This window comes from Peromyscus eremicus, chromosome 10, assembly GCF_949786415.1.
Source record: "Peromyscus eremicus chromosome 10, PerEre_H2_v1, whole genome shotgun sequence".
NCBI classification, from domain to species: Eukaryota; Metazoa; Chordata; class Mammalia; order Rodentia; family Cricetidae; genus Peromyscus; species Peromyscus eremicus.
Window position 1 is genome coordinate 4,041,576 of NC_081426.1, and position 143,136 is coordinate 4,184,711.

The following is a 143,136-nucleotide window of genomic DNA, read 5'->3' on the forward strand; positions in this document are numbered from 1 at the left end:
AGTATATTTTTTTAGTATATTACTGAATTATGTTTCTGACATTTTATAAGAAATGTATATTTAAAATTATAAGTAAGTGCTTTTATTTGTGCAGACCAAATCAACACTATTCTGTGGTGTTATTTTATTTGTGCTGAAATGTTATATTTTATTTGTGCATTAATAAATAAATGTTGTCTGGAGATCGGGGGAAAGGCCAGCCATTTTAAGTAAACAAGAAGTCAGGCAGCATACTCCCTTAATCTTTTAGCAGGCAGGATCTCTGTGTGTTCAAGGCCACACTAGGGAAGAGAGCCACACATGATGACACATGCCTTTAATCCTAGTACCAATCATAGAGACCTGGAGGTCTGTATAGACAGAGAGAAAGTGACAGAGCTGTGTAGGAAAAGGAAGTGAGGTAGCTGGGCTGAGAGCCAATGAGAAGGCAGAAGAGCAAGGCAATAAAGGCATGGGTAGACAAAAAGTAACTCACATTTGGAAGCTGCAGAGTTGGTGAGGTAAGGTTGGCTGGTGGCTTTCCCTATTTCCCTGATTTAAGGCTTTCATCCCTATACTTGGTTCCATGTTTTTTATTTAATAAGACCATTCAGAAATTTATCTACATTTGGCATCCAACTGTGGGACAGAATTTCACAATAAAAACCACTTGCCTGTGGCTGGAGCACATGGCCAGAATCTCTTTGACTTTCTTTCTCCTGGTGAGTGGTGGGCCCTCTCTCTCTCTCTCTCTCTCTCTCTCTCTCTCTCTCTCTCTCTCTCTCTCTTCTGTCTCTGGATTCCCATTTCAGACTGCCACCACACTAAGTAGTTGCTTTGAAATTCCCTTTGACTTCTACTGTTCTACATAGTCGACAGACTTGGTAAGTCAATTAAGATATCTTAAAGGGTAAAATTAGTTAAAAGAGAATTTTTTCCCACATTAAAAATGGGAAACATTTTTACCATGGAATAAACTTGGTCTCTAATTGATAACACATAGGCAGTATGAAAATGGAACAATTAAATGAGAGAATAATTAATGTTGATGGAATGTATGTAACATAAATTATGAATATTATTTATTTAATCATCTTTATTTTAGCACTAAAAAGGTTGATCAATTTAAATGCCAATATAAAAGCTTTAGAAAAACCTGTTAAAATGAATCATAGCAAAATTCAAACTCAGAGAGGAAAATTTAAAGGTGAAACTAACTCAGGATTGACTTTACAAAAACCTGTTAAAATGACTTATAGAGAAAATCAGACTCAGACAGAAGAATTTAAATATAAACTTAACTCAGGATTGAATTATACAGTAATAGAGAAACAGCTCTGGACACCAGAAAACAGACTTTAATCTACCTAGTAACCTTACAGGAACTGCCAGATGCTACTGTTCAAGCTAATTGGACCCCAATGGAAATGTTAGATTTAAGGAGATTTAAGGAAACTATAGTATCATATGGCATGCATTCTCCATTTGTAAAGCAGATGTTAAACTCATGGTCACCTTGTAATAAAATTATCACTCAGGACTGGAATAAATTAGTTGCAGTGTTGCTAGTGGCTAGTCCTCATTTACAGTGGAAAACTTGGTTTAAAGAGGAATCTAAAACTCTAGAATAGTGATGTAGGATTAGAGGTGTAGAAATTTCCCAGGATCAGCTTCTTGGAAAAGGTGAATACACTGTTATACAAACACAATATTTATATGATAATCAAACCTTAATTCTATACCACATGGCAGCCATGAATGCATGGGACAGAATTGAGGAAGCAGGAAAGAAAATTGAATCATTTACAAAAGTTATATAGGGCCCCAGAGAATCCTTCATGGATTTCTTACAAAGGCTGCCTTCAGCAGTAAATAGAATGATACCAAATTCAGAAGCTAGATAGATAATAATTGAATCTTTGCCTTTTGAGAATGGAAATGCAGCATGCAAAAGAATAATCACGCCATTAAAAGCACAAGCAGCACCCTTGGAGGATTGGATCAGGGTCTCAAATAATATTGAGTCTCATGACCATGATGATATGGGGTTAGGAGAGGTTATATCAAAAGCTTTGAGGAAAAATAATGTAAGATGTTTTGGTTGTGATAAACAAGGTCATTTGAAAAGGGATTATAAACAGGACAATTCTAGAAAGAATGCTTATTCAAGGAACAACGGCAACAGAATGCTCCTCCCTTCTGGATTATGCAGAAGGTGTGGTAAGGGTATACATTGGACAGATGAATGTAGATCAACAAAGGACAGACAAGGTAATCCCTTACCTCTGCTCTCAGGAAACTCCCAGAGGGGCCTCATGCAGATCCCCACAGCAAATTCAGTTCAGACCTTTCCTGCCATCATAGAAGAAAACCCTACTCAGAGGGATTAAATAACCAACTGTGTATTAGAATAAGCCAGGCTGCTTGGGGTAATAGAACAGCTGAGGGAGAGAGAACAAGAAATTCAGGAGAAACCATAAAGTGAATTTTTTGGCAAGCATCTATAAATGAACAAAAAACCAAATTTAAAAATACAAATAAATGATGTTCCCTTGGAAGGTTTAGTAGACACAGAGGCAGATATTACAATAATTGCACCAAAATTGGACTCCTGGAATTCCACCTGGGGCCTGGCCATGGATCTCTGCATCCGTTTCCCTCAGTCATTGAATGGGGTTTCTAGCATGACAATTAGGGTGTTTGGCCGTCCTATCACCAGAGTAGGTCAGTTCATGGCTGTCTCTTGACCATTGCCAGTAGTCTGTTGTGGGGGTATATTTGTGGATTTCTGTGGGCCTCTCTAGGACTTTGCTTCTTCCTATTCTCATGTGGTCTTCATTTATCATGTTCTTTTATTCTTTGTTCTCCCTCTCTGTTCTTGATCCAGCTGGGATCTCCTGCTCCCCTAAGCTTTCTTTCCCTCGACACTTGCCCTTCATTACCCCCACTCATGTCCAGGTTGTTCATGTAAATCTCATCCATTTCTCTGTCATTGAGTGATCCCTGTGTCTTTCATGGGGTCCTGTTTTCTAGGAAACCTCCCTGGAGTTATGAGTAGGAGTCCAATTGGCGAGAAAGAGGAGGGTTTGTATGAGCAAGAATTGTTGAGACCAAGGTTGGATTAAGCACAGGGACAAACGAATAGAAACACATGAACTATGAACCAATAGCTGAGGACCCCCCAACTGGATGAGGCCCTCTGGATAAGTGAGACAGTTGATTAGCTTGATCTGTTTGGGAGGCATCCAGGCAGTGGGACCGGGTCCTCTACTCAGTAGATGAGTTGGCTGTTTGAAACCTGGGGCTTATACAGGGACACTTGGCTCAGCCTGGGAGGAGGAGACTGGACCTGCCTGGACTGAATCTACCAGGTTGATCTCAGTCCTCAGGGGAGTCTTTGCCTTGGAGGAGATGGGAATGGGGGGGGGGGGCTGGGGAGAATCCGGGGGGGGGAGGAGAACAAGGGAATCCGTGACTTACATGTAAAATTAAATTAAATTATAAAATAAAATTAAACAAAAAATAGTATTATGAAGATGATAGAGGTCTTTAAAGAGGAAATGAAAATTTTCCTTAAAGAAATTGAAGAAAAGACAAACAAAAATTGGAAGAAATCAATAAATCCATTAAAGAAAGCCAAGAAAACCATGAAAAGGAATTTAAACATGTGAAGGAAACAATTCAAGACCTGAAAATTGAAATAGAATCAATGATGAAGACACAAACAGAGGGAATGCTGGAAATAGAAAGTCTGAATAAATGAACAAGAAGCACAGATGCAAGCATTACCAACAGAATACAAGAGAGAGAAGAGAGAATCTCTGGTGTAGAGGATGCAATAGAGTAAAGGGTTTTGTCAGTCAAAGAAAACACCAAAGCCAAAAAAGTCATAACACAAAATGTCCAAGAAATCTGGGACACTATGAAAAGGCCAAACATAAGAATAATAGGAAGCAGGAGAATACCAACTCAAAATCACATAAAATATATTCAACAAAATCATGGAAGAAAACTTTCTCAACTTAAAGAAAGAAATACCTATGAAGATAGAAGAAGCTTATAGAACACCAAATAGACTAGACCCCCCAAAAAAAGTTCCGTTGGCATATAATAATTAAACCACTAAACATACAGAATAAAGAAAGTATATTAAGCGAAATGAAGGGAAGAGGCCAAGTGACTTAAAAAAGCAGACCCATCAGAATAACACCTGACTTCTCAGTGGAGACTTTGAAAGCCAAAAGGTCCTGGACAGATGTAATGAAGACACTAAGAGACCATGAATGCCAGCCTAGACTAATAAACCCAGCAAAACTTTCAATCACCGTAGATAGAGTGAAAAAGACATTCCAAGACAAAATCAGATTTAAACAATACCTATCCACAAATCCAGCCCTACAGAAAGCACTAGAAGGAAAATTCCAACCTAAGGAAGTCAGATACACCCTTGAAAACACAGGCAATAGATATAATTAAGGACTTTATCAACCAATTAGATTGATATACCTCATTACAAATTTAGAACTAATGTACTATGCAACAATTATATAAATAACAATTATTAAATCTCTGAGACAAATAATCCTACAAGTATATAAACCTAAGAAAATACACTCAAATATGTGTGCAATAAAAGCCTAGAGAGGAAGCTGATCCATACAATAAAAATAGGGTGAATATACTTCTTTCAGTAGCTGGTATAATTAGGGCAGAAAAAAATTGGAAAGAATATAAAAGATTACATACCATTCTTAGGCAGGCTGCCCTCATGGATATGTACAAGAACACTGTATCCAATAACTGTAGAAAACATACCAGTTTCACATACACACAGAACATTCATGGAGAATACAGGGTATTCGATGACCCTAATGTGGCTAAACAAAGAAACTATTTAGGATGCCCTAAATGAGTGAGAGTGAGAGCGGTCATTATGAAAATACAAAAAAGAATTTAAAAAAAAGAAATGAAAAGGGAGACATAACAACAGACATTGAGGAAATCCAGACAATCATTAGGCCATACTTCAAAAACTTGTGCTCGACAAAAATGGAAAATCTGAAATAAATGGACAACTGTCTTTATACATACCATATACCAAAATTAAACTAGTATCAGATTAACAATTTAAACAGACTTATAAACACAAAGGAAATAGAAGCAGTCAATAAAAGTCTTGAAACCAAGAAAAGCCCAGGGCCAGATAGTTTCAGTGCAGAATTCTGCCACAATTTCAAAGAAGAGCTAATACCATTATTCCTCAAATCATTCCACAAAATAGACACAAAACATTGCCAAATTCTCTTTATGAAGTGACAGTTACCATAAAAAGACTCAAGAAAGAAAGAGAATTATAAATCAATTTCCTTCATGAATATTAATGCCAAAATATTCAATCATACTGGCAAACTGAATCCAAAGTACATCAATGGAATATTCACCATGATCATGTAGGATTCATGCCAGAGATGCAAGGATGGTTCAGTATATGAAAATCTGTCAATGTAATCCCCCATATAAACAAATTGAAAGAAAAAACTCACATGATTATCTCATTAGATGCTGTAAAAGCCCTTGATAAAATCCAACAACCCTCCTTGACAAAAGTCTGGGAGAGATCAGGGATACAAGGGACATACCTACATATAATAAAAGTAATATACAGCAAGCTGACAGCCAACATCAAATTAAATGGAGAGAAACTCAAAGCAATTCCATTAAAATGAGGAATAAGACAAAGCTGTCCACTCAGTCCATATGTATTCAATATAGTATCCGAAGTCCTATCTAGAGAATAAGACAATAAAAGGAGATTAAGGGGATACAAATTGGATAAGAAGAAGTCAAAGTATAGCTATTTGCAGATAACATGTTAGTATATATGTTACCCCAACAATTATACCAGGGAACTCTTTCATTTAATAAACACATTCAGCAAAGCTGCTGGATACAAGATTAACTTACAAAAATCAGTAACTCTCTTATATGCAAATGTTAAAAGGCTTTGAATGACACCAGGGAAACAACACCCTTCACAATAGCCATGGGTAATATAAAATAGCTTGATGTAACTATCCAAGCAAGTGAAAGTCCTGTATGACAAAAACTTCAAGTCTTTGAAGAAAGAAATAGAAGATATCAGAAGATGGAAACATATCCCATGCTCATAGACTGATAGGATTAACACAGTAGACAGTCTCCAGCACCTGGCCAACAGGTAAGAGTCCTGTGGGTAGGCTGTACCAACACCCTCCCCCATACCCCTTCTATTCTGTAGACTCTACAACCCACTCTGCCATCCAAATCCACTGACCTTATTATCCTCCCCTTGACCAACAGTTCACCACAACATTAGCAGTCCCTATAGGTGCAAGCATCACCCACACCACTTGGTAGAACAAGTGAGTAACTTGTGCCCCAGATAAACTGCCCCAATCTCCAGGCCTCAAACCCCAGGGCACAGCTCATGCCTCTCCCCTTTTAATCTTAGCCCTAGCAAGGGAGCTGGGCCCTGCCCTCCACTCTGGTGGATCTCCACTGCTATGCAGCAGTCCCCAGGATTCAGCCAACAGGTGAGAGACCTGTGAGCAGGCCACACCAACACTCCTGGCACCCACTGGATGCTGTAACCTCTACAACCCACCTTGCAGCCCAAACCTGCCAATCCTATCATCTTCCTCTGGCCAACCATCCTCCAAAACATCAGCAGCCTTTATATGAGCACCACTTACTTCAATTGGAAGAACAGCAGCCCCTATAGGCACAAATACCACCTATTCCAGTTGGAAGAACAGCAGTCCCTATAGGGACAAGGGCTACCTATATCAGCTGGAAGAACAGCAGCTCCTACAGGCGTAAGTACCACCTACACCAGTTGGAAGAACGATCTCCCTTGACACAGGCATAAAACATACCAGTGGGAAAACAGACCCTCATAAGCACAAGTAAAGCCCACACAAGCCAGAAGAACTGGAGGATATGCTGCATTTAGGACCCAAACTCTCACAAACTTCAGCTGAGACCACCCTGTTGGACCTGAGGACCAGCCAACCACCAGAACCCTTGTTTACCCAGGGCAAAAGACAATAAAGGAAACAGACAGACAGTAAGAGAGAAAAAAAGATCCTGTGGCTGGATTCCTGCTGAGCTCCTGGCCTGGTTCCAGAGAGTAGAACCTAGCCCTAAACTTTCCTTTGTTTAACCACACCTTTTGTTTCTTGTAACACCCTATGTGAATCTTGTCTGAGAGTGAAGGATCAGAGAGTCTCCCAAGGATCAAAAGCCTATGCAAAACTTGGTTCAGGAAACCCAAAAAACAGTGGTACCTGAGAAATCAAGTAATTTACAGTTGTCATTTTATCTCTGGGAGCTCCTTTTAGGTGGCTTTGAAGGTATGGAATTAACTGGCTAAACTGTAATTAGAGAGAAATAAAAATGCCCTAGGCAAAGGGATAGTGCTTCAGTCCTTCCAGGCCAGACCCCCCCCCCCCCTGCAGCCATGAAAGGCTAAATTCATTCTTAAGATGCCTCTGCATTTTCTTTCCATGGATCCATGTGAAACCACCTAACTGTACTATGATTACCACGACACCAACCAACAAAGAGATCACTAGAATCAACATACCTATACCTATAACTATAACTATTCCAAAACTAGATGGGTAAATGGTAGTGAAAAAATACATGACACAGCCACAAAGGGCAATATGGCACCACCAGAACCCAGTGGTCCTACAACAGCAAGACCTGAACATTCTAACACAGGTGAAACAGGAGAAAATGACATTAAAAATAATTTTATGAAGATGACAGAGGTCCTTAAAGAGGAAATAAAAAATTCCCTTAAAGAAATGGAGGAAAAGAAAAACAAAAAAATTGGAAGAAATCAACAAATCCCTTAAAGAAAGCCAAGGGGAAAAAAAAGTCAAACCGGTGAAGGAAATAGTTCAAGACTTGAAAATAGAAATAGAAGCAATAAAGAAAATACAAACTTAGGGAATTCTGGAAATAGAAAATCTGGGGAGGTGAACAGGAACTGCACATGCAAGCATCACTAACAGAATATAAAAGATGTAAGGGAGAATCTCAGGCATTGAAGATACAATAGAGAAAATTGATACATGAGTCAAAGAAAATGTTAAATAATAAAAAAATTAACACAAAGCATCCAGGAAATCTACAACACCATGAAAATACCAAACCTAAAAATAATAGGGATAGAAGATGAAACATTCCAGTTCATAGGCACAGAAAATATATTCAACAAAATCACAGAAGAAAACTTTCCCAAGCTAAAGAAGGACATGCCTATGAAAGTGCAAGAAGCTTATAGAACACCAAATAGACTGGACCAAAAAAAATCCACTTTCATATAATAATCAAAACACTAAAAATATAGAATAAAGAATAAATATTAAGAGCTGCAGAGGAAAAAGGCCAAGTTACATTTGAAGGCAGACCTATTAGAATTACACCAGACTTCTCAATGGAGACTCGAAAAGCTAGAAGGTCCTGGACAGATATTTTGCATACACTAAGCAACCACAGATGACAGGTCAGACTCTATGCCCAGCAAAACTTTCAATCACCATAGATGGAGAAAACAATATATTCCATGGCTAAGCCAGATTGACCAATACCAATCCACAAATCCAGGCCCACAAAAAGTATTAGAAGGAACATCAACTCAAGGAAGTTAGCTGCACCAACAAAAACACAGGCAATAAATAATCTCACACCAGCAAAACCCAAGGAAGGGAAACACACACACACACACACACACACACACACACACATACACACATACACACATTATCACCACCACCATCAAAACCAAAAAAGTAACAGGAAATAACAATCATTGGTCATTAATATCTGTTAATATCAATGGACACAATTCACCTATAAAAAGACACCAGCTAACAGAATGGATAAAAAACAGGATCCATTCTTCTGTTGCATAAAAAAAAACACACCTCAATTTCAAAGTTATGCATTACCTCAGAGTAAAGGGTTGGGAAAAGATTTACTAATCAAGTGGACCTAAGAAGTAAGCTTGTGTAGCTATCTTAATAGACTTTAACAAGTCCTAATAACACAATAGACTTCAAACTAAATTTAGTCAAAAGAGATAAAGGAGGACATTTCATATTCATGAAAGATAAAATCTATCAAGATGAGGTCTCAATTGTGAACATTTAGGCCCCACATACAAGGGTACCCACATTTGTAAAAGAAATATTGCTAAAGCTTAAATCACACATCAAACCCCACACATTAGTAGTGGGAGACTTCAACACCCCACTTTCACCAATGGACAAGTCGGCCAGACAGAAATTTAACACATAAATGAGGGAACTAACAGTTGTTATGACTCAAAAGGAAATAACAGATATCTCTAGAACATTTCATCCAAACACAAAAGAATATACCTTCTTCTCAGCACCTCATGCAACCTTCTCTAAAACTGACCACATACTAGTCACAAAGATAATCTCAACAGATACAAAAACAAATCATAATTACCCCTGCATGTTATTGGATCACCATGGAATTAAGTTAGAATTAAACAATAGCACAAACTATGGAAAACCTACAAACTCACAAACTCAGGGAAATTGAACAACTCTCAACTGAATTATCACTGGGCCAAGGAAAAAATAAAGGAAAGAATTAAAGACTTTCTAGAATTCAATGAAAATGGATGCACAACATATCCAAACTTGTGGGACAAGGTGAAAGCAGTGCTAAAAGGAAAGTTCATAAAACTAAGTGCCTACACAGGGAATTTGGAGAAGTCTCACACTAGTGACTTAACAGCGTACCTGAAAGCTCTAGAACAAAAAGAAGCAAATTCACCCAGGAGAAGTAGGTAACAGGAATTAATCAAACTGAGGACTGAAATCAATAAAACAAAAATAATTCAAAGAATTAATGAAACAAAGAGTTGGTTCTTTGAAAAAAATCAACAAGAAAGAGAAACCTTTATCCAAACTAACCAAAGGCAGAGAGAGGATACCCAAATTAACAAAATCAGAAATAAAAAGAGAATATAACAACAGACAGTGAGGAAATCCAGAAAATCATTAGGTCATACTTTTAAAACCTGTACTCAACTAAATTGGAAAATCTTAAAGAAATGAACAATTTTCTTGATAGGTACCAAATACCTATATTAAACCAAGACCAGATAAACAATTTATGTAGACCTATTATCCCTAAGGAAATAGAAAGAGTCATTAAAAGTCTCTCAACTGGCCCTGGCAGTGGGACCAGAACTTATCCCAGGTGTATGATCTGGCTCTTTGGAGCCCATTGCCTATGGTGGGATACCTTGCTCAGCCTTAATACAGAGGGGAAGATCTAGGTCCCAGCCTCAACTTGGTATGCCAGACTTTGTTGATTACCCAAGGGAGGCCTTATACTCTCTGATGAGTAGATGGGGGTGGGATGGGAGTTGGGGTTGGGATAAAGGAAGGAAGAGAGAACTGGGGTTGGTATGTAAAATGAAAAAAAATGTTTTAAATTAAAAAAAAAATATCTTGCAATCAAAGAAATCTCAGGCAAGGCCAGATGGTTCAGTGCTGAATTCTACCAGAATTTCAAAGAAGAGCTAATACCAATAATCCTCAATTGTTCCACACAACAGAACCAGAAAGAAGATTGCCAAGTTCTTTTTATGAGGCTACAGTTACCCTGATACCCAAACCACAAAAAGATGCAACAAAAAAAGAGAATTACAAACCAATCTCTGTCATGAACATCGAGGCAAGAATACTCAATAAAATACTGGCAAACCAAATCCAAGAACACATTAAAAATATCATCCACCATGATCAAGTAGGTTTCATCCCAGAGATGCAGGGATGGTTCAACATATGGAAATCTGTCAAAATAATCCACCATATAAACATATGGAAAGAAAAAAACCACATGATCATCTCATTAGATGCTGAAAACACCTTTGACAAAATCCAACACCCCTTCATGATAAAGGTCTTGGAGAGATCAGGAATATAAGCAATATATAGTATGTTGATAGCCAACATCAAATTAAACAGAGAGAAACTCAAAACAATTCCAACAAAATCAGGAACAAGACAAAGCTGTCCACTCTCACCATATCTATTCAATATAGTACTCAAAGTTCTAGCTAGAGCAATAAGACAACAAAAGGAGACTAAGGGGATACAAATTGGAAAGAAAGAAATCAAACTTTTGTTTTTTGTAGATGATATGATATTATAGATAAATGATCTCAAAAATTCTACCACGGAACTCCTACAGCTGATAAACACCTTCAGTAATGTGTCTGGATACAACACTAACTAAAAAAATGAGTATCCCTCCTATATACAAATGATGAACAGTCTCAGAAAGAAATCAGTAAAACAACACCCTTTACAATAGCTACAAATAATATAAAATACCTTGGGATAACTCTAACCAAACAAGTGAAAGACCTATATGACAGGATCTTTAAATCTTTAAAGAAAGAATTTGAAGAAGATATCAATCAGAAAATAGAGAGATCTCCCATGCTTACAGATAGGTAGGGTTAAAATAATCAAAATGGCAATCTTACCAAAAGCAATCTACAGATTCAATGCAATCCCCATCAAAATCTCAATACAATTCTTCATAGACCTTGAAAGAAAAATATTCAACTTCATATTGAAAAACAAAAAACCCAGGATAGCTAAAACAATCCTGTACAATAATGTGACTTCTGTAGGCATCACCATCTCTGTCTTCAAGCTCTACTATAGAGTTATAGTAATAAAAACAGCTTGGTTTTGGCATAAAAACAGACATGTGGATCAATAGAATTGAATCAAAGACCCTTTCATAAATCCACACACCTATGAAGGGCTGATTTTTGACATAGAAGCCAAAAATATACAATGGAAATAAGAAAGAATCTTCAACAAATGCTGCTGGCATAACTGGATTTGGCATGCAGAATAATGCAAATAGATCCACATCTATTTCCATGCACAAAACTCAAATCCATATGGATCAAAATCCTCAAAATAAATCCAGTTACACTGAACCTGATAGAAGAGAAAGTGGGAAGTAGCTTTCAACGTAATGGCACAGAAGACTACTTCCTGAATATAAAACCAGTAGCACAGACATTGAGATAGACAATTAATAAATGGGACCTCCTCAAACTGAAAAGCTTCTGTAAGGCAAAGAATACAGTCAATAAGACAAAACATCAGCATAAAAATGGCAAAACATCTTCACCAACCCCTCATCTGACAGAGGGCTGATCTCCAAAGTATTATAAAGAACTTAATAAACCATAAATAAACAAACCAGTCAATTTAAAAATGGAGTACAGATCTAAACTGAATTCTCAACAGAGTAATCTCAAATTGCTGAGAAACACTTAAAGAAATGTTCAACAGCCTTAGCCAACAGGGAAATGCAAATCAAAATGACTTTGGGATTCCATTTTATACCTGTCAAATAGGTTAAAATCAAAGACACATATGACAGCTCATGTTGGAGAGGATGTGGAGCAAAGGGGTGCAAATTTGTATGGACAGTTTGGAAATCAGTATGCTGGTTTCTCAGAAAATTGGGTATCAATCTACTTCAAGACCAACCTATACCAATCTTGAGCATATATGCAAAGGGTGTTCAATCATACCACAAGGATTCTTGCTCAATTATTTTCATAGCAGCATTATTTATAATAACCAGAACCTGGAAATAACCTCTATGCCCCTCAGCCAAAGAATAGATAGGGAAAATGTGGTGCTTTTATACAATGGAGTATTATTCAGCTATAAAAAAAATGACCTTATGCAGGCAAATTGATGGAACTAGAAAAATAATCATTCTGAGTGAGGTAATTCAGACACAGAGAGATTAACATGGTTCATATTCACTCATAAGTGAATATTAGGAGTAAAGTATAGTATAACCAACCTATAATGTACAGCCCCAGAGAAGTTAGGTAACAAAAAGTGTCCAAAGAGTGATGCATGGATTTTCCTAGCAATGGTAAATAGAAGAGATTTCCTGGGTAAACAGCCAGTTGGGCTGGCTGGCTGTAGGAGGCAGGTTGGAGTCAAGAAGGAGGGAGGATGAAAGAGACATCTTGATAGGGTGTGGCACTTGGGAGTTAGGGAGCTACCTGGCACCAGGGAAATCGCCAGGAATCCAAAAAGATGATCCCAAATAACACTCCTAGCAATAGTCGAGAGGGAGCCTGAACTGGCCCTTTGCTATAATCAGATTGATGACTAACCTAATTGTCTTCAGAGACACTGTATTCAGTAACTGATGGAGGTAGATGCAGAGATCCACAGTCAAGTAATGAGCTGAGCTCCAGGAGTCTTGTTGAGGAGAAGGAGGAGCAATTGCACAAGCCAGGGGTTTCATGTTGGGAGAACCCACAGAGACAGCTGACCTGAGCTCTTGGGAGCTCATGGACTCTAGATGGGTCTGACCTGGGCCCTCTGCATGTGTGTGAGAATTGTGTAGCTTGGTCTCTTTGTAAGGCTCCTAGCAGTGAGATCAGGACCTGTCCCTGGCACTTAGCTTTCTTTTGGGAACCTGGCCATCATGCCTGAATTACCTTGCCCAGCCCTGACACAAGGGGAAAAGCTCAGTCCCACCTGAGCTTGATGAGCCATGTTTTGATCAATTCCATGGGAGGCCTCCCCCCTTTTGAATGGAGATGGAGGAGGAGTGGAAGAAGAGAGAAGTAGATGGGAAGTGGAAGGAAGACTTGCAGGAAAGGTGGGAGGGGAAACTGTGGTCAGCATGTAAAATAAATGAAAAAATGTTATTTAAATAAAAAATTAACATAGTAAAAATATCCATCTTACTTACCAAAAGCAATCTTCAGATTTAAGTCAATACCCATCAAAATTTCAACACAATTCTTTACAGACCTGAAAGAACAATACTTAACTTCATATGGAAAAACAAAAACAATCCTGTAAAATAAAGGAACTGCCAGAATTATCACCATCCCTGATCTTAAGGTCTACTTCAGAGCTACAGTAATAAAAACAGCATGGTATTGGCATAAAAACAGACACATCAATCAATAGAAATGAATCAAAGACCCAGACATAAATTTACTCACCTATGGACACTTGATTTTTGACAAAGAATGTAAAACTATACAATGGAGATAAGAAGGCATCTTGAATAAATCATGCTTGCATAACTGGATGTCAGCATGTAGAAGAATGCAAATGGATCCCTATCACTCTGCACAAAACTCAAGTCCAAGTGAATCAAAGACCTCAGTATAACTCATTTACCTTGAACCTGGTAGAAGAGAATGTACAGAATAGCCTTGAGTGCGTTGGCACAGGAGAAATCTTCCTAAACAGAACATCAATAGCACAGTCACTAAGATCAAGAATTAATAAATCTGACCTCATGAAACTGAAAGGGATATTGTTAAATGGAACAAAACAGCAGCTTCCAGAATTGGAAAATATTTTCACCAGCTTCACATCCAATAGAGGACAAATATCCAAAGCATATAAAGAGCTCAAGAAAATAATCCTCAAAAAAATAAATTATTCAATTGAAAATGGTTTAGTGATTTAAATGGAGAACTCTAAATAGAGAAATTCCAAATGGCTAACAAATGCACAAAAGACATGTTCCATATCCTTATCATTCAAGGAAATGCAAATCAAAATGACTTTGAGATTCCATCTTACACCTGTCAGAATGGCTAGGATCAATAACACAAGTTATAGTTCATGTTGTTGAGGATGTGGAGCAAGGAAAACACTCTTCCATTGTTGGTGGGTGTGCAAACTTGTACAGCCACTATAGAAATTAATATGGTGATCCCTCAGAAAACTGAAAATCAATCTACCTAAGGACCTAGCCATACCACTCGGGCATATACCTAACAGATGCACAATCATACTACAAGGATACTTTTGCTCAATTATGTCCATAGAAGCTTTATATAATACCCAGAAACTGGAAACAACCTATATATCCCTTAATAGAAAATTGGATAAAGAAAATGTGGTACATTACACAATGGAATATCACTCAGCTGTTAAAAAATTATACTATGAAATTTGAAGGGAAATGAATGAAACTAGAAGAAAATCATCCTGAGTGAGGTAACCCAGACCCAGAAAGACAAATAGGATATGTAATCATAAGTAGATATTAGCTATTATGTACAGGATAATCACTCAATAATCCATAGACTAAGTAACAAGGCTAAGTAACGAGAAAGGCTCTAGAGGAGGCTCAAGGATCTCTCTGGGAGGCAGAAATAGAATAGATTTTCAGGTAGACTAGGTTCAAGTGAGGATGGGAATAGGAGGCATCAGGTAGGGGAGAGAGTATGGGAAGAAATGACTGAAATTGGGGGGACATCTGGGAGGCAATGTGGAAACCTAATACAGTGGAAATTTACTGTAATGTATGAGAGTGACCCCAGTGAGGACTCCTAGTAATGGAGGATATGGAGTCGGAACTGTCCATCTTCTGTAACCAGGCAAAATATCTAGTAGTAGTATTGCTATAATTAACGAGGCAATTCCACATAGTTTATCTGGTAATTAAAAGAGGTTTACTTCAGGGGTAACTAACAACCAATGAGGGGTTGATTACAGGATCTGGGAGAGATTAGGTATGGTCTAGCATAGTTCCCTGGGGAACTCTGACTTGGTCTGCAAATCTAGCCTTCAAGACCAATGAGGAGCTAAGATAGTGAACATATATGCATCTCAGGTGTTAAGAGGTCTCCTTTTGGCCACACCCCAGAAGGAGGTCATAGGCAGGTGTGGCAGTTACTTGCTGCCACACTAGGGGCAGTGTTTCAAGGTCAAAGCTGGAGCAGCTACACACTACACAGTAGGACTAGGACACCAACCCAGACACAAAATTTTGACCTATATCCTGTCATGCTCACAAAATTTGCTGGGGCAGTTGTGGCTCAGAACTTGTGGGAATGGGTAACAAATGACTGGTCTACCTTGAGGCCCAGACCCCAAGAGGAAGCCTATACCCTTAGAGGAAGCCCACACTAGACACAGCCTGGATGACCAGGATTCAGAGTCAGGACATCCCAGAAATTCAAAAGAGAGCCAAATAGGACTGGCCAAAGAAATGAAATGTCAATGAAATGATTTCTATGATACTCTGCTATACTTAGAGATTGTTGCTTAGCTCAATTGTCATCAAAGAGGCTTCCTCTGGCAGCTGACATTAGCTGATGCAGAGAATCACTGCAAGACACTAGTCAGAGCTCATAGAACCTCATAGAAGAGGGGGTGGGGAATTATTGTAGAAGTCAGGAAAATCTAGGACACCAGGAGAACAGGGACACAGAATGAACTAAACAGGGCTCCTAAGGACTCACAGAAGCAGCAATCACAGAGCCTGCACAGGTCTGTGCCAGGTCCTCTGTATATATGTTATGCTTGTTTAGCTTCGGGATCTTGTGGGACTCTTAACAGTGGGAATGCTCTGACTCTTTTGCCTGCTTTTGAGACCCTTTCCCTCATACTGGGTTGACTTGTCAAGCCATAATGTGAGGGTTTGTATCTAGTCTTATTGAACCATGTTATGCTGTGTTTCGTTAATATCCCTGGGAAGACTGCTCTTTTCTGAAGGGAACAGGAAAAGCAGTGGATCTGGAGGAGAGGGGAGGAGTGCAAAGAGGGATGTATTTTATTAAAGAAGAATAAATAAAAAGAAAAATGAAAAAACATACTCTAATAACATACTCTAATCAAATATAATATTATTTCATCCTTACAAGATTAGTATAGCCTAAATAACATTTTATAAAATGATGATTCCTCCTGATATGACAGATTCTCACATAAAATATTTTCATATTGCCTAATTTAGTGTAGACTTTCATTTGCATAGAAAAAATTAGATTATATAATTTCATGTTAAGGTATCAGTCTTTCCAACTTTCTAAGAATATATTAAAAAACTAGAGTAAATTAAAATGGACAATAAGATATAAGTATTAATGTTCACCAAGCATTCAGTTAACTTACAGAAAACATGCTTTATAAATTCAGCCAGCATGGCAGTGAGAATTGTGAAGTCATATTTCATAGTGTCTTACAGAAAGGACTGATGAGTTATGTAAATAAGAATATATGACTAGAAATGATTCTAAATTCTTTAGAGTATAGATTATAGCAAAAATACCAAATATTGTTTGTGATATTCAATACTGCCTCATTATGCTTTGCTTTTTGCAAATATAACTCACATTCTATACACACTATACTTGGAGGCTTTCCTTCAGATTCTATGCTCTTCAGTTAGTGAGTTTATTTCCTGTCAATATCTAAATTTCTATAATTTTCTTTTAATTAAAACCATAATAAATATAATGAGTGTACTAAGCAGAATTATAAGATGATCCTATAATCCCCATTCTTCAGAAATAAGCCCCTGATTATGTTATATTACATAACAGAAGGATTGTGAAGCTGTAATTAATGTTTTTAATCAGTTGGCCTTCAGTTAATCAAAAGAGAGATTATCCAGGTGGGCTCAGTTTAATCCTAGGGACCATTTAAAAATAGACTTTTCTTTGACTCTTCCTAGAAGTCAGAGAGATTAAAAAATGGAAGAGATTTTGTATGTGGGAAGTTCATACTGCTGTGATAGAGCAGTCAAAGGTCCAGGACCTAAGAGCATGCTCAGAAGCAAAAACTAACTTTGGCTTGACACAAGGAAGGAAACAGACTTAAGTCCTCTAACCACAATTAATGAATTTTCCTGTTACATGATTTCTGTGTATATAATTTTACTGTGTATCTGGTGCTGGCTTTGAAGTTTTGTTCCCCATGGTTCTGCCTCTCATATACTGGGATTATTGTTGTATACAGTTGTGTCTGGCCAAAGTAATATATTTCATTACGCAGAATTTTAGTAAAAACCTGAATAATGAATCTGGAAGTAGAATTATTTATAAGCCTTAGGATGATACCTATGATAAGCTGGCATGTTTATATTGTGAACAGAAAATTTAGTCAAATAAGACCCAAAATTCTGTGTTAGTGAAACTAGGAAGTATAATTTTAAGTTGCTAAAGTTAAAATTATGTTTAGGCAGCAGTAAATAATGATGTAAGGTATTTTTGGTGAGTTGATGATAACTTCTCAAACTTTATATAGAGTAAGTGGGAATATAGTCCTTGCAGGATGGTTTAGAAGATTCTGATTGCATGCATGTAATCAAGACAATGAAAAAATGGATAAGAAAGGGAATGTAGACAAAGAATAGTCCTGGGAAGACAATTATAATGTAGTCAGCCAAGACCTTTGTTTTGTGGATTATTTTCAGGCATGATAGTAAATATAAGCCAATTATTATAATTGTTCCTTTGAGAAACACTTTGTAGGACCTTCTTACAGCTTAGGTTTAGACAGTACACCTTTGTATAATTTGATCGTCTTGGCAAGTGGAAAATGTAATAATCATATTTGATTATGATAATAGGTATATATTTACTCACAGTGTAAATGCAGAGATCCATACTAATCAAGGTACAGAGAATAGGAGACTATGGAGTGCTCTACCTACATTTGACACCTATATCACACACAAAACCCTGGTATCTTGGTAGAAGAAGGGTGTTCTTTAAAAGAAAAGTTCAGTTAATGGAGTAACATTCAGCCCATCACTGGGACTGATGATTGGGGTGTGTCAGAGTGAGTGAAGAGTGACTTTGTAGGATACAATATCATATCTCTATGCTGATTGTAGTTGTGGCTTCATGTCATTCACTGCATTTTCTTTAAGTATTATTTTCCTGTTTTAGTCAATTTTTCATTGCTCTAACAAAATATCCAAGATCAATAAATTTAAAAGAAGTCAGGATAATTTCGGGAGACGGCTTCATATAAGTCAGATCCTGGTTTTACTAGTTCCATGGCTGTGGGTCAGAGCCAAGAAAGGATGTTACTAGGGAATAGAATGTGGTAGGAGGCTAGTCAGCTCATGTCAGTGACATCATAGGGCTAGGGACAGGATATTATTTGTAAATGCATTTTCCTAGTGGAACACTTCTTTTTTTCTTTCTTTCTTTTTTTTTTTTTTTTTTGGTTTTTCGAGACAGGATTTCTCTGTGTAGCTTTGCACCTCTCCTGGAACTCACTTGGTAGCCCAGGCTGGCCTCGAACTCACAGAGATCTGCCTGGCTCTGCCTCCCGAGTGCTGGGATTAAAGGCGTGCGCCACCACCGCCTGGCAGGAACACTTCTTTTAGGTAAAATCCACCTTTGAGTAGCACATTCAGCCATGAACTCACCAATGAGTTATTTAATCTATTGAAGGGGTTAGAGGCTTCATGATTTTATTACCTCTCAATGTTGTCACTAATTAGGGAACAATCTTTCAATAGTTGAGCATGGTCAGGGCAGGGGAACTCATATTCTAATCCTGATAATCATTAACTCTTAAACTTAACACCTAAAGCAAATTTGATGTGTTAAACATCAAGGAATCTATTTACCTCTCTCTTCATGCCTCCTTGCTCTTCTGGGGTTATTTGTAGCAGCATTTTTATTTGGCAATGTGTTAAGACAAAACAGGAATTTCCATGTTGGAAGTGGAAATGGGATGTTGGAATCAAACCCCAAATATGTGAGAGTTGAGGTAAAAAGAAATGTGGAGAACATTATACAAAAATCAATAGTGTTATAAAGAGCCATAAGAGAATAAATGGAAACATTTAAAGGGCTACTAGGCAAGACTTTGAAGCAAGTGCCAGAGTGGATCCTATAAAGAAACCTAGAGTTCCTGACAATTTAATACAAATGGGATTGTCCATTAGGCCAGAAAGGAAAGGAGAGTGATAGAGCAGAAGCCAGAATTGGGGATGGTACACTCATAAGAAAAGACATATGGCAGTCCAGCATTTGATGCTGAACAAGGCTCAGCAAAAGCTGTCAGAAGAAAGCAGTTTTCAGTCTTTTCCAACATAGAGAGTCTGGATTCTCACTTCTGAGCTCTACCGCCATCCAATGTCCTGTTTCTGCCACAAGAAATGAGAAACTTTTCTCTGAGTCAGTATCTACAGAAGTACATGAAGGGATGGATGAATTATTAGAGAGCTTGGGTAGGTTTTTGTATGAAAATGTATTCCTAGGTATTATTTTAGTATAATTGTACTAGGTTCCCTTGCCAGCATATTGCCCGGATAGCACATTCATTTTAAATATTTAAGCTCAACTATGCTGTCACTGCATTACTGTCTAGCACTGCTGTTAGTTTTTATTCCACATACATATTGCCTTTATTTGTCTCCTTGTTTCCTTCCTTCCTTTCTTCTTTCCTTCCTTTCTTTTGTTCTCTCTCTCTCTCTCTCTCTCTCTCTCTCTCTCTCTGTCTCTGTCTCTCTCTCTCTGTCTCTGTCTCTGTCTCTGTCTGTCTCTCTCTCTCTTGCTGTGAAATGTTCTGTATGGCAAATGTGTTGCTAATTAGTCAATAAATAAAACACTGATTGGCCATTGGCTAGGCAGGAAGTGTAGGCGGGACAAGGAGGAGAATAAAGCTGGGAAGTGGAAGGCTGAGTCAGAGAGACACTGCCAGCCACCATGACAAACAGCATGTGAAGATGCTGGTAAGCCACGGGCCATGTGGCAAGGTATAGATTAATGGAAATGGATTAATTTAAGCTGTAAGAAAAGTTAACAAGAAGCCTGCCACGGCCATACAGTTTGTAACCAATATAAGTCTCTGTTTACTTGGTCGGGTTTGAGCGCCTGTGGGACTGGCAGGTGAGAGAGATTTGTCCTGACTGTGGGCCAGGCAGGAAAACTCTAGCTACTCTCTCTCTCTCTCTCTCTCTCTCTCTCTCTCTCTCTCTCTCTCTCTCTGTATGTGTGTGTGTGTATGTTAAATCTCAGAGAGAATTTTCAGCAAAGTGGAGCTTTCTCATTTAATGCTGCTTGCCAGTTTATCAGCACAGAGTTAAAGTGTTGTAGGAATTTTGGACATAGCCATGTTTGTGTAATCAACTAGGTCATGAAATGACATCATCACATTACTCAAAAGTCATAATGAGGCTTATGGGGACTAATGGATTTTATCTAAAGTCACACCTAAGGTATTCTATCAGGCTCTCTTCACATACGTAAAGAAAATCTCCACTATACTTTTTGGATTGTGATAAATTATATTTGAATTAGCAAAACAATATCCCTAACTGGAAACCTTAGTGTTTTGGTTTCGGACTTGGGATGTTAAGGAAATTTGGTATAGGAATTTTGGTGAACCTTAGTGTATATTTGCACTTGCTGCTAACCATTTAGTCTATTCAAATAATTAACTGCTGAATTGGAATAGGATATCATACACAATTATCATTAAGTTCCATCTCCATCAAACTATGCTGACAATAAAACCATTTAAGGATGTTCTAGAAATATTAACTTCATGACAAGGAATCTCATGAAAATGTAATACTTTTTGTATGGAGGATTTTTTCATTTATTTGTGAGTTATTTGTTTACTTATTTATTTAATGTGTGTGTGTGTGTGTGTGTGTGTGTGTGTGTGTGTGTGTGTCTGTATGTATGTGTGAACTTATTTGTGCCATAGCCAAACATAGAGGTCAGAAGATATCTTGAATGAGTCTATTCTGTCTTTCAATGATATGAGCCTCAGGAATTGAAGTCAGGATGTGAAATTTGGCAGCAAAAGTCTTTACTTGATGAGCCATCTTGCAAGCACATGGAAGAGGTTTTAAATATGTTTTGTTCCAATATAAGGGGATCATACAATTTTCTACTGTCAGTTGTTCCCCTTGCCTATACTCTATAAATAGTAAATCAAGATAAAAAACAAACAAAAAAACAAAAATAATTATCCCAATGTCTATTAGAGCAGTGATTCTTGATCTGTGGTTTGTGGCCCCTTTGGTAAACTTCTATTTCCAAAAATATTTACAGTATGATTCATAATAGTAACAAAAATCACAGTTATAAAGTAACAATGAAAATAATTTTATGATTGAGGTTCATCACATATGAGGAATTAAATAAATATGTATTAAATTGTCACAGCATTAGGAAGGTTGAGAACCATTATATTAAAATAAATTTTATTAGGGCAACAAAATTTTAGAGTCTAAACAAATTTAGCTGGATATTATGTTGTCATTTTTCTCAATTTTCATTGCTCTCCAAATGATCTTAGAACAAAAGTTATGGAAAGCCACTGTAGAAAGAAGAAATAATTTGATATATTAATTTGTGGTAATTCTCAGAATTGAACCTGAGACCTTGTAGAAACTGTCACTGCTCTAAGACTGAACTACACCCTACTCTATCAATTTGTTTTCAAGAATGCAAACTACTATGGAGAATTCCCAGGCCTTTACAATAAATTACACATGTGCTGAGGGTCCAGTCCATGGCAGAGTGCTTGAATAACTGTGCAAGGCCTTGGGATCAATCTGAAGCACTGCAAAATAAGCAAGCCCACAGGTAAGATATTGAAGTCAACTACATTCTGCATGTGGCTTCTTTCTTTTCAAGTATGAGGAGCCCCCAAAACAATGTTACATGTGTACCTTGTTCACCGACCTCAAAGCAGTAAGTTATGTATGTACACTGTCCACCACTGTATTAAGTTTAAGGTGCCTCCTTATTTTGAATCGGATATTTTCATTTTTAATTTACTGGAAGCATCATTTTGAGATCATCAACTCTTCTGAAGTCAGAATATAGGAAAAACATCTCTTTTGTGGCTTGTTAGGACTTTCAAAAACTCCTTGACCTTTGCCAAACCCTTTGACTTACTGGACTTATCTCATCTGCTGAACTTCAATTTCCTCTCTGGTGTATAGTTCTGTAACCACAACTACACTGAAGTTATTTTTTTTTTGTTTTCCTGAATCTAAGCAATAGTATTATCGTTACAATTACAATTCTGTAGGTGTGAAAAATTTGCAGTCTTAAGTGCAATTAGTTTCTTGTTCAAATACATGAGAGAAGCAGAACTTTCTAAATGTTTGTAGTTTGCTGCCCGTGCCTCCACCCCGTATAAATACAGAAAGATTCAGAATAAAGGAATACTGTGATATAGCTGACTTCACACTCTATGGATTGTGGAAATGATATAGCAAAGTGGAGGACTACTAACACATTCTTATATTGTTTTCATTACATCTACAGCATATGCTCAACAAATGATATTGCCATATGAAGCATTTGCAAATAAAAGTAATAGTACATGGAAGGTACCATATTTGATGATACATGTTTTACAGGCAACAGCTCTTCATGGTGTGTTGTAGTTATTCTTGTTGAGTGACAAGGGAATGAGAACAGAACTCAAATGCATTGCCCAGCATTGCTGAGTTCACACATTGGAAGTCTGTCTTACTCTAATGTCTGTGTTCTTATCACTTACTGATAACATGACCAAAGAAACGTCTTGTCCTGAATGATGGCAAATGTTCACTTTGGGTGATAGATAGATCATTTTATGACAGAAACAGAGTTGCAATGCATTTTCTTAGAACTTCTGCAATAAACTTTCCTATTTTCTAATAGGGTTCTCTCTGTCTTATATTTTTAAATATTACTGCTTTTCTAAAACTACAATTTAATAAAATATTGACAGCTAAAATAATTTACTGGCAAAACAAATGTACAGTTCACTTACTAAGACCAGATAATGTGATAATTCCACAGAATTCTGGTTAAGGAGTATTAGGGAAATTTATTAGGGTAAATTGAGGAAATACACTCAAAATACAGAACAGAGTAGACAGCTGAAGTCATCCTCTGATCTGACAAGGAGTGAATCACCTGGCAGTTTGACCACACCAGGCAGCAGGCAGGAGAGAGAAGAGGCTCATGACCCTTCTCCCTTTCCTTTTGAAAGGTCACATACAATGGCAAGAAGTGCCACCTTTTTCAGACCCCATAGCCCAAAGTCATGGGCAGAGCAAATACCACTACATTTCCCCTTTTTGCTAAATAAGAAGGTTCTAAATTCAATGCAAATTATATACAATAAGAATGATTATCAAGTGTTTTTCATGAAAAACAAAGTTTAATAACATAAACAAAAATGGAACTACAACCAACGGGGACAACATCACACAAGAAAGACATACTAAATGTACAAAAATGTCCAGATCATAGGTAAATGGCAAAAAACTGAGATTACTCCAAATAGCCATCTTATTTTAATCTTAATTCTTAATTCTAGTACTTAATATGTTCTAGTTAAGATATGAAAAGATTGTAACTTTAACTATCTAGTCTTCAACTCCATCAAAGACCTGAGAAGGAACATAATACCTGAAAAATAGAAAATGCAAACAAGGAATTTCTGAAATTCATGTGAGAATAGACAGAGCCAGTAAATAGCCTGGACAGCCACTTAAAGTTTCTCAGCATCTAGGAGCATCCAATTTAGCTACAGGCCTAGAACATCTGACAGAACATTTTCAGAAGCAGGAATTTCTGCCCATGTCTTGGCAAGGTTCAGTAGTCACTTTTCCTTGTGTCCTGCTCATCTGGAAAGGACAGTGTTCATACTGTCAGCAGTTAAAGCTAGGGCAGTTCTTTGCCCAGAAGGCCATTTTGTGACAAGAAGAAGACAAACTTCCAAATGGAAATGTCTTAGAAGCCGAACATTCTCTCCATAGTAGATCAGTGCTGCCAGGACCAATTGTATCTCATGTCAACAGAATTCTAAGTTATCAAAACATTTAAATGCCATATTCTCTAGGCCTGTGAAGTATTTGAAGATTACCTATCCATCTAACATATGTTTCTGTAAATCTGGAGAACCTTGCTGTGGGATGTCTTTTTGTATGCTGTGAATATGTGTGGCTCCTATTGGATAATAAATAAAGCTGTTTTGGCCTATGACAAGAAAGCTTACAGCCAGGTGAGAAATCCAAGCAGAGATACAGAGAGAAGAAAGGAGAATGAGAAGAGATGCCAATCTGCAACCTAAAGAGAAACAAAATGCCAGAAGACCAGTAATGCCATGGCCACATGGTAACATATAGATTAATAGAAATGGGTTGAATTAAGTTGTAAGAGATAGCTAACAAAAAGCCTGACCCATAGGCCATTCAGTTTGTAAATAATATAAGCCTCTGAGTGTTTACTTGGGACCAATTGGCTGTAGGATATGAGTGGGAGAGATTCATCCTGACCACGGGGCTGGGCAGGACCAGAGAAACTTCTGGCTATATTTGGTGCCCAATGTAAGGCATGAACCCATGGCCTTGAAATTAAGAGTCTCACGTTCTACTGACTGAGCACAGCCACAGGCTTAAAAACACAGGCAAACTAATACTGCTTTCCAGAATTGGAAAGGTAAGTATGACTCATTGGTACCTGCACCACTTTGAAAAACTGAGTGGTGTAGGGCCAGCAATAAGGGCTGATGATACTTCAGTCCTAACCATGCTGCAGTTTAAAGCAATGATCAGAAAAGTATTATAGATACAAAAAGAGACAGTAAAAATAATGTAAAAACTAAGCCACACAAAATGAAAATTATACAAAGAATCTGGATGCTGCATATTATTATATTGTCTTTGGGATTTTTAACTACAGAGAGACATTTGATTGTAGGGGCTACTCAGGTAAACCAATATGCATATTTTAAAGGTATCTTGATGTCAAAATTTGTGTCTAAGGATGTGTTGCTTTGAAAAAGAGGTTCCGCCTTTGTTTCAACAGGTTAATATGGTTTTATCAACCAAGACCCCCTGAAATGTCAATACAGCCTCACAGACTACTATAGCCAAGATTTAACTATAATTCTTAATTTTCTCATAATCCCCATAGGATTGCCAATGCCCCCAATCATCAGGAAGTAGTATGAGAAGCTATGCCCAATTTCATAAATTATTGTTTATGAATGTTTATTTTTATTAAAATTAGGTTGATTATAAATGCAATATCTTTCTAAAGAAGAAAAGGAGATATAGACATGATAGGATAAAAGGGTAGATTAATGAATCTACTTATAAAGAGCAACTACTTGTTTGAAATATTTTATATTGCTATGAATTTTGGTTTCTTGGTACAAATTTAAAGTTAATTTTGTTATACTGTATGTATATTTCTACTCTTATTTATGCCTATACAACTCATTTAAAATTGTAATATATAATTTAAAAATACAGATTAATAGTCATCTATGATAAACAAATTTATAGTTAGGTTAGTTAAGTTTTCTAGGTATACATAGATATATTTCAATCATGTAGGTAACCTTCAAACAATTGAAAGACCGACGGAATATGTTATTTAAAATATTTTAAGAACTTAGATTTTTCTGGACAGTGAGACACATTTGCTGTTGGCAGCAACAATTACTTCAAAAAAGATGATAGGCATCGAAAAAACTCAATATTGAGTTTGCTTTCTTTGTGGCAAAGGTTAGCCACTGGGAAAAAAAAGTGCCCTTTCCTTAACTGCTTGACAGGATGCTGTATAAACTGGACATACAGGACCCATAGAAAGGTGACCACTGAACTTTGCAAGGCAAGATAGTCCTTTAGGTTCTTGCTTTGCAGAAGAAGCTGCCAGACATTCTATGGGACACAGGGAGAAGCAACTGATGAAATGTGCCAGAATGAGTGAAAGAATCCTTCAAATGTCCTGTTTCACCAAAAAATACAGCAGAGACTCTAGGCCCATAGGCTGAAGATGCATGCCCCAATTGTGCTGAGAAAAATTAGGTCACTGTCCAGGCAGCCAGATGTATTTGTCAAATCTTGCAATTCTCGCCAGGCGGTGGTGGCGCACACCTTTAATCCCAGCACTCGGGAGGCAGAGCCAGGCGGATCTCTGTGAGTTCGAGGCCAGCCTGGGCTACCAAGTGTGTTCCAGGAAAGGCGCAAAGCTACACAGAGAAACCCTGTCTTGAAAAAAAAAACAAAAAAAAAAAAAAAAAAAAAAAACAAAAAAAAAAATCTTGCAATTCTCAGAAGTTGCTTGCTTGCATTCCTGGTTAATCAGATAACATTATATCCTTCTGGGGTTTTTGATGGAATTGAAGATTAGATCATTATAATTATAGTTTTCCTTAGCCATGATAAAAGATAAACTATATATAAAACTTTAGGCTCACACAATTGGATAGATGTTTCATTAATTTTGCCAAATACAAATACACTAGATATTGCAACTGTAATTCTTATCTGATAACTGTTTTGTTATATATAATTTTACTATGTTAAAATTAAAACCCTACTTTTTGATTAGACAGAAAAGGGGAAGTGCTGTGCAATGTCTTTAGATATGCTGTGAATATGTGTGGCTCCAATTGGATAATAAATAAAGCTGTTTTGGCCTATGGCAAGAAAGCTTACAGCCAGGTGAGAAATCCAAGCAGAGATACAGAGAGAAGAAAGGAGAATGAGAAGAGATGCCAGCCTGCCACCCAAGAAGTAAAAAAATGCCAGGAGACCAGTAATGCCATGGTCATGTGGCAACATATAGATTAATAGAAATGGGTTGAATTAAGTTATAAGAGCTAACAAATATCCTGACTCATGGGCCATGTAGTTTGTAAACAATATAAGCCTCTGTATGATTACTTGGGATCAAGTGGCTGTGAAACATGGGTGGGAGAGATTCGTCCTGACCACAGGGCCAGACAAGAGTGGAGAAACTTACAGTTACAGAACCTAACTACATAACAATTGAAATGAAAAGTATGGGTGACTATAATTCTGTAAGTCTTATCTCCCCAAATAACCTAAGGAATAAGGCTATACATTAATAAGGTAAACAGTCTATAAACAGATGTACCATATAAGGACAATGACCTCAAAATTGTGACAATACACAAAATATCTTAAACATAGGTAGAAATGTATAGTGCAAAAAGATAACAATATCCTTGATATGTATTAATATACAAAATATCCTAAACTGTTATAATATACATACAATATGACAAAAATAATTTTATATTTGTATCAATATACAAAATATTTTCAAATAGGATTAGAAACATTTGTAGAAAACAACAAATATACTTTTGTATTTGTATCAATATGCAAATTTTCTTAAATAGGAATATAAAATAGTTTACATTTGTATCAATATACAAAAATCCATATCAGTGCAAATTATCCAAGGCTGATAGTTTACTGAATCAGTTTACTAGTAGATACAATAATCTACCTTAATGTACTATACCTATCCATTCCCCTTTTACTTTTCTAAAGGAGAATACAGAGTCTAAACTTTATTGTTCCACCTCCAACCTCATAACCATCCATCCATAACCCTGAGAAAAAAGAAACCTTTGGGTGAGGGGTATCGTTTTCTTAGAATTGCTTCCTGTAGTTTGAGGGGTGATGGTGTCTCTGTGGGGTTCTTTAAGAAAGCTTAGATAGTTAGATCTCAATAGGACTAGCTATAGAGTCTGCAGCCAGTCTCAGAGTAATGGGTAAGGATGTCTGAGATTCTGGCTAGAAGTTTAATATGATGGACCATCTCATCTTGAAACTATCCTGAAGAATTATCAGCCCATGGCTGATCATTGATTAATGTTCTTACGTACAATGTAATCTTTCTGGATCAAGTAGAGTCATTGATGTAGGGCCCCACCTTCCTTCTGGAGACTTTAGAGATTGCTATTGGAAAGACTTATATTTTGCTGTGGAAAACTTGAACATTATTAATATTAAAGTGGAAAGTTTGGAATTTAGGATGATATGACATGAGAGGAAGGATTCCTGGAAATCAAGAATAAGCATGGAGAGAAATAGACTCTTAACAACAATGGTCCCTAGATTATTAGTTTTCTTCTGTCCCACACCATTTGGCTCTTCATATATGAGACAGAGTCACCTATATTTTACTTTATTAAAATGTTTGGGTTTACAGAAGGAGATAGCCACATTCCAACTCCAAAGCCAGCTTGATTTATAATTGAATCAGGACCATAACTTTTCTAGAGTTGAAGAGATCTGGATGTTAGACAGTGAGATATTACCTTGTAGAGTACATTGGTACCAATAGGTCCTTCCTTTATGTGGTACATGATTTCTTGAAGATGGGTATTTCTATTATCTTGTAAAGACAAAAAACAAACCCTGACTGACTCCTGTTTGTTGAGTTTCTCTTACAACTTGTAGAGTTGTCATAACAGTGGATGAGCTATTATTTCTCCTCATCAAGGGGTTTCTCCTGTTCAAATTGGTTTCTTATTAATTTTCTTGGTATCCATAGCTTTTCTTCCACTGCAGAAACAAAAGCAAAACCCCTTCTCCAATGTAGGACATATCTTGCTTTCCATTCCAAGGTTAATACATCTTTGAAGTAAACTGGTTGGTTTAGCTCAAAAGTTTTTTCTGTTGTTCATTGTCTCTCTGCAGATGTTGTCCCTTTCTCATCAGCACTGAAAAAATTCAAGTTTAATAAGGTATTATGTAATCTATTTCTAGGAGTCATTGTTACTTCTTTCTGTTTATTTAGCATATCCTTTAAAGTTTGGTTGAATCTTTCTATGACTGCTTGGCCTGTGGGATTGTGTAACATACCTATAACAGGCTTTTTACTGTAAGCAAAAAACTGTCTCATTTTATATGAGACATATGCTGGAGCATTTCCAGTCTTAATTTCTACAGGTATTCCCATGATGGCCATAACTTCTAACAGGTGTGTAATCACAGAGTCAGCCTTTTTCAGAACTCATGGGAGTTGCCTATTGAAATCCTGAATAGGTGTCAATGGTATGGTGTACATACTTTAATCTTCCAAATTCTTTAAAATGAAACACATTGGTCTGCCAAATTTCATTTCTTTGTATACCTTAGATTGCTTCCTGCAGGTAATGGAATTTAGTTATGGAAGGAACAAGTAGGACTTTTTTTTTATAATTTCCTTGCTGTGATGGAAAAGTCATTTTCAAACCTTTGCTATTAACACAGTGTTTCTTAAGGTTTCTAGCACATTACCTATTAATAATTGATAAATCTCATCATTACCTTGTGCTAGAGGACCCAGCAGATCTGTTTGGAGTCTGATGTGTGTTACATATATAGGATGTTCTCTATTTCTAATGATTTCTTGTAATTGTATAAATAGTGAAGTTAATTCTATGTTATTAGGAATAAATTCAGCAGTTTGAATATGTAAAACAATTCTCTTTGCATATTGAGAGTTGTGACTATATTGAGAGATTCTGTGAAGTTCATTAGAACCATAAGAATGGCATAGAGTTCTGCCTTTTGTACAGAATTGTAGGGGCTTTGAACCACTTTACTTCAGTCTCCTGATATATCCTGCCTTTCCTGATTCATTTGCATAAGTATAAAATGTGGGGACACCAGAGATTGGCTTTTGCTGTACAATGTGTGGAAGGACCCATTCAGTTCTTTTTATGAAATCTATTCTCTTGCTTTGGGGATAACAATTGTTAATATCTCCCAAAAAGTTACTGCAGGCTCTTTGCCAGTATTCATTACCTTTCCAAAAAAGAAGAAATTTCCTCATTAGTTAAAGGTACTACAATTTCTACTGGGTCCATTCCTTCAACTGAAGAAATCTTAATTTTCCTTTTAGAATCAAATCAGAGATCTTTTCTACATGTCTTTAACTTCTTACTTGTTTTACATTGCCCAGTACAATATCTTCCCTCTACATCCAAATCCCTGTGGGGGAGTATCTAGAGGGGAGAATGATCAGAATGCAGTTAAGTTCCAGATTCACATGATCCACACTTGCTTCTCATATTTTCTTTTCTACTAGAGCCAATTCCCTCTCAGCTTCAGCTGATAATTCTCTTGGACTATTTAAGTTCTTGTCCCCATTTAGGGTGTTGGCCAAATTTACCAGTCCATATTTTGGTATGCCAACCATGGCCTGTAAATTGGAATGTTTTTTAACAATTGTTTAAAACCATTAAGAGCCTGCAATTGATCTCTCTTGAGTCATACCCTTTGGGGTCTAATTTTTTGGAGATCTATCTTATAACCTAAGTAATTAATAGAATTTCCTCTTTGTATTTTTTCAGTAGCGATTTGTAATCCCCAACAAGGCAAAACTTTCTTTACTTATTCAAACATGCTTTCTAAGGTACCTAACTTTGGATCAGCTAATAAGATATCATCCATATAATGGTAGATTATAGATTGTGCAAATTTTGCAAGAATTATTTCCAATGATTTTTGTACAAAATATTGGCACAGGGTAGGACTATTTAACAGTTCCTGTGGGAGGACCTTCCATTGATATCACTTGACTGGCTGGGAATTATATAAATAGGAACTATAAAGGCAAATTTTTCTTTATCCTTTTCTGGTAGAGGTATGATAAAGAAACAGTTTTTTAAGTCAATAACTATGATTGGCCATTCTTTAAGTAACAGAGAGGCAAGGGCATCTGCTGTGGGATGTTCTGTATGGCAAATGTGTTGCTCTGATTGGTTAGTAAATAAAACACTGATTGGCCAGTAGTCAGGCAGGAGGAAGTATAGGCGGGACAAGGAGGAGAAGGATTCTGGGAAGTGGAAGGCTGAGTCAGAGACACTGCCAGCCGCCTCAATGACAAACAGCATGTGAAGATGCCGGTAAGCCACGAGCCACATGGCAAGGTATAGATTTATAAAATTGGATTAATTAAAGATATAAGAACAGTTAGCAAGAAGCCTGGCATGGTCATACAGTTTGTAAGCAATATAAGTCTCTGTGTTTACTTAGTTGGGTCTGAGTGGCTGTGGGACTGGCGGGTGAGAGATTTGTCCTGACTGTGGGCCAGGCAGGAAAACTCTAGCTACAAGCATCCCATTCTGTAGGGAGCCCATAACCTGAATTGCTTTATTAATGGCTCTCAGATCTGTCAGCATTCTCCATTTACCAGATTTCTTTTTTTCTTTTTTTTTCTGTTTTTTTTTTTCTTTTGGTTTTTCGAGACAGGGTTTCTCTGTGTAGCTTTGCGCCTTTCCTGGAACTCGCTTCGAAGACCAGGCTGGACTCGAACTCACAGAGATCTGCCTGGCTCTGCCTCCCGAGTGCTGGGATTAAAGGCGTGAGCCACCACCGCCCAATAGCAAATACAGGAGAATTCCAGGAGCTGGTAGATTCGTCAATGTGTTGAGTATTTAACTGTCCCTGAACCACCTGTTTTAAAGCTTGTATTTTCTCTTGTGTCATAGTCCATTGTCCAACCCAGATAGATTTACCCGCCAGCCATTTTCAAGGTAGAGTCATTGGTACTTCCGAGAGTTCAATGGCAGTTGTGCTTTGTTTATGTACAGCCTGAATGGTTGGTGGGTATTTTTTTTATAGTGCCTTATACTATTCCCAGAAACATGAATTGGTATATATTCCACTTTTGAGACTGTAGGAATTTTAAGCTGGGTATTCCATTGCTGTAACAGATCTTGGCCCCAAAGATTTACTGTTACATTTGCCACATATAACTTCAGTCTTCCTCATTGTCCTTCTGGCCCTATGGATTCAACCCATCTCAAAATTTGTTTTACATGAGATAGGGTTCCAATCCCTAAAAATTGTACATCTATCTCTTGAAGAGGCCAATTCAGATGCCATGATTTTGGTGTAATTATAGTTACATCCGTAGCTGTGTCTACCAGTCCTTCCAGGACAATGTTGTTAATTTGCACTCTAAGCTTTGGTCTCTGTTCATTTATAAAATTCTGCCAAAAATATTCATTTTATGGTGATTTTTAGAATTTTTGATTCATGTATCAAAGTTGTTCTACCATACAGTGCAGTATCATTCTTCACATTAGGCACTGGGTTATTTAATTGTTCTTGGGAGGAATTTCTTCTACAGTGATTGGAAATGTTTGGACCATGTTTGATTTGGGGGCCTGTGAGAGCCTCCCTGATGCATTTCCCACTGGTAAAGCATTGCCTTGTATGTCTCATTGATCTGCATTCATTGGTCCAATGTCAGCCTTTGCCACATTTTCTGCATAATCCAGAAGTTTGGGGCTTCTTGTTTTGGGTATTTCTAAAAGAAGCATTGATTCAAGGAGCACCCAGTGTACAATTTCTTCTAATATAACCTGGTGTATCACAGTTAAAACATTTGTTACTTTGAGGTCTTCTTCCATCTTTGGAAATCACCTCTCCCATCTAAGCCTCATTACTATAGTTAAGAGACTCACCACCATTCATATGTTGAATCTATTCCTCCTAAGGTGCTGACCTGACCTTCAAAGGTGTAAGTATTCTTTTGCATTTTGTATTAGCATTATCAAAAACCAAAGATTGAGTTAATAGTTATCTTAATTCTTGATCTTGTTTATAGCCATGGTCAGACTTTGTAAAAAATCAGTAAATGGTTCTTTTGACCCTTGAAAAACCTTTGTATATAGCTCAGTTGGTTTCCCTGGTTCTGGAAATTTTCCCCAAGCATTTAAAGCAGCTATATGGCATAGGGATACTATTTGCTCATCAAAGGTGGCTTGTACATTTATATCAGTGAAATGGCCCTTACCAGGAATTTCATCTTGGGAGAGCTCTAAACCTCTAATTTTACCTTCCTGTTCAAGAGCCATAGCTTCTTCTCTCAACCAGCTTTTCCATTGTAGCTGCTGGCTATATTCTAACACAGCTGAGATGAACTGATTGCAGTCATCTGGTATAATTCTATTTCTAGAAGATCACATATTTAACATCTGTTTTACATGTGCCATAGTATATGTATGCCACAGGCAACTACAGCCTCCTTAATGTGTTTTAAATTCCTCATATGAATAGGTTCCCAGATAACTTCTATATATTCTTCAGGATGTGTATCATCTGCTGGCTTCTCACACATGTTGACAAGTTAAGCAATTTATAAGAGCCACCTGGTGATGTTATTACTTATATGACTTTGCCCTTTTGCTTATTAGTTTCTTTATTTTGCTTACTGAGAGACTCCTCCAGAGTTTGAAATCAGTTAACTACTGCCTGTTGCAATGTTTGAACCTCCTCTGTTGTAAAGGATTCTAGAGATTTCATGAAATTATACATTTTTTTATGTTCATCAGAAACATATGATTCCACAGAATTTATTCTGTCAATTACAAATGATCTTTCCTCCTTACAAAATTATCTGAATAGCATTAAGATTTCTCTGAAATCTTTAAGTATTTATATTTATTATCAATAGAATTAAATCTGGTTGTCCAGTTATTATTGATGGACTGAAGTTCTTGTGGTAAATTAGCAGATTCCAAAGAAATATTTCGTCTTTTTAAATCCTTATTACCACTCTGCAAAGCCTGACTTTCTTGTGGTAAATTAGCAGATTCCATAGAAAGAATCTGTTTGTTTAAGTCCCCATTACTACTTTACAAAGTTTGTATAAGTCCTATTAGTGTCTCATTTTGGTGGTGTTATTAAACCAATTTTTCAATGTTATGAATGACTATGCTAATTGTAAATATAGCAAATATTTTATATGTCCCAGGAAGGTTATATATCTTTTGTAAAATTTCATTCATATTACAAATGAAAAAATTTTAATTTCCTCAGTGGTGATATTATCTGCCACTTTTGAGAAATATTCAAAAATTGTAAAGAAAAATTTTATTAATTTGTTCATTTATTAATCAGTTTAAGGTGTAAAATTATTGAGTAATTTTACCTCAACTGAAATCCCTGAGAGCTGTTCCTAATAGTTCTAGGTGTTCCAGATGTCTCAGTTCTCATGATGGTTTTTGGTTGTCATAGTTATGTTTGGCCTGCAAGTGTCACAGGTATAGCGTACAAGGCCGGTCTGGTGTGAGCTGACTCAGCTCCCTGAATGAGTTCTGTGAATCAAACACTAACCTAGGCAACCCCTACCCGGTAGTACTGGGCAAAGCTGCCAGGATCGCAATAGATGAGACAATACACTGAACAATTAGAAGCACTATGTGGGACACCTGCAGACCCTTTATGTGGCTGGCTGCATGTGCTGTGGTAGCTGTACACAAAATGGTGGCGGTGGTGGTGGGACTTTCAATAGATGGAGTTGGCAGCAGCTACATTGAACAATTTTAAAAATAAAGGAACAGTCTGCTGGTAGTCTCTAACTGGGCAGGGGGCTGTGACCCGAACTAGTCCCTACAAGCACAGAACTAGAAATGTACCTAGCATGGGCACCTTTCTCTCTGACATGGTGTTCTATCTGCCACAGAATATGTGTGCTTCTGGTAGTGGTTACAAGAACCACTTCCATGTGAGCTGCCTGGCCTGGGTATGAGCTGCCTGGCCTATAGGATCCTTGCATGACCACTGTATGCAGGTGGTCACCTGAGCACTTCCTGGGAGGTTGGGGGTGTTTGCAGGCTATGCAGGCTGGAGAAACTCACCAGCTCCCACCTATGGTCATTAGGGTTTGGTCATGCAAGTAGCCACAGTAGGGGCGTGTGGGACACAGCAGATCCATGTGGTTGGTTGGGTGCCAGATAATGCAATAAATCCACATGAGTCTGGTTAAGGAGTATTAGGGAAATTTGTTAGGGTAAATTGAGGAAATACCCTTACAAATACAGGATGAAGTAGACATCTGAAATAGTCCTCTGATCTGACCGGGAGTGAATCCATCTGGCAGTTCGACCACACCAGCCATCAGACAGCAGGGAGAAGGGACTCATGGCCCTTCTCCCTTTCCTTTTAAAAGGTCATGTACAACAGCAAGAAATACCATATCCTTTGGGCCCTATAGCCCAAGATCATGGGCAGAGCCAATACCGCTATACCAAGTATCCTTTTTATAGGATTCTGAGAAATTTAAAGTCATGGAATATATTATCTCCATCTTTGATAATGATTAATGATTCCATTTGAATATAGAGACATTCATATAATTCATTAGTCATCAAACATTACTATTTCAGGAAATTGTTTATATATACTCAGTTATGTTAACTCAACAGAGAACTCCTCGTCATTCCTACCTACAGAGTTTGTAGAAGCCACAGGGTCTGCATTACAGGGTAGATTCTTTTCCTCTAGCCTGGTATATCCAATACATTGAAGATGACTGGGATACTTCTTGTATGCAGAAGATCTGCAACAAAAAATTGAGGAAGATCCAAAAGTGCAAATATTACGTTTTGACAGATATAAACATTATCTATACATGAAGTATTTACCTCTTTGTGTCCCATTGATAGCCACTTGAGTACACACACATACATGTGCGTATGAAATACATGATTCAGGTTACCATTAAACATTATGAGTGTTATTTTAATTAATAAGTATTTTGGGTAAGTGTGTGATTTAAATTAGTCCCATTGCACAAGTGTGCTTTTTTGTGTGTGTTTTGTCTGAGCTCTCCTTGGAACTCTTCAGGGAAAGACCATCCTCTGCAAGCCTTGTGCTCAAGAGTCCCCTTAAACCCTCTATGATAATTCAGTTTAGTTAGTATGTATTGAATTTTATAATTTTGAAAAGGAAAGCAATTAAATTTATGTTAGTTTGTAGATAGGAGTATCACATTAGGAATATAAATTAGTCCAATAAAATGTTAACAAAGAAGAAAAAAGGAGTTTTAAAAATTCAACATATTAAAAAGAGTTTTGTGTATTGTTCTGGGTGTTCAATTAATGAGGAGCTTTTTATCTAGGCTTTCTGTTTTTGTAAAAGAATAATAATTTATAAACCTGATATATCTATTCTTCAACTATTTGCCTCATACCTTTTTACATAAAATTAATGTGCCTAGGATACAATATAATTCTTATGGTGAACTATTTTTCAAAACTGTCCAAATTTGTCTATGAAGATTTCCTACAGTTCATAGTTGTTTTATATAATTTCATCAGCATCTGTAATACTCAAACTGTTTACAACCCAATTTCATTATCATAACCTGCTTTTCTGAATGGTTTAATGATGATATTTGCTTGTTATGCCATCAGTGTTCAAGGCATACTAAATGCACATTTGCCTACCTGGACTCACATCTACCTAACCACAGAAGAAGTAACCAGTCAGCATGACATTGATAGTGGCTGTGTCACAAGGTATTCTCACTGTGCCTAAGAAGATTCCAATTAAAACAAATGTAAAAACAACAACAAAAAGAGTCAAGATGAAACAAGAAAGTCCTTTAAATCTAGAACAATCAAGTCTGCAAAGGAAACTCTATATCTAAATCAACCCTTTCTTCTTTATTTTTTATTTTAAGAGAATTTGTTATAAACAAACTCCAACAGTGCTTTGCAATAGTATAATTTTTGTTTCATTGAAAAGAAACAGAGGACTAATATTTAATTATGTCCTACATTGGTGCATTAGTTAGTTTTGTATTAAGATATTTTATAAAAATATTGTAATTTATCAACTTGAAAATAAGAAAGTCAGTTTTTAAGCAATTTTTGTTGACCACACTGCTTGTTGACTAGGTCAAGTTGGTACATGATGATAAGGGAGGTTCATCTCATGATAGCTGGTGCACAAAGAGAAGAGTCTGCAGTCTCACTATCCCCTTCAAGTATAAATTCTCAGTGATGTAAGCCTTATAATCAGGCTCTATTTCTTAAAGATTCCATCACCTCTCATTGATGTTGAGCCAAGAAGTGAACCATTAGCATGTGCCTTTAGGAGACATTCTAGTTCCAAGCTACTGTGGTTAATAAAGCAGCTAATAATATGTTCCTTCATCAATTATTTCTAAAATATATTCCCCACCTCTCAGGTGATATTATATTTACACTGGGATCTGTAGCTTATGAATATAGAGGAAAGACTTCATAATGTTGCTTAGCAAGTGAAGACTGAGGTGGTTTGGATGAGAATGGCTCCCATAGGCTCATATATTTGAATATAGGTCCTGAGTTGATGGAACTATTTGAAAGGATTAGGAAGTGTAGCCTTGTTGGAGAAGGTGGGTCACAGTGGCACACTCTGAGGTTTCAAAAGACTTACACTATTCCTAGTGAGCTCTCTCTGCCTCTGGTTTATGGATCAAGATGTAAGCTTTCATTACTGCTCTAGTATCATGCCTGCCTTCCTGCCTGCTGCCATGCTTCTCACCATGATGGTCAATGGAAGCTAAGCTTCCGAAACTCTTGAGTCCCAAATAAAAGTTTTCCTTCTATAAGGTGCCTTGGTCATTGATTTATCACAGCAGTAGAAAAGTAACTAATGAAAAGACCAATGTGAACAGATTATTAAGGTGCTTAAAATTCTCCCTGGTAAATATTTTGTCAATTGTTATTTTGAAGATTATAAGTCATTGATGCAATTTATTCAGTAGAATGGCCCCTTACACACCCATTTCTTCTTGTATAAGTTTTGATGTTTTATACCTCTAAAGAAATTAGTTTCTTGATTTATCAAATTTCCAGGCACAGAATTGTTCGCAGTAACCCTTTACTATCTTTTTGAAGTGCATATGCACTATTGACTCTTTTATTTCTTATTTTGGTAGTTTTGTGCATTCTTTATTTTATTGATCAGTATTAAGAGGTTTGCCAACTACTAATGTTTTCCAGTGTTAAAACATTTGTTTAATTTTAAAATCATTTTCATATTTCAAAATTAATTCCTCTTTTACTGCTGCTTAAAAATTTATTATTAAAAACATAGTTGGTTAATTTAAAAACTATTTTAATATTCTGACATTTATTGGTTATATTTAAATGATTCATTTTTAAACTGATTAATTGATATATTTGTGTTAATATTTGATTACTGTTAATCTATATTCTACTTATCATATTTGCTCTTTTGGCTTTAACCTTCTCTTTTTTCCTCATCTGCTATGGTTTTGATGAGGGATTTTCATGTTTTCAACTATATTTCCTATGTGAGCATTTTAATTATTTTTTCTACCAAAAATATTTCAGTGGATGGTTTTGAGGTACAGACATGTAATCCTAGCACTCCAGAGGCAGATGCCAGATGATCACAAGTTCAAAGAAAGCCTAAACCATATAATGAAATTTAAGGCTACATGAGATGCAGTCATAAAACAAAACAACTAGCCTGCCCAAACTTATGCAAACAAAACCTTGCAGGAGATATAACAATACCTTCATATTTCTAATATATATTTAAAATTACATGGTGAAGCTCATCCCATGCTTTCTTTCTGTCTTTGCTGAACCTCATTGTATTTGTCCAGTAGTAACATCATTACAATCATTATGTCAAGAAACAGCCAACTTTTCGATTAGTTAAGGATAAGAAAACTCAAAACTTCATATTAATTTGCACCGAACACATGCTTTATCAGGACTGGTGTTTCTATTTCATGTTCATTTTCTTTAATAGAAAAAAAATTTAGCTTCTCTTGCAGAGTACATATGTGTAGTGGTTATTTATCCTAGTTTTTGTCTAGGATAATCTGTAGTTGTCTACTTTTGAAACAGAGTTTCACGAGTTATAGATCCAAGTTTGGTTGTTTTCTTGTGCCAACACTTGAAGTAATTTACTTTGCTTTCTTCTTTCCCTAATGTCTTCTGAGAAGAAGCCTGTGTCTTCTGTTCTTACCCTTTGATGTGCTTTATATTCCTAAGACTGTCATAACAAATTATTACAACCGATGTGGGTTTTAAAACAATGATGCTTTCCTCTCATTGTTGAAGAGAGCACAAACTTGAAATTGGTGCAGGATTAGCTCCTTCTGAGCCAGAGGCTTCTTCTAGGACTCTGAAATTTCTCCATCTGTATCAATGAACATCTGTTTATGTGTCTGTGCCCAAATGCCTATCTTTTAATAAAATTAGTTATTCTTTTCCATCCACACTCATCCATTATGATTTCATCTTAACTTGATGACACATGCAAGGGTCCTCTTTCTAAATTAGACCATCTTTTTCATATCAAAAGAAAAGACATGGACATATGTTTTGGGAACACATTTAATTTTCAAATATAGGAGTAAAAAGTTGCTCTGTGTCATTAGTCAACATTAGTAAAAATGGTTTCCCTTTGCTTTTGTTTTGTTTGAATAAAAATATATAAAAGCATACAGATTTTCTTTTATCTTGTTTTGTTTTCTAAGATTTTTGAATCTATGGTTTGGTATAGCCATTATTTCTTCAATATTTACTCTGTTCTATCTTTCAATCTTCTGGTGTTCTAATTGTGTATATACTATGACATTTAAATTTTCCTGTATTTCTGTATTTTCCTCTTTCTATTTGAGTTTTTTATTTGAATAATTAATGTTTATTCTCAGTTCCCAGAAATTCATTACAATTCCAATTTGAATGTTCCACCAGTTTATGGTTCTGGAGGTCTCTGCTTCAGGAAAGCAAATATCAATAGTGGCTCTTTCACATCATTTGTCTTTCCAAATATGAAGGGTTTCACTTTCCCTCTGTTCTTTGACACTATTCCTGGGAGACATACCTATCCCAGGGATAATGTCACAGAACAACATTGAACATAGAACACAGAATACTGTGTTATCATATTCAATATATTATCTTTTCAACTTTCATCCCATATAAAGAACTGATGACAGACCAAAGTAAGAAAATCACCAATGTACAACATGGTAAACCAGTGAGTATCACTGATATTATTTACTGAAGTATGGGTGACAGGCTACTTACAAAAGCAGAAATGATTCAAATATGGCTGTTATCACAAATGCCCAACCCGCTTCATCATGATGGATAACAAAAGCTGGAAACCTGGAGCTCACCACATGATAAGTGACCTTGTTGTTTGGAGAATGTCTCCTAAAGGTAAGTCAGGTGGTTTCTGTCTCTCTCAGGTAGTTTGGCTAGTCTGAGGTTCTTCAGGCAACTCAGCTTGTCAATGAGTGCCTCTCTGTAGTTCTTAGTTCTTATATAAGTCTGGGGATGGAGAGGGTCATGTGATATGGTCAGGTTCAGGACTTCATGAAACTTATGGGATGTTTACTTTCTGGGTTTAAGGAGCTTCCTTGAAAGATGTAATGTTTCACCTTCCATTAGAATGTCATGTGTCTTATGGAGCTGCCCTCTAGGATGGAATGTTTTATCTTGGAGGAAGTTGCTACACAATAACCCCTGACCACATTTTGTTGATTGGTCATATGGTTTCTACTTGAGGTTTTTTAACTCTACTTTTCTTGACTTAAAAATTAAAGTCAAAACTTAAATTTCTTGACACACAGCAGAGTCACTCTTGAAGTCCTCATTATTGTTGTTTTTCTTAACATTTTACTACTGATTTACATCTCTGAATATGTGTAATTTTAATCAAATCTCTGAGTATATGTCATCTTCCTCTGAAAAAAGTTGCTTAACAGTATGGATACCTACTTGCACACTCATTAATCTCCTTTTCCTTCCCTTTCTTCATGTGTTCTTTGCTGTGTCTTGGTTCTAAACATACCAAATTCTGAAGGGACTTTGAGTTCACAAACTCGATTTGAGAATTGGAAACAGGAATAATATATTCTAGACAGCAATAAATGTTCTGTCCATGTAAAGAAATGGAAAAAATCTGTCTTCCAGTTTGTCTCTTGTATAAAAGTCTACACTCTGAACAAGTTATAAATAGCATCGTCAACACAAGATGCTATAATCATAGCATTTAAATTGGGAGCTAAGTGGGAGATAACTTCTAATATAACTACTAATCAGCATCTTAATTTGCTGAGTAATTCAATAAAATGGTAATTATATAATTATGCAATCCTACACAAGTTAGCAAATACTAGGAAAATTAAACAGAAAAATATCAAGTAAGACTGAAATAAAACAAATACCCACAAACCTAAAGCAACAGCTGCTACTTCTACCCGTCTTTCTGCCTGTTTTTCTTTCTGTTGTCTTTCTGCTGTAGTATATAAAATCAGCTAGGAATTGAGACAGCAGAATTACTTTATTCACAATAACAAATGCTTTACTAGATGAAACAGACTGAAGCCTCATATCACCCCCATACTTCAATTCCTCTCAAGCTCCTAATCCCACTCTGTGCTGGCTATTTCTATGTCAATGTGACATAGACTAATATCACTCAAGACTTGGGAATATCAACTGACAAAATCTGCCCATAAAATCAGGCTATAGGCAACCTTGTAGGATACTGTCTTAATTAGTGGTTGATGTGGGCAGGCCCAGTCCACTGTGGGTGGGGTGACCTGGCCTGGTAGTCCTGGCTTCTGTAAGAGAGCAAACTGAGCAAGCTAGTAAGCAGCACCCCTCTATGGCCTCTGCATTTACTCCTACCTCCAGACTCCTGCCCTGTTTTGAGTTTCTATCTTGACTTCCTTTAATGATGGACTATGATGTGGCTGTGTAAGCCAAATAAGCCTTTTCTTCCTCAATTTGCTTTCGTTTGAGGTGTTTCATTACAGCAGCAGGCCCTAAGTAGGACACACTCCATTGATGCTTTAAATGTCCCTACTTCTGTGGTTAGTACACATTGATCCAGATCTTAAACATCTGGAGTTAGGTAATACAGATGAGAAGGACATGTGGACTTTGTGTTTCTGGGTGTGTTACTTCCCTTAACAAAGTACTATCCATTTACCTGCAAATTGCATGATTATCTTTTTTTCACAGATGAATATTATTCAATTATGTATATGTGCCACATTTTCATTATCTATTCATCTATTGAAAGACCTTTAGGCTGTTTCCATATCCTAGGTATTGTGAATAGAGTGTCAGTGAACATGGTTAAACAAGTATCTGAGGAATTGGAAGTCAAGTTTTTTGGGAGGAGTAGTATAACTAGGTCTTTTGGTAGACTTAGTTTTTGCTTTCTGATGGTTCTCCACCCATATTAACCAATTTTCATTCCCACCAACAGAGAATGAGGGATCCCCTTTCCACACAGTTCTAGAAGCCTTTGTTGTCAGTTGTTTTCTTGATATAAGTCATTCTAGCTAGGTTGAGATGAAATAGTAAAGTGATTTTAATTTCCTCTTTTTTAAATATTAAGGATGATTAACACTTTTTGAGATATTTCTTCTATTGATAACTTTCTGTTCTCATTATTTTGAATTTGGCTATTTATTTTATTCACTCTTTCTTTTTTAATTCTTTGTGTATTCTGGATATCAATCTTCCATTAGATACATAGCTGGCAATCATTCTCTTCTGTGAGACCAAACTGAAACCAAATTGCCTCCATCTTAAAAAATAAGGCCTAAGCTTTCTCCATGTTAGGTATAGGCCTTGAGTTACTGGAATAGGCCTTGAGTTACTGGACCAAGTCAACCCAGATTCCAGGAATAAGAAAGTGCAAACTACAGTGTCACAAGGTATTCATTCGGTAATGACTGTTTAACTACAGAAGGGGAACGTTTCAACCCTGGTTTCCAGGGTAACTGTTTGACCACAGAGTGTCCCAACCCTAGTCTCCATGGTGATTGCTTAACCACAGAAATGTCCCCACCTGAGGGTAGCCAGTGAGGAATGGTGACAGGCATCCACCCCACTTAGATGTAAGGTTAAGCCATGATTTCTGGACAGTCCCTAAGAAATGAGCCATTCAGAGATGTAGATGTATGGAAATCCCTTGCTATTATAATCATGTGGTTTTTGCCTTTAAAAACTGTGCTCAATTCAGGCTGAGCACTTCTTCCAGCTTCCACTGCTTTGGATGTGTTAGACGAAGTCCCTGCCTAGGCTTGTATTGCTCTTGGATACCCCAAATTAAAGACTTGCTTTTGCATTCCGGTAGGCTCATCTTCGGTGGTCACTCTGGGGGTCGAGATCCAGGCACAACACTTCCACTCTACAAGTTTGTTCTTCACACAATTTATTGTTTTCTTAGTTACCAAGAAGCTTTTTTTAAATTTTATAAATTTCTATTCATCAGTTGTTGAGTTTAATTCCTGGGGAAATGGAATCCTATTAAGAAAGTCCTTTCTGGGGTTGGGGATTTAGCTAAGTGACAGAGAGCTTGCCTAACAAGTGCAAGGCCCTGGGTTCAGTCCTCAGCACAGAAAGAAAGTCCTTTCCTGTATTTATACCTTCTAGGTATTGTCTGTGCTTTCTTCTAGCAGTTTTAATGTTCTTGATATAGCTTGATCTTTTTTGTTAAGGGTGCTAGGTATGGTGTTAGAATTCTCAGCTACTTCCCCAGCTATGTGACCACATGTGTGCTGTTCAACAGCCAGAAAAAATACTTAGTCATTTCAGGGCCTTACATCCTACATAATCTGCACATGTGTGATAAGGTAATCTATGTACGTGTGTTGCATAGCTACTTAAGCCCATATGCGCATATGCGGAGGGGGAACTATAAGAGTGGGTTCCACCTATTCCCCCTCCTCTCTTCCTGCACAGTCATTCCCTAGGCCTATGCACACCCCTTCTATTCCTTTCCCTTAATTAACTCTTACATTGGGTTTCCTTGTGCCTCATGGCTTCTCTCTCATGATAAACAGCACCACATAATAAATAACATATGGGTCTAATTTCCTTATTTTGCATTGGATATCTTGTTTCCCCAGCACCTGCTGAAGATGCTATCATATCTTCAACACATGTTTTCACTTCTGTCAAACAGCACATGGGTATAGCAATATATGCTCATGATTGTATCTTCTATTTTATGTCATTGGTCTACATGTTTGTTTTTGTGCCAGTACTTTGTTGATTTATTACTATACCATTATAATATACTTGAGAATCTGGAATGGCAATCCCTCCAGTACTGTCCACCCACCTCAATATTTCCTTGACTATACAGTATTTTTCCTAGTTTTAGAAGAATATAAAGAAAAGGAGGCTTCCAATTTGAAAATGGACAGGGAGAACATAGGAGGAGTTTGAGATAAGGAAGGGAAAGGGGAAAGGATGTAATTATATTTTAATTTGGAAATATATTTCTCAAAGAAAAAATACACAAAAGCCAGTGGAATTGTAAATATTCCTCTAAAAAGAAAAGCTCAATATCATCAAAATATAATTGATTTCTAAATTAATATATGAAATCATGTAATTTTTATAAAATCCAAATGCATTTATTTGTTTAAAATATATTTATAGTATATCTATAAATAGAAGAATAAACAAAAGAAAGAAAATGATGATTATTAAGAAAGGATCTATCATATATTCAGTTCATCCTCTTGTGGTTCCATAGCTAAAGGAAATGAAATCAGAATACCAAAGGGAAGCACATGACCACAATTTTGGCAACCCTGTTTATAGTAGTTAATAGGTGAAATTATCTTAAGCGCCAGACACCTTTGGGTAGTGAAAGAAATTACAGCCTTAGTACGATATAATGAGGATCAAAAGAGTTTTTAGTTTGTATATTTCAATTTTCTTTCTTTCTTTAATTATTTATTTAATGTAATGTCCTAGTTCTGTTATACACTTCATTTGGAGAATTGAATTTTGTTCACATTTGTGACTATTTTATTAAAAACAATGTAAATGAGCCTAAATACTCATTCATTGTCCTAAACACACCCAAGAATTCTGATTCAAACTTATCAAACCTGTGGTAATTTGAATGTATTTTCCTTACATAATCTTATAGGCATTGGCACTATCAGAAGGTATGGTTTTGTTGGAGTGAGTACAGCCTTGTTGGAGAAAGTGTGTCGCTGTGGGGGATGGTTTGAAGTTTCCTGTGCTCTGGATACCACCCAGTGCCTCAGTCAACTTCCTGTTCCCTGCAAGATGTAGGACTCTAAGCTTCTACTCCAGTACCATATCTGCCTGCATGCTGCCATCCTCCCTTGTCATGATGATAATGGACTGAACCTCTAAAACTATATGTGAGTGACCCCAAATAAATGCTCTCTTGATAAGATTTGTCATGGTCATAGTGTCTTTTCACAGAAACAGAAACCCTAACCAAATGAAAACATTTTGTGCATTTCATCAGAACAGAAGAAGCATAAAATTAATAGTGTTTGGAGAAGAAAGAAAAACCAAAACCTGGGAGGATATATGATAACTTTCAAGGACTGAATATAAAGGGCTTTGTGTAGAATGCTATAAGAGAAAGTCACTGAAAAATACATTCAAGTCTTCTGCTGAGTCAATACCAAGTGTTAAAATAGTAGTAAGAACAGGCTTAATGACACTGAAGAAACAGAAAGTTTGCTGGTAATCTGGCTTGAAATCCAAGCACCAGAAAATTAAAAAAAAAAAAACCCAAACAAACAAACAAAAAACCCATCACTTACAGCTAAAAAGAAAGCAATATTCACATATGAATATTTTAAGTAGAAATCATCAAATTATGTGAAAGTCCCTTCCCCATGTTAGTAGCATCTAATTGAGGTATTTTTAAACATCAGTCCAATGTCTATACCTTTGAGCTGTTGGAGAAAGCTATGAACACAGATAGGGAAGTTGCAAAGGAATTATCCATACAGGAAAGGCAAGGAATTGCATGAACTTTCAAAAATGTGAATGAGTAAGTATCTGCAATAAACATAAGCTTCAAAAGATTGCATCTAAAAAAATAAACCATGACCTATGCTTTAAAGCTGTGCAAGTCTCTGAAGGTATCAAAGGACCTCAAACACACCCTCCCTATCTACTGTAGCAACTTTCTATCAGTTTGCAGGTAAGCTGCCTTCTTCCATCTCACACTAACTACCATGCTCTACACTCTGGTGCTCCCTCCACAAGCATACTTCAGGTCTTGTCAATGTTGAAGCCCATGTGTATGCATTATTGTCTATTAATCATTTACTACATAGTAATACTATGTAAGTGCTATGTTTTACATACATACGTAATACATAGTGAGACTATGTTACTGTTTTTAATTTGGTACCTACTTTTTTAGTATGTTCTAATGAGGATATTGACCTTTGGGTTCTGTTCCTTTTCTACATAAACTTTATGCTTTCTGCTATGTCATTTTGCATAATTTTGTGTTTCATAAGAACACACATATGATACAAAATTTATGACTGAATTTGAGTTTCTGTCTGGTTGTTTTTCACTCTCATCTCATGCACAAGCTGCACCATGTGTTCCTGTGTTCATAGATATCTTATTTTTTATTCTAAGACTTAACAACTGTCATTCACCTATCATTTAGCTAACAAATACACTGCCTATGACAAAGAATATGTGGCTGAAGAAAAGACATCTTTCTTTTTCATTAAATATTTATTTTTAGTTCCTACAATGTTTTATTCACTGGTTGCAACAATAAGAAACTAAAACATACTTTAAGACAGAAGACTGAAATACAGAATTTACTATCTAAAGACAAAACAGTAAAGTTTGCATGGTCTTTCTATAGTTAATATATTTAATGCAATGGGACAAGTCTAAGAACAAAATGGAAAGAAACATTTTTCAAAATGGTTTTAAAACATTTTTTTTGAAATCAAAACTGTTACTTTCCACCATATTGACTTAAAGTGACACAATTATGTCTGTCATTGCAAATGATTCCTAGTACTTTATTGAAGCTTTATGATGAATTTGGCTCATTATTACTGAAGAAAGACTTTATTTGCTGTGCGTAAAAGAGTAAAAAGGAAAAAAATTAAAACCTTATTAAGATTATCAAGTAATATGTAAAATGCAAAGCACAGACAAAACATTGTCATGACAATTAGCAGGGGACATTTTTAACTTATAGTAGAAATAAAGTCACACAGAATGGATAAAAATTATTCTGGAAACTTTGAAATGTAAAGGTAGAGGTATATTCACCAATGAACTAGCATGAATATTTTTAAATGTAATAAAAATTTTAACTTATACTCCAGGAGGCATAGCACAAAATAGAGTCATATTTAAGTCTCTCTATATTCTCAGTAAGTATGATATGGTTTGATAAAGTTGAATATAACAACTGCAATGTATTATTAAAGAATTAGGAATGCAAGGACTGGAAAATTTGTCATTCACAGAACTTTAAGAACAAAAATAAGGAACAAAGCCAAAATTAGTGCTAAAAATGGTACATACAACAGTCCAGGAATCCCAAGGGTTTTAAGAACACAGATTCCAAGCAAATGCCAAGCCATTTTAATATAGCAGCTTTTTGGTAAGCACACCTCTGTGTACAAATCCCTATCAGGTGCAGGTTCCACATAGTAACAAGCTTCCAAGCAACAGGAACCTTAGTTTACTATGTACATCATGATTAAATGACAAAAATTTCTATTTTATTAACTATCTATCATCTATCTATCTAATCTGCCATCTATCTGTGTGTCTGTCTATCGACCTATCCATCTATCTTCTATCTACCTACCTATCATCTGTCTCCACATCTCTTTCTGTTACTATGAAGTAGCCCATGTGACAAAGGCCTTATCTGGCATTATGATTTTGGTGCAAAAATCCTCCCACAGACTTATGAGCTTGAACTTCAGATTCAAATGAATAAAGTTTTCCTTTCTTAAGTTACTTTTTACCAAATATTCAGCTACCAAAATAATTAACACATATAGATTCTTGTAGCAAGAATCTTAAAAGGTCTTATTAATAAAAACAAACCTGGAGTCAAGTATTGGGTTAAAGCTGGAAGATCAGAGAGACAGAACAAGCCACAGCTTCCTCACCTCGCCAATTCCTCAGCTGATCCTGTTTCCTCAGACTGGAAGCCTCTGTGTCCTCATCTGAATGGATCTCCACTGAACTGCTGCTCAAAAGCCTAAAAGCTTAACCAACCTAGTTCCTGGTTTTCACGTCTTCCATACCTTTCTGCTTTCTGCCATCACTTCCTGGGATTAAAGGTGTGAGTCACCATGCCTGGCTGTTTCCAGTGTGGCCTTGAACTCACAGAGATCCATGCTTCCAGAAGGCTAGGATTAAAGGCATATGTGCCACCATTTTCTGGCCTCTGTATTTAGTGGCTGTTCTGTTCTCTGACCCCAGATAAGTTTATTAGGGTGCACAATATTTTTGGGAACACAATATCACTACAGATTCTAGTCAGCATTCAAGAAAAAAACAGGGAGAAACTGAGTCCACTTCAGGCTGTCAACCTAAAAGAAAAATCCTGACACCCACAAATCTTGAGTTAGGCTCAAATAAGAATTTAGCTCAGGAGAATCTTGAGGTGAATATGAGCACAGATGTTGAATGCAGGTTAATGAGAGTGCCAAAGCCCACAAGGTCCATCAAAGAAAGTGTACTATGTGGGTTATCTAATAAGTCTATTAGAGGAAATAAGAGCCTCAGAACTCTAATGGTTGGTTAGAATTAATGATCAGTATCTAGAAAAAAGACCAACCAAGCAAAATAAAACCAAAAATTCAAGACAAAAATTTAACTTTTGGGGAAAAAAATTTATACACTGGGCTAGTACAAGAATTCTCTGCTTTGTGTATAGAATTTACATAGGCAAAATGACTGAAAATTGAGTAATGATTTAAACAAAATAAGGATTTTAGGATGCTGAGTAAATAGTAGTACTGGTAGTTCTAGCCAGAGAAATTAGTCAAGAGAAGGAAATAAAAGGCATAGACTAGGAACACAAGATGTCAAATGATTTTTTTTTCACATGATATGTAGAAAATCTCAACACTCCAACAAAAGGAAATTAAAACTAATTATAATTCATGTTTTGTTTATTCATGCCAATGTCTACAAAAATCAACATTTTTTTCTGAGAAAAAATCATAAAAGCAATTTTATTCACAATATCTGTAAAAACAACTGAAATGCCTAAAAAAAATTTAACTAATGAATGAAAAGTGTCTAACATAAATTACAATTTACCAGTGGAAAAAATTAGTGAAGACAAAAATAAATGAAAACATTACCCATGTTCATTGATAAGAATCAATATTGTGAAATTTTCCACACTAATTCAGCAATGTACATATTCAGTCTAACTGACACCAAAATGCTGATGGCAATCCTCAAAGAATTGCAACAGAAACATTCTCCAATTCATGTCAAAGCACTGTAGACTCTATGTAGAGAACAAAATCTTCAGTAGAAAGAATGATGCTGGGGAAACAACTGGTTTAATGACACACTATAAAAATGTAATCACAAAACCCCACATGGTATTGAATTAAAAACTGACAAAGTGAGCAACAGTACAAAGAGGGATAGCTGAAACGACTTCCCAAGTTTGTAGTTAAAAGATGCTTTACAAATGAGTCAGAAACATGCACTGAAGAAAACAGATTCTTTTTAATAGGGCTAGGAGGCTAGGGAGATGGCTCAGATGGAAAAGAGCTTGTGATACAAGAATGAGGATCTTAGTTCAGATGTCTGCATCCATGTAACACCCAGGTAAGTGTCCATAATACCAGCACTGGAGGGAGGATGGGATAGAGGTAGAGGTTTCTCTGAAGTTTATTGTCCAGCCAGATGGGACAAAACAATGAGCGCGCACACACACACACACACACACACACACACTCAGGTAAGAGTTACAGTTACAATGTTTAGTCCATATGTATTTGGCAAATTTAGACAAAGTACTGTGTTATCCATCCTATCTTAGTGAGCCCAAAATTTTTTACCCAAACAATGTTTTATTATAACGTGTATTACCATCCTCAAAATATCTTTTAGACCTAAAGACATCTTCTTAGATAAACAATTTAAGCTTTTTTATTTCTCAACTTTATAACCCTTATGTAAGTTTATTCCCTTAATTTGGTAACAAGAAAAACTGTAAAACTGTAATTACCAAGTTTTTAACACCATAAAGACCCTAGAAGTCTATACTATTACTTGAGTAAATAGGAAGTGTAGAGTAAACAATTTCCAAAACTATGGAAATGACAGAATCAGCTGGCTACCTGGACAGTCACTCAAGGTTCCTCTGCAACATTGGAGCATTCATCTTCAACCTACAGGTCTAGAATATCTGACAAATTTCTTTGTGAAGCAGTAATTTTGAAGGACTGTCTTGCCTTTTCTTGACAAACTTCAGCAGTCACTTTCTTTTGTGTCCTGCTTGTCCAGTTTGAACAGCATACTGTCAGCAATTGAGGCAAGGGCAATTTCTTGCCCAAATGACTGGCTTTGCCACAAGAAAAACAAACTCAGTATGAAGGTTCTTTGATGCATGTTTGAAGTAAGTTGCTGCTACCAAGAGCAGATGTGTCTCACTGGCATGAAAAGACTTACGCTAATAAAACATTTTAAATACCATATTCTGTAGGTTTTTGAAGTATTTGAAGATCATCTATCTATTTAAAATACATCTCTGTTTGACCTTGAAAACATACCTAACATGACTATAAGTTTGATTGTTACAGATGATTAACCTACATTTCTTTATTATCTTAACTAATTTTCAAGGACTAAAACTTTGTATTGTATTTTCAAATGAACTGTATAGGTACAATACCTTAAACAAGAGTAGAAACATATATTCAGTATAACAAATATAACCTTAAATATTTATAATATATAAAAATCCATACAAATGTAAAATATTTGAGACTTTCTTCAAATGTAGACTCAACAATCCACCCTTTCATCCAATAATTTTTATTCTATATCTACCCTCTTTTCCTTCCGAAAGAGATTCTTGAATCTAATCTCCTTTGTTCAGCTTCTTTCCTGACCATTACCAATAACAACTTGCAACCAACCTCCCTAAACAATGACAAATAACCATAACTCATCAAATGACCAAAATCTACCTACCCTACCTCTTGGGAGTGTGGCATCATGTTCTCTAGACTGCTTCCTGTTGTCTGTAGGTGATGGCATCTTTAGGGAACCCTTGGAAAATTAGGATAAAGGCCAAGTAATCAGAGAGCTAGATATATTGATTTTTCTTTAGTCTATTGTGATTGGAAAGTATTTTGTTTATCTGAAGTCTTGGTTGGATAGTCTGTGAGGCTGAATCATCTCAGCAGATTTGAAATAGTTCTGAATGCTGAATTTTGAGGAAACTGTAACAGAAGCATTCTGAGAGGCTGGATCACCTGGGCTACTTGTCTTTATTGATATTTGATCCCTTTTTTCTGAAAACATATAAACTTTTAAAGGTAACATATATATCTGTATTAACACAAGTATGGAACGTGTGGTGTTTACAACTCAGCTAAAAATGATTTTTTTTTGTTTTATATTTGAGTAGATAAAATGCATCTGTTAATTTTATAAGTTTATTTGGACTTTATAACCAAACCTCTATCCATGCTATATGATGGCATATAATAATAAGTCATGAGGACTCTGTAGACAACAAGATTTATCATGTCTTACTCAGTCTCAGAGCTGTTCCCATGCAGAAGGATCAGCATATACATCATTGTTTAGTTGGAAGCTCTGCTATGACCTCACTCTCCCTCATTCCAAACCCTGCTCCCTCTCATAAAACTGGCCAAGCAGTGGCTTCTTCCCTAGAGCTGCTCAAGAGTATGTCTACAGAGTATTTAAACTGCCTCCTAGAGAGTGGCCATGTGTTTATTTTCCAGTCTTCTCTCCCTGTCTCATGTCTGGGGGCTGGGGAAAGTCACCCAGGAGCATTTTGCTAATAAGCCAAGCCCTTTATTTTTAATTCAGTTTGATTTGGCTTACTGTGTCAGCAGAGAGACTTTATATCAGGGTATGGAAATCTTTCATCTTGGTGCACTGGCCAGGAGAAATTGAGTTTTTCTCATATGGGAAAACCACTCCTCTCCTTACACCTGCTCTCCACCTGACTGGATTGGCTTTTGGCCTGGGGAGTTGCCAGTTCCAAGTAACTGCATCTAGGGGTCCAGGACCTCTCCTGACTTTTGGGGTGCCCTGTCAAAATGCAGTCTCTAGCTTGAGTTTTCCTGCCTGGCCCACAGTCAGGACAAATCTCTCTCTCACCTGCCAGTCCCACATCCACTCAGACCCGACCAAGTAAACACAGAGACTTATATTGCTTAAAAACTGTATGGCCATGGCAGGCTTCTTGCTAACTGTTCTTACAGCTTAAATTAATCCATTTCTATAAATCTATACCTTGCCACATGGCTCATGGATTACTGGCATCTTCACATGCTGTTTGTCATCATGGCAGCTGGCAGTGTCTCTCTCCGCCTTCCTGTTCTTTCTTTTCTCCTCTCTATTAGTCCCGCCTATACTTCCTGCCTACCCACTGGCCAATCAGTGTTTTATTTATTGACCAATCAGAGCAAAACATTTGCCATACAGAACATCCCACAGAACTTCCCCCCCCCCTTTTTTCAGAAAGGTTTTAACCTTAACAAAGTAAAATTACATATAATTTGGGAATTTGGGCGTAGCTTCTCTTACTACTTCCTGCTGGAGGGGGGCACTGTATCTTATGGGGACACAAAGAATATTTTAGGATTATGGAGTAGTCCATGAGGGTGTATCGTCTGAGCCAGTTGCCTTGAAATGGTTCTGGATGTTGGATCATCTGGGCCATGGTGTCATCGGAGACCTTTCAGGTGGTCTTGGCTGGTCAAACCTGATGTATCTTAATCTGGAACAAATCCATAGCCTCTGGCTTTCTGTGGAAACAAAAGAAGAGCCTCCTTTTCCAAAGCAACATATCTTTAAATCCAAATTTTGAAGTCAAGGTACCTTTAAAATATACATTTTGACATAACTCAACAGCTTTTGTAATCAAATGTTTTTCTTCAGTTACGAATATCAAAGAGAACATAATCCAGATTCTCTGTGTGGTAGCCATCTTTACATGGCTTATTTTTTTATATTAGTTTTACTGTCTCTTTAAAGACTTTATTTTTTAAAACTATGTATTTGTTTATATAACTGTATATATCACCTTTTTTTGTCTCTTTCAAGCCTATGTATATTTTACACATATTGTAAACATCTGAATCTGTCTTATTGTGAATCTATTGCTTTAAACTGCAGCAGCTGTGGCTGCTAGCTCCGCCCACCCCAGCTTCCCAACATGGCGATGTTCCGTTTTCAGCCAGCTCTGGGAGCTATCGTGGGTCTATACTTTTATCCAAGCAGGTGTAGTCCAAAACCTCTTTTTTTGTTTTGTACTAGCAAAGGCTAAATCCACCATGCAGCTTAATGTGCCACTTGTAGAGGCCTCATTCCCGCCATAAGGCAGGTCGAGCTTGCATGCTAGGAACCCACAAGTAGCTCAAACTGGCAGCTGCCGCTCATTAGAGAGAGATAATTAGGAAGCTGTTTTTAGCTCCGTTTTAGAATCTTTTTTCTCAGCTTTTAGGTGGAAACTCTTGCCAACACGTTGGGCGCCATTTGTAGCTAGAGTTTTCCTGCCTGGCCCACAGTCAGGACAAATCTCTGTCACCCGCCAATCCCACAGCCACTCAGACCCGACCAAGTAAACAGAGACTTATATTGCTTACAAACTGTATGGCCATGGCAGGCTTCTTGCTAACTGTTCTTACAGCTTAAATTAATCCATTTCCATAGATCTATACCTTGCCACATGGCTTGTGGCTTACCGGTGTCTTCACAAGCTGTTTGTCATGGTGGCGGCTGGCAGTGTCTCCCCCACCCAGCTTCCTGTTCTCTCAATTCTCCTCTCTGTTAGTCCTGCCTATACTTCCTGCCTGGCTACTGGCCAATCAGTGATTTATTTATTGACCAATCAGCAACACATTTGACATACAGACCAGCATAATTATAGAATAAAGATCATCTTTGTTTATTGAGACCTTTTTTGAAAAAGACATTTTGCACAAAAGCACATCCCACACCCTTCCACATGACCCAAAAGTATAGAGTAGTGGATATATTGCTTTAGACTTCAGGTTCCAGCACAGGCTTGTGAAATCAGCAGCTGCAGGTCTAAGCCAGATCCCCAAACACACTTGGGGTGTCTTGTACAAAATCTATTCAAACTAGGGCTATCCAATATCATATGTCTGGAATGCCTGATTTCCTTATGCTCTGAGACAATATGCTCATGATAACCAGTCAAGATGGTGACTGGAGGGAACTACTAAATTTATCATCCTTCATGATCTTGACAATTTCTTCCAGTATGGAGAAAAGTGGTCAGAACTGCTCTATGTCCACATATGTTCTGGGTTCTGATCTCCCATGCTTCCTTCTGTAGCCAGTGTCCCACAGTCCAGGTCTTGTTGACCAGGGTTGTGGTGCCTCCAGATGCCTGTTTATCTGAGAACTGGGACCCTGAACATTCTACCCTGACTGTGCCACCAGAGACACTGGTCTCTCCCCCACTCCCCCAAACCCTGCCTACCCATCCTACTCCTACACTGCCATGTGTTCTGTTCAGTGGCCAACATTTCTTTCTTTACCCACCCCTCCCCCCTTCTTCCCCATACAGGGCCAACTTCTTCCTCCCTACCCACCTTATTCTCTCTCCCTCCCTCCCACTGACTCTCCTCTTTCCATATCCCCTTCCTATCCTTCACTGCCACAACCTATACCCTGGTCCCCATCCACACATTGGCCTACCCCCACTCCAAATCTGCTCTGGTGTTTTCTCATACCAAGTCTCAGAAGACTCCTGCCCTCCTCTGCTGGCTCTGAGAGGTGGCTAGAATTGAGGAAATTGTTCAAATCCACTCCTCCTTCTCCCTTCAAGACCTCTCACAGATAGAACAAATGGTTGGGTTCCTTCTCTGCTAATCCTTCTGTTTACATAAAGGAGTTTTATGATCTCTCCCAAGCCTATGACCTGACCTAGCATGACCTCTATGTGATTCAGGCCTCCATTCTTGCTCCTGAAGAGTGAGATCCAGCTGAAGTAGCAGCAAACAATATGCACCTAGTAGACAACACCTGTGAGTGATGTGTCATTGCCAGCTACAGAACCCTGCTGACACTGTCAGTCAGGTGAAAATGGCCCCCAGAGGAAGGACTTCATGGTTTGTTGCCTCTTTCAGGGTATGGAAGTGGTCTTGGAGAAAGTTGCTAATTTTGATAAGCTCTGAGGGATCACACAGTGAGCTGGTGAAAATCAAGCCATTTTTCTAGATCAATTACAAGAGACCATGGTTCAATATACTCACCTTGACCCAGCATCCCTAGCAGGAGTCACAGTCCTGCCCACCCATTTCATTCCTCAGTCAGTGCCAGATATTAGAAAGAAATTTAAAAGGACTGAAGAGGATTCCCAACCCCCCATACAGGAATTGGTGAAAATGGCTTTTAAAGTTTTTGATGTCCAAGAGAGGCAGCTGAGTCTTCCCAACAGGCTTGGCTGCACCAGAAGGCTATGCTCCAAGCCTATGCCTTGGTAGCTGCCCTGAAAGAATTGGCATCCCCAAGTCAACTCTGCCACCTCTACTTGGTCATGATATATTCAGCTGCTTTGGGGCCATACTCACTTTGGCCCCCATAATCTCTCCTGACTCCCACCTTCTTCTCCCCTTAATAGTCTCACAGGTTCCTACCTCAGACTGTCCTGTCCTTACCCTCTCCAAACTAGTACATCCCCAAGTATGGGATATCTCCACCCAGGTGGCTGCTACTCACCACCAGCCAGTTCCAGTTTGCCAGAAGAATCCCTCCTCCTTCCCTTCCAGACCCCAGTTTCCTATTTCTGAAACCCATCACCAAGGCCTCAAGCCCATTATTACCCACCTTTTACCTCAGGGACTTTAAATTCCTGTTGACTCACCCTGCAACACCCTCATTTTTCCCATGCATAAATCCTCCAGTGCTTACCATTTAGTTTAAGATCTCTGCTTCATTAATGAGGCAGTTATTCCAACACATCCAATGGTTAACAATCTCTCCAACCTCCTTTCTAACACTCTTCCTACAAATTCCCATTTTACTGTCCTGGACCTCAAAGACATTTTTCTGTTCCCCTTACACCCTGACTCATTCTTCCTCTTTGCCTTCACCTGTGAGGACCCTGACACTTGGACCATTAGATGGCTTACATGGACTGTACTCCCTCAGGGTTTCTGGGACAGCCCTCATTTCTTTGATCAAGCCTTGGCCCAGGATTTTTCCATCTTTGGCTCCAGTCCTAGTGCATTCCTCCAATATATAGATGACCTTCTCTGTAATCCTTCCCTGACTCTGTCCCAACAGGCCACCTCTTTGCTCCTAAACTACCTTGGCTCCCTGGAACATTACATTTTACCATATAAGTCTCAGCTATGCTCTCCCACTGCAGTGCATTTGGTTGTTCAAATCAGCCCAGGGTCTAAGACCCTCACTTCTGACAGAGTCTAAGCTCTCCAGGAATTACAGCCCTTGACCCCAGCAGACCAGATTCTCTCATTTTGGGGCCTGATAGAATTCCTCCATCAGTAGATCCCTAACTTTGCTATTATGGCCAAGCGCCTGTACCAGACAGCCAGAGATATCCCCATGGGGCCCTTCACCCACCCAGCCACCATTTTCCACTACTCTTTTCTGCAGGATGCCCTCCTAATGGCCCCTGCCCTAGCTCTTTCAGACCCCAGCTCACCTTATCACCTCTATACAGATGAAAGATTGAGAGTAGCCACTGAGGTTCTAATCCAAATGGTTGGGCCCTGGAATCAGGCCATTGCTTTTCTGTCCAAACGAGTAGACCCCACTGTCTGTGGACAGCAGCCATGTTTGAGAGCCTTAGCAGCAGTGGCTAAACTCATTTGGGAGGCCCTCAAGATCCCCCATTCCAGCCAGTCATGATATACTCTATCCACTGCCTCAAAGACCTTCTGAGTTATTTCTCTCTCTCTCTCTCTCTCTCTCTCTCTCTCTCTCTCTCTCTCTCTCTCTCCTTGGGCCCTCACAGGTCCAAGTCTTTCATTTGCTGTTTCTAGAAAAACCCCAAATTATCTTGGCCTCCATCCCTGCCCTAAACCCTGCAACCCTTCTTCTTGTCCCTTCCTCCTCTAGTACCTCCTCTCACTCCTGCCAAGAGGCTGTGGGGGCCTTACAGTCACCCTTGCCTAGTCTCCTAGACTAACTCCTTACAAACTCCCAACTCACCCTCTTTGTTGATGGAAGCTTCCTTATAGAAAGATCAAGAAATTGCCAGACAGAGTATGCAATGGTCACTTCCACTAAAACAGTTGAAGCAACCTGCCTGCCAATGGGGACCTCTTCACAAAGGGTCAAACTAATTACCTTGACTAGAGCACTCCAGATAGCCAAAGGTCAATGGGCTAACATCTATACTTTCTCTAAATATGCCTTTTTAATAGACCATACCCCTTCTGTCCTTTGGAAGGAAAAATCCTTCCTCACTACCAAGGGCAATCCCATTGTTAAGAGACTCCCTATAACCAGCCTTTTGAAGCCTTACAGCTTTGTGGTGGTATTGTGTTCCCCAAAATATTGTGCACCCTAATAAACTTTTCTGGAGTCAGAGACAGAACAGCCACTAGATACAAAGGCTAGAAAATGGTGCACTCACACCTTTAATCCTAGAATTCCAGAGGCAGAAATCGATCTGAGATCTCTGTGAGTTCAAGGCCACATTGGAAACAATCAGGCATGGTGACACATGCCTTTAATCCCATGGAGTGATGGCAGAAGGCAGAAAGATATAAGGCATGAGGACTAGGAACTAGAAGCATTTGGCTGATTAAGCTTTTAGGTTTTGAGCAGCACAGTTGGGATATGAGGACACAGAGGCTTCCAGTCTGATCAGCTGAGAAGTTGGCCAGGTGAGGTTAGCTGTGGCTTGTTCTGTCTCTCTGATCATTCAGTATTCACCCCAATAACTGGCCTCAGGTTTGATTTAATTAAGACGACCTTTTAAGACTCATGCTACATCTGGCGTCCAAAGTTCATGGTATGAATTCGATAAAAAAAAAAAAAAGCTACTTGCCTGTGGCCTTGAGGGCCCCTGCTCAGACTTAAGCTACCTTCAGCCGATTGTGGTGAAGCACAATGGTTGGATTTGCTGAAGGAGACAGAGACAGGAGGATCCCAAGTTTGAGGCCGGCCTAGGAGGCTTGCTAAGGAGAAGCTTCAGCCGAGGCCGAGCCACAAACGTTTGCAGTGGGACCATGGAGGCAGAGGCTGCTGCTCTGAGTTGCCAACTCCTTCTCATTCTGTTGGTGACTGTGATGTTGCTGCTACCTGGGATGAAGGGTTTACTGCTGCTTGTTCAGAGAAGAATTGCCAGGATCATGTTACAAAAAAGCATTGGCAAAGGTCAGTTTAGAAAAGTTTGGCAAGACAAATGGTGGAGAGAAATTGCTATGAAGATATTCTCTTCTAGGGAAGATGATTCATGGTTCTAAGACACAGACATTTATCAGACTGTGATTGCTCTAAACCATACAGGAGGCACACACACAAAAAAATCTGCAGGGAACCATGACCACGCCTAACAGCAACTTTGAAATCTTCAAAAGGAAGATGGGAATCCACAATGATTCCACATGGACTATGGTAAAGCCATTAAGCTGATTAACACCACGGAAAGATCGACTTTGGACTACAAACTACTCAGGACAATTTTGAGATGGCTAGCTGAGATGATCCAGCCTGATAGACTACTTGAACAAGGACTTGAAACAAGCCCTGCATTTTCTCATTATGCAGTGACTGGACAAATAATACAGGGTTTGACAATTAACCCAAAAATTTTCTTTTCAGGATAAAGATACCTTCACCCATACCCAGCAGGAAGCAACTTTAAGAATACGATGTCCACATTCCCAAAGAGGTGGGGTGGGTGGTTTTTTTGGTCTTTTAATGGGTTTTGGGTCTGGAATAATTTTCATTGCTTAGGAGGGTTGGTTAAAAGTTGTTAAAGATTAGAAAAAGGGCTAAGCAAAGGAGATTAGATTTAAAGTTATTGTTTAAAAAAAGAAAAAAGAAAAAGAAAAAGACAATTACTAGTTTTAAATACTTTACATTGGATTGGATTTTTTATATGTATATTGAAATTGATATTGTTAGAAAATGCAATATGTATATTTCTAATTTTGTTCAAGATAGTATACGGTTCATTTAACAATGTAATGCAAATTGCTGATTCTTAAATGTTATTATTACCAACTATTAGGATATAAAGAAATGAAAGTTAGTAGTTAGACATTACAATAGAACTTGTAGTCATATTAGGTATGTTTTCAAGATGGAGCAGATATATTTTAGATAGACAGGTCATCTTCAAACCCTTCAGAGATCTACAAAATATGGCATTTAAAATGTTTTAATAACTCAGAAAATTTTTCTTTTTTCTTATGACTATGAGACATGTCGGCTCCTGGCAGTACCAATCTACTTCAGAGAAAATATGGGCATTGAAGAACCTGCATATGGAGTTAACTTTCATTGTGGCAAAAGTTAGCCACTGGACAACAAAGTTTCCTTGAATGAACTGCTGACAAACAGGACAGACAGGACATGAAACAAAGGACTACTGATTCTTACCAAGACAAGTGTGGTTATGGCTTTATCAAAAGGCATCTTCTGAGGCCAGGACAATATGGCACCATCGCTGAAGTGGCATTTGCAATCTGGAAAAGGTACAGTGTCCTTTTCTTTGAAGGCAGCTGAACAGGCAGTGGGCCGATGGCTTCTGGTGTGCAGTGGAACAGCAGCTGAAATAGTTATTCTAGAAGAGTAACTAAACTCACACCTCTCAATAGTAGACTGGCATTTAATAGAGGCATGTGGAGAAGAATAGGATGCCAAGATGAAGACACACACACACACACACACACACACACACACAGCCAAGAAGAATGGACAGCTGAATTCAAAGAACATCAACAATTTCCAGAATTTAAAATCCTGAATCATGACATGACACTAGTGGAATTCAGGTGTTTCTGGTACATGGACTGCTCTCACCCAATGTGAGGTTGAACTATTGACCTTGTGTATATCTTACTTCACAAATGAATCTGTCAGATATGCTAAGCCTATATGCTGAAGATGATGCCCCAACGCTGCGAAGAAACCTCAGGTAACTGTTCAGGCAGCTGGATGTTTCTGTCAACTCACATTTTTTTGGAAGCTGCTTGCATGCACTTCCTGTTTTTATTTTTTTGTTAGGCAATATTATTTCCTTCTTGGGTCTCTGAGGGAGTTGAAGATTAGTTAGTTATAGTTGAAGATTAGTTAGTTATAGTTGAAGATTAGTTAAGATAGAAAGTGAATTAGGTACATTTTGGACTTACCAAAATAGGATAGATAATGGAATTATTTTCACTGAATTTGTCAAATACAAATGGACTAGACATTGTTTAGGTATTTATTACTTGTATATATGGTATATAGTTATTGTACTTTTGTATATAGTTTTTTTTATGTTAGTTATAACCTTTTTCCTTTTTTCTTTTTATTAAAATAGAAAAGGGGAAATATGGTGATATTTTAATTGTACTGAAATGTGATTTTATTTCTATGTTAATAAATAAAGTGGCCTGGGAGTCAGAGCTAATAGCAAGCCATAGCAGAAACTGGGTAGTGGTGGTGCACGCCTTTAATCCCAGCTCTTGAGAGGCAGAGCTAGGCAGATCTCTGTGTGTTCAAGGATACAGCCAGCATGGAGACACATGCCTTTAATCTCAATACCAACCATAGAAGACCTGGAGGTCTGTACAGACAGGCAGTGATGAGGAGGTCATGTGGTTGGGTTGACAACCAATGAGAAGGCATAATAGAAAATCTATAAAAAAGACAAACAGACAGGAAGTAGGTCTCTTGCTGAAGAGGACAACAGCAGCATTTGGCTGGTTAAGCATTTGGCTGGTTAAGCTTTTAGGCTTTCAAGCAGCACAGTTCAGCTGAAATCCATTTGGATGAAGACACAGAAGCTTCCAGTCTGAGGAAACAAGATCAGCTGAGAAGTTGGCCAGGTGAGGTTAGCTTTGGCTTGTTCTGGTTCTCTGATCTTCCAGTTCATCCCAATACCTGGCTCAGGTTTGATTTTATCAATAAGACCTTCTAAGATTCCTGCTACATTGATCCTCTAAAGATGTCTTCACCCCCAGAAAGCAGGAAGTAATTTTTAGAAAACGACGCCCAAAATTTAGAAACGACCAAGAGGTGGGATGGGAGGTTTTTGGTTGTTTAATTAATTAGTTATGGATATTGTCATTGTTTATGATGGTTGGTTTCAAGTTGTTAAATGTTAATTGTCAGGAAAAAAGCTGAACAAGGAGATTAGATGCAGAGTTTTTGTTTGAAAAAAAGAAAGAAAAGGAAAAAGAGAATATAGATATGAGATAGATCATTGAGTCTATTCTGAGAAAAATGATAAAGAAATAATAGGATAAATAGGTAGATCACTGAATCTACTCTAAAAAGAAAAAGGGGAAGATATAAAAATGGCAAGCCAGGTGGTGGTTGCGCATGCCTTTAATCCCAGCACTCGGGAGGCAGAGGCAGGCGGATCTCTGTGAGTTCGAGGCCAGCCTGGTCTCCAAAGCGAGTTCCAGGAAAGGCGCAAAGCTACACAGAGAAACCCTGTCTCGAAAAACAAAAAAAAAAAAAAAAAAAAAAAAAAGGCAAAAGGTAGATTACTGAATCTATTATGAAAAGAAAAATACTTTTAAAAAGGAACTACTTATTTTAAATAAGGTAAGTAATGAAATTTTTTTGTCTGAGTTTATCAAATGTTACTGGACTGGACAATGTTATATATTAATGGAGTTTTTGTGTGAATCTATCAAATGTTAATGGACTAGACATCATTAATGTAATCTTGACTGTGTATATTGTATATACTTATTGGATATAATTTTTCTTGCATTAGTTATAAGCTTTTTAAAATTTTAGACAAAATAAGGGGAAATGTGGTGGTATTGTGTTCCCCAAAATATTGTGCACCCTAATAAACTTTTCTGGAGTCAGAGACAGAACAGCCACTAGATACAAAGTCTAGAAAATGGTGGCACTCACACCTTTAATCCTAGCATTCCAGAGGCAGAAATCCATCTGGGATCTCTGTGAGTTCAAGGCCACATTGGAAACAATCAGGCATGGTGACACCCATGGAGTGATGGCAGAAGGCAGAAAGATATAAGGCATGAGGACTAGGAACTAGAAGCATTTGGCTGATTAAGCTTTTAGGTTTTGAGCAGCACAGTTGGGATATGAGGACACAGAGGCTTCCAGTCTGATCAGCTGAGAAGTTGGCCAGGTGAGGTTAGCTGTGGCTTGTTCTGTCTCTCTGATCATTCAGTATTCACCCCAATAACTGGCCTCAGGCTTGATTTAATTAATAAGACCTTTTAAGACTCATGCTAAACAGCTCCCTGCAGAATCCACTGTTGGGAAGATCACTTCTTCAAGGACGCAGTGGCCTTAGGCAATAGCAGGGCTGACTCAGTAGCCTAGGGACTGGCCTCCAGCTCTGCTGGATCAACAGAACATATTTTGTTTTTGACACCCTCCTATCAGCCTTGTTATCAACCAAAGGAGAGGGACAAACTCCTGAAAAAAGGAGCCATACAGACAAAAGATGGATGGTTTTATTTAAATAATTGCCTCATCGTTCCCCAGGACTAGGCACTGTCCATCATTTCAGACATCCACCAGCCTTTACACATAGGCCTGAATTCTTTGTTCAATTTCTTAGAGACCCTCTTTGACCCCACCCATTTTTGAGCCCATATATTACAGGTTCACTCCTCCTGCCAGATGTTTGCAAAGACCAACCTGCAGGGTGCCTTCCAGATACATCAACCCCTGTATCAGCTTTGATGACACCAACTGGGCAAGGATTGGCAGGTTGGCTTCACTCACATGCTCACTCATTAAAAGCTCTGTTATCTCTTTACTCATGTTGACACCATTACTGGATGAATAGAAGCATTTCCTACCTCCAGGGAAACAACAGATATTGTAGCTCCAATACTCCTTGAACACATCCCTCTGTTTGGTGTACCACAGACCATCAAAATGGACAGTTGGCCAGCCTTCACTTCCAGGATCACCAAGTTCTTGTCAGAAGCTCTCAGGATCTCCTGCAAACTCCATATCCCCTACTGCCCACAATCCTCAGGAAAGGTTGAGAAGGCCAATGGATGCAAAACAACAGCTCACTAAGTTCTCCATTGAACTCAGGTTATTTTGACCCTCCCTTCTCCCCATGGTCCTTACATGCCTCTGGGCCACCCCATGCTCTCCTACAGGCCTAAATCCTGTTGAGCTCCATTATGGAAGGCCCTTCCTTTTTAATCACCACCTCCCAGCATAGACCCCTCCACTGGCCAGGTACCAACCCTACTTCTTCCTTCTGAAAGCCCTTCTCATGCACACGCTGACAACTATTTTCCTGCCCTCACACCAATGGGCCCAACTGCCCCTGATCCTACCCCACTCTCCCTGGGTGGCCAAATACTCCTCAAGCAACTATCTCCTAAGTCTCTAGAGAACCAAGGGACAGGACACTACCCTGTGATCCTCACTAGCCCTTCAGCTGCCAAGCTCCTGGGACATCAATGCTGGCACCATCCCTCCAGGCTCAATTGGGTGCCGATCCAGGACACATGTCTGTGCAGCAACTGAGACCTTCCACCCTTCAGTTTTCCAAGTTGTTCCAATGAAGGGTCTGCTTTTCTGCTTTGCTCAATCATCTTTATCAATACAACCAGTGCAAATCTCCATTCCATTCTTACGGCATTCTCTAACTTCCAAATGACTAGTTCCATTCATAGTGCCAATGATAACAACCTGTTTTTTTTTTCTCTTAGAAACTTACCTTCTTTGCTTCCTAAAGAAACAGATCCTTGAGGTCTCCAGGAAGGCAGTTAACCAAATGCTTCTTCACCCACACCTCCCACTGAATGTGAGCCCAATGACTCCTGACTTCCCTTCCCCACATCATCTAATGCCAAGAGGAAGTAGCCAGATTTGAACTGGTATCCATATATCCAAGAATGTGAGGATGTTTATGTGGAAGCTCTGCTTCCATCTCACTCTCTCCCACTCCAAACCTCACCCCCTCTCAGAAAGCCCAATAAGCAGTGGCTCCTCTCCTGGAGCTGCCCAAGACCTCCCCTATAGGGTATTTAAACTGCCTCCTAGAGAGTGGCCATGTGTTTTTTTTTCCAGTATCTTCTCCCTATATCATCTCTGGGGCCCTGGAAAATCACCCAAGAGAGTTTTGCCAATAAACCTGGTGTTTTATTTTTAATTTGGCTTACTGCATTAGCAGAGAGACTTTATATCAGGGTATGGAAACCATTTAGTCACCTATCTTGTAGTCTTTCTTGGTTTTCCTCTCATGTCTGTAGCTAAGATCTTCACATGGTCTCTCTGACCAAATATGATCTTAATTAATTTTAAAGAAAACTATAACTTTTTGTTTCCTGTGGAAACAAAGGTATTCCAATTTACCTTTTTGTTTCCAAAAAGGTAAATTGGAATAACTAGGAGGAGTTTTATGCATTTTCAAATACTAGAGATAAATCTACTGTATGATATGGTAGTGCAACTTCTGAATAATAAACAAAGGAAACAAACAAAATGCTAATGGAACATATTTTCTGATTTCCATTTTGAAGACATTCTTAAAATGTATAGATTGGTTTAATTTTAGCAGTTTTCATAATCCAGTGTTTCTTAGAAGGTATTGTTTTTGTACATTGGCATTTAAAAAATTAAAAGTCAACAAAGTACCATAAAGGATCCACCCTGTGTACTTCCCATTTTATATGGCTTATTTTTATATTACTTTATTCTATCTTTAAATAATTTACTCTATTATTTTAAAGTATTTTTTCTATGACTGTCTATACCTATTTTTTACTGTACCTGTTTAGAGGTTTTCTTGGTCTCTACCATTTTCCTGTACACCTGCAGCCTTCTCTGACCATGTGAGTCAACCCTTTAATCTGCTGTGTGGCTCTGCACTGGTGGCTGGCTCCAATCTTCTTGGGTCCCTGAGAGCCAAGGTGCACCTCTGTAAGCCACAAGGACTGGGTTACTAAGAAGCCATGTCCTTTTTTTTTTTCTCACATCTTATGTGGAAATACATGGCTTGTAGTTGGCACCATATGTATTGGACTTTCTTTTGGGCCACCAACTCAAAAATAATGACACAGAGACTTATTATTAATTATGAAAGCAAAATATTTGCCAACTATTATTCATTTGTCAGAAGATTAACATTAGATAGATGAAGAGAACAAAAACAATAAAAAGTAACTCAATTTAGAAATGGATAAAAATTTGAGTAGACACTTTTCTAAAATGAAAAAAATTACAAATATGAAGGGGGTTAAAGATATTCAATATCATCTAACAGGAAAACTACAATTGAAACCTCATCTCAACACAGGTACAATGGCTATTACCTAAAAAATTAAACATTGCAAATGCTGGTGAGAACAGGGAGGAAAAGAGGCTTTTATAAACTGGTTCTGGTAATGTAAATTGGAATAACTAGGAGGAGTTTTATGCATTTTCAAATACTAGAGATAAATCTACTGTATGATATGGTAGTGCAACTTCTGAATAATAAACAAAGGAAACAAAGACATTGGAAATCAATAAGCAAAAGAGATTCTCTGCTTTAGGTCACAGCACTAAAAGAAGTGCTGAGGAGGAGTTTGTAAGGAGCATGTCTGAGGAACAGCAATGAGGCCTCACATTAGAGGAGAATCATAGAAACTACAGCTGCCAAACTATGCCAAACTCTTGGCTGCACTGATTCAATGCTCCAAACTGTATACAAAGTTTGTAGAAAGGAATGCACACCTCAAATATATGTGAAAACAATATTTGTGCCATTGATTATGCTTTAGAATATACAAAAATACCTGGCTTCAAAGTCTATACATTTCAAAAAGAAATTACATTGAATCTATATAACAAGAAAAATTATTTCAATCACAAGAGCAGTGATGATCTGTAGATATCTAAGTCATCCATCAAAAGCAGTGACTATATATATTAAGGCCCTTAGATTTTGTAGTTTCTTAGTGTTTACTATATTTGATTCAAGAAATTTGAATAAGGAAACTTGCCAGATACTAAAAAGCTAATAGCAGTGACCAGTTTGTAAGAAGTGAAATATTAACTATCATGATCTAAATCCTATTGCTAAAGAACATGCACTGTAGGTATCATCTTCAATTTATAGATGGTGCATTTTGCAATATTACCACTAGAAATTACTAAATACCAATGTGATTTGAACAAGTTACCTAAATATAAAATTACAACACATATCTTCCTTTCTGGTCATTCAAAAAATAAATTTTGATTGTCCTTTTGAGCTAACATGCAACAAATTGTGATTATTATCTTCATACAGACATATCCATTTTAATGTAATTTTAATTCACCTAGATAATTTAAAAAAACAGTAGTAGGCACTTTCAGACATAACAACATGAACTTACTGCTTGGTAGATAACATTTCTGGCTGCTGCCAACATAGTTGCCATGACATAGAAGAAAATTTAACATTTTTTATATGGAAAATGATTGTGCCTTAAAATACTGTATTCATGCATTGATGGAGATGTCATTCTGTATGTTATGAATATGTGTTTAAAAATAATATAAGCCTCTGTATGTTTACTTGTATCTGAGCAACTGCAGACCGAGCAGGACACAAGAAAACTTCCAACTACAAATGATGCCAAAAGGTGGATCAAGAGTTTTCACCTAAAACCTAAGAAAGCTTTAAAAAAAAAGATTCTAAAATGGAGCTAAATACAGCTTCCTAGTTGTCTCTCTCAGGCCAACTGCAGTCTGTGGGCTTGAGCTACTCTATGGTGGGTTCGTGGCATGCAGGCTTGACACGCATCATGGCAGATTCCTGCCGTAGTACACAGAGGTGTCTCCAAGCCACACAGTGTGGTGCATGGTGGATTTAGCTTTGCTGGTACAGACAAAAAAAAGGTTTTTGGTAATATAAAAAATAAGCCACATAAAGATGGATATTACACAGAGAATCTGGATTGTGTTGTCCTTGATACTTTTAAGTGCAGAAAGAAATTTGATTGAAAAGGCTGCTAAGTTAGACCAAAATATGTATTTTAAAGGTATCTTGACTTCAAAATTTTGATCTAAGCATATGTTGCTTTGGAAAGGAGGCTTTGCTTTTGTTTCCAGAGAAAGCAAGAGGCTATGGATTTGTTCCAAGTTAAGATAGATCAGGTTTGACTAGCCAAGACCCCCTGAGAGGCCCAGATGATCCAACATCCAAAAATGGTTTCAGGGTAACTGGCTCAGACAATGCAGCCTCACAGACTACCCCAGTCAGGACTTGACCATAATTCTTAATTTTCTCAGGATCCCCATAAGATTACCAGCACCCTTTATCAGCAGGAAGTAGCCTAGAAAACTACATCCACATTCCCCAAAAATGGATTATGGATGTTTGTCTTTGTTTAGGTTGTTAGTTACAAATTGTTATTTGTCATAGTCAATCTCTTTCTAAAAGAAGAAATACATACATATATATATATATATATATATATATATATATATATATATACACACACACACACACACAATAGGATAAAAGGGTGGATTGTTGAAAATACTTTTAAAGAGCAACTTGTTTAAAATGTTTTGCATTGGTATAAATTTTAGTTTATTGATACAAATTTAAAGTTTTTTGTTATACTGTATGTATATTTCTACTCTTGTTTAAGGTATTATGTTTGTGAAACTCATTTAAATTGTAATGGATAATTAAGAAATACAGATTAATAATTAGTCTTCTATCATAGTCAAGTTATTATGTCATGTTAAGTTTTCAAGGTATACATACATAATTCAATTAAGTAGATAATCTTCAAATACTTCAAAGACCTACAGATATGGCATTTAAAATGTTTTAAAAACTAAGACATTTCTGGACAATGAGACATATCTGCTCCTGGCAGCACCAAATACTTCAAGGAAGATGATGGTCATTGAAGAAACTCATTATGGAGTTTGCTTTCTTTGTGGCAAAAGTTAGCCACTGGGCAAAAAAGTGCCCTTGTATCAACTGATTGACAGTATGTTATATAAACTGGACATGCATGACCGATAGGAAGTTGACCACTAAACTTTGCAAGGTGAGATGGTCCTTCAGGTTTCTGCTTCACAAAAGAGATAATCAGAAATGCCAAATAATCTACAGGACACACAGAGAAGCAACTAAAAAATTCTAGGTGTAGAGGCTGAAGATGGGTGCCCCAACATTGCAGAGGAACTTTGGATGACTGTCCAGTCAGCCAGCTGTCTCTGTCATTCTAGATTTTTGGAAGTTGCTTGCAATGCATTTCTTATTTACTTAGGTAATATTATATCCTTTTGGGTAGAATCTTTGATGTAGTTGAAGACTAGATAATTATAATTTTCTTTGGTTATGATAAAAGATAAATTAGATATAAACTTTAGACTCATAAATATAGGATAGATGGAATATTTTCTTTAATTTTGCCAAATACAAATAGACTATTGTAACTGTAATTCTTGCTAGATAACTGTTTTGTTTTATGTAATTTTACTATGTTGACATTAAAACCTTCCTTTTGAATAGAAAGAAAAAGGGAAATAAGGAGAATGTTGTTCTGTATGTTATTAATATTGTTGCTCTGATTGGTTGACAAATAAAGCTGTTTGGCAAATGGTGAAGCAGAATAAGATTAGGCAGGAAATTCTAACTAGAGAGACAGGAAGAAGGCAGAGAAAGATGTCAGCCAGCCAGCTGTCCCAGGGGCAACATGTAATGGCATGCAGGTAAAGCCACAGAAAATGTGGCAAAACATAGATTAATAGAAATGGGTTAATTTAAAATATAAGTACTAGCTAGCAGGAAGCCTGCCATGGCCATAGTTTAAAAATAATATAAGCCTCTGTGTGTTTACTTGGGTCTGAGTGGCTGTGGACTAGGTGGGATACAGAAAAACTTCCTTTTTTTGGTTTTCAAGACAGGGTACAGAAAAACTTCTAACTACAATGCATGACATTCAGCTGCATTTATTTTCACAATTAGTATGCATTAATAAACAATAAAACAAAGACTTGAGTGATCAGAAATGCAGCAATCTGTAGAAGTAACTGTCTTATTAAAGAAGAAACACAGAGCCAATGTAAAGATAAAAGCCCAAGAGGTCAGAGCTAAGAGCCTTACCCTTCCTGCTTCAGCGATCCTCTTCAGCCAAGAGAGACCTACTTCCTGTGTGTTTGTCTTTATATAGACTTTCTGTTCTGCCTTCTCATTCGTTGTAAACCCAACCACATGACTGCCTCATCACTGCCTGTCTGACAGACCTCCAGGTCTTCTATGGTTGGTATTGAGATTAAAGGCATGTGTCTCCAATGCTGGCTGTATCTTTGAATACACAGAGATCTACCTAGCTCTGCCTACCAAGTGCTAAGATTAAAGGTGTGCACCACCACCACCCAGTGTTTGCTATGGCTCTAATAGCTCTGACCCCCAGATAACTTTATTTGTTAACATACAAATCACATTTTAGTACAAATAAAATGTCACTATATTTCCCCTTTTCTATTTTAATAAAAAGAAAAAAGGAAAAAGGTTATAACTAACATAAGAAAAACTATATACAAAAGTACAATAACTATATACAATATATACAAGTAATAAATACCTAAACAATGTCTAGTCCATTTGTATTTGACAAATTCAGTGAAAATAATTCCATTATCTATCCTATTTTGGTAAGTGCAAAATGTATCTAATTCACTTTCTTTTTTTTTTTGTGGTTTTGTTTTGTCGAGAGAGGGTTTCTCTGTGTAACTTTGGAGTCTGTCCTGGATCTCACTCTGTAGACCAGGCTGACCTCAAATTCACAGGGCCTGGCTCTGCCTCCCAAGTGCTGGGATTAAAGGCATGTGCCACTACCGCCCAGCCTAATTCACTTTCTATCCTAATTAATCTTCAACTATAACTAACTAATCTTCAACTCCCTCAGAGATCCAAAAAGGAAATAATATTACTTAACAAAACATAAAAACAGGAAGTGCACGCAAGCAGCTTCCAAAAAAAATGTGAGTTGACAGAAACAGCCAGCTGCCTGGACAGTCACCTGAGGTTTCTCCACAGTGTTGGGGCATCATCTTCAGCATATCTGACAGACTCATTTGTGAAGTAGGATGTACACAATGTCAATAGTTCGACCTCACATTGGGTGAGAGCAGTCCATATACCAGAAACACCTGAATTCCACTAGTGTCATGTCATGATTCAGGATTTTAAATTCTGGAAAGTGTTGATGTTCTTTGAATTCAGCTGTCCATTCTTCTTGGCTGTGTGTGTGTAGCTTCATCTCAGCATCCTGTTCTTCTCCATGTCCTTCTACTAAATGTCAGTCTATTATTGAGAGGTGTGAGTTTAGTTACTCTTCAAGAATAACTGTTTCAGCTATTGTTCCACTGCACATCAGAAGCCATCGGCCCACTGCCTGTTCAGCTGCCTTTGAAGAAAAGGGCACTGTACCTTTTCCAGATTGCAAAGGCCACTTCAGCGATGGTGCCATGTTGTCCTGGCCTCAGAAGATGCCTTTTGATAAAGCCATAATCACACTTGTCTTGGCAAGAATTAGTAGTCCTTTGTTTCATGTCCTGTCTGTCCTGTTTGTCAGCAGTTCATTCAAGGAAACTTTGTTGTCCAGTGGCTAACTTTTGCCACAATGAAAGTTAACTCCATATGCAGTTTCTTCAATGCCCATATTTTCTCTGAAGTAGATTGGTACTGCCAGGAGCCGACATGTCTCATAGTCATAAGAAAAAAGAAAAATTTTCTGAGTTATTAAAACATTTTAAATGCCATATTTTGTAGATCTCTGAAGGGTTTGAAGATGACCTGTCTATCTAAAATATATCTGCTCCATCTTGAAAACATACCTAATATGACTACAAGTTCTATTGTAATGTCTAACTACTAACTTTCATTTCTTTATATCCTAATAGTTGGTAATAATAACATTTAAGAATCAGCAATTTGCATTACATTGTTAAATGAACCGTATACTATCTTGAACAAAATTAGAAATATACATATTGCATTTTCTAACAATATCAATTTCAATATACATATAAAAAATCCAATCCAATGTAAAGTATTTAAAACTAGTAATTGTCTTTTTCTTTTCTTTTTTTTAAACAATAACCTTAAATCTAATCTCCTTTGCTTAGCCTTTTTCCTAACTCTTGACAACAACTTGTAACCAACCCCCGTAAACAATGAAAATTATCCCAGACCCAAAACCCATTAAAAAGACCAAAAAACGACCCACCCCAACCCACCTCTATGGGAATGTGGGTGTTGTATTCTTAAAATTGCTTCCTGCTGGGTATGGGCGAAGTTATCTTTATCCTGAAAAGAAAAATTTTAGGTTAGTTGTCAAATTCTAGGAAAGGTAACTATATCCTTCATTATCCAGTATGTATATAATGCCAAAGTTTAGGGTTTATCTCAAGTCCTTGTTCAAGTAGTCTTTGAGACTGGATCATCTCAGCTAGTCATCTCAAAATTGCTCTGAGCACTTTGTAGTTCAAAGCTGATCTGTAGATGATGTTTGTCAGCTTAATGATATTATTATTGTCCACATGGAATTGTTGTTGTTGTGGGGCACCATCTTCTTCCTGGAGACTTCAGTTGATCTTAGGCCTGGCCATGATTTCCTGCAGAAAACTGATAAGAGACTCAAACACAGACATATATGTGCAGCTAATTGAAGCCTTTTTTCTAGAATTAGTTAGTACTCTATATGACCATTCATATCTTAACAAAGTTTAAAATGTATATATACATATATATATTAATCTTGTAAATTTTGATATAAAATTCATACTTTAAGAAAAGTTTAAAGAATCAGAATAGAATCAAAGAGTTGAGATTAGTAATAAAATAGTCCCTTAATTAATTTGGTTTTTCTCCTGTCCCATAGCAGAAAATGGCTCTTTTCTTCTAGTATGATACAGGGAGTTTGCATTTTCCTTTTAACAACATGCTTGAGTTTAAAGAAGGAAAAAGCCATTCTCCAACTCCAAAGTCAGCTTTAAATTTTAATTGAACTGGGACTATTAGAAGACCAATAGTGTTAGATTTCTTTAGAGAAGAGCAGAAACAAACATTTAGGAAGACTTATAAAATTTTTTAAATGATAAACCCATATGCCATTTCACCCTGTTTCCTGGGATAGATGATTTGTACCTTTTCTTCAGTTGTCTCATTTGTCCAGTATTCTTCAGATTCCTTAACCTTCATTCTCATAAAAGACAAAAACAAAAACCTTTCCCCAAGACTAATTCTGGGGATGTTCCTTTTTGACAAGTTACTATCTGATTAAATGAAAAGGCATGTGTTACTGGTATAAGTTAGTTTAAATTGGATATTCATGATGGTTGATGAACTATCACATCCTCTAATTAAGAGGTCTCTTGTTCAAATCGAACATTTATCAATTTTGATGGTAACCACAGCTTATCTTCTCCTGTAGAAACAAAAGCAAAACCTCATCCCCAACATAACACATATCCTGTTTTCCATTCTGAGGTCAGCACAACCTTAAAGTATATAGGCTGATATAATTCTGTAGTTTTTTCTATTATCCAATGTCTCTCTACAGCTGTTGTTCCTTTCTCATTGGCAATGAGAAAATTCAAAGTAAATAGAGCATTATGCAGTCTATTTCTGGGGGTTTTTGTTGCCCCTTTCTGTTTATTTAGCATATCCTTTAGAGTTCTGTTTGATCTTTCTATAACTGCTTGACCTGTAGGATTATGTGGTATACCTGTAAGATGTTTTATATTGTAATAAGCAAAAAACTGTTTCATTTTAACAGAGACATATGATGGAGCATTGTCAGTTTTGATTTGTGCAGGTATACCCATGATGGCCATAACTTCTAGCAAATGAGTGATTATAGAATCAGCTTTTTCAGAACTCAAAGCAGTTGCCCATTGAAATCCTGAATAAGTATCAATGGTGTGGTGTACATATTTCAATTTCCAAAATTCTGCAAAGTGAAACAGTCCATCTGCCAGATTTCATTCCTCTGAGTACCCTTTGTGTTACATCCTGCTGGTAATGGCATTTGATTGTAGAAGGAACAATTAGGACATTTCTTTACTATTTCTTTGGCTTGTTTCCAGGTTATGGAAAAATCCTTTTTTAAACCTTTACTATTGACATGATGGTTTTTTTTTATGAAATTCTGAGGCCTCCAGCACATTTCCTATCAATAATTTATCAATCTCATCACTGCCTTGTTTTGGAGGGCCTGGCAGACCTGTATGGGATCTGATGTGAGTTATATATAAAGGATGAGTCCTTTTCCTGATTGTATCTTTGTAATTGAATAAATAATGAAGTTAATTCTGAAGCATCAGGGATAAATTCTGCAGTCTCAATATGTAATACCACTCTTTCAGCATACTGAGAGTCAGTTACTATGTTGAGAGGTTCTGAAAAATCCATTAATACCAACAGCATAGCATACAATTCTGATTTTTGAACCACTTTACTTTAATTTTCTGATTTGTAACCTGCCTTTCCTTGTTTGTTGGCATCTGTATAAAATGTACGAACTCCAGATATGGGTTTTTCCTATACAATTCGAGGTAAGATCCATTCAGCTCTCTTTATAAGATCAATTCTATCACTTTTGGGATATTTGCTGTTAATTTCTCCCAAAAAATTACTGCAAGCTCTTTGCCAAGGTTCACTTTCTGTCCATAATTTTTCAATGTCCTTAGTTAAAGGTATGACAATTTCTGCTGGGTCTATTCCTGCTAATTGACAAAGACTCAATTTTCCTTTCCAAATTAAGTCAGAGATTTTTTCCACCTAAGTTTTTAATTTTTTATTTGGTTTTTTTGGTAAAAATATCCATTCCAATATAACATCTTTCCTCTGCATCAATATTCCTGTAGGAGAATGCCTAGAAGGTAAAATAACCAAAATGCAATCCAGCTTTGGATCAATCTGATCCACATGGCCTTCATGTACTTTCTTTTCTACCAAGGCCAATTCTTTCTCAGCTTCAGGTGATAATTCTCTTGGACTATTTAAGTCCTTGTCACCTTCTAAGGTTTTCAACAAATTATTCAGTTCATCATTTTTTACCCCAACCATAGTTCATAGATGAGAAATATCTCCAAATAATCTTTGAAAGTCATTAAGAGTCTGTTGGCTTTACAGGCAGGGGCTCTGTTTGGCAGGGCAGGCCTGAGCTGTTTGTAGCACCAGCTTTAAGGAAGTAGCTCCAGCTGCAGCTAACTGCTTGGGGCTATGGTCAGTCCGGCCTGAGACCAAACTGATCTGGGCCTGAGCTAGGGAGCCAGCCACCCAGGCGGGAAACTGGACCTGCCCCCAAACCAAGCCAAGCAGTTTTTAATGGATTCTTGTCACATTGGGCGCCAATTGCAGAAGTAACCATCTTATTAAATAAGAAACACAGAGCCAATGTAAAGATAAAATCTCAAAAGGTCAGAGCTAAGAGCCTTACCCTTCCTGCTTCAGCAATCCTCTTCAGCCAAGAGAGACCTACTTCCTGTGTGCTTGTCTTTACATAGACTTTCTGTTCTGCCTTCTCATTGGCTGTAAACCCAACCACATGAATGCCTCGTCACTGCCTGTCTGACAGACCTCCAGGTCTTCTATGTTTGGTATTGAGATTAAAGGTGTGTATCTCCAATACTGGCTGTATCCTTGAACACACAGAGATCTACCTAGCTCTACCTACCAAGTGCTGGGATTAAAGGCATGCACCCCCACCGCCCAGCTTTTGCTATGGCTCTAATAGCTCTAACCCCCGGGCAACTTTATTTATTAACATACAAATCACATTTTAGTACAAATAAAATATCACTATAGCAATCATAGGTCTTCTTTGCAATTTTTTTAAAGTCTTTTATGTTTGAACTTAATGGCAATAACATACCAGTGAGTTTAATGTTTAACAAATAGAGATTCATGAATTAGTATGTAGTTACTGATATTTAATAAAGCATAATTTGCCTTTAAATGCAGAAAAGAGAAAATATGGGAAACCTTTTTAAGTACAAAAGATGAAAAATTATCAACAAGATATTTTCCATTAATGATTCGAAAAAAAATATCTAAATAGTTTCAATTTTTGGACAAATAAATTTAGGGGTAGATACCATATTCACTTAATGATCATCTTACATTTCAACAAAAACATCAAATCTCTGTGTCCTCCAATGAAATGAAATGATGAAGCTTTTTCCCCAGGGCATCATTTCTTCTCATTGTTAAAAGAGTTGGAAACTGACCATAGAGCAGCCCTGAAAGCCAAACACTTCAAATAATGCATCTTTTGAAATCTAATTCTACCTGTTCCCAGCTGTAGTTTTTTTTTTTGTATTCTTTCAATCTTTAAAAATTACAATCCTAGGAAAAGCTTATATTCAGACTCATTTTTTATGTCTGATTTAATATAAATACAGTTTGGAAACCTCATTTAAAATGATCTAGATGAATAGATTGGTTTACCATTCCTTGCTTCTCCACAATCACCAAGGCTGTATCAAGCTACACCTGATATGAGAGGTCCAGTAAAATGGGCTGCAGCAGACAGAGACCAAGTGCTTATTTGCTGTCACTCAAGTCAAAAGTTACTGTGGTTAGGGTTTAACATGGAATATACAGTGGACAGTACTTTGATGAAGATAATTGAATTCCTCATGCTTTCTCATCATTATTATGGTGTTGTCTAGTAATCTCTCTTCTTTATAAATCATAAAAAAACCCCTAAGGCATACGTATTAGAAAAGTTTACTGACAATTGACAAGTCTAACAGTAAGAAGTAATTCCGTCTCCATGGGATAAAGTCTGAAGAGATGTAAAGATTATATTCAATATCTATGAAAGAGTATAAGGTAGTAGATTGAGAGTAAAATAAATAAATGTGTAAAATTTTAAGTGAATAAAATAACATGCCGTGTTTGGGAGAACTGAAGACTTTAGTGATGATTGATAATATCTCAGCTAAAAATGCTCTGTGCCTACTCTAAAAATTATATTTTAATAGAGTCAATAAATAATTAGTGCAATTGAGTGGGCAGGTACATTAGAAACTAACCGTGGTAGCAAATGATTCTTAAATGCACTGGTGACATAAACTTGAGCATCAGCTGCATCATACTGAGTGACCTGTATGTGAGCAAACACTAGTAAGTAAAAACTATTCAAGGAAATAAGGTACAAAAAATGGCAAATGGGACTTAATGACACTATAAAGTGTCTCAGAGAAAAATAAATAATCTATTAAGTATCTTCAAGGTACTGTTAAGTCAGATTGTCCATGTAAATTCTGGTTACACCTTAATGTAAAGAAAATGAAAAGAGCGTAGGGTTTGACTTCCCCCTATTTATGAGTCAGTGTGCTGGCTGTCTCTATCTCATGTTTCACTTCTGGATAAGAGAGACAGGACTTTACTACACATAGCAGCAGAAAAATGAGGATTAATCTATAGTGGCAATTAATGAGGCAATTCCACATAGTTTATCTGATAGTCAAAAGTTTATTTTGAGTTAAATTACAACGAGCAAAGGTAGTTGGTTGCAGGATCCAGGAGGGGTGAGGCCAGGTCTAATGCAGTTCTCTGGAGAACTCTGGTTATTCCGTAGCATCCAGCATCTAGGATCACAAGGCAGCCAAGAGAGTGAGCACATAGGCATTTTAGGTCTTAAGAGGTCCCTGTCTCAGCCATGCCCTGGGTGGGGGCAGGTACCTAGCAGTTACCTGCTGCTTACTAGGGGTGGTGCTTCAGGGGTGAAGCACAGACAACCACCCTACATTAATCTAGTTTTTTTTCTGCTACAGAGTCAAAATAGTTGGTTTAGATGGTAGCTACACATGCAGTTACAGTACAGAATAAGACTGAGTATACAGTTAACTGACTAAAAGACAGCAAGTAATCTGATTTGTTGCCAATAAATACATGCACTGATCTATCAGTATTGCTCTCTGAAAATATTACCCTGAGAAACAACCATGGTGAGAAGCTAGAAAAGGCCTTGCATTCTTAAGCCCACAGACACTTGTTTGGGTGTGAGAAACCACCCATGACTATTACCCAAAAAAAAGGCCAGACAAGAAATCTGAAATAAGTTGACATCCAAAACCATATAAATATGTAATTAATTTTTTATTAGTTAGTTGCAAGAGAATAAAATTTCTCTTAATTCTTGATATTTATGTAAAAACCCATATATCCTCTAGTCAAGGAAATATTTTACTCTCAAATTATAATAATAAAAACTGTGTTATAGATTATTACATATTCTGGAAAAAAAGGCTTCATCTAGAAGAACAATGAAGATCCAATTCAGATTGACATCAGGATAAGGCTACTGTTGAAAATTATTTCGTAGCATCTAATCAAGATTTATAAAGACAAAACTAAAGCTATCCTATCTATGCTCACATTCTTCACTCTCTTCCTTATGTCTTATTAGTATTTTTCATTCTCATTTTAAAAATTCATAGTACAAATTCATTGTACATTTATTTAAATGTAGTTTGAGCTGTGTATTGAGCATATTTCCCCATGCACCCCACTACTCTCAAAATCACTAAGACTTGCAGAAATGAATGGACAGAAAGATTGGCATTACTGCTGGTAACGAGCCTAGAACATAAGCCATTGCGGGAATGCTTCTGCCATGCAAGGAATAGAGACTTTGACAAGAATTATATTTGGAAGATATGAAACAAAACAGCAACACCCCCCCCCAAAAAAAACCCAAGAGTTCAACATGTGGGAGATAGCCAGAGGTAGACATCAATGATTTCAGTCCTGACTTATTAGCATTCTGTTTCTCTGTTTTCACTGTCAGTGAAGGCAAACAATAGATTAGATAGTTTACAAAGAATTTAAGGGAAAAAAACAGAGGAAAGTGGTTAGAGTTAGGATAAGGAACATGGGAAGAAATGGTCAAGCATCTACTGGGGAGAAAAAAGCAATCTGAGTAGTTAGTAAGGTCAGAGAAGTAGCATTCTAATAAAGTAATGAAAACTGTGTGAATGCTACTGGGGACTCTTGTAAAATAAATACACCACAGACACAATGGGAGTATTGACATGGAGTATTGACTATCTATAATTTTTGTTGAGTTGCAGGCATGGAAGACAAATAATATATTGGAATCTAAATATTTTGTATGGTTCTGTCAGCTGTCAAAACAGTATACAAGGATATTTTCTCTGTAAAAATTAACTAAAGAAAGGAATTTAATTGTAAGAAAAATAGAAAATTTATCAATATAAGGTTCAAGCAAAGCCTAGTAATAACCTTAATACAGTTAGTAATAACTATCATATATGTCTCATTTTACACAAGTCTTTTTAAAAGCAGGAATAAGATGTCTAGGTAAAATTATTTTGCAGGGAGCAATGGGAGAGTATTTAGAAGACATTTAAGAGTCTTTGGCAAGAAATGTTCAAATATGCTAGAAATGCAGTTAAACATAAATGTGTTAAATTTTATTAAAATAAGATCTATAACATTTAAACCAGTAAAGAAAAAAGAAAACAAAAATGAAAAATGCTAAAAGTCAAATGACTAAACATTTTAAGGATAATTTTGGATAAATATCTATACAAATATAAGCAAAATACAGGAATATGAGCCAATATTGCAGAGATTGTTATTCCAGATTTTAGGCTACACTACCGAGAGATAAGGGTAACAACTGTATGGTACTGGCATAGAACAGACATGTAGATCAACAGAACAAAATTAAAGATCCAAACATAAGTACATTTAATTGCAGCACTCTGATAAAAAAGGTCAAAAACAGACCCTACAGCAAAGATATCATCTTCATCAAATGGTGTGGAAATAACTAGCTGTTCACATCTAAAAGAATGAAATTAGACCTATGTCTATCGCTCTGCACAAGACAACTCATAATGGATTAAAGACCTTAATGTGAAACCTGAAACACTGAATCTTCTAGAAGAGAACACACTCAGTACCATATAAGATATTGGTGTAAAAAAGGAATTTTTGGATAGGACTCCATTTGTCCAGGAAGTAAAGTCAACAATTAACAAATAGGACTTCCTAAATCTAAAAAAATAATAATAAAAAATTCAGCATAGCAAAGTAAATAATTAACTGAGTTAATAGAAATGTGTGTGTGTGTGTGTGTGTGTGTGTGTGTGTACTTTTAAGTAGACATAAAATAATATGATTCCCTATGGCTTTTCAAACATTCTTAGTACTATTTATTTAGTACTGGGATAGAAGCTCATACACAAAATAAAAAAATAAAAATGAATTCTTTGGAAAGTGGGTGATGGATCTGAACAAAAATCTCAAAGAAAGTAGTAAACTAGCTAAGAAATATCTCAAAAAGTGCTCAACCCCTTAGTAAGTAGGGAAACACAAAACTACTTTGAGATTTCATCTTAGCCCAATCACAATAGTGAAGATCAGCTTAACAACCAACAACAAAAGCTAGAAGGCATTTGGAAAAGGGGGAAGACTGGTTCACTGTCAGTTGGATTTCAAACAGGTCCAACCACTCAGAAAAGTGTATGAAGAATTCTCAAAATACTGAAAAGAAACCTACCATATTAGCCAGCTATACCACTTCTTGCCATAAGCCCCAAGGACTCAGCATCCTACTCAACAAATACTTACTCAGCAATTTGGCTTTTAATCCCACCAAAACATAGATCAGTGTAGCAAATGAACAGTCAGCATGCTGTTACAGCCCTCAGACTGTATAGGTTGTTGAAGCCTGAGGAACATGTTCACATGCCTCTCTTTGGCCAGCCCCTCAAAGTTGGGATTTTGTTACCGGAGTCTGAATACCAACTATAAGGGTGGGTGGCAGGTCTGGTGTAAGGGTACATTTCATAGTGAAATGTCAGCTTGATTAGAACCCTCACAATCCTGGTATTGCATAAATACTAATATTTTACATAAATGCCCATTTATATGTCTCTATTAATCTCTCTATTATCTACACATCTATTTTATCTATCATGTATGTATCTACCTATCCTCTATCTGTCCATCATCTATTTCATCTACTTAGATCCTTTCTCTCATTATAAATATTTATTAATATCTCTGTCATCATCTTGCCCTAGAATAACTGAGCTCTATAGGCAATTCATATTCATTGTGAATTCTTTAAAGTTCTGTGTCTAAGATCTCCTTTGTAAAGATATTTTAAAATGAGTTTCTCAGAAGTATTTAATCCAAATGCCAAGAAATAATGGTGCTTAACATATTTAGAATTGAAATACATTTCTTTCTTATTTAACATACTATTACACAGTTTAAGCTTTCTTAACAGATTTTTAATCTTTAACTTAGGAATTATTTTAATTTAAAGATTATTAATATAAAATAAGTTATAACAAGAATAATTTAATGATTAATTTTATATACTCATATTACTTAGTAAAAGTTAATAAAAATTTCTATAGAGTTTTGTTTTTCAACTGTATTCTTGTATAACCCAATATATCTGATTTATAGAGCAATTATGCAAAACTCCTTTTTACTATCACTTGGATTAACTGTATTCTAGGAAGTAATCTAATCAAACAGTGACTAAGGCACAGCATGTCTTCCAAATGAGAATATAAAAGCTGGGTATTTTTCATTCTTTTCTAAAGTCCTGTTTGAGTTTCCATGAGCTCTGGGAACATTTCTCTCTGTCCTCAAATGACTATAAGTTTATCAAGCATAAGAAAATGCCTAAGCCTGTAATAATGTTGGTCAGATATATGACTTATGAAAGTCACTAAATGTTTCAAGCAACAGGTAATTTGCAGAATCCTATTCTCTTATTATTCTGAATCTATCCAGTGGCTCTGGAAAATTCCTTCATTATCTCTATGTGACTCAAGATCTGAGGAAATTGGTGATGAAATTTTAATTCAATTCAAAATTCAAATCTGTCTCAGTAATCATCATTAAATAGTGATTGTGCTCAAGATGCCTAGGGTAATCCAGAATAGAATCTTGAGAAAAACATGGTATTTGGATCTTTATGCATCTGAAATCTTTCTTTGTACATAATATTTCAAATAATGTTGAAAATTTATATATGCAGTCATATATCTTAAGATTATTAAAGACATTTTATTAAAATTCTAAATAGAAAGGACAAGTAATTAAAATGTTATACTTTTAAAATATATTAATTTTAGCATATATATGTTCTAATTAGTTCTTATCATTTTATCTTGGCTAATTCATATTTGGATTACATTTAGTCTAAAAAATTTTAATGAAATGTAAATGTATTAATTTTAAAATACACCCATGAAAATTTTTATTCTTTTGGAACAAAACACACATACACATACACACACACACACACACACACACACACACACACACACGCATAATCATTATGTAAGTATAATATATACTTGTGTAGTAAATTTTACTTAACCCCAATACTTTAAATTTTGAGGTGTTCTGATAAATTCTCTCTTCCTTCATTATTGCAAAATATCTCTTCAAATATTGTTAATGAGTGAACATTTTAAAAAATAATTATAAAATATAAAATGTAACTATAATTTATCTCTTATAGATAAAGTTGTAAAAATTGATTGATTTTAAAAATGTAAGGACAGATTGGGTTTTTTAATTTTCATATAATTAGACATTTTTCTTCATTTTGATAAATCTTAATAATCTTATGAATGTAAATTAAGAGCTAATATAGATCTATATTAAATATCAAATAGTGACCAATTATCAAAGTTATTTTGGATAATCAGTGTGTTGGGAGCACCATTAATTACTATGTCAATTTTGTTAAAAATTGAATATTAATTACATCTTGCAAATTTATTTTAATCAAAAATTAGAATTACTCAGTTTCTCAATGTAAATGATAATATTTTATTTACTTACTTTTGACATTGGGAGAAAGACTAAGAAAAAAATTTAATATGCACTAACAATTGGTAATTTCTCAGGAAGATATTGTTATGAAAAGGAACATAAATGGAAATTTAAATTGAAATTTTTAACAAAAGTTTCTTAAAACTTTCATGCATATGTACTCCTAGGAAGATCTTTATACACTTCAGTGGGTCTTTACAACTACATTTGCATCTACTGGAGTAAAGTTCTGGCCTGAAGGATTTCTTTGATTTCAGATATTCTCAAACTGAGTTACTCTTGGACAATATCTCCTGAGCCACTAGCAGCGACAACAGATTGCACTTAGGTTTCTAACAGGTATGCATTTCTGAAAGGAAGTTATTGGTTTACATGCTCCTTGAGTCCAGGCAGCATGTTGTTCCATGGCAATATACTTCCAAATCCTCAGCTTAAGCTTTGTATAACAGGTTACAGATCCATCACTAACTCCACAACTTTCCTTGTGTATTTATTAAATATGGTGTTATCAAATTACACATTTCAACTTATCTGGTCTTAGAATAGACAGCACAAAAAACTGAAAATTATTTAGGGAGACAGACTTCTAGACATGGACATTGAGATCACTGTTTTTCTGAGGAGGTCTGACTTTGTTCAGACATTAATGATGCTTTTCCACCAATTCATGAGTTTTATTCACTTTTAGGAAAGGTGAGCATATAGCTAATTACATCCAAAGAGCAATATGGTTTTATATTTAGGATAAATATAAATGATAATATTCTCATTAAGAAAAATGGTGCATAAATATTGTAAGAAATGTCAAACTCGAGAATATTTCTGAACACTCTCATCCCTTGAAGGCTAAAGCAAAGTCAGCTAATGCCCCCATAGCATGTTGGCTCTAATATTCATTTCCTTATTAAGAAGGTTAATCTGTGAAAGAAACCTCAAAGCTAAACATGAGCAGGAGGATCATGCACTATACTGGCAATACATAATATAGAATTACTGTTCAAGGTGCTGCCTGGTCATAAGAAACTTATGTAAGTACAAGTGAAATGGATATTCTCTTTACACTTTAACAAACCTATTAAAAGATAGAATTGACTAGCTTGCCCCCGACCCCATCCCTGGGCACCAGCCACTCCCGGGAAGACCTGCCCAACTTGGTCCCAGGTTCTGGTCACCGGGCAGGTTCCCTTCTAGCCCCACCGGGAAGGATCCCCTTCTCCAAGACCCCTGGCAGACCCTGCAGTCTCCACGCCCTGCCCCCACGCCCATCCGCCTGAGCCCCAAGCCTCTTCCTGAGACTTAGAGGCTGGCCCCCAGCTCCCAGCTCCCGTCTTGCCCCGGACTTCCCTTCTGAAGCACAGGTGAGTCCCCTAACTTGCCCCCAACCCCATACCTGGGCACCAGCCACTTGGGAAGACCTGTCCAACTTGGCCCCAGGTTCTGGTCACTGGGCAAGTTCCCTTCTAGCCCCACCAGGAAGGATCCCCTTCTCCAAGACCCCTGGCAGACCCTGCAGTCTCCATGCCCTGACCCCACGCCCATCCGCCCAAACCCCAAGCCTCTTCTTGAGACTTAGAGGCTGGCCCCCAGCTCCCATCTTGCCCCGGATTTCCCATCTGGAGGAGAGATAGATAGAGAGAGAGAGAGAGAGAGAGAGAGAGAGAGAGGAGAGCACCCATCCTCCCCCGGACTTCCCTTCTGAACAAGAGCTCCCATCCTGCCCCGGACTTCCAATTTGGACAAGAGAGCTCCCATCTGGACAAGAGAGAGAGACTTCCTGAATCTGTCAGCTCTGTCTGAACCAAGTGTGCGGATAAGGCCAAGAACGAACCACAAGGAGATGGGCAGACGTCAAGGCAGAAACACATACAACAAAATGAATAGCAATACACCATCACCAGGCCCTAGCCCTCCTCCAACACCTAGACCTGAACATCAGAAATTGGAAGAAGCAGAAGAAAATAGCCTTATGAATGTCATCATGAAGAAGCTAGAGGCTCGTGTAGAGGAAAAGACAAAAAAATGTGAAGAACGCTGTAAACAACTAGAGGAAAGGGCAAACAAATTAGAAGAAATCAAAAAAGTCCTGGAAGAGAACAATAAAATACTGAAAAAAAATCAAGAAAAATCAATGAAACAAATGAAGGAAACAGTCCAAGACCTGAAAAGGGAAATAGAAAAAATGAAGAAGACACAAACAGAGGGAATGCTGGAAATAGAAAATCTGAGTAAATGATTGGGAACTTCAGATGCAAGTATAATCAACAGAATGCAAGAGATGGAAGAGAGAATCTCTAGCGTTGAAGATACAATAGAAGAAATAGATTCATCAGTCAAAGAAAACACTAAAGTCAACAAAGTCATGAACCAAAATGTCCAAGAAATTTGGGACACCATGAAAAGACCAAACCTACGAATAATAGGGGTAGAAGAAGGAGAAAAATACCAACTCAAGGGCACAGAAAATATATTCAACAAGATCATAGAAGAAAACTTTCCCAACTTAAAGAAGGAAATGCCTATGAAGATACAGGAAGCCTATAGAACACCAAACAGACTAGACCCAAAAAAAAAGTCCCCTCGCCACATAATAATTAAACAATTAAACGTACAGAATAAAGAAAGAATATTAAGAGCAGCAAAGGAAAAAGGCCAAGTGACATATAAAGGCAAACCTATCAGAATAACACCCGATTTCTCAATGGAGACTTTCAAAGCCAGAAGGTCCTGGACAGATGTAATGCAGACACTAAGAGACCATGGATGTCAGCCTAGACTAATATACCCAGCAAAACTTTCAATCATCATAGATGGAGTGAACAAGACATTCCATGACAAAGCCAGATTTAAACAATATTTATCCACAAATCCAGCCCTACAGAAAGCACTAGAAGGAAAATTCCAACCTAAGGAAGTCAGATACACCCTCGAAAACGCAGGCAATAGATAAAGCCACAGCAGTAAACCCCAATGAAGAAAAGTACACACACATCACCACCAAAAAATAACAAGAATGAACAATCACTGGACATTAATATCCCTCAATATCAATGGACTTAATTCACCTATAAAAAGACATAGGCTTACAGAATGGATACGAAAGCAGGACCCATCTTTCTGCTGCATACAAGAAACACATCTCAAATTCAAAGATAGACACTACCTAAAAATAAAAGGCTGGGAAAAGACTTTCCAATCAAACGGTCTTAAGAAACAAGCGGGTGTAGCCATCCTGATATCCAGCAAAATAGACTTCAAACTAAAATCAATCAAAAGAGATCAAGAAGGGCATTACATACTCATCACAGGAAAGATCCACCAAGATGAAGTCTCAATTCTGAACATTTATGCCCCAAACACAAGGGCACCCACATATGTAAAAGAAACATTATTAAAGCTTAAATCACATATAAAACCCCACACATTAATAGTGGGAGACCTCAACACCCCACTTTCACCACTGGACAGATCCCCCAAATCGAAACTTAACAGAGAAATAAAGGACTTAACTGATGTCATGACTCAAATGGACTTAATCGACATCTACAGAACATTCCATCCTAACAAAAAAGAATATACCTTTTTCTCAGCACCCCATGGAACCTTCTCTAAAATCGACCACATACTTGGTCACAAAACAAATCTAAACAGATACAAAACAATTGGAATAACCTCCTGTGTTCTATCAGACCACCATGGTCTAAAGTTGGATTTCAACAACAACAAAAACTACAGAAAACCTACAATCTCATGGAAACTAAACAATACCGCCTGAATCACCAATGGGTTAAGGAAGAAATAAAGAAAGAAATTAAAGACTTCCTAGAGATCAACGAAAATGAAGACACCACATATCCAAACCTATGGGACACTATGAAAGCAGTACTAAGAGGGAAATTCATAGCACTAAACGCCCACATAAATAAGCTGGAGAAATCTCACACTAGTGACTTAACAGCACACCTGAAAGTTCTAGAACAGGAAGAAGCAAAGTCTCCCAGGAAAAATAGATGCCAGCAAATTATCAAAGTGAGAGCTGAAATCAATAAAATAGAAACAAAGAGAACAATAAAAAAAATTAATGAAACAAAGAGTTGGTTCTTTGAGAAAATCAACAAGATAGACAAGCCCTTATCCAAACTAACCAAAAGACAGAGAGAGAACATCCAAATCAACAAAATCAGAAATGAAAAGGGGGACATAACAACAGACATTGAGGAAATCCAGAGAATCATCAGGTCATACTTCAAAAACCTCTATTCCACAAAACTGGAAAACCTAAAAGAAATGGATAATTTTCTGGATAGTTACCACATACCTAAATTAAATCAAGACCAGATAAACTATTTAAATAGTCCAATAACCCCTAATGAAATAGAAACAGTCATTAAAAGTCTCCCAACCAAAAAAAGCCCAGGACCAGATGGTTTCAGTGCAGAATTCTACCAGATCTTCAAAGAAGAGTTAATACCAATACTCTCTAAATTGTTCCACACAATAGAAACAGAAGGAACATTACCTTCTATGAGGCTACAATTACCCTGATTCCCAAACCAAACAAGGATACAACAAAGAAAGAGAACTACAGACCGATCTCCCTCATGAACATTGATGCAAAAATACTCAATAAAATACTGGCAAACAGACTCCAAGAACACATCAAAACAATTATCCACCATGATCAAGTAGGATTCATTCCAGGGATGCAAGGATGGTTCAACATACGAAAGTCTGTCAATGTGATACACCATATAAACAAACTCAAAGAAAAAAACCACATGATCATCTCACTAGATGCTGAAAAGGCATTTGACAAAATCCAACACCCCTTCATGATAAAGATCTTGGAGCGATCAGGAATACAGGGAACATACCTAAACATAATAAAGGCAATTTACAGCAAGCCAACAGCCAACATCAAATTAAATGGAGAGAAACTCAAAGCAATTCCACTAAATCAGGAACAAGGCAAGGCTGTCCGCTCTCCCCATACTTATTCAATATAGTACTTGAAGTTCTAGCCAGAGCAATAAGACAACATAAGGAGATTAAGGGGATACAAATTAGAAAGGAAGAAGTCAAGCTTTCCCTATTTGCAGATGACATGATAGTATACTTGAGCAACCCCAAAGATTCCACCAAGGAACTGATACAACTTATAAACACCTTCAGCAACATAGCAGGATACAAGATCAACTCAAAAAAATCAGTAGCCCTCCTATATACAATGGACAAAAAAGTGGAGAAGGAAATCAGAGATACATCACCCTTTACTATAGCCACAAATGACATAAAATACCTTGGGGTAACACTAACCAAGCAAGTGAAGGACCTATATGACAAGAACTTTAAGTCCCTGAAAAAAGAAATTGAAGAAGATGTCAGAAAATGGAAAGATCTCCCATGCTCATGGATAGGCAGAACTAACATAGTAAAAATGGCAATCTTACCAAAAGCAATCTACAGATTCAATGCAATCCCCATCAAAATCCCAACACAATTCTTCACAGACCTGGAAAGAATAATACTCAACTTCATATGGAAAAACAAAAAACCCAGGATAGCCAAAAGAATCCTGTACAATAAAACAACCTCTGGAGGCATCACGATCCCTGACTTCAAGCTGTACTATAGAGCTACAGTAACAAAAACAGCTTGGTACTGGCATAAAAACCGACATGTGGACCAATGGAATCGAATTGAAGACCCTGACATTAATCCGCACACCTATGAACAAATAATTTTTGACAAAGAAGCCAAAAGTGCACAATGGAAAAAAGAAAGCATCTTCAACAAATGGTGCTGGCAAAACTGGATATCAACATGTAGAAGGCTGCAAATAGATCCATATCTATCACCGTGCACAAAACTTAAGTCCAAGTGGATCAAGAACCTCAACATAAATCCAGCTACTCTGAACCTGCTAGAAGAGAAAGTAGGAAGTAGTCTTGAACGCATTGGCATAGGAGACCACTTTCTAAATAGAACACCAGTAGCACAGACACTGAGAGAAACAATCAATCAATGGGACCTCTTGAAACTGAGAAGCTTTTGTAGGGCAAAGGATACGGTCAACAAAGCAAAGCGACAGCCTACAGAATGGGAAAAGATATTCACCAATCCCACATCTGACAGAGGACTGATATCCAGAATATATAAGGAACTCAAGAAATTAGACATCAAAATGCCCAACAGTCCAATTAAGAAATGGGCTATAGAACTAAACAGAGAATTCTCAACAGAGGAAACTCAAATGGCTGAAAGACATTTAAGGAATTGCTCAACATCCCTAATCATCAGGGAAATGCAAATCAAAACAACTCTGAGATACCACCTTACACCTGTCAGAATGGCTAAGATCAAAAACACTGAAGACACCTTATGCTGGAGAGGATGTGGAGCTAGGGGAACTCTCCTCCACTGCTGGTGGGAATGCAAGCTTGTACAACCACTTTGGAAATCAATATGGCGATTTCTTAGAAAATTGGGAATCCATCTCCCCCAAGATCCAGCTATACCACTCTTGGGCATATACCCAAGGAATGCTCAACCACACCACAAGAGCACTTGTTCAGCTATGTTCATATCAGCATTGTTTGTAATAGCCAGAACATGGAAACAACCTAGATGCCCTTCAACTGAAGAATGGATAAACAAAATGTGGTACATATACACAATGAAATACTACTCAGCAGAGAAAAACAATGACATCCTGAGGTTTGCAGACAAATGGATGGACCTAGAAAAAATCATCCTGAGTGAGGTAACCCAGACTCAGAAAGACAAACATGGTATGTACTCACTCATAACAGGATACTAGATGTGGAACAAGGATGACTGGACTGCTACTCACATCACCAGGCAGGCTACCTGGAAAACAGGACCCCAAGAAAGACACAGGGATCGCCCAATGACAGAGAAATGGAATGAGATCTACATGAACAGCCTGGACATGAGTGGGGGTAGTGAAGGGCGAAGGTCGAGGGAAAGAGAGCTTGGGTGAGTGGGAGATCCCAGCTGGATCAACAACATAGAGGGAGAACAAGGAATAGGAGACCATGGTAAATGAAGACCACATGAGAATAGGAAGAAACAAAGTGCTAGAGAGGCCCACAGAAATCCACAAAGATACCCCCACAACAGACTGCTGGCAATGGTCGAGAGACAGTCCGAATTGACCTACTCAGGTGATGGGATGGCCAAACACCCTAATTGTCGTGCTAGAAACCTCATCCAACTACTGAGGGATCTGGATGCAGAGATCCATGACTAGGCCCCAGGTGGATCTCTGGGAGTCCAATTAGCGAGAATGAGGAGGGTTTATATGAGAGAGAATTGTTGAGACCAAGGTCGGATAAAGCACAGAGACAAATAGCCAAACAAACGGAAACACATGAAATATGAACCAATGGCTGAGGGGTCACCAACTGGATCAGGCCCTCTGAGTGGGTGAGACAGTTGATTGGCCTGATCTGTTTGGGAGGCATCCAGGCAGTGGCACCGGGTCCTGTGCTCATTGCATGAGTCGGCTGTTTGAAACCTGGGGCCTATGCAGGGTCCCTTGGCTCAGCCTGGGAGGAGAGGACTGGACCTACCTGGACTGAGTCCACCAGGTTGATCTCAGTCTGTGGGGAAGGCTTTGCCCTGGAGGAGATTGGAATGGGGGGTGGGCTGGGGGGAAGGTGAGGGGGGCGGGAGGGGGGAGAACAAGGGAATCTGTGCCTGTATGTAGAACTTAATTGTATTGCAAAATAAAAATTAAAAAAAAGATAGAATTGAGCTTGCCAAGATGGGGCATGTGTAATTGTCCTTATGTGCACAATTTATCTCATCTAGCATCCCACAGCAATAATCACCATGCGGAGTATTTCAGAAATCCCTGTCTCTAATGCATAATTCAACAAAATGAATGGACACTTTTAGATTCTTCAGTGTAAAACTCACATCTAGATTTAACATTTTATAAACAATACCCCCCCTCATTGATGTAAAGGAACTGCATTTATTTACCTGTAATTCACAGCCTGGGCTATATATTACTTCCTTCTCTGCCATGTGAATATTTTGAATATTCCTTTTATAGAAATAGAAGTAAATTTTAGTTCAACAGGCATGTTTATTTATGTACTAACAAGCCATGCTTAATGCATGGCCATTACCTGTATCTTCCAATATAACTGAAGTTCCTTGAGAAGAACCTGGCAGATGTGCAGGGCACAGACTGTTTCTAGAGCTGCATTTTACTGTTAGAATTTTCTTATCTTGTCCCAGGATCTCACCACTACTCACACTCATCAACAGGTAGTAATGGTTCCTGTGCTGTTCACCCCATCAGCTGGTGATGATTTGGGAAAACCCAAAGCCTTTTCATTTTATCTTGACCAAGCATCTTTTGAAGGATAGCTCAATATGTAGCTCCTAACCATGGCACCAGTGGCTGCCCGTGCTCAGGCACTGTCTTCAAATCCAGAGTTTGCACTTCTGTAGTAAAATGACTCTTCATTATGCTTGGTGTTGTTTGGTACTTGATTCCTACATTTCTCTGTTCTTCACTATAGTGCAAAATGTCCATAGCCCAGAAATAATAGGACTGCCATTCTTGAATTTCCCTGTAGGTAGAATTTTGTCTGGAGGTGTCAGTAGTGCTCAAGGATCAAGCCTAGAACATCCATCATGATGACTGACCTTGCTTTCACCCTAGAGGAAAAGCTCTCGACATGATGGAGTTTTACAAAGTATTGACACCCCTAATCCATGGCTCTGATTTAATTGGGAAGTAAAATCTAGTGGGTGTAAATTTTGTGAAGCTTCTTGAGACAATGTATTATACTACAATGGTTAAGAATCACAAAGCAACCGGGTGGTGGTGGTGCACGCCTTTAATCCCAGCACTCGGGAGGCAGAGTCAGGCGGATCTCTGTGAGTTCGAGGCCAGCCTGGGTTACCAAGTGAGTTCCAGGAAAGGCGCAAAGCTACACAGAGAAACCCTGTCTCAAAAAAAAAAAAAAAAAAAAAAAAGAATCACAAAGCACTGGGCGGTGGTGGTTCCCGCCTTTAATCCCAGCCCTGGAGAGGTAGAGCCAGGTGGATCTCTGTGAGTTTGAAGCCAGCCTGGTCTACAGAGTGAGATCCAGGACAGACACAAAAACTACACAGAGAAATGCTGTCCAGAAAAACAAAAAACAAAACAAAACACAAAAGAACCACAAATCTATAGCAATCTAGAAGATTCCTTAAATGAACTATTTTTTGCACTGATTTTCAAGCATAGGAAATTATTGAAAGCACCTACTATTTTCCTTAAAAATTCAGATCAATTGAAATATTTCATATGTTAGATATGATTTCCCTGTTTTGTCATATTAAAAGTAGTGGGTTATTATTGTCTCTTATATAATTTGGCCTATAGAGAAGTTTACACCCCTCAGAGAGGGAAGTCCCAATATGAAGGCAAGTTACTTTATATGCTCTTGAACAACTTAAGTAACTTTTGGAGCTATAATAGGATATGTTATTACATATAGACATTGAAACACTAGCCGATAAAGTAATATTCTTTGCTCATGTGTTTGAGCATTAATAAGGGCTGAGGATATATGGGACATATTTAGACATAATAGCTTTTAACCAAACTTCCATTCATTTACTAAGATGTATTTATCTCCTCATGTATGTATAGTGCACAGAAGCAAAGTATGTATTTCAAAAACAGATAAGTGTTTCTAGGCATGTGGTAGATGAAGAGGTTGAACAATGACAGTATTATACCTATTTGGGACCTTTCAAGATCCAGGTGATTTTCTTATCTTACAAATGATTCCAAAATCTGAATATTTCTACTTAGAAAAAAATAGCCAAATCATTCAAAGAAATGTGGAGTAGATGTGGTTTTGTGGGAACATTTATTAATATACCACTACCAGTTATTACAGAACTCTTATCTAGATTTGACATAACAAGAATAGTGTAATGGAGACTTCTGGGGAGATATTTTGATTGAGAATTTGGTTAAAAAAGGTCCAGGAATGTGAAAAGTACATCAAAGAACCATGACCTTAGAACCATGAGTGAGCAATACCTTCAATAGTAAGAACCTAATGTAAAGAAGGGAAGAAAGAAGTCGGGGAGGAGAAAACTCAGTCTTTTTCTGGAATAGTTCACTTGTAGTTAAGAAGAAAGTAATCATCCCGGTATTTAAAAGTGTCTCCTTGGTTGCTGGTCAGATTTTGTCCTAAGATACACATGACTTAATTCTGTCTTACAATCATCACTTGTAATCTCCCAGAGCATAGCACAGCAAACATATTTTATTTTCACATTCTTTACACCATCAGTAACACAAAGAAAACATTTTGAAAACTGCATCAGCCACTAAGATGAAAGCATTCTTTCTTTGCCTTGATACCATGCTTATCTAAGCTCGGTAAAATTAGCCAAGATTATTGTGACCCTATAAAGGAACATGCTGTGACGCACTGCAGACTAACGCAATGCATTCTTGGGCCACAATGCCTCATAATTTAGGTTACAAAATTTCAATTGTGTCTATAAATTCACGATGTCCTAATTAAATTAACAAATGTATTTAAAAGCACACTCAAGTAATAATCAGGAATAATTGTTTTGCATCCTGCCATCCTGATAAAGAAAAGGCAAAAGCATTTTTCATCTCACAGTCCCTGGTTTCATATATTAAAAATCTTGACATTGATATTTATTTTTGAAAAGGAACATCACTGAATCTGTTAGTAATCTTGACCACAGGAGAATGTGCAAGCTGCTGCCAAACTATGACATGTTTTCACAATTTTAATCAAATAAACTGCTTAAGTGAGTGATACAATCTAAATTTGGAAATGAAAAATTTGAATTATTTTACTTCAAATACATGACTGCTTGTTAAGGAAGCTGAGGCTTGTGGGATCCAAGAATTTTTTGTAGCCACTGATTGTGTGCTGTTTACAAGCAATCCTTGGTTTGCCTAGCTGCTGCCAATAAAATATTAATGCAATCAGATTGAAACCATTTTCTTTCATATTCATCTTACTAAGAGTGATACTATAAAGCATTTTATTAAAATGAACCAAATATTATTTCATTTCACTGTACATATGTAAGTTTAGAAATATCAGAGTGAAGCATTCAAGATTTTTAAAATTTTTCTTTGTTTTATTTGGATTGGGTCTATATGGGTTTTTATAGGCTTTTCAGCAAAGAGTTATTAGATAAGCTGGTATGCCAGGCAATATGGACACTGCTAAGGGCACAGACCCATCTCTGCATTTATAACATAATTTGAAAATAATAGTGTGCACGCACAAACACGGTAAGAAGATAAGGCAATGTTTCTCAGGAGGTGCCAACATTATGCTGACTCTGTGTTAGGCATAATTGATGCTATACTGAGCCTAGGTTAGGCTTACCCAATGTTATTCTGAGCCTAGATTAGGTATAACTGATATTATATTGAGCCTAGGTTAGGAATAACTGTGTTATACTGAGCCTAGGTGAGACTAATGTGCTCCTAAGCTTTCTATGTCATTAGAAAATCCATATTTAGCAACAGAAAATTGAAAACTAGCTCCATAAGGGTTCTTTCTTGCATCATAATTGTCATGGGACACTGGCTTCCCCAAACTATGGAACTAACAGTCATATATTAAGCACTGTCTTACATCGTGCAAACAGTTATTGATTTAATGCAGAAACTGATGTCATATCAAGCACTCTCTTGGCTTATGTATGCCTTGTCATATCAATATATGGTCTCTCCCCCAGAGCTTGGAGAACCTCATGAAAGTTGGGAGGAAATAGTGTAGGCATCAGAGGGGATGGAGGACACTCAAGAGAACACAGCCCACTGAATCAACTAAGCAGAACTCACATTGGCTCACAGAGACTAAAGAAACAAGCACAGGAACTATAAGCATCTTTACCTCTGCAGATATGTATAGCTGCTAGCTTGGTGTTTTTTGTTGGACTCCTAACAGTGGGAGGAGGTATGTCCATGACTCTTTTGCCTGCTCTTGGGACTCTTCCTCCTATTGAGTTGCCTTGTCCAGCCTAGCTATGAGGGTTTTGCCTTGTCTTATACCGTATCTTGTTTTGTCCTTTTGGTTGTAGTCTATTGGAAGCCTGCTCTTTTCTACAGGAGAATAGAAGGGGAGTATCTATGAGGGAGAGGGGAGGTGGGGCATCTGACAGGAGTAGAGGGAGGGGAAACTGGTCAGAATATATTGTATAAAAGAAGAATCTATTTTCAATAAGAAAAGCCCCTTGCTACACCAGTGACCAAACCAGCACCTAGAACCACAGGTAAGCACCTGTCCCATAGATCAACAACACTCTCTCAGTGCCTAACCAGCCTACCCAACCTCTTCCCCTCTCCTTGTCTTCATATCCTGGCCCATAACACTGGCAGAAGCCCTCTTCTCCAACAGAGACCAAGCTGGCACCTAGCAAACAGGGTAGGACCCCTGCCTGCTGATCACCAGCAATTCTTACCAACCTACCTCAGCCATTTCTCCTTCCCTCCATTACCATATCCTGGTCCATAAATCCTGTGGAAACCCCTGCCCCACCAGAGGCCAAGCTGGCCACCAGAACCCCAGGTAGGCTACATGCCCATGGAACATACCCACTTTCTCAGTGCCTGCCTAGCCCACACTAACTGGCCCTTCTATAACCATAACCTAGCCCCCAATTCCAGTGGAGGCACCCTGCTGGACCAGAGAACACACACCACCAGAACCACAGTTAGTGCTTGAGCACTATCCTCATTCAGTGCCCAATCAGCCTACCCCAAATCACCCTACCCCTCCAGTCCACTATATCCTAGCCCCCAACTTCTGCAGAGGACCCCCACCTGCACCAGAGGACATATCAGCTGCCAAAATTCCAGACCCCAACTCAGGCTGAAATGTCCTGCTCAATAAGAAGCCACCATGGCTGTCTGAAATCAAGGCCCTAACAAGGGTAAAGACGCTCTATTCAACCACAGGCTTCTCTGACTAGAAGACCAGAGAGCAAACAGACAGCAAGGAACAAAACACCCATCCAACAAAGACAAACTCAGAAATCAGCACCTAGGCCTATAATTACTCAAATACTCAGATGCCTAAACACTAGTATAAAAATACAATCAACAGCATCAGAGCAATATATGACTATCAGATCCCAACTATTCTAGGATAGCAACCCTCAAGTGTTCCAAAACAGTTGAAGGACAAAAAAAAAACAACCTTAGCAGGGCAGTGGTGGCACATGACTTTAATCCCAGCACTCAGGAGGCAGAGCCAGGCAGATCTCTGTGAGTTTGAGGCCAACCTGGTCTACAGAGTGAGATCCAGGACAGGAACCAAAGCTACACAGAGAAACCCTGTCTCAAAAGAAAAAAGAAAAAGAAAGAAAAAACAACCTTAAAATGAATTTAATGAAGATGATAGAGGTCCTTAAAAAGGAAAAGAATGTACTCTTAAAGAAATCTAGGGAAAGACAAACAAAAAATAGGAGGAAATCAATAAATCCCTTAAAGAAAGCCAAGAAAACACAAACAAACAGTTAAATCAAACAAATAAAACTATTTAAAAAAAATTGCCGGGTGGTGGTGGCGCACGCCTTTAATCCCAGCACTCGGGAGGCAGAGGCAGGTGGATCTCTGTGAGTTCGAGGCCAGCCTGGACTACCAAGTGAGTTCCAAGAAAGGCGCAAAGCTACACAGAGAAACCTTGTCTCGAAAAATTAAAAAAAAAAAAAACCTATTTAAAACCTGAAAATGAAAAATAGAAGCAATAAGGAAAACACAAACTGAGGGAGTTCTGGAAATGCAAAATCTAGGTAAGTGAACAGGAATTACATCTTCAACAGAATACAAGAGATGAAGGAGAATCTCAGGCATTGAAGATGCAGTAGAAGAAATATATACATCAGCCAAAGAAAATGTTATATCTAAAAATTTTCTAACAAAAAACTACCAGGAAATCTGGGACACTATGAAAAGACCACCTTAGGAACAATAGTAGTAGAAGATAGAGAAGAATCCCAGTTCAAAGGCTCAGAAAAATTTTTCACAAAATCATAGAAGAATTTTTTTCTAACTTAAAGAAGGACTTGCTTATAAAGGTGCAAGAATATTATAGAATACCAAGTAGATTGAACCGGAAAATAAAGTTCTCTTTTCATACAGTGAACAAAAATTTAAACATATGGAACAAGGAAAGATTATCAAAAGCTGTAAGGGAAAAAGGCCAAATAACATATAAAGGCAGACCTATTAGAATTACATGTGACTTCTCAACAGAGACTCTAAAAGCCAGGAAGGTCTGGACATATGTCCAGCATGCTCTAAGAGACCACAGATGGCAGCCCAAACTACTATATCATGGAAAACTTTCAAACACAATACATGGAGAAAACAAAATATTACTTAATAAAGTCAAATTCAAACAATATCTACCCATAAATTCAGCCCTACAGAAGGTACTAGAAGGAAAACTTACAACCCAAGGAGTAAACTACACCCATGACAACACAGAAAATAAACAATCTTATACCCTGAAAAACCAAAGAAGGGGAACACACACACACATACACACACCACTATTACCAATAAAACCACCAACAATGACAAGAAAATAACAGACATCAACAATCATTGCTCACTAATCTCTTTCAATATCAATGGACTCAATTCCCCAATAAAAAGAAACAGACTAACAGAGTGGATGCAAAAACTGGAGCCATCCTATGCTGTATACTAGAAACACACCTCAACAATAAAGATAGACTTTACCTTAGAGTAAATGTTGGAAAAAGATTTTCCAAACAAATGGACCTAAGAACAAAGTTGGTATAGCTACTGTAAAATCTAATGAAATAGACTTCAAATCAAAATTATTCAGAAGAGATAGGGAAGTACACTTCATACTCATCAAAGGAAAAATCCACCAAGATGACATTTCAGTTCTGAACATCTATGCCCCAACTGCAAGGGCAACCATGTTTGAAAAGGAAACACTACTACAGCTTAAATCATACATCAACCCTCAGACATCGATAGTGGGAAACTTCAATACCCCACTCTTGCTAATGGACAGGTCATCCAGACAAAAACTAAACAGAGAAATACTAGAGCTAACAGACATTATGAAACAAATGGACCTAACAGATATCTACAGAACATTTCACCCAAACATAAAAGAATACACTTTCTTCTCAACACCTCACAGAACATTCTCCAGAATTGACCACATACTTGCTCATAGAGCAAGTCTCAACAGATACAAGAAAAAGTAAAGTAGCCCCCCATATACTATCAGACCACTATGGGTTTAAACTGTATTTCAACAACAAGAGAAACAAGAGAAAGCCTACAAACTCATGGAAACTCATATAAACTCTCAACTGAATGACTCCTGGGTCAAGGCAGAAATAAGAAGAAATTAAAAACTTCTTAGAACTCAATGAAAATAAATGCACAACATACCCAAATGTATGAGACACAAAGAAAGCAGTGCTAAGGGGAAAGAATTTCCTACATTAGGAGAGAGAGAGAGAGAGAGAGAGAGAGAGAGAGAGAGAGAGAGAGAGAGAGAGAGATCTTATAATAGCAACTTATCAGCACACCTGAAAGCTCCAGAACAAAAGGAAGCAAGCTCACCCAAATGAGTAAATGGCAGGATATAATCAAACTGAGGGCTGAAATCAATAAAATAGAAACAAAAAGAAAAATACAAGCATGCAATGAAACAAAGAATTTATTCTTCAATAAAACCAACATAATAGACAAACCCATACTGAAAGTGTCTAAAAGACAGAGAGGATACATGAGCTAACAAAATCAGAAACAAAGCAGGGGACAAAACAACAGACACTGAAAAAATCCAAAGAATCAATTAGTCATACTTTAAAACTTGCATTTGACCAAGCTGGACAATGTAAAAGAAATGTATAATTCTCTGTTTAGATACCAGTTACCAAAATTAAATCAAGATCAGTTAAATAATTTAAAAAGATCAATTACCCATAAGGAAATAGAAGTCTTCATTAAAAAGGCTTCCAATAAAAAAATCCCAAAGACAGAGTTTTAGGGCAGAATTCTACCAGACATTCACAGAAGGGTTAATGCCAATAGTCCTCAAATTATTCTACAATAAAGAAACAGAAGGAATATTGCTAAATTCATCTTATGAGGCCAAAGTCACCCCTATCCACAAAGCACACAAAGATTCAACAAAGAAAGAATTACAAACCAATTTCAATCATAAACATAAATGCAAAATTACTGAATAAAAAACTTGTGAATAGAATCCAAGAACACATAAAGAAAATCATCTATCATGATCAAGTGGACTTTATCCCAGAGATGCAGGGAGGGTTCAACACAAAAATCAGTCAATGTAATCTGCCATATAAACAAACTGAAAGAAATATAAAAGACGTGATCATCTCATTAGATGCTGAAAAAACCTTCGACAAAATCCAAAGCCCTTCATAATAAAAGTCTTGGAGTGTTTAGGGATACAAGGGGCATACATAAACATATTAAAGGCATTTCACAGCAAGCCTATAGAAAACATCAAATTAAATGGAGAGAAACTCAAAGCAGTTCCAGTAAAATCAGGAACAAGAAAAGTTTGTCCACTCTCCCCATATCTATTCAGTATAGTACTTGGAAGTTCTCGCTAGAACAATAAGACAACTAAAGGAGATCAAGGGATACAAATTTGAAAGGAAGAATTTAAAATATAGCCATTTGCAGATGATATGATCTAGTATGATATAATATACATAAACAGGCCCCAAAATTCTATCAGGGAACTCTTATAGCAGATAACTACCTTCAACGATGTGGCTGGATAGATTAACTAAAAAATCAGTATCCCCTCCTATATAGAAATGACAAAGAGGCTGAGAAAGAAATCTGGGAAATGACACCCTTTACAATAGCCACTAATAATGTAAAATAATGTGTGGTAAAACTAACCAAGCAATTGAATGACCTGTATGATAAAAAATTTCAAATCTTTGGAGAAAGCAATTGAAGAAAATGTCAGAAGATGGAAAGACCTCCCATGCTCATGGATCAGTAGGATTAGCAGAGTAAAAATGGCCATCCTACAAAAAGTGATCTACAGATTCAATGCAATCACCACTAAAATTCCAACACAATTCTTAACACACCTTGAAATGACAATTATCCTCTTAATATGGAAAAATAAAAAACCCAGGATAAAACAATTCTGTGCTATAAAAGAACAAAAAGAGGAATCATTACCCCTGATTTGAAGCTGTACTACAGAGCTTTAGTAATACTTGCATGTTTTTGTCATATAAGCAGACAGATTGATCAATGTAATTGAAATAAAGACTCAGACATCAATGAACACAGCTACAGACATCTGAATTTTTTAAATCAAGAATCCAGAAATATATAATGGGTGGGGAGGAATCATTTTCAACATATAATGCTGGTATAAACAGATGTCTGAATGTATAAGAATGCAAATTAATCTATATCTACCACCCTGCACAAAACTCAAGACCATGTGGATCAAAGACCTCAACATAAAACTAGATAAACTGACCTTCAAAATAAGAGAAATTGGCCTTTGAAGCAACTTCTTGAACAGGATACAGATAGCTCATACACTAAGACAGACAATTAATAAACGGGATCTCATGAAACTGAAAAGCTCTGTAAGGCAAAGAATACCATCAATAGGATAAACTATCAGCCTACAGAATGGGAAAATTTTTCACTAACTTCACTTCTCACAGAGCACTAATATCCAAAATATATAAAGAACTGATCAAACTAAACATCAACAAACCAAACAATCCAATTTAAAAATGGGGTACAGATATAAACTGAATTCTCAACAGAGGAATCTCAAATGGCTGAGAAACACTTAAAAAATGTTCAGTATCCTTAGTCACCAGGGAAATGAACATCAAAATGACTTTGAGATTCCATCTTATACCTATCAGGATAGATAAGATCAAAGACACAAGTAATAGCTCATGCTAGAGAGAATGTGGAGCAAGGGGAACACTCCTCCATCGCTGGTGCAAGTGATAACTTGTACATCCACTTTGAAAATCAATATAGTGGTTCTGCTGAAAATTTATAATCTTCTATCTCAAGATCCTGCTATCCGACTCTTGGGCATATATGCAAAGGATGCCCAATCATACCACAAGGACACTTGCTCAGCTATGTCCATAGCAGCTTTATTTGTAATGGCCAGAACCTGGAAACAACCTAGAATGTCCCTCAAACAAGAATGAATAAAGAAAACATGGTACATTTACACAATAATGTATTATTCAGCTATTAAAAACAATGACACCAGAAAATTTGAAGGCAAATTATTGGATCTAGAAAAAAAAATCATTCTAAGTGAGGTAATTCAGACCCAGAAAGACAAACATGTACTCACTTATAAGTGGATATTAGCTATTAAGTGAAGGAAATTCTTGCTACAATTCATAGACCCAGAGAGGCTAAGTAACAAGGAGAGCTCAAGGGGGACTCGTGGATCTCCCTGAGAATGAGAAATAAAACAGGTCTGTGGTTAGACCAGGCTAAGGTGGGAATGGGAACAGGAATCAGGTTGAGGAGGAAGTGATGTTGCAAGAGTACAGGAAGAAACAACTGGAATTTGGGAGCATCAGGAAGGCAATGTGGAAACCCCTGGCAGTGGAAACTTACTGGAATCTATGAGAATGACACTAGTGAGGACTGCCAGTAATGGAGGATACAAAATCAGAACTAGCCATCTTCTGTGACCAGGTAAGGATGCTAGTGGTGGCATTGGGACACCAACACAGCCACAAAACTTTGACCTAGAACCTGTTCTGCTTGCAAAATATCCTGGGAGCAATGGTGGTTCAGAACTTGTGAGAGTGGGCTACCAATACCTGGTCTAACTTGAAGTCTATGCTCCAAGAGGGGGCCCACTCCTGATACTTTCTAGATGGCCATGAACCAGAGGCAGGACATTCCAGAGACTCGGGATAGAACAAAACGTGACAGACAAAAAAAAAAAGTCAGTCAATAAAATGATTCACAATGATTTGTGCTATACTCATAGATCAGTGTCTAACTTAATTGCCATTCAAGATGTGTCATTCAGCAGCAATAGAAGCTGATGCAGAGACACACAGCCAAACACTGGGTAAAGCCAGAGCAACCTTGCAGAAGAGTGGAAGGAATGATTATAGGGGCCAGAAGGGTCAAGGAAACCACAAGAATAAACTAAGCAGGGCTCATAAGGGCCCACTGAGACTGAAACAACAAGCATGGATCCTGTATGGGTCTGAGCTCAGTCCTCTGCATATATGTTATGGTTGTATAGCTTGGTATTCTTGTGGGACTCCTAACAATGTGAGTGGAGAGTGTTTCTAACTCTTTTGCCTGTATTTGAGACCCTTTTCCTCCTACTGGGTTGCTGCTTCAGCATTTTTATGAGGACTTATGCCTAGTGTTACTCTTATCCTGTTAGTACATGATAGGTGGATATCCCTGGGAGGCCCACTCTTTTTTAAGGGAAAAGGAGGAGGAGTGAATCCAGGGAAGAGAGGGGGATGTGAGAGGGATGGGGGAATTGAATGATGGGAAACTGCAGTTGGGATGTAATGTATGAGAGAAGAATTAAGAAGATAAAAATAAAGAAATTGTAAATAAATAAAAATTTCAACAACAGAATAAAAATGGCTACTATAACAGAATAAGCAATGGTGAACCATTGCTTGAAAGTCAAGGAATATACTTCCAGTGTAAAGGGAAAATATAGGTTTCCTCAAAAGCTGGCACTGTACCATCTCAGGCTCAGTAAGATTTATTTGTATGTTGATGGTGAGTACATATTATATAGTGCAGGATGCCAAGCAATATATCTTACTTCTAGTTTACTGCATGTTTGTCACAACCACCTTTGGTTTGACCATCAAAATGGTCTACAGATATCTGCACCTGTCCCTTTGTGAGAAAAACTCTCTACTGGAAAATCCACTGGCCAAGAAAATGGGGGGAGGATGTATATAACAAAAATTTAGGTAATCATCTCAAATCAGTAAAATCTCTCCTGGTTGAAATCACTTGTGAAGATAAAGAAGGAGTAGGCAGGCACCAATTTAATTAGGCATCCCAGTTTGAGTCTTTGTGATGGCTCATAAAACAGATTACCAAAAGACATTCTATTAAGTCAGAAAGAACAAATAGTTCAGAAGGATATGAATAAGACTCAAGCAGACACGCAGAGATTTGACTTCAACATGCTTTTCATTAAATTAAATGTGCACATTATGGATTCCTTCCCTCTCTGAAAATATAGAAGGGAGTAGCATTAGGGTGTATGCTAACATTTGTTGTGTCTTTACATTGTAGGAAACCATTAGGAGCAGACACTGTGAAGTAGACTTGGATGGAAGCCTTGCCATTCTATTCTCTGAAGCAGCTCATTTCACTTTTGCTGAAGAACAAGTTTTGCAAAATGATGGAAAAGCAGTTATCCAAGACCCACTAAGATCCTGTTAACCAGACATCTACAGAAATGAGATAAAAAAAAACAACAACAACATCATACTCCTATACAAGATGGGACTAGAACATGCTTCAAGTTCATGACTGAAAAATCCCTAAAAGTCTACATAACCAATTTTCTGATAGAATTTAAGTTCCGCCTCACCAAATGAAACCCATGCCTGGCACCATTATCAAGCTAAAAGCCTATGGCTACACAGTAATGATGTCTAGGGGAGAACCTACTACTATGCTGCTAAAAGGACATAGTATAAAACTGACTGGTAATGACTTATTGTTATTTCCAAAGATCAATGCATCTCTCATCCCTCACCTAACAAGCCACATCTGTAGTAGGTGGTAAATTATACAATAACCCAAAACTGAGCCAAGTACACAGAACAAGAGACTACAGGATGCTCCATCCTAAACAGAACACATATACCACATGCCACCCCAAGGCTCGGGGACCAATGGGTAAGAGGGGCAAATGGAGAGTCAGAGCCCAAGGCAGTGGATGTCTACAAGGAAATATTATTAAATATTATTGTGTGAACATAACAGGGAAGCTGCACGTGTGAGTTCATGACAGCATGCACAATACCTGTGCAAGCCCAAGCAAGACCAAATCCAAGCACATAAAGAGGAGAGGGACACAGAACCCCAACCTTTGCCAAAGAGCTACTGGAAAACTTTACCTGCTGGGACAGTGAGAGCAGGTTTTCATAATCCCTGGTAACCTGGTAAGCCAAGCACTCTCCAGTGGAAGATCACACGTCCATAATTATTTGGAGATCAGAGATTGGTCTTAAAGATTAAAAAATAATAGAATACAAAATTGGCAGGGTAATAAAGGAGATGAAATGGCCAAGAATTAGAAGGTGAATATCATTAAAATGCACTGTATGAAACTCTCAGAGAACTAATATAATTTAAAAAACAAAAGTAAGTGGGAGCCCCTAGAGTCTACTTCTAATAATTAAGTTGCTTTCCATTACTGTGAATATGGATGACTTAATTACCCCTATGACAGTACACTAGGCAATGTCAGCAATAATATATTATAGACCAGCAGGAAAACATGGCTAGATTGTCATTCAAAGTTCCATAGTGGGTTTTGTTGTACTTTTTACATTTTTGGATTTACTTTGATATGCTGAATTTTTCCATTTATAATTTATGATGTTTTTGAAGATGTAAGAAAATACAAAATGAAAGTTAATAGAGATTGAAGTCATTACTCCACATGAGTGCTTGCTGCTTTTCTAATGGAACTGAGTTTGATTCCCTACAGCAGCTAGCTCACATCCACCTGTAACTTCAGGTCCAGGGGATCTGACACCCACTTCTAGTCTCTGTGGGCTCCAGTGCAGATGTTGCAGACACCTGTATGAACACACACATACACATAAATAAATATGACAATAAAAAATTAATATTTTAAAGTTAATGAAGTGCAATATGGAAAACTGGCATTATTGATTCCTCAGCTCATTTGAAATGATGTCATAAATCCAGTATTATAAAAGGGTTTCTAGGTGTTTCTAGTTTAAATAACATCTTTTCATGAAATATGAGATGATTTGGCATAGAATATCATGGGAAAATCCTATTTATTTACATATATTAAAATAAAATTTTATAAGTTATGTATTTACATGTCATTATAGGTACCATGAAAATGGGTATAAATGCTCGATCCACAAATTGCCCAATTCTTCTAAATAAACCCTTTATTCTCAATATACCCCTCAGTTTTCTGAGTCCAATCGCTCATCCTGGAGAGCCTACATAGAACATAGATCACAGTTGTCTTCTCCCAAACTTACTTTTCTGCCTTGTTTGCCATTCTTCTTTTATTATTATAACATTTTTCATATACTTTATTTTCATCTTATTCTTGGTCCTCGCCTAGCTCCTCTGGCACCTCCCTACCTGCCAATATCTTCCTTCTTTTGAAGTCTTGTGATTATAGCCAAAATTCTGTTCATTTTAAGGATTTCCATGCATGCAAATTACCTCCTAAACCTTCCAACTTTCATCTTCGTTGTCCCATCACCTCACATTAAGAGACACTTGGCTTCCTTCTTAGTGGACTTTTCCCCTTTGGACTCTGGATGATGAATCCCCACAGCTTGCTGGACTTTAGGGGATCTGGGATGAGGTGAAAGGAAGTAAGTTTAAAGTTGGAAAGCTTTGAACAAAAGGAAAATCTGTTAATTTTGCATGAATAAATGGGGATTTGTAGTTTGTCACTTCTCCCAATTTAAGATCATAATGCTAACCAAAGTTTCAAAGGAAGAATTCAGAGAGATAGTAGTACCCCCAACATGAGAGCCAAACTATTAAGATCAGTCACTGAACTTGGGATTAAACACAATCACTGGCATTCCTTGATTGGTTCAGAGATGCTCTAGTAGTGAGCCATGTGCCTTAGGAGGTCTTGCATATCACATCAACACACACACACACACACACACACACACACACACACACACACACTTCATCACTTTCATCACTTCTATGTGGAACTAGCATGCACAATATATACCTCAGTCTTGAGGTCAGGTCTTTTAGACTCCTAATGAAAACTTGTTTTAGTTTTTGTCTTGCATATTTACAACTAAAAGCAATTACATCTAGAATACTGTTAAGGTTTGGATTGTGGCACTAATCCTTCACAGGGTGATGATTTGGACTGAAATGAGAACTTTAGCCTTGGACATGCCTGACTAAGAAAAGGATATTTTCAGCCTGGGGGTCCTGCTCCATCAGCTGTAAGACAGTACTGCTCTGTACATTAAGACACCTTTTGCTGATTGCATCTAGCACATTTTTTCTACCAGTTTTGGACTTCATGATAATCACCACAATAAGATAACAGCAAGCTGGGTGGTGGTGGCGCACGCCTTTAATCCCAGCACTTGGGAGGCAGAGCCAGGCGGATCTCTGTGAGTTTGAGGCCAGCCTGGGCTACCAAGTGAGTTCCAGGAAAAGGCGCAAAGCTACACAGAGAAACCCTGTCTCGAAAAACCAAAAAAAAAAAAAAAAAAGATAACAGCAGGTTGGACATAACATAAAATAGGGGAAGGCTGAATCATTAGACAATAGTCTTTAGAAACCAACCCTGACTCTGGAGCCCAGAACTAGGAAAAGATGGCTCAGATAAGGCCAGTGAAGGAAACACAGTTTGGTTCAAATCAGAGCCATCTTTGCCCCTGACCAACAGACTTATAAAATCAACCAATCACAGAGCAGGACAGTAGAACCCTGGCCCTGGGGCTGAGGACCAGGAAAAGAAATACAGCCTGGGTTTGGGACCTGAGCCAGAGAAATGAATACTTTATCCCCAAACCCATGAAACTAGTGCCAAAGAAACACTCCTGGTCTCTAGAATCACAGTCAGTAAAAGAAATGTGACCTGGCCTTAGAATTAGTGTCAAAAAGCTAAGTAAGGCCAGTGAAAGAAACACAGTTTGGCTCAGATCAGAGCCATCTCTGCCCCTGGCCAACTGATTTGTGAAACCAACCAATCACAAAGCGGGACAGTAGAACTCTGGGCCCCAAGTCAACCCCTGATAGACTCCATCCCCAAGACATCCTTTGTAAACCACTCTACCTGGTCTGGTGTGAGCTGTTCTCTCCAACCTGGTAGAGGCAGCTACTTTCCTGGACTCCTCCTTCCCAAATAAATCTCTTTCTCAAAAGAGTTTTGGGTATGAATATCTTCATTCACTGGTGTAGAGAAGATTCTTGCTGAGACGTCCCTCAGTGGAAAGAGCAAAGAGGAGCTAAACAGAAGATCCTTGTTGAGAAGTCCCTCAGTGGATGGAGCAAGAGAGAGCTGAAAAAGTAACACTTTTCTTCGGAGCTGGAGGAGATTGCTACATTTCTGCAGGGGTTTTGCCTTTTGCAGAGTGAAGCAAAAGAAGCAACATCTTAGGCTGGAGAAGCAGAGCTCTACTAGGAAGCCCCTTTAAGTAGGGGCTGAGTAAAGCCCAGCTACAGCAGCTCTCCAGGAGAGGAGAAGGATTGCTATATCCTGCAGGGAGATCATCCCCCATCACACCAAGTATAACCTGACTCTCCCAAACAGTCAGGATACTCTTCCCTGGTGAGGCAGTTTCAGGCCTGACGTGCCCGAGCAGTCAGAAAAACTTCCCTTCCAGGGTTGAGCTGTCTCTTTGCAGCTCCAGCTGTCAGAGCTGTTCTAGTAGCTCCAGGTGTCCAGGACACCTTCAGGGCTGAGCTGTTCTAGCAGCTCAAGGTGTCCGGGATACCTCGCCCTCCAGGGCTGAGCTGTCTCTTTTTCAGCTCCAGCTATCAGAGCTGTCTTAAGCAACTCAAGGTGTTGTCTGACTCCCCAAGTAGTCAGGATACCTTTCCCCAGAGTTGCAAAACACACATTTTGGTGCCAAAACCCAGGGCCAAACCCACAGAGTTGCAGCAAATTTACTTACAGTTATACTTAATATTGGTGACATGAAGGCTAGATTGTATAGATTGCATAATGCACGAATTATGTCAGTCCCAGTTATGTATCTGAAAGTCAGTGATTCATCAATAGTGTCTTCAGACACCCACAATCAAATCTAATTCATTTATAGTTTACATTCTTCTATTTTGGTATTCTGAAAATAATACATACATACATATATATACATATATTATATATATACATATGTATATATATATATAATGTTTTATGTTTCCATTATACAAGTATTTATTACCCCGATTGAATGAAAGAAGAGCTTTAGGCAATTAATATCTGCTTAGAAAAGTTGACTCAAGATTCTCTAGTGACCAGATCTCTGACAGTTATTCCAACTCCAAGTAGTCAGCCCTAAACCCAAACATATGAGTGACAGTAAATGGACTCATCCAGTTGTATTAACATATATACATGTTAATTTACATATATGTGTAAATGTACACGTATGTGTATATGTACTTGTTTACATGCTACATATATTACATATACATTAAATATATCTCATAAATGACATGTGTATATATAAAAATCTATAAGAGGTTGTGAATCTGAGAGGGAGTATGGGGGATATGAAGGTAGCTAGAGGGAGTGAGGTATAAATGGGGGAGAGGAAGGAGTGTAATTATGTAAACATGGTACTCATGTATATAATTCTTTAAACTAAAATAAATATTTAAAAAGAAAAATACCATGATTTGAGTCTTTCATAGACCATCTACCTGGCCAAGAACATGGGATTACATAGAAAGATCTCACCTATTTACATCTCATCTCGAAAAACTCAGGCTTGTGTATTCACTTTTTCCTAGTGGAAATGTGCTTTTACTGATTTATAGGAAAACCTATACCACAAGCTAGGCTTATGTAATAGGGTGCATTCTATAAAAATGTAAAATTGGAAATACTATTTTATACAAAACCCATAAATATCTGGTTAATTCATGTCAAACTGTTCCCAGTTAGAAATATGAACAGTGATGTATGGCCTCAAAATAAATTTCCTATTGACAGTCTACAGATTTTGCAGCACTGTCTAAATTAGAATAACTAATGGTTTAAGTCAAATTATTAGAGAAAGTATTTAAAATATCATTAAAATTAGAAAAGTTAATTAGGAATGTTTGACCAATCAAAGTTGGTTATGATTGAAATGTGAGTCTTTCATTTAAAATTTTAGGCTACAATCTAAGATATAATAGCAATTGAATGGTGGTTATCCTCCTGTGTTATAAGCATTTAATTGTGCACATTAATGTGTTTGAATTTTTATGTGCATCATAACAGTTGTCTTTAAACCTATCCATATTCATGAATCCAACTGTATTTAAGTATTCTTACATATGAACCTAAATTTAAAGTTTAAATAAAATGAAAGAGCTCAATATCTTATGCCATTCTTAGTGAGAATCCAAACACATTATTCTCCTCTGTTCTCACTGGATAATTTTATTGCCAATTTATGGGAAAGAGACACTTAAAATAAGTGATTATATAACAAAACTTACTAGAGTAAAGTTCTTTTTACATTTATACACTGGTGATGCACAATCATAAAATATCATCTGATTGTGACTAATTATGGGCCCAGTGACTTTTCATTGGCCTAAAAATGAAGGTTTATGGTCTGTAGGTCTGGAAAATCTGGAAATAAGCACAGGGACCTTTGGTAGCCTCATAGCAGCTGTGTATTTGGGTATGGTTCTAGAGATTATTTTCTTTGACTCTCAGGACCTTCTAGCACCTTCACAGTGAAGGACAGGAGACTTCTCTAATTAAGATTTGTTTGTAATTTATGTTTGTGATGTCATCTTACTTAAAAATATATTAAAGCTATCCTTTTAATCACACACTCATCTATATTCTGTAGATATGCTTGGAATGTTTACCTAGAGAATTATCCCAATGTTTCACATGGGCTGTATGCATGGTACTTTTTGAGAATGATAATTATGCTAATAGCATCATAAGGAACTATATGCCCTCTGGACACATAATGTTTGGAAGGGTCATAATAAATTAGTCAGCTTATGGTTGTAAAGTATCAAGGAGAAGAAATATAACATTTAGCAAAAATTAAAATAAAAGATAGTGAAAAATAAATAAAAGGGAACAACACATGAGTAAGCTAAAATGTGGGTCTCCCAAGGTGGGAATGATACAGATTAGGTTAGATGTGGGTCTCTCAATGTGGGAATGACACATGAATAAGCTAAAATATGGGTCTCTCAAGGTGAGAATGACACAGATGAGGTCAAATGTGGGTCTCTCAAGGTGGGAATGACATGAGTAAGGTCAAATGTGGGTCTCTCAGTGTGTGTCTTGAGCAGTGCTTCTTACACTTGAGCATTGGGTTTAGTGGCAACAACTGAAGATTCAACACTTTGTTAATAAAGAAAATATATAGACAATGAATGAAAACCATTATATTTGCTCAGTATATTTTCTAAAGAAATAACTGACATGCCATCAAAAATCCACGGAAATTCACTTGGAGAACTGCTGTGAAATATTCATTTGTACACTGTGAAGATATGTCCCTCTTGTTGTTAGTAAAAAGCTTAATTGTCTAATAGCTAGGTGGGATTTTGGGGGCAGAGAGAACCCTGGGAAGTCAGAGGAATTGTGAGCCAGACATGTAAGAAGCAACATGGGAAGTTAATAGATGAAGTAAATGAGCCTCTGGGTAATATATATATAATATATATATTATATATTATATATAACCCATATATATATATATATATATATATGTTAATTTAAATTATAAGAGCTGGCTGGAGACAAGCCTAAGCTACCAGCCAAGCATTTATAATTAATTAGTCGCTGTGCGATTATTTGGGAAGCAGCTGTCAGGACAGAGCTGATCAGTGGTCTAGATGGAAAACTCCACCTACAGAGAGCCACACCAGAGCAGCATCACATGGGACAGACTCTCAGAAGTACAGTGTGAAAGTGTGATGAGTTAAAGAGTAGAAGCATTCTGTACAATCTAAATGTCAGACAAATATCAGGGGGATTATGATGTACTGGGAATCAAGATATTGATACAGTTTTGAATTAAACAGAGAACAGTTCTTTAAATAACTACAGAACCACCTAGGAAAATACCGCCCTACATAAAATAACATTTACTGTATTTATGGGTTTTAAGACATTTATAGAATTTAAATGTCAATTATTTTCACATACACTCTATGAATATTCATGTTTACATAATTTTGGAAAGAAAATACATGGGATAGAATCATGCAAAGTGTCACTCACTCCATCCCACACAATGCCATAAAGTATGATTCAGAGACACTGGAGATGTGAATGCTTTATTTCATTTTGTCACCATGAAGAGCTCAACAGCTTTCCCACCAAGGGAGGGAATTCTTCCTGACTGTTGACTTCCACACAAGTAACATGACATTTTTGTTTAGCCATGATGCACTAAAGAAAAGAAATGTCTTCTTTTAATATTTCTTTTCTTACAATATTGTTTTTCTCATCTTAAGTTTGTAAAAGTAAAGTATCCAATCAATTCTCAAAAGACATTTATTTATGGTAGGTTTACTTTTTCTCAACTAGCTATCATTGTGTCATTGTGACTATGATTGCATTAAAAGGTCTCTTTTAAAAACACTGCCCTCTGATTAGTGAAGTAGCACAAATGTTGATTTCTACAAGAAAGCAGAGCAGTAGTCCACAGGCCACATAAACAAGTAGAAAGGGGACTGGACATAAGTCCTGGTTGATTCATTCTGATCATTTGTTTATTTATTGCAATTTCGGTTATTTGACATGAAATTCATAAAAAAAATGACTGAGTATTAACAGTGTAGGAATTATTAAGAAATAACATCTGAAAAGAACAATAAGGAGTATCAATAAGAGAAAACCACAGACACATGGGAGGGCAATGAATTGTGCCTCGACCCGCACAGCCTGGAACCAAGAACTGGCAAGGGACATCGAGGTTAAGCAGCACTCAGGACACACCACGGTTCATCATTCAAAGAGAGCTCTTTATTGACTATCCATCAGCCTTATATACCCTGCTACTTCCTACTCTCCATGGGGTCAGGGTACAGTCCTCAGGTTCCCATCCGTGTCCCAGCAGCTCAGCCAAACAGGAAGACCGCAAGCAGAGAGCTGATTCTTGAAACAATATTCCAGCAATAGCTATATTGTAAACATCCTGTGACTTACTGACCACAGGAAAAGAGGAAGGACAAAAGGGCACCTTAGGGTAACTTAGGGCAAGCAAACAGGCTATGCACAAGGCCTGTTCAGCATCTGCTCCCAACATGTCCTCTCCTTTTCTTTTTTAAAGCATACAGATAGCCCCTGTCTTAGGGCACCTGTAGCACCCTGTCTGACTTACCCGTCCTTGGGGAGGCCCTTCTATCCCCTGTCTTAGGTCGTCAGCATGGCACGGGAGTTGCCCTTCTTTGGGTACTATCTTTCCAACATATGTAACCACACCTGAGCAGATTCAGGGGGGCTACATAGGTAATAAAGCTTGCTTGGTTGCCCATTGGCCTCGACTAAACTGGAGACACCATCGATACACCATGAAGAATCTGAGCCCAAGACCCAATATACACAGGATAATTAGGGACACGGACCCTGACCACCTACTAACCCATCCAGCAATTTTTGGCATAGCTTGCCACCAAACGTTTTCATCAGTAGGAGTGACTCCAGTTTCATTAATATGAACAATGGCATGAACTAATTGCAAAGTAAAATTTACAAAAGTTGCATTCCATGGCCCTCTCAAGTAATCATTCAATTCTTTAACCTTAGCAGATGCATTCACAACAATATGAGGGGTACACATATTTCAGAAAACCCATAGGCACATAACATATGTTGTCTAATTGTCCGTTTAAAGTCTTTTGGATGTCCAAAGCACCAGCCACTCTTTCTGACAGGGCATTAATAGTAGTAGCCTATTGCACTCCCTGGGAAATAGCCAATCCAGCTGCAGTGGCTGCAACAGCCGAAGTTGCAATGGCAGCAATTACAGCAGCAGTTATGCTGCAATGGAGTTGCAAGGGAAATTCTGCTGCATTCTGTTCCAGCGGCATCATGACAAAGGCAGGAATTCTCACCACCACAGCATGTATGACATTAGGACTCCAGCAATTACTTAGGCTGCAATTCAAAGCTGAACAATTTAACTCCTCCCCTCCCACACCTGAGCCATTCCAGAGAATAAAGAAAGAATTTGGTATTATTGAATCCTGCAGTAACATTTCGAGCAAAGCATAGGGAATTATGTAAATTCATGGTGACATTTATGCTTTGCACATCATGTTTAACATTACTAGCTGCAGTTCCAATAGTCCAATTAGAGGCAAAGACAGCAGGAAACACAGAGCTTTCAATACTTACTGGCAACAAAACTGGAGGATTCTTAACCAGGCTCCATGAAGGCTCTGTGTAGACCCAAGGGCTAAGGACCATCAGCACCATCGGAATCATGAGGTTCTTCATGTTGAGATTTCTGTGTCTGTTCCACAGGCCAAACACACTGTTCTGATATCCAGATTGGTTTCTCAGCACCTGGAGGGTATATACAAACTGCTCCCCTCACCCTAGCCAATAGTGGTGTCGGGGACTGCCATGTGCCTGTGGAAAGATCCTTCCACCTGACCAGAACCTCAGAGGGAGAGGGGCCCAAAATATGCTGTTGAGCAGCAGTATGCCCATGAACATCCACAAACAAAAAATTTAAAATAAATAAAGTAATGGAAAGGAGTAATTGTGGTCCCTGTACATCCCTGTACATCTCACCTTCTTTTGTTTTTTTGCAAATAAGTCTTTAAATGTTTATGTGCTCATTCAATTATCACTTGTCCTTGAGGGTTATAGGGAATGCCAGTTTTATGAATTATATTCCATTGTGAACAAAATTTCTGAAAACTTTGGCTGGCATAAGCTGGCCCATTATCTGTTTTAATACACTGTGGAACTCCCATATAAGAGAAAGCAGTCAAAAGATGTTTAATTACATCTTGTGCATGCTCCCCCTTGTGAAGGGTGGCTACTATATAATGAGAATACATGTCCACAGACACATGTACATATGATAAAGTTCCAAAACTTGAAATATGCATGACATCCATTTGCCAGATATCATTGGGACGTAGGCCACGAGGATTAACACCTAATGATGGTACATGAATAAAAGGAGCACAAGTGGCACAAGTAGATACAATTTTTAAGGCCTCAGTGTGAGTACAGCCAGTACAATGCTGTAAAGTTTGCACATTGAGATGGAATTTCTGATGTAATTGAAATGCCTGATCAAAGGTGGTGACTACACAAGTGAAATGAGTAGCTACATCTACAGCGGCATTGCCTTCTGCAAGCACCACTGGAAGACCAGAGTGCCCTCATATATGGCCCACAAACAAAGGATGTTTTCTAGCCCAAATTAACCTTTGAATGGTCTGTAATTGAGAATGTACTGTGGACTGTTTTCCAATGTATGGAGTGGTTTCAATACTATGCATCATTTTGGCCACATAGCAACTATCAGTATAGATGTTTATAGGTTATAAAGAGTAAACTTGCAAAGCCAATTGTAAATCTGTAATCTCAGCTTGTTGTGCAGACATGGAGGGCACTGCCACCTGCGTTACCTCATCCCTACTGATGGCCACAGCAAAATCTCCTTTAGATGCATCAGTAAAAATTAAACGAGCACCCTTAATAGGTTCCTGTTTTACAATATGGGGAAAAATAAAACTACACACTTTAAAGCTTTCTATAAGTTTATGTTTTGGATAATGATTATCTATATAGCCTGTGAAAGTACACAAGAAAAGGCACCAAGCTTCATGTTCTCTTTGCAAATAAGTTAACATTTCTTGTGTATAAGGGAGTACAATGCACTCAGGAGACTTTCCAAACAAGGATTCCCCCCATATATTTAGCTTTCCATAGGAGCTGAATTACTAATTCATAATATGCATTCAAAGTTTTAGATGGGGATGCAGATAAATGCACCCAAAATATGGGCCCTGTTTGCCAAAATACTCCCGTAGGTGAAAATTCAGAGGGAAGAATTAGCAATAATAAGGGCTTGGTATAATCTATTTGTTGCAATTGGAGTTCTTGTAGTGCTTGTTCTACCTTTCCTAAAGTGGCCTTGGCTTCCACTGATAGGGTCCTTAAAGAAGTCGGAGAAGAATCTCCTTTTAAAACATTTTAAGTTCTCCAGTGGGTATTTGGAATGAGGGGCGGAGCCATTGAATTTCCCCGAAAAACCTCTGCCAATGATGCAATGTCTTTAATTCTGCAATATGAAATTGAAATTTCTGTGGAAATATCCCTACAGAAATTATGGTATATCCCAAATATTGATAAGGAGCCATATTTTGTACCTTTTGTGGGGCAATCACTAATCCTGCAGCTGCAAGTGCTTGTTGCAAATCTGCATAAACTTGTAATGCACAGTCTTGGGTGGATGCTGCCAATAATATATCATCCATATAATGTATAATATATACATGTGGAAACTACACTCTAATGGGTTGTATGGCTTCTGCAACATACATTTGACACATAGTGGGGCTATTAGCCATTCCTTGAGGTAAAACAACCCAATGATACTGCTTATATGGTTCTTTATAATTAATAGAAGGAACAGAAAATGCAAAATGCTGGCAATCTTGCTGAGCCAAAGGAATAGTAAAAAAGCAATCTTTCAAATCTAGCACTATCATATGCCAATCTTTGGGAGTAGCAACTGGGCTGGGAAGGCCTGGCTGAAGAGCCCCTATTAACTGCATAGTGGCATTTACTGCATGTAAATCTTGTAAAAGTCCCCATTTTCCAGACCTTTTCTTGACAACAAAAAATAGGAGTATTCCAGGGGGATGTGGAAGGGACAATATGCCCTGCCAACAATTGTTCCTGCACTAACTCATGGGCGGCCCTCAATTTTTCTCGTGGTAAGGGCCACTGATCTACCCACACAGGCTCATCAGATGACCAAGTAATAGGTGTGGGAGAAGGCTGCACACCAGTGACCCATACTAAAAATGCTCTAAGCCTCTCCGATCTCCAGGTAGTCTGGTGACCTCATCGGTGGCAGTAAGAGCAGCAACACAACCCTGCTCTGCCTTTCCCAGCCCTTTTCCTGGTGTCCATCCCATATCCATCATTATGTTATTAACGAACGGATTTTCTCCCTTTAGAGCTTGAGTAGTGAGAACCGCTCCCATGGTTTCTAACACATCTCTTCCCCACAGGTTAGTAGGCAAACCTAATACAACATAAGGTTGAAAATGTCCTTTATGCCCCTCCTGATCACTCCACTTCAATATGCAGGCACTTTTCTGTGGTCTGGTCTGTCCTATGCCCTATAACACTGCTGTAGAATCCTCCAGAGGCCATCGTGCAGGCCAATATTCTTTGGATATAACGGATATATCTGCCCCAGTATTAAGAATCCCCATAAAAGATTTACCTTGAATTTTTAATTCTAATTTAGGCCTAGAGTCTAGGTGGGCTACCCAGAACCCTTGAGGAGTACCAGTGGACCCGAAACTTCCCTTTCCCCGGGCTACACATAAACTTCTATTTTTTGTAGAAACAATAGGAAGCAGAAGTAGCTGAGCTATATGCTCCCCTTGCAGGATCACTAAGACCCCCTGTGTTGCCTCTGCCATGACTTTTATCTCTCCCTCATAGTCATTATCTATCACTCCAGGCAAAACCATTATGCCCTTCATATACGCACTACTTCTACCCAAAAGCAGTCCCACAGATCCTTTTGGTAAGAGGCCATAAACTCCAGTGGGTAGTGCTTGAGGTCCCATTTGAGGGGTTAAGATTGCTCTGGTGGCGGAACTGAGGTCCAGTCCTGCACTTCCTGGTGTTCCTTGACTAAGGTGGTCAATTGAAAGGGGTTGTTTTATAGAATGAAACGGAGGCGACCACTGCCTGGAATTACTGTTTGGGTCTGCATAGCTCTGAACACTCTGGCTTTTGGGGCCCAGAGCAGGCCCCGTCCCCCGTTTCCCAAAGGTAGTGGGTTACCCTGTGTGTCAAATTTAGATCTACATTCACTACTCCAGTGCCGACCCTTTTTACATTTGGGACATATTCCAGGTGACTGGTTTGGATTGTTTTGTGGGCAATCGAGTTTCAAATGGCCTTCCTGCCCACACTGGAAACATCCTTTAGGTTGAGCACATAGTCATTCATGCCTTGCAAGCCATGTCTATGGCAGCAGCTAAAACTTGTCCAGTAATATGATTACCATCTATGTCTTTGCAGACATGAAGCATGTCATTCAATCTCTTGCCTTCGCTCCCTCTTAATGCTTCTTTGCAATACTTATTTGCATTCTCATATGCCAACTATTTAACTACCAGCATAGCCTGATCAGAATCTCCAAAGATCTTTCCTGCCAATTGCAAAAGCCGTGACACAAAATCTGCATAGGGTTCTGAAGGACCTTGCAAGACCTTTGAAATTTGTTCTCCCGCAGCAAGGTTTGGCAGAGATTTCTAGGCTCGGACCGCTGCATTAGCTATTTGAGTGTAAGTGTCAGGGTCATACAATATTTGCTGTTGAATATCAGCATATTGCCCTGCGCCTGCCAACATGTCATAATTCCTCTGGGGTTGACCGGCCCGCACATTAATGCGTGCCAGCTCTAAGCATCTTTCGTGATTCTCACTTTTCCACAAGAGATAATCTCCTCCAGACAGGGCAGCACGGCATAATTGCTGCCAATCACTAGGTGTTAAATAACTAGCTGAAAAGGACTCAAAAAGTGTCACAGTGAATGGAGCCTGCGGACCATAACTGCTCACTGCTTCTTTTAATTGTTTCATTTTTTTAAATGTCAAAAGTACATGATTCCTGATGGCTTGTCCAGCAGCATTAACAGTTTCGGAAATGGGATAAGCCTGCACAGTATCCTGCCAGATAACTCCCCTCCGTTTCCCTTCCTCCTTATCACCCTGATTGTCCCCATCCAACCAGTATGGATTATGAGGAGGCAGACAACAGCAGATTGGAGCCGAAGGCTCTTTGTGTTTTACTTTTGTTTTCTGCAGCCGCCGTTGTAATTCTTCGATCTCTTTCTCTAACTGCTCCTCCTCATCTAACAACTCATATATAGACTCAAGGTCACTCTCATCATCCCGAACTGCAAGTTTCTTGCGGGGTTTCATAGCCTTCTCTTCCTCTTTTTCCCCTTTTAAAGACTCATTAGTTTCAGCTTCCTGGGCAGTGGCGAAAACCTGCTCACGTTCTGCTAATTGTTCCTTCACTTTCACCTTGTCAGTTAATAGCGCATCCTTTACCAGCCTCCAAAGAGAAAAGGCTGCAATAGGAAACTCCTTTGGTCTCGTATCCTGCAATGCCTTCTGTAGATCATGTTTCACCTGTTCCCAATCAGGGATATTCAACCCTCCTCCTGTCAGAAACCACGGGCTAGCTTCAGCTATAGTGTCCACAAATGTGAGTGCGGTACTAGACTTAATACCTGTTCCTTGTTTCTGCAACAGCTCTCTCAACTCAGTGGCCAACTGAGCCTTAGCTGTGGAATTCCCCATGGTACGTACCCTATTTTACTCTGTTACATCCAATCCTCCCCCTTCCTTTGTGAAGGTGAGCCTCGTACGCTTACCCCTTCTTTTCAAGTCTCAGTGGGACCTCCACCTGCTGTGACCCACACGGCCTGGAACCAAGAACTGGCAAGGGACATCGAGGTTAAGCAGCACTCAGGACACACCACGGTTCATCATTCAAAGAGAGCTCTTTATTGACTATCCATCAGCCTTGTATACCCTGCTACTTCCTACTCTCTATGGGGTCAGGGTACAGTCCTCAGGTTCCCATCCATGTCCCAGCAGCTCAGCTAAACAGGAAGACCACAAGCAGAGAGCTGATTCTTGAAACAATGTTCCAGCAATAGCTATATCATAAACATCCTGTGACTTACTGACCACAGGAAAAGAGGAAGGACAAAAGGGCACCTTAGGGCAACTTAGGGCAAGCAAACAGGCTATGCACAAGGCCTGTTCAGCATCTGCTCCCAACAGATTGAATTGATAGGGTATAGCAAAAAGAAAAAGGGAAAAAACAAAAGAAATAAACCGCTCTCAGATCATATTTTTCCCATCATCATCACTACAGATTACTAATGTAATGTTTTTGGAAATGTAAATAGAACAGAACATGAAATCATAGCACTGAATCAAGACTGTGCTCATGGTAACTGTCCTAATTACATGATTAAACAGTTCTATATACTGAACACATCATACAATTTATCATTTAATCCACTCAACTACTCTATTAGACAACTTTAAAAAATCTTCAAAGTCTTGAGAAATACAAGGTGTCTTGGAGAGCACCAGACTCTCACCATTTACAAAACAAGAAGTGTTTCTTCTTTGTTTCTCTGCAGTTGTGTTTTCAATGAATCAATTAGATAAGTAAGGAAAATCTACTGAGGTACACATCATTGTTATTCTCACTATAAATATAAGAATGAAGAGGTAGGGGATTCACAAACCTAAAACCTGAACAGGAACAAGGAGGTTTACAAGTTATATCAGGTAAATGATTTATAACTCCAGAAACATTATTTCATCCTTAAAAGTTACCTCTCCCACTTTTGAGTAGACCAGGTACATTCAAAATTTTAAACAATATCTTTACATCCTTATTGGATTTTTCTCACAGTCAGAAAATAACTCATGATCAACAGACAAAGGACCCCAGTATCAACTGGTTGGGGATGGAGTTAGAAATGTCACCATGATGTTGTCTGGCCTTGGATATAAGGGTGACTTGTGCATACAGAAAGGTCATGAGTAAAGAAGGTATGACTTTGTCAAAGGTGAACCTTTCTTCTTTCTTGTTAGTGTTCACTGGATATGTTTTTCCAGGTGGAACAAACAGCCTTCAGCAATGAGGGGATCTGGGTGGTGTTTTAAATCCTTTTCTGTTATTTGGGGAAAATCTCAGAAAAGTAGTCTATGAACAAAAACTATGTGTTTGCAGTCTGGGAAGAAAAAAAAGCACAGGATATTGCTATCTCTTCAATTTAAAAACATTTAATTATTTCCTTTACTTTTTGAGATTAAAAGTAATCTCTATTTTATACCTTTGACAGTGGCAAATGAAGTAAAATGTGATTCTAGACAAGAATACAGGAGACAACTGCAGATGACAGAGAGAGTTGACAAATTATAAGAAACAGAAAATGGAAATGTTCATTAAACTGGAATATGATATCACTGGAGATTTGAAGAATGTAGAATCAATGAATTTTGTTTTCAGGGAAAACACAAGATAAAATTGTGAAGCTATGACAAGTAGACCTTCTTCTGTAAAATAAGTCTGAAGAGGGTTACACGTGAGATGGATCGTTAGCCACAAAGGGAGATGGTAGTAATTTTTGTTGTTGTTTTATAGTAATCTTTACTGTTAGAAAAAATTTGAAGGAATGAAAGATTCAACATGAAGGAATTGCTGATGGCAGACACTGAAAGGAGGTTGTGCTCCAAGGAACGTACAAGGTAAGTTGGAGATGAGAGGAAGAGCAGCATTTCCAGAGAAGTCATAAAGCTAGAAGTCTGCCAAACAGAAGGAGTGTATCTAAGAATTACACTTTGAGGGGACTGCAGACCTAAAGGACTCACTGGTCATCTGGAAACCAAAGTGAAAGGAATAGGAGACTGAGGAGCTGTACACCTGGGCTGGAAGCAATGAAATTGATACTAAATACCTTGAAGGAGAGAATATATCTAAAGGACTCTTACTGAGCTCAAGTTACTGCTCAAGAGTAGAGCCCTTACTTCTCATGCATGTGGCCTGTTTCCTCACTACATGACAAAAAGACAGACCAATAAACAGGTAAGTAGATGATAGATAACAGCAGATTCATCCTAAAGACAAGATCAAACTGTGGCTGAATACAATGAAGATATAATAACTCCTGAGCAGACACAAACCAACCTTCCAGCAGCTGGCAATCAGAGCACTGTGACAGAGGAGACATATAGATGTGTTCATAGGTTATTATTTAGATTATCTTCCCTAACTTGAGCAAGGACATTGATGAGGAAGATAAATTCCAGAAGCTACAGTTTCAGTTTCTCCTGGAGGAATGTGGGCAGAGGTTGTTAGGAAGGATCCTAGTGTCACCAAAATTACATCTGGCACCTGTAGAGCTAGTAAGGGTTACAAAGGGGATGCTTGCATGGCCATTGTATTCAATAGGTGTAGTTTTATGCTTTGCCCCTGAAACATCTGAAATGTTTAAAATAGGACCAGTGTCTTAATTTTCAGTTTTCTTCCCTTTATAACAGAAAATAACTGTAAAGACATCAGAGTGGTTTACTGAAGTAATGACAACTGTAAGGGAACCTGCCTCATCACATCAAGCATCCCATAAGTATCTGGGGTAATTACATTGCATGTCAATCTTTCACTCAAATTTGGTGCATATGATAAATATAGAAAGTTAAAATTATAGAGAGAATGAAGCCAAGAGAGAATCACTTGATTTTTCTATTACAAATAATACATGGAGCATGCCTTCTCCATTAAGTAGGAAGTGAGAATAAAGTTCAGGGTTAGTTTTTTAAAAAGCAGTTAGTTTGCTCCACTAGTGACAGAATCCATTAACTTATTGCCACTTACTCCATTTTTTTCACACATGGGCAAAATATTAATTCAACCCTTAATACAGCTCTGATGCCTAGGAGTAGTTTTATCACCAGCTCATTAGGTCACTACTTGAAGTTTCTTATTGAAATATGATTTTTAAATAGCAAAAGAGCTGAATATGTTGGTGGAATGAGATCTTGAAATTTAAAGAGAATGTACTTTCTTCTCTAATTAGTAGCAATGAGACACTGAAATAAATATGATTGGTGTGTCTTCACCAAATCATTTCTAGGGCAAGAGAATAAACAGCTTCTAAATGTTCACTACTTACTTGGTTTCATTTGACAATTAGGTTTGGGAGTATACTACAAATGTGTGTTAAGGAAGTAAATGACACAACAACCATGAGACACAGTGCTCTGTATAACAGGAGGAGGAATCTCAGTACCATCTACGAAGATGCATCCCAAGCCCCAGTTCAGAGTCAGCTGAGTCATCTTACCTTCAGTGCATGCTTGGGTGATGCACATGCTTGTTCAGGTTTGGAAGGCTTATTAAAAACTACTCTTATGTCTCAGTACTCTGTGCTTTCCATGCTTGTTAGAACTCTTGGTTTCTGAGTAAAGAGAACCGCTGTTATACTAAATCTTGAAAAACAGAGACCCAGTCCAGAAAACACTTTAAATGACCATGTGCAGTTCAGGGAGGCATTTGCTTGATACTTCCATGTTTTTCTTTCTCACAACCAGATGACAAAGGCTCTGCATGCTCACATGCCATCACTCCCACCGAACTGAGTTTCCTGGCAATGACAAATCTTTTGCTTGAAGATGCAGGATGTTCGTGCTGTGTTCACTAGTATAGCTCATCAATTTTACCAACCACAGCTTTTGAAAACAAAGTCGTAAAATATGACTGAACATACAGTTTGAAGATGGAGGATAAATTTTCCTATGACAAAAACAATTTTTAAACCCATAAGTTTGTACTTGGTGATATGTACTTTGTCAGGAATGATAGTTGTGTTGAATTGTCAGTCTAAGGGGATTTAAGCAAGCAAGGAGCGAATTGGACAACATAATCAAGACTTATTTGTTTATGTTATGAATGTAGTGTATTCTTAACATTTAATACTTCCTTAACATTTAGAAGGGAAGAAGGAATACTGGGTTGTTTAATTTAAAATGGTACTGAAAGACCCCCTGAAGGCAGTCTTCCCTCAGGAGAGACCCTCGCCCAAGGATCACACCGAGACCACGAATCAGATGCAAACAGCAAGAGGCTTTATTCGGGAACATGGGTACCCGGGGCGACACAGTCTCTCAAGAAGCTCAAGGGACTGGCGCGCTCACGGGCTGGAGCAGAGGGTTTCTATAGGGTCGGGCAGCCGAAGCTCGGGTACAGAAGCAAGAAGCCTGGTTACAGGGTTTTGATTGGATGATTCAAATGAGGCCAGGTTCAAACCCAGGACAGTTCGTGGTTTCTCCCCGAACTCGCCATGCCTAGCTTTTGTCTAGGGTACAGGGTGTTTTTCTGACCTTTTAGTTCCTCGCTCTGGGGCCAGGTGGCTAACCACAAATGTTCTGTTTATTCCATGTCCGTTAACTGAACTCCTCAGTACCTCTCAGGCTTTATTCCAAAACAGCTGAGCTAAGCTATGTTAGGCGGGGAGGCTGGGGGTCTTTCATTCCCCCATTTTCTTATCTCAGGAATGGAATCCTCCATTCATGGGGAAGATTGGTGACGTGACTCGAGTTCCATCTGGTTGAGCCTTTGGTATTGCTGGGTTAATACCAAAGTCTGAACAATAGAGACGCGTTCCCTGATAAATTGGACAAGTCTACTTAGGATACAGGGCCCAAACGTCAGGAGGAGTAATAGAATCAGAAGGGGTCCCAGAAGGGTGGAAATGAGGGTGGTGAGCCAGGGGGACCTTCTGAACCATCCTTCAAACCATCCCTGTTGCTCTTCAAAGAATTTTTGTCTCTGTTCTAATCGTTTTCTCAACTTAGCCATGCTATCTCTCACCACCCCAGTATGATCCGCATAGAAGCAACATTCCTCTTTAAGGGCGGCACACAACCCTCCCTCCTGTAAGAATAGAATGTCAAGTCCCCTTCTGTTCTGGAGCACTACTTCAGAGAGGGAGGTCAGGGATTTTTCTAAGGCGCTTACTGATTCCTCTAGGTCCCGAATGTCCTGATTCATGGCCGCTTGGAGCTGTCTGAATTGTTGGGTTTCCATTAGGGCGGTGGTGCCTGTCCCTACCCCGGCTGCTATTCCTCCCATAGTCAGCCCCCCCAATAATAGGGCCAGAGTGAGAGACGCCGGCTCTCTCTTATACCGATAGGGTCTCATCTCAAAGTGTGGGTAAATCTCCTCTGGTGTATGGTAAACAATCTTTGGATACAACTCGATGAGCACACAAAAATCAGAGGTAGCATTGAGGGCTGAGGCTGAAACGCAGGGGGTGAGCCCAGTATTACATGCCCAATAGGTACCATTAGGGCCGGTGACATAACCAGAGACAGCGCTTATGGATAAGGTGCGGTTACACAGGTGTTGGTGGGTGTGGGGGACGCTCCCTAGACATAGTCCTTGTCCTGACACCTCTGAGATTGTGAGCTTATGTTGGGCTGTCCCTAGACATTGGCTCGGAGGGGGACTGTGAGTGTTAGTATAATTACCCTGGGTTGCTATCCCCTCGTAGTAGGGAGGTTGGGAAACCAGACATAGCCAACATTCTTGCGTTCTATTTGGGTAGGTTACATTTAAGGCCTGGTAAGCCCCTGCTAGCAGACCCAAGAGCCCGTCTCCGGTTCCTGGCCAGGGCGGTTTGGTAGTGGCCGGAGTTATACCTGGGCTGGTAATCGAACCGGGTCGAGGGGTAATCTTCGGGGGTGCTGGAACAGGTAAGGAGGGGCGCTTCTGGTCAGAGAGAACCTGATTGGGGCCTATAGGGGCGGAGGCCTCCTCAATCTTAAGTTTGATAGTGAATTTTACGCCCCGATCATATCCGGTTTCATATAACCTGAGCCCCCAAGTGCGCCCCCGTTGCCAGTTTCTATCAGCCTTCCCTGGGCCAGTGAAAGTTATATTTAGGGGGAGTGAGAGCCCGGGCTCGAATCGGCTGACCTCAGTGGACCCAGCTGAGCAAGACCCCCCTCCTGTAGCCTTCCTGAAACCTCTATTGGTCTGGATCAGGTCCCAGCTGGAGCTAGGACTCCAATATGCTGCGCCAGTGGTCTCGCAGCCCCATTGGGCGCAGAAGAAATCTCCTTCCCCCCCGCATTTCTTGGCGAGGGCCCAGCCCCTCCCATCCCCCGGACAGACATAAAAGTCCGACTGGGCGAATCTACATCTTGCTTGAGGGTGACGGCATCCCGGATCCAGCCAATGCACGCCCCCCGGGTGGGTGGAGGAGTTTAAGGCATCAAGCTTAATGCCCTCAACCCCCCAGAGTCCCGAATTCAATGCCAACTGACAGAAGTCAGGGGTTAGGGGGGGCCACCATGTAAAGGGGGTATGAAGGGCGGTCGTCTGCCAGACCGTTTCCCCAGTTTGTAAGATGACCTGCCAAGTGAGTTTCTTGACTAGGTGCGGGCTCTCTGCCGCCCTAGTCCCCTGGGGGTAGACAGAGAGCAAGAAGAGGGGGAGGAAGAGGAGCCGCGGGCCAACCTTATTTTTAGGGGGTTCTGTGTGCGGTACACTGTCCATGTTGATTCTCTGGATCCTGCTGGGTCGGTCTCCCTGGCAGCCTTCACATGAGAGGCGTGGATCCATGCAGCAATCCCGTCGACCTTGAGTGCAGTGGGGGTGGTCAGCAAGACAGTGTAGGGCCCCTTCCACCGTGACTCTAGATTCTTAGTCGGGTGGCGCCGGACCCAAACGGAGTCCCCAATCTGGAAAGGGTGGGGGACCACCGGCTTGTCCAGCTGCTCTCGGTAGGCTTTAGCCAAGGGTTTCCAGATCTCCTTCTGCACCAGCTGGAGGGCCTGTAGATGTGCCTCTAAAGTGGGGCTGGTGGCAAAAGATGAGATATCAGGATGGAGAAATTTCACGACTGGAGGTGGGGCCCCATATAGAATTTCAAAAGGGGTTAGGCCGTGCGGCCCAGGAGTATTCCAGGCTCGGTAAAGAGCCAAGGGAATTAGGAGCACCCAATCTCTAGTGCCAGTTGCAAGCGTTAATTTGGTTAAAGTCTCCTTAATTGTCCTATTAGCTCGCTCTACCTGTCCTGAACTCTGGGGGCGGTATGCGCAATGGAGTTTCCAATTAACCCCCAATAATTTGGCCACTTTCTGACTTACCAGAGAGACGAAGGCAGGCCCGTTGTCCGACCCCAATATATGAGGCATCCCATACCTGGGGAAGATCTCTTCCAACAGTTTCTTTGTTACCACGTTAGCCGTTTCATTCTTGGTTGGAAATGCCTCAATCCATCCTGAAAAGGTGTCCACGAAGACCAGGAGGTACCGGTACCCGTAGAGTCCGGGTTTTATTTCTGTAAAGTCTATTTCCCAATGTACACCAGGATGATGGCCTCTTTGGCGGGCCCCTTTGTTTAGATGAATTTTTCCTGCGTTGACCTGGGCACAGGCTGGGCAGGTAGAAGTTACCTGCTGAAGCACCCGGTCCTGGTTCAGTAGTACTGTCCCGGTGTTTTCTCTGTCTAATAGGGCCTTTATTTTGTTTCTGCTCAAATGGGTCAACGCATGGAGGAATCTCAGCATATATCGGGTATGGGAGGTTGGCATGACCACCCGGTCCCCTAATATATAGGCTTGCCTCCGTTGTTCCCAGCCCGCCCCCATTTTCTTTGCTAGCTCATGGTCTTCTGGGCTATAGGGCATGGGGTCTCTCTCAGACTGGGGTTCTTGGATAGCCATCAACTGGCTGCTCTCTACTGGCTGGGAAGCTACTGTTCGGGCAGTCAGGTCCGCCAATCGATTCCCTCTGGCCGCCGCGGAGTCGTTCTTCTGATGCCCTGGGCAGTGGATAATACTGAGTTGGAGCGGAAGGAACAGGGCCTTTAAGAGGTCTAGGATCTCTTTTTTGTTCTTGATCTCCTTACCCGCAGATGTCAGCAGACCCCTCCGTCTGTAGATTTCCCCGTGGACATGTGCAGTGGCGAAGGCGTATCTGCTGTCAGTATAAACTGTGAGCTTCTTACCTTCTGCCATCCGGAGGGCTTGCGTAAGTGCAATCAGTTCTGCACATTGGGCCGATGTCCCAGGCGGGAGCGACGATGCCCATATCACTTCTGATTCGGTGGTAACAGCTGCCTCGGCTCTGCATTCCCCCTCTTCCAGAAAACTGCTCCCATCTGTGTACCAGACAACGTCGGGGTCCTTAAGCGGCTGATCTGTCAGGTCAGGGTGGGTGCCATGTACTTCGGCTAGAATCTGGAGGCAGTCATGTTCCTTGGAGGGGCTAGGTAGCGGTAGCAAGGTGGCAGGGTTAAGGGAGACTATCGGTCCAAATTTTACCCGGTCTGAGTCCAGTAGTAAGGCCTGGTAGTAAGTCATTCTGGCGTTGGAAAGCCATCTGTCCGGAGGTTGGCAGACCACGGCCTCCACTGCATGGGAAGCCAGCACAGTCAACGGCTGTCCCAAAGTTAGTTTCCCAGCATCCTTGAGTAATATGGCAATGGCTGCCACCATGCGGAGGCATGGAGGCCATTCTGTAGCCACCGAGTCCAACTTCTTGGACAAGTACGCCACAGGTCTCCTTCAAGGTCCCAGTCTTTGCACCAGCACCCCTTTAGCAAAGCCCGAGTTCTCATCTATAAACAGTTCAAAGGGTTTGGTAAGATCTGGCAGACCCAGAGCCGGGGCCTCAAGTAAGGCCTTCTTGATCTGTTGGAATGCTTTCTGATGCTCCTCTTCCCATTGGAACATGGCCCCTGGTTTAGTGAGGGGGTATAATGGGGCTGCCAGTTCGGCAAAGCCAGGAATCCAAAGGCGGCAGTACCCAGCCATACCCAGGAACTCTCGAACTTGGCGGGGGTTCTGAGGAGGGGGGATGGAGATTATCGTCTCCTTCCTTGCTTCTGTTAGCCACCTTTGCCCCCTGCTCAGGGTGTAGCCCAGGTAGGTAACCTTGTCTCGGCATATTTGAGCCTTCTTGGCCGAGGCTCTATAACCCTTCTGTCCAAGTCTGGCCAGTAAGGCCCGAGTGCCCTCCAGGCACTCGGTTCGACTCCTGGCTGCCAGGAGTAGGTCATACACGTACTGGAGCAGGGTCAGGGTTGGGTGCTCGACCCGGAACCCGGCCAAATCTGCATGTAGGGCCTCATCAAAGAGGGTTGGGCTGTTTTTGAAGCCCTGAGGGAGCCGGGTCCAGGTTAGTTGTCCCGAGAGCCCTTGTTCTGGGTCCCTCCATTCAAAGGCGAACAGTAGTTGACTTTGAGGGTGTAGTCTCAAACAAAAGAAGGCATCTTTCAGGTCTAGTACCGTGTACCAGACGTGGGTCGGTGGAAGGGTGCTCAGAAGGTTATAGGGGTTAGGCACCGTGGGGTGTATGTCCTCCACCCGCTTATTGACCTCTCTCAAATCCTGGACTGGCCTGTAGTCCCCTGTCCCCGGTTTCCTAACAGGCAAGAGAGGGGTGTTCCATGGGGACTGACAGGGCTTCAGCACCCCTTGGTCCAGGAGCCTCCGGATATGGGGTTTGATTCCCTCATGAGCTTCCCGTGACATTGGGTATTGTCTGATTGAAACGGGAGTCGCGGAGGCCTTTAATGAGATCATCAGCGGTGGCTGATCGCGTGCCAACCCCAGGCCCCCAGTCTCTGCCCAGGCGCGAGGAAACTCTCTCAACCAGTTCTGTAGCTCCTCAGGTGATTTCTCCGGGGGTTCTGACTCAAACAAACGGTATTCTTCCTCTAAATTGAGGGCAAGGATTTGTAGAGGGTCTCCTTTAGGACCCGTGACCCTCGGTCCCTTCTCATCAAAATAGATTTGCGCTTTTAATTTGGTTAGTAGGTCCCGTCCTAACAGCGGATGGGGGCATTCAGGTATGTGCAGAAAGGAGTGAGTTACTTGCCCTGAAGCCAGTTGGACTTTTCTCTCGATAGTCCAATAATATCTCTTGTTTCCAGTTGCCCCCTGCACCAGTGCAGAATGCCGGCTAAGAGGCACTCCGGCATGAGTTAGGACTGAATGTTCGGCACCAGTATCAACCAGGAAGGTCACGGGCTGCCCCCCGATCTTGAGGGTTATCCTAGGCTCGGGGGGGGATCCTGGCCTCGACCCCCCTAGTCCTCCAGACTAAGGAGGTCCACGGTCTTGGGCTTGGGCTGGCGGGGTCCTTGTGGCTTCTTGGGGCATTCTCGGGCCCAGTGTCCCTTCTCCTTGCAGTAAGCACATTGATCTTTATCTAGGGGTGGCCTCCTTCGTTCTCCCGACCTATCTCCCTCTCTCCGCTGTCCCTGAGACACAACGGCGGCCAGAACCTTCTTCATCTCCCTATGTTGTTTCTTATCCCTTTCCTCTTGTTTCTGCCATCTCCTTTCCTCATGCTCCTCAGGAGTTTCTCTCTTATTGAATACTTTCTCTGCTTCCTTCAATAGGTCTGGCAACCCTAGCACCTGTAAACCCTCTAACCGCTGCAATTTGGTTCTGATATCTGAGCTAGACTGATAAATAAACGATAGGATGACACCTGATGCTTGACCTGGGTCTTCTGGATCATACGGAGTGTACATCCTATAAGCCTCCTTCAACCTTTCTAGAAATGCAGCGGGTGTCTCTTCCTTTCCCTGTATCACATTCCTTACCTGAGCCAAATTGGTAGGCCTTCTAGCGGCCACTCGGAGACCCGCTAAGAGCAACTGGCGATAGAGACGTAGATGCTCCCTACCTTCAGGTGTACTGAAGTCCCAGTTAGGGCGGGTCAAAGGAAAAGCTGCATCGATGATGTTCGGGAGTTGGGTTGGCCTCCCGTCGTCGCCCGGAACCTGCTTCCGGGCCTCCAGGAAAACTCTCTGCTTTTCCTCTACTGTTAAGAGGGTCTGCAGGAGCTGCTGACAGTCGTCCCAAGTCGGCCTGTGAGTCACTAGGATGGACTCAATTAGGTTAGTTAAAGCAACGGGGTCCCTGGAAAAAGGGGGGTTATGTTGTTTCCAATTATAAAGGTCTGAGGCAGAAAAGGGCCAATATTGCATTTGTTGGTTGGGCCCTTCCCGGAGCGGAAAGGCTTTGGATGCAGGAGGGGGAGAGGCGGCCCGTCGACCTCTGAGGCGACCTGCGACGGGAGACTGGACTGCTTCTTCTTCGTCCTCCGAGTCTTCAGCGAGCGAGGTCATCATAGGGGGCGCGCTGCCGGTCATGGCTGGTGCCGCAGCAGAGGCCGCCGCCGCCGCGGAGGCGGCTGATGCCGGAGCTGGGGCCGCCACGGGCTCAGCCACCGGAGGAGCGGTCGGTGCCGGTGGGGGTGGCTGATAGGGCGGTGGCTCGTCTTTCAGGAGGTCTATGAGAGGAGAGTTAGAGTCCGGGGGAAGGACAGGGGGCCCCCAAATGAAAGACCCCCTGAAGGCAGTCTTCCCTCAGGAGAGACCCTCGCCCAAGGATCACACCGAGACCACGAATCAGATGCAAACAGCAAGAGGCTTTATTCGGGAACACGGGTACCCGGGGCGACACAGTCTCTCAAGAAGCTCAAGGGACTGGCGCGCTCACGGGCTGGAGCAGAGGGTTTTTATAGGGTCGGGCAGCCGAAGCTCGGGTACAGAAGCAAGAAGCCTGGTTACAGGGTTTTGATTGGATGATTCAAATGAGGCCAGGTTCAAACCCAGGACAGTTCGTGGTTTCTCCCCGAACTCGCCACGCCTAGCTTTTGTCTAGGGTACAGGGTGTTTTTCTGACCTTTTAGTTCCTCGCTCTGGGGCCAGGTGGCTAACCACAAATGTTCTGTTTATTCCATGTCCGTTAACTGAACTCCTCAGTACCTCTCAGGCTTTATTCAAAAACAGCTGAGCTAAGCTATGTTAGGCGGGGAGGCTGGGGGTCTTTCAGTAATGGGGATTAGAAACAAAGTTACAGCTATGCTAATCATCTGATATGCTTATAAAAATAAAAACTCACCCATGCTCTGTGAGAAAGCCCAATAAATCCATGGCTCTCACCAAGTTGAGCTTTGGTGAAATCATACCTTGGTCTGTGGTTGCCCTTTTGCCTTTTCTTCTTCTGAGGAAAAAAAAAATAAGTGTTAAAAACAAACCAATTAAAAAAAATCTTCACCCAGACATAGAGAGATGGCCCAGCAGTTAAGAACCCTTCCTGCTCTTGCAGAAGACTCATCCTGGTTTGGTGTCCAGTGCCCACACCAGTAGGTTCACAGACACCTATAGCTCCAGTTCCCAGGGATGTGGACACTCTTGACTGATAGTAATTGTAGTCAGGGTTGAAATGTACCACTGAAAGTTGGACTTTCAGCCAAGAACATTCACAGATAACGGATGGCTGCAAAGTTTAAATAAAACTATCAATTTCTCAGAAGAGAACTTATACCACTTTATTAAATATAATATCTATCTATGAATTTAAGTGAATAAAAGTCATCCTATAGGTCTGTAATCATAAAATCTCCAGTTGAAGAAAACACTAGTTATGTGTGAAAGAAAATTATGAAGTCTACGGATATGCTCTTTGTGATGGGGCTCACTAATCTCACTGCTTCTTACTCTTACTGGTATAGGAGATTTTATTTCCCTTTAAATTTTATACAAAGAAAATGTGTTCTTATAAACATCCTTCTAAGAAATATTAGACGACAACTGTCAGCTTAGAGGAGCCCAGGGTTTTCAAACGATAGTTATGCGTGCTTTGCAGTGGTGGCTAGTCACTAAAATGTCACTCTTTGTTTTGTATTATAATTCTTGGTTGTTGAAAAACATTTTAGCACATTTGCTGCAGAAACATAGTGTTTGGGTGGCTCTGAGATGAGATATTGTCTGTGTTTATGGGCACTGGCATGGTGACCTTCCTATGTCCTTGAGGAGGCAAAGGGGGAGATAGGTGCTCTGTATATGAATTTTCCAAATTCTTTTTGGAACTTTGAAAGAGTAGGTTTTCTTGGTTTATCTAGTGAAGGAGTTATTAGAAAGCACATATTTGCAGAGAGATTTACACTTCAAATAAGTAAAGCAAAGCTTACTTTAAGAATGTTTAAGATTCAGTGAGACAAAGGAAATCCCACAAGAAAAAAAGTCAAGATTAGTTACTATCATTTACTAAAATTAAATTATATACAATACTTGCATGTGTACAATAATTTTCAATGACTAGTGCTGTGGGATGTTCTGTACAGCAAATGTGTTGCTAATTAGTCAATAAATAAAACACTGATTGGCCATTGGCTAGGCAGGAAGTGTAGGCGGGACAAGGAGGAGAATAAATCTGGGAAGTGGAAGGCTGAGTCAGAGAGACACTGCCAGCCGCCACCATGACAAGCCGCATGTGAAGATCCTGGTAAGCCACGAGCCATGTGGCAAGGTATAGATTAATGGAAATGGATTAATTTAAGATATAAGAACAGTTAGCAAGAAGCCTGCCACAGCCATACAGTTTGTAACCAATATAAGTCTGTGTTTACTTGGTTGGGTCTGAGTGGCTGTGGGACTGGCAGGTGAGAGAGGTTTGTCCTGACTGTGGGCCAGGCAGGAAAACTCAAGCTACAGACTAGAGGATTTTATCTAAAGTTACAGAGAAAATATGAGAATTATTATTTTTTCCTAAAATGAGTCATTGTAACTTACAGCTCTAGTTCAACTCAAATGTATAAGAAAGTAGTTTTAAAAATACATATAGTTTACATAAAGTATTGTGCTCTTATATTATTTTCCTAGGAAGTTTTGTTCGTAGATGTTTCGCATTCCCTGATTACAGATTCAGGGAACAGGAAGAGGGTGATGATTTAAAAGAAGAAGGTATAGGTGTCAGGGCAGTCACTAAGCAGGAATTGAACATTGGTAGGACACTACTAAAGAAGAGGACAGAGAAGGAAAATATCCTGCAGACAAGGTTCCCGGGCCTCAAGGCAAGGCCTTGTATACCAGAACACCTATGGAACAAAGGAAACAAGAAAACAATTCAAATGAAGAAGCTGAACTAGCCAAGAATTTAGCAAAACCAGCAAGACAAGAATGCAACTACTTTTTAAGTCTAAATTTAAATTTCTCCAAGGCTGGGGAACAAAAGGTAGCAGGAAAAGAACATAAGGGTCATACAGCAGTAACAGGAAATGCAAATATAGATGAATATGTCTAGTGAATGACTGCCCTGTATTATTTTGTCTTAAGTAATTTTAATATCTTTATAAATTACAGTTGATTGTGATATCCTTGCATATCTCTGCTTATGCTGTAGTCTTGATCATGAGTACATAGAAAAGAAAGTGAATTTTATCCTAACATTTCTTTTCCCTGGTGTGATGGCTAGTTTTATGTCTATTTGACACAAGCTAGAGTTATTCAAGAGAGGGGAGGTTCAACTGAGAAAATGACTTCATAAGATGAGGCTGTAGGCAAGCCTGTAGGGCACTTTCTCAGTTAGTGTTTGATGGGGGAAGGCCCAGCTAATTGTAGGTGGAGCTACCCTGGGGACTAGTCCTGGGTTCCATAAGAAAGCAGGCTGAGCAAACAATGAGAAAAAAGCCAGTAAGCAGCCTTAATTCATGGCTTCTGCATCAGCTCCTGCCTCCAGGTTCCTGCTCTATTTGAGTTTCATGAGGTCACTATTCATGACAGCCTGGACTTTGTGGTGATGCAGCTGTTTGGGAAGTCACCCATCCTCTTATGAACAACCCCTCACCCATGCTCTGTGAGAAAGCCCAATAAATCCATGGCTCTCACCAAGTTGAGCTTTGGTGAAATCATACCTTGGTCTGTGGTTGCCCTTTTGCCTTTTCTTCTTCTGAGGAAATGTCAATTCAATACTAGTGCACATTTATTGTATGAAAATTGGTATTTCATTATGACATTTCATAAATTATATGATACACTTTGGTCTTCTCTACCCTCTCCATTAGCTACACAAAGGAACTCTTGTAGAAATGAAAACTTAATGTATTAGTCACAGCTCCTGGGGCTGAGGTTAAGTGGCATCTTCAGAAAAACAAAGAACAAATGCTCAACTCTTAGGCAGGGATCCATCCAATCCCTGACCTCAGCTCCTTTTCATCTCTTCCTCTAACCTAATTGTGTCCTCCTTTCCTTCACCTGAAGTTAATCTGTCCTTCTTTTCTTCTCTAGATGTACAAATATTCTTTAAAAATCAAAATAATTCCTAGAGATCTTCTCTGCTTTCATGCCTGTAAGTCTCACTGGGCATAAAACAAAACATGATGAAGACTATATTCATAGGAAAGAGTGAAAAGATGTATACAAATTAGAATATTAATAAATGTTGCATTCACACATTAAAGGCACATCTTCTCAGTATTACTCTCAGGAATGCATTATCATAAAATACAAAATGCTTAGTCCCCCCGACACACACACACACAGTGAGTGTAAATATAAATGAACACATCTATGAAAAAGCTAGCATGGTGACCTGTGGTCAGTTCTCTAAGGCTCAAATTTCATGCTTATAAACTGAGAGTGTTAGAGCAGGTGATCTCAAAGGACCCAACAGCCCCCAAAGCTGTCTCTGTATTATTGAAACTGTATGAAGAAAACCAACTCAGTGGGATGGCAACTTATGAAATTTTTAGCTTATTCCAGATAGAGTTTCTTCTTAGCAGATTTTATGTCACAATGGGAACAGATGCTATTTGACTTTATAATTTGGGTTTAATTGATTTACAGGCTCATGGTGCCCTGCAGTGGAATGGCTTCTCTACGCAGGAGATAAGTGCTACTCTAGAAGATGTTTCAACTCTCTGAGATGAAATTATGTTTATGATTCCTGCTGAAATTGCTATTGCCTTTATGACTTTCCAACTCCTGCTTGCCTTGGCCTGCTTGCTTCTTCTCATTGCCCTTTCTCTTGTCTTGCCCGTTCCCAGAGGTTCTATCATTTCCATTTACAAAATAAAAGGCTGTGTTTCTCCACACCCTTTCCTGAGCTCCTGATGCATGTCTAGTCTTTTATGACAAATGAAGAGTGTAGGATCAGCAGTCCAAAACAGAACTCACTTTGTCTACATTTATACTGTTAGGCCACTAATTCCATGATTATTACCCACAGCTTCTCAGTCACTAAGGCTGGAAAAGTTACATTATGTCATAATACTACCCTTTCCTTTCCCCCTCCCTATTAGCAACAAAGTTCCATAATAGTACAAATGCTCCCAGTACAGGGGTTAGATTGCCTGGTTCAAATCCTAGTTCCTCTGCCTCCTGACTATAAGCTCTTGGGACTCAGCTCCCACTCTGTGAAATGGAGCCAATAGTCTGTTCAGGAGATTTTTATGCCGATAATATCAAATGATGCTTGTGAAGCTCTTGGTGCAGATTCATCACCGAACAGGCGAGACCTACTTTACTCCCAAACTTTGCAGTGCTTTCCTTATATCTCCACAGACCTGTCTACTACCATAACATGGTCTTGCTTGCCTCACACACAACTGTCTACTCTTTCACTTTCCTTTGTTGCTGCCTTAATCCCCTCCTTATCGTAGCAGCGTCTCTCATCCTATTTCCCACTAAACAAGGTTGCACTTCTAGTTTTCTACTGAAAGAATTTTCTATAGTCCAGCATTCCAGAGTCATCCCTGTGTGATTTAAATGTTATTTCTAAATCTATTTCCTATTGCCTTTTATTACCTGTAACTTCACTACAATCAGTTTTAAAATGTTTGCATTCTGCCCACTGTACTGTATAGCTTGTCCATACTCTTGACTATCTCTGTTTTCTTTGCTGCTGTCTTCAGAGCCGTAGTCTACTCATTCCATAGCATCCCTGCATACTAATTAAGGTTCTATAACCCATCACTATTTGGGAGTTTTTCTTCCACTCCTCTCACTGCTGATAACTAACTGTTAACTTCTTGTATGGTACTCATTTCTCCCCACTATTAAGTTGGTTATACATCTAATCCATCTCCCATGTTTAATTGCAAATGTCTTCAGCAAGGAAATCTTTTGTGTTTGCACATGCACACTACAAAGAGTATCAATGTGAGTAAGCAATATTTTTTAAAAAAATGAATGAAGGAAATAAAGATGGAAATACATTTTAAAGACAAATAAATGTATAACAGAATTGTGTTAACAGAAATGTATTAACAGAATTGTGTACTATATAAGTTTAAAAAAGTTTAAAATGTATTTTTTTCAAAGGAAAACTTCTAAGTAAATATGAATGAAAGAAATCACACTGTATAGGGCACTGCTGATGGATTGAAACAAAGGACAACATAGCAAAGGTCACCCCAGGTGGTAGAAAGAGGAATTCAGCTTTCCCTCTACCATTTATCTGTCTTTTCACTTTCAGAACTTATGTATGTATACAATTTTACCATATCAAGTTATTCCTTGAATTCAACCATTGGGCACTCCAGTTATATGTAAACAGTACTAGAGAGTCCAATTGCATACTACAGCAGAGTTCTCAAGTTTTTTTTATAATGTGTATTGTCTCATTTTTAAACTTTGAAATAATACAACTTTCTGATACAAAGCTTGTATTTGTGGTATTTTCTTTTTCTCTATTTGACCAGTGATTTAATGTCAAAATGATTAAATTCTCTAGTTACTTGATAATATATGTAAAGTCTGAGACTCAGGTTCAGTTATGATTTATGTCTACTCCTATGAGGTAGTGGTTACCTATTCAAATTCAGCAAAACAAAGAGATAGAGGTGCATATTATTGTCCTAAAAACAAACTCCTATTCTGACTACTGCTGCATTTAAACAATATAGCAGCTTCAGTTTGCCAAGCTGCCATCAGCATTCTGCATAGGATCCACATCACAAGGAAAGAGTGTGCTTCTAGAGATTCTTCCCCAGTTCCAGTACTTCAGAACATACACTGCAAACCTGCTCTAAAGAATTGTTGTTCCTCTGGAGCTTGCTTACTTCCTCCCTGAAGTCCATTTTCTCTGGATGATTTGAGTCCTGAAGACAGAGGTACTACCAAGACTATAAATATTTATGTTAAAACCTCTGTGAACTTTGGATACACAAAAATTGCTTTTTAAGAAAGATTGTTTCCCTCTACATTGCTTCATTGAACATCAAAACTGTAATTTAGTCATCTTTGAAGGACGTTAGAAAAAACGAAAACATTAGCAAAAACAAGAACAAAATATTTTTAAAACATATGTGATAAATTTTATAAAACAATTCCATTTAACATAAATGTTATCCTGAAGTAAATAAAATATTTGATCAGATACATCAACAAAGAAGATCTGGAATTTATACATACAAATAACCATCATAAATCACTAAATAAATGCAAAGTAGACTAAAGTGAGATACAAAGTATTAGAGTAATGGCTCAAAAAATAAATAAATAAAAAGACCATGTAATGTGCAACTGAAGTCCAAAGTAAGTTTTATAATGTTCCCAAACAAAAGTCAACCTAGTTGGGGGCATGAAGGATTTTCAGGAACACAATGGAATGTTATTCAGCATGTACAAAGAAATAGCATAGGGATAAAAATAACTACTTGAATACACTCCAAAATCATTTTAATTGTATAAGAAGAGAGATTGAAAAAGTATTTTATGCTCTGTTTACAGATTGTGGGGTTTTTGTTCCCTCTCATGAGTGCCTCAGTGGGGGAGTGGGGAGCCAGAGTCATAGCCAGTTTTCCTGGAAGCACATTCTGGAAACCAGCATGGAGGTGCAGATCTGGTTTAATATGTATGTTCACTGGCTTATATGCACACATCAGCTAAGGTTACATCAAGTTACTGTCCAATGATTCCAAATAACACACAACCCATGTTATGTGGAGGGTGTACAGAGGGGAGGCAGTATGTCCAGGCAGTGTGTCTGCAGACAAAGGGTAGGAAGCAGTGAACATCCTGGGCTTTGGCACAAATTAACGGGTCTCCAGTTAGCTGGGACTCCATTATGAGTCATCTGGTGTACCAGAGGCTCACTCGGGTCTGCTCAAACAGCCACGGGAGCTGTTGGCGCTTCTCATGTCAAAAGACTCCACCTCAATGATGCTGGTCTCTTCTTAATCACAAATGATTCTTCAGTCCCAGATGAGCAGCAATCATTGTCCCAGCAAGGCAAATGTTTACTTTAGTGGTTCTGGTCTCATGTTAATCACAGCTAATTGTTTAGCTCCATCTGACCAGACACCACAGATTCTTCAAACAAATGGCCCAGTAGAGTCTTCCCTTCCCTCTGAAACTTCACAAGCCAGGTTTCCATTGTCTGCACTGCCCTCAACTTTCTTTCTTCCAAACTTCTACAAGACAGCTCACTGAGCTCTCAACACTCAGTGGCTTTTCTAGCCCAACATTCCATAATTCTTTCATAACCCTCCCCACCCCCCCCAAAAAAAAACCCAACAAGTCAGGTCTGTCACAGCAATACCCCACTATCCTGGTACCAACTTCTGTCCTAGTTGGAGCTGCTATTTCTGTGATGAAACACCATGACCAAAGCAACCTCAGGGAGGAAAGGATTTATTTTGACACTCACAAGTAACAGTCCATCACTAAGGAAAGTCAGGGAAGGAACTCAAACAGGGCAGGAACCTGGAAGCAGGAGCTGATGCAGAGGCCATGGAGGAGTGCTGTTACTGGCTTGCTCATTATGACTTTCTCAGCCTGCTTTCTTATAGGATTCAGGACCACCAGCCAAGGGATAGCACCACTCACAATGGGCTGAACACTTCCCCATCAATTACCAATTAAGAAAATATCTTACAGCTAAATCTTATGGAGGCATTGTTCGCAATTGAGTTGTCTCTTCTCAGATAACTCTAGCTAACTCGATAGCAAAATTACCATAGACCTCAGTCTCTAGACAACTCTGTGAAGAATATCTATGTTAGAGAAAGTGAGGTGGGACAGTCCACTCTAACTGTGGGCAGCATCTTCTCCATCTTCCATGGGATAAAGTCCTGGACAGAAATGCAGCAGCAACGTGCTGAGTATGAGCACCTGTCACTCTGATTCCTGACTGTACTTGCCATGTGATGTTGTTATCCTGCCGCCCTGCTTTCCCTGTTGTATTGCACTGTGTTTCTTGGAACTGAAAGCCAAAATGAACCCTCGGTTCTTCAAGTTGCTTTTGTCACAGCAATGAGACAAGTAACCTCATTGATTAACTGCTTGTGTAATCAGGAACTTTGGACAAAGTTGTATTACCTACCTTCACCTTTTTGTCCTTATTTCCAAGGGAGTTTAATAATAATCCCTGCCTTTTTACTATTAATTGTATGCCATACATTAATATTTGCTGAGGTCGAAATGGTCAGATCAGTGCCTGCTCTAGTATATCTTCTCAAAGTTAGTCACTTTATCATTCACACTGAGAACTCTCAAAGGGTTTCCTTAGTAACCCCTTTCCAAGCCTGTGTGCTTATGTCACAACACACAGGCTGAGTATACGGTAAACAGGTAAAAGAGGGTTCCTGTTAGTACCCGAAGATTTCTAAATAGATCAGAATTTCAGAAATGCTTTCATACTATAAAATATTTTAAACAGATCTACCCTAGCTACCAGTTTGAGTCACTTAAGAAGAAAAAGATCATGTAAAAGCTTCAAACTTGAAGCAGTGCTATTCAAATGGGGTTCCCTCTTCACTGTCTTAAACACAAGGACTCTACCTTGAAAATAGTGATTCAGCCGGGTGGTGGTGGTACACGCCTTTGATCCCAGCAATAGGGAGGCAGAGGCAGGTGGATCTCTGTGAGTTCAAAGCCAGCCTGGTCTACAGAATGAGTTCCAGGACAGGCTCCAAAGCTACACAGAGAAACCCTGTCTCAAAAAAACAAAACAAAACAATAGTGATTCACTGAAACTATGTGTTTGAACTTCATGTGGTACGGGGGATCGGGGGAGCAGAAACAAAGATTAAGCCTAGGTCAAGGATCACAACAGGAGAAAGTATTTGGAGAAATCACCAGCTAACATTCTTCTAAAAGTTATAAGGACATCTTTGTTCCTAAACATCAAATTAATTTTCTACTAAGAGCAAAGAAAATGTTTCTTTTATCTCCTCACATTATGTTCACTGACATAATAATTTGAAAAGCATGAAGAGAACTAATTATTTAATCATTGAAATTGTGCTAGAAAATGAAACTTTTATTGCAATAAATCTGGCTAGGATTGTTAAAACATGTTGCTTGAAACTGTGATCGCTGTGGATAGCTGTCTCCCTGTATTCAAACCGTAGGTTCTTACAAGCCCAGCCCTTGCCGTGCTGGCAGTGCTGCTGGCTGTGATACTACACAACCGGGTCTAAAAGGCCCTCACACGGTCATCGTAACTAAAGCCTTACCCATTTTATCTGTAGTCCTTGCCCTGGGGAAGACCTTCGCAAGCCACTCCGATCTAAAAGCCCCTCATACGGTCATTGTAACTAAAGCCTTACCCATTTTATCTGTAGCCCTTGCCCCGGGGAAGAGCTTTGCAAGCCGCTACATTTGTCTTGTTTGTATTTAAGAGTCAGTAGAAGATCAGGAAAAATAAATGTTGCTTGGTTCTTATTTTTACAACTTGTAATTGAAATTATCTTAATGATCTCTTCGGAATCATTCGGTAACTTATTTTATAATAAACCGATGCCATTGTCCATGAATTGTTTTATATATTTTGGTAAAATAAAACATTATCTAGAATTAAAGTGGCTCTAGAATTTTGGTCCTTTAAAAGTTCCTTTAAAAGGGAAACTCTATATCTGTCTATGTTCTGTCTATCAACTGTTTATCTACTTGTCTATCATCTATCTATCATCATCATCTATTGGTCTTTCAATCAATAAATCTCCATATTTTCTCCTCAATTAGTTCCTGCTTTGCAAGAGGCCTCGAAAATTAAAAGTTATCTCCTGTATGACAAAGCATATACTAGGAAATTCCTCAAGTTAAATTAAAGAATCTAGAACTGTCCAGCTAAACATAGACTATCTGAACAGAAATGATAGCAGAACATGAACTAATAGTTCCCCAATCATCTTACCTATGATTGTCACTGTCTATTAAGTACAGACTTCCTTTAAAGGAAAGCAAAACGTTATTTAAGAATTCCATTAAGGTGTGATATAATAGAGAATCTGATTGAAAAAATGTTGCTGTATGTGTGTGTGTGTGTGTGTGTGTGTGTGTGTGTGTGTGTGTGTGTGTGCCTGCGGGCATGTATGAGTTTATGGTCTCTAGATTCAAAAGCGTGGTGGATACATCATTATTTACTTCTTTATTTGTGATGAAATTCAGATCTGAATCTCTCAGAACATATGCCAAGCTATATTAAATCATATGAAGCTAGTTCCAATGAGGCGTTGCAAAATAGAGATGTCATTTCTCAAAATAAATTTAAGTGATTTCTTCTACAAATGGGATATAAAAGTTGTCATGGCTAGAGGTATATTAATAGCATGTTATCCATTCATTTATGTCTGATTAATTTTAAAGCAACGTTTTATGTGTATATATGCAGCCAGGAACATTTCCATTAACATTCCAGTAAATTAAATCATATCACAGATTGAACAAAATTCCAAGGTAACTCAATATAAGTATATTTATTTTTAAGAATTTATTTTTACTGCTTTACCATGTGTATGCATGTATATCATTTTGGGGATATTTGTGAGTGCATTTGACTGAGGAAGGTAGAAGAGAGTGCTAGAACCTTGGAGCTAGGGTTACAGGTGGTTCTGAGCAGAATAATATGGGTGCTAGAGAGCTCCCATTCTCTTCAAGAGCATCACAGGCACTTAGCTACTGGGCCACTTCTCCAGCCTCTGGATTTGAGGTTGTTTTATATAATAGTTTTATGGATATAACTCCTCTGTGCCCATCAAATATACCCATTAGACTTGAATAATATTTGGTCCATTCACAGGTAGTTATAACCATTATCATAGTGAGTTTTAGGGTCTTTGAATCACTTTTCTACATAGTACTTTTCTACATGACATATCATGTAGCTATCATCCTCCACCCTATAGGCCATCATTAATCATTTGAGGAGCTGTAACTTCATATTCCAACACGTCTTCATGTCTACTTGTACATTCTTTAGAAGAGATTGCTATGAATAACCCTCAATTATTTAAATTGTTTATAAACTGTATAGCTAGTTGTGAAAATTATTTATATATCCTATAAAAAGTATTTTATTAGATATATAATTTTTAAATATTTTATTTCATTCTGTTGATTCTCTTTTTATTTTGATAATCTTATATGTCTTTTGAAGTAAAAAAAGTTGTTAATTTCATGTTCAATTTCTGTCTTTAGGGTAATTAATTATCATGGCCTCCTCTCATTATCATTTTTTATACCTGTCTCCGAGCATATCCCTTCTTCTACCCAATTGCCCTTTCTACTTTCACCTGTGTATATGTGTCTATTCATGTGTGAGTATGTGTGTGTATCTGGGTGTGTGAGTGTCTGTGTCTTTTTAAGTGTCCTGTGTGTGTCTCTGTGTGTGCTGTGTGTCTGTGTATATGCGTGTCTGTGTGTTTGAGTATGTGTCTGTGTATGTATCTCTGTGTGTGTCTGTGTGTGAGTGTGTGTGTATATCTATGTGTGTCTATGTGTGCCTCAGTGTGTCTATGTGTATATGTGTGTGGAGGTGTGTCTCTGTGTGTGCATGTCTATGTCTATGTCTGTTTGTGCATGTATGTATCTGTGTGTGTGTCCATATTTACTTAGAGTTACATGCATGAGTCATTTGCAATTTGCTGTTGTGTGTTTTGAGTTCCTCATAGATTTCGGATTTTCAGTTGATCAAATGCATCTGTGTAGTATTTGCTCCTATTCTATAGGCATTTTTTTAAACTGTTGATCTTTCAATACATAGATCTATATAGATCTTTCATTTGATGTAGACCCATCTGTTATTTCTTTTGTTGCCTATAAATTTGGAATCTTATTCCAAAATTCCTTTTTTTTAAAATCCAATATCCAGAAGGAATTCCCCATTGCTTTCTAGTAGTTTTATTGTTTAGAGTGTGTTTTTTTACACATTTAATCTATTTCGGATCAATTTCTAACTGATGGTTAATATGTAAATGTTTTCTATTATTTTTCCTATGGATAGTCCATGTTCTCAGCAGCATTTATTAAAGACCTTCCCTTTCTCCACTATGTAGCCTTGACTCATTTTTCAAATACCAGTTGTCTCTAAGTGCTTAGACTCATGTCCTCATCTCTATTCCTTTCTGTGAAACTGTTACTATGCCAATTCCATGCCATTTTGATTACAATTTCTTTCAATATATTTTGTGGTCTTGTAGTGTTATGTTTATTCTCTTGGCTTTCCCTAGGATTGTTTTAGCTACTCAGGTTTTGTTTGTTTGTGCCTCCATACTAATTACAAAGTTTTTTTTTCTAATTTTAAAAGAATGATAATGGTATCTTAATGGAGACTGCATTGGATGAATACATCACTTTTCATAAACCTCTAACTTTCTAATACATGAATATTGACTTCTGTTGGGTTAGAGAAATTTCCATCTGATATGTCTTTCAGCACATTCCTCTGGCCTTATTTCTTTTTCTTTGCCTCCTCTAGTTTCTAATGTGCATGGACTATGTTTCTTTGTGCTGCTCCATAATTCTTAAGGACAATCATCGTTCTCCCAAATTCTGTCTTTGTTTTTATTCCTTTGATAAGTTAATTTCCAGCAGTCTGTCTTTAAGGTTACTTAGTCTGTTCTGAACTCTACCAAACTGCCTATTGAAACTTTCTGTTTACTTTCTGTTTACTCTTTACTTCAGCTATTGAACTTTTCATCTCTCTCATCTCTGTTGATTCTTTATGCTCAGTTTTCTATTTTGTTTTTGCACAGTTTTCTAAATGTTATTCATTGTGGTAGTTTATTAAAGGATTGATTTGTTCCAGTGCTGGAGCTCCAGCCCACATCC

At 38.6% G+C, this 143,136-nt stretch overlaps 2 long non-coding RNA genes across 2 annotated transcripts; one reads left to right on the forward strand and one right to left on the reverse strand.

Annotated features, from left to right (window-relative positions):
• Positions 1 to 35,769: 35,769 nt before the first annotated feature.
• LOC131920671 (uncharacterized) lies at positions 35,770 to 51,642 on the reverse strand. Its single transcript, XR_009381743.1, has 2 exons — positions 51,437 to 51,642; positions 35,770 to 35,977 (listed from the first exon to the last, which is right to left on the reverse strand). It is a non-coding gene; the product is annotated as an uncharacterized LOC131920671 (long non-coding RNA).
• A 53-nt stretch (positions 51,643 to 51,695) lies between these two features.
• On the forward strand, positions 51,696 to 103,543 carry LOC131920780 (uncharacterized). The gene is made up of 4 exons (XR_009381768.1): positions 51,696 to 51,778; positions 82,629 to 82,800; positions 91,074 to 91,193; positions 102,848 to 103,543. It is a non-coding gene; the product is annotated as an uncharacterized LOC131920780 (long non-coding RNA).
• Positions 103,544 to 143,136: the final 39,593 nt, after the last annotated feature.